This window comes from Sorghum bicolor, chromosome 1 (genome assembly GCF_000003195.3).
Source record: "Sorghum bicolor cultivar BTx623 chromosome 1, Sorghum_bicolor_NCBIv3, whole genome shotgun sequence".
NCBI lineage: Eukaryota > Viridiplantae > Streptophyta > Magnoliopsida > Poales > Poaceae > Sorghum > Sorghum bicolor.
This window is the reverse complement of record NC_012870.2, coordinates 8,697,631-8,839,593: the sequence shown is the minus strand read 5'-3', so window position 1 is coordinate 8,839,593 and position 141,963 is coordinate 8,697,631. Positions and strand designations below refer to the sequence as shown.

Below are 141,963 nucleotides of genomic sequence, written 5' to 3'. Positions count from 1 at the left end.
TCCATTTCTGCCCATGCAGCCATCACATGTTCAAACAGTGAAATGAAGACCGGCAAAGTTGTTCTTTTGTTGAAGTATTTCTTGAAGAAGCTTCTCAAACTTTCAGGTCTCTGTGTTGTTGGAAGTTCAGCAGTAAAAACATCTTTGAAGTACACAGGAACTCATCTTTGCCGAACTCTGTTAGAGACTGGAGCCATAGGTTTTCATCCAGATCGTATTTATCAAGGATCTTCTTCCAACCTGATTCAAATATTCAGTTGTTTCAGCCTCATTAATGCACACTTCAAATTCCTTCAAAAGAAGCACATCCAGAATATACATTAGCCAAATTTTCCTTGCATATGTTTAATATCTGAGAGGTACAGTACAGATGGTATGTCTGTGGAAATACTTTTGCTACTGCTGAACAAATCGCTTCATCATAACTTGTAGTTAATGATGTAGGATGGTGTGCACACATTGCAGCGATCTGGTTCTGAAAGAATCAAATGTAGGAACCCTCTGTGAAATCAGTAAGTAATGCACAACTGAACACTGCACTTTGCAAGTGATGACACAGTTAACAAAACTAATGGAAAAATGTCCTCATTCTCTACAGAAGATGTCTCAAACTTGACACCACCCCCAAAATAGTAGTATGATGTTTTAACTTTATCATCAGCCCAGCAAGTATGTATCAAGCAATCATTTTGTCAACCTGAATCCTGAAATGCACGAAAGGATCCAGCATTCAACCGCTTGATAAAGCTTTTGGGTATCGTCCAGCCCAATAACACAACGGCAAGGTTACTCTATTATTTCTTGATTGTTTGGAGATCGATTCTCAAAATTCCTTCCCCATTTTCCTAGCTGCAGATTAATGGTTGGTGCTATCAAATTATCTCGAAGAACAGCCTCACTTGACTGAACGAAGTGTACCTTGTCTGGTACCTCAGTCAACTCATATGTATGTGCTAAGAAAAAGCTTGGAAACAACCCATCTATGATTTATCGTTTCCCCTTTTTACTATCTGAACTGCAGCCTCGCAGCCTTTCTTTGTAGAGTCTGATTTATCTTTTTCTTGTTGTCGTTATTATTTTCTTCACAAGGAGCAGCCCCTTGTTTGGTGCAAACAATGGACCGCATTACAAATGTCCCATACTTCCGTCCTTAAGGTGAGCAGCGGGAGGGACAATCTGATTCATACTTCAAATCCTATACGGCTGGCATAGGCATAATAGAATTTCTTGGCAGCTTCAAGAGAAGGAAACACCATTCCTACAAAAGGTTCCATATTGCTGTTGATGGAACGCCGTCTACCACTGAAATACCAACGTCGTTAAATCCTGGAATAAATATGAGCGTCAAGTTGAGGACTTAAAACCAGGTGGACAAGTTCCACCACAAGGAACATAACCAACTGGCTCAGTTTGCATGCGCAACGTGCTACTCACTATGCTTGGAGCCTCTAAGACATGGTTGTGTTCCTTAATAAACTTGATCACAACCCACCGGCCATAGTACTTCTGAGTTACTTCAACCATTGCATTACAAACCCTCCCTTAACGTTGCACGCCTTCTCTCTCTCTTATCAGTGTCATATAGTTTTGTTTCTTATGATGGAAACCCTCCTTTGAACTTGAACACACAAAACGCCTCATGGATAATAGACTCGTCATTCACTCATGGAATCCCTCAGCGCCAGGACTTGCTAATGCGCACGGACCACGGAGAAACCTATCCGGCTAGCGTAAGCTACGTATATAACACATTTGCAGCTTCCTCTGATTCAAACTCCATGCCAACAAAAGGTTCAGTATTTTCCAGGTTCTCTTTTCTGGGATTATTATTCATGCCAGCCAGTTCGATGCTGATATCAAATGCCATATGGTTTTGAATGTTACGTTCAAAAAAAATGGTTTTGAATGTGAACATCATCAAGACCAGCATTTTGGTCCCTTTGAGAATCATCTTTGCTTGAGGTATTCTCCATGACAAGAACTCAGTTTCTAATCAGAAGGTGTGTTTCCAGAACCATGAGTCATATACCCTGGGGAAAAAAAGACAACTCATTCCATCGACAGAACCAAAGATGCAAACATGTGTACAGAGAAAAAAAAATCACATAGATAATTAGCTAAATGAAAGAGAAACTGCCCTTTAGATTATAAAAAGTGGTCCACTGAAAGCCTCAAGCTACAAATCAAATGTTTAAATTTACACAGTGGGGATTAGTAATATGCTACAACAGAATAATACATTAGTGTAATCAAGGCAACCTCCAAGGCTTTTGTTGTCTGCCATCTAGAATTAAGCCAACAAGAAAGAGGCAAGCATAAAGATCTAATTTTTCTCAAGATGGATGCAGACCAATAATATAGAGTTGAAACAACGAGAATATATGTAATAAATCCAAAAAGTTTTTGGATTTTAACACTGTAGCACTTTCGTTTTTATTTAACAAATATTGTTTAATCATGGAGTAACTAGGCTTAAAAGATTTGTCTCGCGATTTACATGCAAACTATGCAATTAGTTTTTGTTTTCATCTACATTTAGTGCTTCATGTATGTGCCGCAAGATTCGATGTGACGGAGAATCTTGAAATTTTTTTTTTGTTTTGGAGGTGAACTAAACAAGGCCTTAACCCTATAGTGTGTGGGTTGGTAACCCCGCTGTTGTCATAGACGCATTGGCCCGGCAGGGGCTGCGCTCGAGTCAACGCCACGACAGTAGGCGACCACATCATCGATCAGCGCACGGCAGATCAGCCACGTGGCATTTCTGTCGTGTCATGCTGCGTGGCACGGTGACACAGTTTGGCCGGGTCAGTTTTAGAATTAAAATTTCAATGGTGTCTTTTTTTAATGGTGTTAATTTTAGAAATTGCTTTAAAAAATTAAAAAAAATTCTCCACAGAACGAGACAGTTTGGACGGGTCAGTTTTATTTTTGAATTATTATTCAGTTTCTTTTGGAATTAAAATATCACAGGCCTTTATTCAGCTGCGGTTTAGGCAGGGATCCTAGCAGGGATTGTCGCTATCAAAACAGAGGACTCCCTCTTGTAATATATAGGATATTCTAGAAATTTTATAAAAAAATAAGAGAGAACATAATAAATGTATGTACCCTTACTTTATTTTCTAATCCAACGCTATCAACATGATTAATGATGATTGGTTGATAAATAAAAAATATTTAATACAAAATTAGGTTTTGTGCTTAGAATGTATCATATTTGAGGATAAAATTTAAATGCTATAATACACTAAGAGAGTATATATTTTTTCTAATATTTTTTCCCGTAATACGCTGTGTACCCTTGCATCTGCTAGTCCCAAGTGAAATTCCTCACCGAGCTGGCCGCCGCGATCACCGCGTTTCCTCCCCTTCTCGCGACCGCGGCCTTGTTTAGTTCCGAATTTTGTTTTGTTTTCGGTACTTTAGTATTTTTATTTTTATTTGGTAATTATTGTTTAATCATGAACTAACTAGGCTTAAATCGAGCATATTCTTCAGCGAGAATACTAATGTGGAGGATAGAGCGGAAGTCTGTACTGCTCTAAATATTGTTACTGAATCACTGAATGATAAGTACTTAGGTCTTCCAGCTATGATTGGGATAGACCGTACTGATTGTTTCAGACATTTGATTGACCGAGTAAGAGGGAAAATAAAGGGTTGGAAGGAGAAGTTATTGAGTATGGGTGGTAAAGAAGTTCTTATTAAATCTGTCGCCCAAGCGTGACGATATTTGCGATGATGGTCTTCAAGCTCCCGAAAAATATTTGCAAAGGGATCACTGATGTCATATCGCAATTCTGGTGGGGTGATGACGACAACCACAAAAAGATTCATTGGAAGGCCTGGTGGAAGCTCTGTATACCAAAGAAGAGAGGCGGTATGGGTTTCAGAGATCTGGAAAGTTTCAATGGTGCAATGCTTGCTAAACAAGTTTGGAGACTGTTATTAGAGCCGGAATCCATATGCGCAAGGGTGATGAGAGGAAGGTATTATCCGGATGGAAATTTATTGCAGCAAAACAAAAGAGTGGAAGCTCATACACTTGACAAAGTGTGTTGGCTGGTTTACAATGTTTCAGAATTCAGAAGGGGTTATATATGTAGAGTTGGAGATGGATCTCAGATTAATATTTGGGAAGATAATTGGATCCCATCAAGCCATAATCTTAAAGTATTAACACCATGTGGGAATAATCTGGTGACAAAGGTGGACGAGTTGATTAATGCAGCGACTGGCACATGGGATGAAAACTTGATTAAGGATCTGTTCTGGCCTGTGGATGCTTACCGTATCCTACAAATTCCCCTCACACATGGCAGGGAGGATTTAGTAGCATGGCACTACAATCGGAACGGACTTTGCTTAGTAAGATGGGCTTACCATGGCCAATGGATACATAAATTTGAGGAGAATACAGTAAATGAGCAAGCAGGTGTTGTCGGAGAAGTCGAAGTTTGATCCAATTTGTGGAAACTGAATGTTCCGGCCAAGGTGAAAATTTTTGGGTGGAGGGTGTTGCACGGGTTACTGCCATGTAAAGGTATTTTTGCAAACCTACACATTGAAAGTTCAGGGAGTTGCCCAGCTTGCAATGAAGGATGTGAAGATATTAAACACCTATTGTTCTTATGCAAGCGAGCACATGATATATGGCAAAAGATATGTGTTTGGCATGAGTTCAGGAGTATATACAAGCAGATCGGTCTGGATCAATAGGGATTGCGGAAATAATAAACAGATAAAAAATCACTTGGTTTTTTGAATAATTTGGGTCTGGCTGAATTGATTTTAACAGACAGTTGGTATATATGCTGGGAACAAAGAAATTTCGTCCACGACGAGACAATCCAACCAACAATGAGAAGTGCATTATCCATTGTGACGTTGACAAGAAACTATCAGCAAGCCTCTAAAAAGAACGCTAGACAAGAAGAGGGTTGGTAGAAGCCACGAGAAGGAACTTTGCTCCTGAATGTAGATGCAGTCTATAGATCTGAGAGGGGTGATGGAGGCACTGGAGGAGTCATTAGAGACTCGACTCGACTCGTTCATTCATAGCTGCATCCTACTGCTATTATAATCATGTAGTGGACGCCCCAACAGCAGAGGTATATTTACTCAAAAAAAATCAGCAGAGGTATATGCTCTTAGAGAAGGACTTCTATTAGCCCAATACATTGGCTGACAGCAGCTCATTATTCATTCCGACTGTCTGGAGGTCGTGGATACGATGAAGCAAGGAGGGTTCTCGCCAACAGCAGGTGTGCCAATTTATGATGAGTGTATGGTGCTATGGCGGGATTTTAATTCAATGTCTATAGATCATTGTAATAGAGATATTAATAGAGTAGCGCACAACTTAGCTAGTTTAGCCATTTAATTGAAAAATTCTTGTACTTGGATCGATGAACTCCCTAGCTCCATTATTGAAGCCCTGGTGAACGATGTAACCTTGTTTTCATATCCATAAAGTGCGCCAGATGGCTTCCCTAAAAAAACTAACTAGACTCAAAATATTCATCTCGCGATTTACAGGTAAACTATATAATTAGTTTTTGTTTTTGTCTTTATTTAATATTTTATACATGTGTCGCAAGATTTAATGTAATAGAGAATCTTGAATTTTTTTAGGCTCGCGTCCCTTTCTTCCTCGTGTTGCTGCCCCCTATACCCGCACTAGCAGCTCCGTTCGTCCGCCGCGCCGTCGTCCGATCCTCGGTTACGCCGGATAAGTCTCAGTTCAAATCTCTAAGGCCTTGTGTTCCAAAAAAAATTTACAAAATTTTTCAGATTTTTCGACATATCGAATCTTGCGGATATGTATGAAGCATTAAATATAAATGAAAATAACTAATTGCACAATTTATCTGTAATTTGTGAGACAAATCTTTTGAGCCTAGTTAGTCCATAATTAGACAAAATTTGTCAAATATAAACGAAAGTACTACAATGTCCATTTTGCATTTTTTTAGAACTAAACAAGGCAGAAGACCTAGACGGATCCGAGGTCCGATTTCAAATCCCGAACTCTCCAGAATCGCAACAGGATCGGAGCTCATAAATCCTTTCGTTTCTCTTATATATATGTGTGTACGCGCTAGGATAGGACAACGCCACAGAAAAATAATTAAAACCGAAGCAATCTTCGATTCAAGAAAGATGAATCTAGTAGTGCGGTGTGCTGTCCGTCGTGTACTGCGTGCCAACGGCTGGTCGGCGTGTATCGGAGGCTTCTGTGCAGCGATATTGCAACTTCGACACAGACATCATCGTGGGGGTTGTTCGACAACAGCTCGCCGCTCAGACTGTTCGACCAGAGCTCGTCGCGCAGGCTGTTCGATATGTGGTACGGTGGCGAAGCTAGAGCTAATATGAGGGGTGCAACACTTACATACTACTTAGGGTGTGTAAGATGTGAGAGGGGAGCAAATTTGGATGTCTTGTTATAACAAGAAAAATTATAAAGAAACCTTTGCCACCACATACCCTAAGACTGACTTGCTATCCAAACATATTTGTAACCTTAGTTTCTCGCTTGGTAAGACCATGCAACATTTGCCAAAGGAACCAAACATTCTTAGACTCCACGATAGATTTAGACTTTATTTGACGCAACTCTAAATAGTTGTGCCTTCATACTAGAGTACGTGCAGAGTTGTGAAGCTAAAAATAATATAGCTCCTTACTAGAGTACATGAAGGTGTGTGAGTTGTGAAGCTAAAAATAATGGCTTTATTGATGTTGGTTTTGGCCAACAAGATTGGGAGCAAAGGGAGAGAAAGAGGAAGAGCTAAATAGTTGTCTGGCCCAAGAGCCCCTTCTCCCCCTTCCCCCCTCTCCCTTTTATAGAGGAAGTGGGAGACAAAAGGTTCGCTTTATGCCCCTTGGTGGGTTTGTATTTACAAAAACACCACTAGGGACTATAAATAGACCCCTAAAGTGGGTTTGTATTTAAAAAATACCACTAATATCTAAAAACACCCCAAATATTATTTTATGAGCCCAGAATATATATATGTAATTTTGATAGTGGGGGTGCCCAACATATAGCAAGCCCCAACAATTGACTCCTGTTTTATTTTAAGAAAAGAGATAAAAGTAGCTCCTTACTATAATGTACAGAGGAGATGATTGGAGCTCCACCAAACCATGCCTTAAGTTTGATATGCAATATTGTAAGTGCAATCAGGCCTATTGTGGGTTTTGATGTTGATGGTCACCGAATTAGAGGACTAAGCTTTAGTGAGATGACAAGCAGGGAATTATGAAAAGAGGATGTTGAACAGGATGGAGGAGCCCCTAATCTAAAAGAAAGGCTTTCCTAAGCTACTTAATTTAAATTCATTTTTGTTTAACTTTGAGTATATGAAAAGCCGAACTACTAAGAGGGACTCTAGGTTTGTTGATCAAATGTGGAACCAGATGCTCAAATCTTCATATACATCCTCAACCCTCAGTCAATCCAGCATGTTTCTCACTCTGTTTCTTGGCTGGAATGGCTAGGGTGGTAGTGTCGGCCTTGAGGGTGGCACTATCACCCTCAATCTGGCCGTTAGAAGACTAGGGTATAAATACCCTTCCCACTTGACCTCAACGGTTACCTGAGCCATTCACTTCATCTTCCTTCGTCTTAACCATAACAGAACACCAGTGCTCACCTCTCTCTCCCCTCCATTGTTGTTCCTCAAGCTCTCAAGCAAATACTTGATTTTCACCATCATTTCTTGAGAGAAAAGGCAGCAAACTTCGATTGAAGAGCAGATCTGCTGATTCCCAAATTCAAAGAGCAGTCGGCGGCCCTAGGGTTTGTTACTCTTGGAGCTTGCTCCTATCTGGCTAGGCGTCGCCCTAGAGGTTGCTAACTTGTGTGACAGCCAAGGGAAGTTTGTAAGTTCATCTTGCAGCTAAGAAATCACCCCTCCCTCAAGAGAACACTCTTGTTGGATAACAAGAGAAGGACAAACCTTTGTAGCAAGTCGGTCCTAGTGTGGGCACCTCAACAATGTGGAGTAAGCGTAACCTTGTTGTGGCGACCGCTGAACCACAAGATAAATTCTTGTGTGTTGATTTACATATTGCTTACTTGTGTTATTGAGTTGCATTTGGATTTGAGCCTGATCTACCTCGTGGTGGTACTCCTGCAGGTTGTGGTGGTTGTTTTGGTGAATACTAACTTGCAGAAAGCTAAAATTTACCTGATCTAAATTTCCCAAAGTACTGTTTAAATATATTTTGTTGCTCTCTGTGAGAGGCCGACAGTGCCGCCCTGTCCGGTGAAACTGATAAAAGTTAAAGTTTTGAGTTGATAGACCTATTCACCCCTCTCTAGGCCATCCTAAAGTACCAGAGATCCTACAAATATTTACATGGTAAGTTTTGTTTTTTCTAAGGTAATATATATGGTTTTAGAAAATTTTATATAAAAATAGAGAGAGTTATTGCTTTCTATAAAAGTACAGATCTTATCTTCCTCTTTTTTTAAAAAATAGACAGAGCTATACAAAATCAAGAATACTCGAAGTATAGAAACAAATAATACTTAGCTTACAATAATAATATACTATTTGATTAGCCCATAAATCATGCAGGACTATTTTTTACAATAAAAATTTGCATTTATTTCAACAGCACGAGGCTGTTAGAATGGATTAGGATTAACATGCACAACTTGTTCTGCTCTTAATCCTTGTATGCTCGGGTTTATTTATTGGCCCTAGGCTGGTCAATGAATTGGTATTAGTTTGCGCTATGGCTTGTAAGTAATTGCCAATTTTTATAATGACATACGTGTAAAAGTCTCAAATATATTTATGATTCACAATTGATTGTTTCGTGCCCCATGCTTGCATATTGATTAAAAATTTAGTGATTTCAAACTGAGATCTTGACAATCCAATCAATCTACGGCTGATGAATTCGGAAGTGCAAAGCCGCTACCATCTCTTCTTCTCCGCTTTGCTAAAAAGTCATGGCTGAAAGTACCTTTTACTAATTTATTGTGAGAGAAAACACTGCTGAATGAGTGACAGATTCAACAGATAAACTCAAACGAACAATCGATACCATTTTTTAAGCAATCTAGAGGGGCATGAGCCCCTGCAACTTTAAATTAAAACCCTGTTTAGTTCTCACTTAAAAACTTTTATATTAAATATTTGGATACATGAATGAAACATTGAATATAGATTAAAAAAATAAATTACACAAATTACATGTATTTTCCAATAAAATCTTTTTAAATTTAATTAGTCTATAATTAAATATTAATTATTATAATTACAAATATGATATAATATCTAAAAACTTTTTTTCACGAACTAAATAAGACCTACAGATAAACAGAGAAGTAGTTGCAAAGGCGACACCATTTCGCGACCAGGATCACGCGGAGCAGGCCAAAATGGATCGACCGGAGCTCCTAAGCGCCCCCAATATGGCCATTTGATCAGAGAGGCTGCAGCGAGCAAACCACGTGCAGGCCAGACGGAAATCAATCAGAGGTGGCCTCTCGAGATTGTGGCCCAATGTGTGGAAATGAGCCCATTTGAGTGAGACGTCGAAGGGCCGATTGTGCACACCGGCGAAGCCTGCTCGCCCGTTTTCCACTTCCAGTGCAGCTCTGTCCAAAGTCAACAACAACACGCTTGGTACTCCTAAAAAATGTTTTAGATAAAAAATGCGGTTTTTAAGGTGATCTTGACTCTATTTACTATTAAAATACAGAAATAAAATTTAAAACATATTGCATTTCGAAAATATCGGACAAATATACCATGTGATTGTCACTACATTCTCAATCATTTCAAAATTCTAAAAAAAAACTAGATCTCATCTCATCTAAAATACAACTACTTTTCTGTGCTCAGAATAATACACAAAGTTGTTGTTCGCCTCCTATTGTTGAAACCCTTGCTCCTCTACACCATCACTGTAGGTCCCCCCTCGTCGCGCGGCCAGGTCGCTAGCGGTGAAAAGAAGAATCAATACCTTCTCTTAGATTGAATAAACTGTGTCCTCGTCTTTTTTTTGTTTACTCATGAGATCTTGTTTCATGCAGAGAATTCCGATGCAAGACCTATTTATAGGCGTTCAACGTGTTCTCTTGATCATTTTGTTTTTAGGCCTTGTTTACTTCCACCCAAAATCCAAAAACTTTTTTAAAATTTTCCATCACATCGAATCTTTAGACGCATGCATGGCGTATTAAATATAAACGAAAATAAAAACTAATTACACAGTTTGGTCGAAATTTACGAGACAAATCTTTTGAGACTAGTTAGTCCATATTTGGACAATAATTACCACGAACAAACGAAAATGCTACAGTGTCGCGAAAAAATTTCGGAAAGAAACTAAACAAGGCCACAGTGTTGATGTGATTGGTGGTGATGGTCATATTCCTTGTTCGTATCTTTGTGTCCCCAACTCGCTGGATTTTGATCTCACAATAGCTTGGTAGTTATCTAGACTTCTAGTTTTAGCATTGCTGTTATTGGTGGTACCGGATTGATGGCCCTTAATTATTTTTTTACGACAAGGCGACCGGTGATGCATCAAGGGAAGTTCTCCTGGAGTTGGATCATGCGGCACTTCCAAGGTTTTGAGCCTATGGTTGGAAGGTAATGCTTGGATGGTGGTCATCGATGTTACTGAGTTTTGACATATCAGAATTTAGAACTAGACAATCGCCAAGGACATGATTATTTGGAGGTCAAGGATATCATTAGAGGCTCTAGAATTACTTCAGTCTATTTTTCTTATTGTTCAAAGACTTAGATTTAATATAAGCCCTTTCCTTTGAAAAATCCCACGATATTGTACAGATATTGCTAATTGTGGTCTTATAGCATTTGTCGTCGAAGGAATATAACTTGCCCATCGAGTACATGTAAATAGCATCTGTATGTTCTCAAATATTAACAAGCTACTTCCTCCATCCCAAAATCATAAATCTTGTATTTCGTGTGAAACAGTTTAATTTTTTACCAAATCAATAAAAACTATTAATTCATGGTACTAAATACAGTTGATCATGAAATATATTTTATTATATCTATTTAAAATCATAAATATTAATAATATTTTCAGTAATAATGATCACAACTAAAGAAGCTCGACTTGAAAGTACTTTTTTTTTCAAGTGTGTGTCCTTGTAACACATATTTCATTAAACAAAAGAAGAGTTTGACTAGTTATAAAATCCCTAAGTAATCTATAGATTACCATAAAAAGATGAAAGTACCTTCTTGACAAGTAGTATTTTTTTAGAAGGATTACCTATATAGTACATAAGAGCATCTCCAACAACTTGGTAAAATTCATTTGTCAAATCTTGAGTTATAGCAAGTTGATAATTTGTTTGCAAAAGAAAAAAAGGATGTGTCTCCAATAAGTTGCTATTCTCACTTGTAAAATGTGGCAGAACCTCCTGAATTAAGTGGCCCACATGCACCCATCATTGTCTCAAAGACTTCTGATCGACGTGCACGAGTTCCAAATGACTCAAGAAGTCTGTCGGGTGTCCTCGGGAAACCCAAATCATCCACGTTATATTCTTTCCAGGAATTCCCTCATTAAGCATTATAGTATTACAACATTTCATAGATAAGATAAATCAGAGTAAAAGCGGAAAGGTTATATAACATAGATTGAAACTTAAGTCCAAAAGTTACAAACCATAAGTGTTTAGTACATAAAAGGTTCGGAACTTTATATTACATAAACCATAAGTCACACAACAAGCTTTACTTGCCCAAGGTCACACATCAGATTCATCATCATCACTCTCCTCCACAAGAGTGAAGTAACAACGACCATCAAAAGGTTGATCAAAAGGTTCACCTGCAACATGGGTTAATAAACCCTGAGTACAAAAGTACTCAACAAGACTTAACCGACTAGAACAGAGGTGAAGACTCAGGAATGCAGGCTATAAGGATTCAAAGTAAGGCTTTAGCAAGATCAAAACATTTCTTTTGCATAAAAACTTACTAAGAGTAAAATCTACTTTCAAGTTTTAACTTAAGATCATCATTTATGACTAACCAAAATTATTATCAAACTTTCATAAGCATACCACCTCTTTCTTATAGCAAAGATTCATTTATTTACTACGATGATGGGGTGAGGATTGAGGCTCCATATCCGAGGAAACACGGCGATTCGAATCGATTAAACCCAGCTGGGGATTCAGTACCACACGACATATGTAGAACTTAATCTTGCATATGTCAACCTTTTCTATAGATCCTCCCATACAAGAACGGGTCCAGCGTCACCCGAGAGTACAGTACACCACCATCCTACAGCCAATCTAGATGTTTCCCGGTCATCTCAGATCCGTAAGGTGGGTACACGCTACTCTCGCCATCTCTCCACTCCCAGTACGCGGTTAGCCGTTCTCAAGTATCGAAATAGCTATAGGTAAGGCTTACCATCGCATGTGGGCTGTACTCAAAGGTCTCAATCACAGCAGGCCACCAACGGAACGGTCCTTAATCGACACAGTTGGAGACACTACTTTAAGACTCCATTCTTAAAGCAAGTCCACCGACCGGTCTCAAGTTGAAACATTATTGACCATAAAAGTATTCCACAACAACCCTTCAAACTTTCTCATTTGAAAACCTATCTAATAAGCAGGGCTAAGCATACTAAGTATTTTCATAAAACAAGTGTCAAGGTTAATATTGAAATCATCAAGGTAGATAATGCAGCAAATAGGATTCACTCAACTCCTATTCACCTAATGCATCATATTAACTCAAGTGATATAAATAACTTTATGAAAATACAAGGATAGGGTTTAATGTCCGGGGCTTGCCTTGGCCGGAAGGGAAGTCCGACAACTCAGCAAAACCAGATGGATCCACAAACTCGGAAGCAACCCACTGAGGATTAGATTCCTCCGGAGCGTAGTCTACACGTAGAGGTGCATATGCATGATCAAATAGATGCTCATGACAGGATAAAGACAGGTTACATGTTCTTGGATGATAACAACAAACATGACTACCTCGAGTACAACTTACCTTCACGGTATAGAAACAACTTATTACTACTAAGCAAGTTTTATCACCTTCATTAAGCAAGGTTGTGTAGTTATCAGACAACAAAGATCATTTATATGAAGTAATCCATAACCAGGGAGCATATCATGCTAAGTAACCACTGGTTGTCAATCAATCCAAAATACCACTCAAATCCTAAAAGGATTAATTATTTCTATTTCTTTTATAATTATTTTAAATAGTTTTATTATGAAATAGATCATACTTTATCAAAAAGAGCTGAAATTATTCCTGAAGCTAGATAACAGTAACACAAGTTCACATGTCAAATTTCATGATTTTTGAATATACCCATAAATTATTAAAAATCATGGAAGATTTATTTATTAATAAACAAAGACAATTTATATATACCTGCAAACTATCAGAAAATAAAATCTAATATTTTTCCTGTATTCTAATAAACTTATAGAACCCACACAAAAATTTTCATAATTTTTGGATCAGCACAAAATTTACTATTCAAATTCAAACATCAAGCATTTTTAAACAAAAAGGAAAAGAACACGAAAAAGAAAAAGGGTACTGTGCCGCGCTGGCGGCCTGCTTGGACTCGGCCCAAGTCGGCCCGCGAGTTCTCCCGCGTCGCGCGCGGGCGCTCTCTCTCACGCGGCCACTGACGGGCGGGTCCCGCCCGTCAGAGGCGTCTTCTACCTCCCGCCATCGCTCCGGTGAGCTCCGGCTCCGCGCCGGTGAGCTCCCGGCCTCCGCGGTGGGGTGGGTTAGCACCTCCGGCTTCTCGCGCCACCCCTAGGACACACGGGACAACCTCTACTCCCTCCTAACCTTCCTGCTCACGCTCATGGCGGACGGCCGCCTCGGTCGAGCACACGCCGGCCACCACGGGCGAGTAGAGCGTGCATAGAGTAGCGCAAAAGCATTAGGAGCTCACCACGACTTCAACCGAGCAAAAAGCAGCAGCGGAGAGGGTCAGAGTGATGCTGGCCATGGTGGAGCGTCCACGGCGGCGTTTCGGCCGGGGTTGGAGAAGAACGACTCGGGTGGGCGCTATAGCAGGGTAGAGCTTGAACTCAGGGGCGGAAACGGTTGCGGGGTTCCTGGCGGAGTTGGGAGCGAGAGCTCGGGGGTGAAGAAGCTATGACCACGGTGAATTTTGGTGGCGCAGAGGGGTCGTCGGCGTTGGGTGAGAAGAAGAAAACAAGGCGGCCGCGCAGGGGGATCACCGAGGGGAATGGATGAGCACGCCGGGGCCTTGTCCATTTCACGGCGGGCTCGCGTAGCCAAGCAGCTGCGTGGCCGGGTGCGTGGCAGCGCGCGCGAGAGCGGCGCCTGCCTGCCCTGCAGCCGCAGTGGACGAGCTCGTGATCCCCATTGGATCACTGTAGCCCTCCCTTATCTCCTCTCCTTTGTTTTATGTGAAAATTCGCCCAAAGTTTGAACTAAAGCCAAATTACCACCAAAATAAAAGTTGTGCAAAATTTTGTAAGCTACAAACCATATTTTGGTGGCCAGAGCTTATTCTGAGTGGAAAGTAGCTAATTTGGCCAAACAGTTTTGAAATTCAAACTCAAATCAAAGAAATTCAATTTTTTTGAATTTGGGCAAATCAGAATTTCCAAAATTACTTTTGATTTTGCATAACAACTTGAAAAACTCCCAACATGAAAGTTGTTCAACTTTTTGAGCCCTACAACTTTCATGTTGACCATTTTTCAAAATTCCAAACAGATTTTGAATTGGAGATTCAAGTTAGAAAAGGGGACACTTTCTGGAAAACTGTATTTTCAAAATTACTTTGAATTTTGCATTGAAACTTCAAAAACTCAAAACACCAAAGTTGTACATCTTGACAAGATCTTCAACTTTGCTTTTGAACTCAACTTCAAATTCTGCTTAGTTTTTAAATTACATAAAAGGGGCAAATCCAGGGTTTTAAAATCAGGGTTTCCCCCTTTAAGTTCTCGGAAAACTTTCACCCTAGGGTTTTAATCACCAACACAAGCATCCATACACAATATAAGCACACTTTAATTCCTAAGCACATTCAACCAAATTAAACTTATTTTAAGTTAATGCATCAGGGTGTGCTTAACAAATATACTATGCAATGCTCACGATGACATGATCCAGTTTTAGTAACCGTAACATCGGGGATGTTACATAAAAATAGAGGATGACAGATGAGACCCGCTCACTTGGTAAAAGAATATGTGTCTCCAACAAGTTGCGCTCGGGATAGCAACTTGGGATAGCAACTTGACAAATCTCGGCAGTAGAAACCTCCGGATAGCAACTTGGGAAATTTAGCAAGTTGAGATAAGAAGTTGTTGGAGAAGGATTTTTATACTTTTAGCAAATTTGATAGGATAATATGTTGAAATAAGTTGTTAGAGATGCTCCAACAGCAGCACAAGCTACGATGGAGACATGGAGTAGCTAGCTAGCGATGCGTCCTGGTGAGGCTACAAGAACTGCAGCCACGATGGAGACATATATTCGACCCGCAGTTGACAGAATATTTTGCTTAATAGTATCTGTTTATTGCATATGATGTTGTAGACGTTTATGCATCGTGATTTGCGAATCCTAGATAAGATATTGACATAATGACATTCTTTTGAAAAAGCTAGCTAACATACATTGCTATACGCTCTACCCATTTAAACTATATAGCATATCTGGATTAAAACATAACATCTATCGAACAACCTTTCAAAAGTATATACATTGTTGCATTGATAAAAGATATATCAATATATTCAAATATTGCCTATCTCTAGTATGAATTTATTTTTTAGCAAGTACGTGAAGCAAGAGTTGCTTTTAGACTATCTCTAACAATCGTCACCAAAAATACAAGACTCATTTATCCTTTAGGTAGCGTTACCAGGTAAAAGGTTCCATACCTATTTTTAGTCTTCTCCAACAACAATACCTAAAAGACAACACTCTCTGCAAATGGGTCTTGAGGAGAGAGGATACCCAAATTTGGGTTATGCCTCTCCTGATACCAAAAATGGGTCTTCTGTATGGATACTCTGTTGGAGGCTATAGGTATTGTGTTGGAGATCCATTTTGGATTTGGGTTCCCAAATGGGTCTCCTCTTGGAGATAGGCTTATATGTTTCTAATAAAGACTTTTAAAATAAAATACGTCTTATAGAAAGAAAAAACAAAAGGAATGGAGATAATACTAGTTGTTTCTCGTTTCTTTGATTGGCTCTGATTTCCCAAGCAGTGGAGCCGAGTAACGACGATACACAAATCATGGAAGCGTGGTGCTGACGCCAGCCACAACAGAAAATCCTGAATCGTTCGTGCATCGCCTCTTTTTCATAGAATGGAACCACGTGGAATCGTGACCCGTAGTGGCACGAACGTTCCCCGGTCACGTTTTGCCTCCTACGGAGACCACAAGATCTCGCAAGGGAACCATTCACATTCACTGTACCTCTCTTATACGGTACACTAGAATCTCGAGCTTGGCGACACGATACGATAATGTTATCTAGTACTACTTGACTAATTCAGTAGCATGTCATGTTCTCTGCCTAATGGTGCGGAACATGCAGCTGAACCTCTGAAAAGATACAGCCAGAAATGTTTCAGCGAGCGGGTGAAACCAAATTCAATGAGACGGTCATGTTCGCTTCTAAGTCAAAATATTGTTTACTGATTTATTGCTGAATGCAAAACAAATTTGGCATATAAGAACATGTGCGGTGCTTGCTAAATAAAAAGCACTTCATACAAGGCAATTTTTAGTAGAGCTCCATTATTTGATTTCTAGGTCTAGTTTTTTTTATTCTTCTGATGGAGTGATTTTTTGGTTAATTCAAGCATGTAAGAATTAACTTTAGAGTGATTCTGGTGGAGATTCAATAGGAGCAAGCAATGAAGAGTTGTTTTTTTTAAGCTCCTAATTCCCAATGTAAATAGAGGATGTGTCTCATAATAAGGATTTGTGTGGACTTTTGTAGGAGTAGTGATTTCGCGGAGAAACTATTCACTGAGACTGAGGGCTCCCCTATGTTTATAAGAATGTTTTTTTTAAAAAAAGAAGTTTATGAGCTAGCTAGAAGAATTAAAATATATGAAGAATATCCTCTAACCTAAAAGTGTAATGACTAGATTCAACTAGTTTTGCATTAAATATTTTTTATTTTTCAACCAATCATCATTAACTAAATTGATGATAAAGTTTGATTAGAAAATAAAAAAAGAATAGTTATGTCTTTTATATTCTCCTAATTTATCTTAAAATTCTTACAATACACTATATCGTATGACAGAGGAAGTAGCATATAACAATTACAAATTAACGTAAGCGGCTTACATTGCCAGCACACACCTATTAATCATCAGGACGGTGAACAATCGCGTACTACTATAACCCCATGTTTTTTTTTCTTCAAAAAGGAATAGCCACATGATTCGAATTTCTATCTCCACACACATACAACCGCAACATTTGAGCCAAAAAGGCTGCGACGAGGATCCGGACGGGAATGCAATCGCAGTGCAAAGGCATACTACTCCCAAGTCCTGCAGACAGCAGCCGAGCACCTTTTATATATATATATTTTTTTTTGAAAGCTCAGTCGCTACTCGCTGGAGCATCTTTCCAGCTCGCAAATAATCCGTTCCTGCCGCGACGGTAGCGTCACAGGATCAGACAGGACAGTTCATATGGCAAAGCTTCAATCAAAAAGAAAAAAAAAAGACAGTTCATGGCAAAGCACCACCGTAAACACGGTCCAATGCAGCGCACCTAGAGTCCTAGACCGCTTTGTGGTTGTGGGCTCTCTCTCTCGCGCGCGCGCCGTTGGTCTGTCGCGGGCACGGGCGCCCCCACACGGCACACGGGAGCTTCGGGCAGTTTCCACCGGTGCCGGACGGGGGAGGAGGGGCTCGTGGTGGTCGTGGGTCGTGCGCGCGGCGCCGGGGGAGGGAGACGCCCGGCCAGGGTCGTGCATGTGCGTGGGGCGAGGAAGATCTGCCCCCTCCATGTCGCGCGCGCCTTGCTCTAGCCCGTGGATCGCGCGGTCGCCGCCGCAAGCGCGACACCAACACGCACGCGAGTCGTGGACGTGAGGGGAAGGGAGCGAGGCGTCTTCCGGCCGGGACACGCCGGCATGAGCCCATGTGCCGCCTTCAACCCGAGCACGGTCCGCGCCAGGGGGGGTTGGACTGGGCTCGCCACTCGGTGGAAAAAGGGTGACGGCTGACGGGTCGGGGGGAGGGAGCATGCGGATATGGGGGGGGGGGGGGGGGGGGGGGGGGGGGGGGGGGAGAGGACGATGTCAGGGCTCAACGGTGTGGGTGTGAGCCGGAGATAGTGATTGCTCGGTCAGCTGGTAGGTTTGTCGGCGTGCGAGTTGGACTCACACTCACTCGCTGACAGCCACCTGCCTAGCACGCAGCACCGTAGCTAAAGAGAGCCTGGTGCAACGTCTAGTTTGAAACGTCAATAAGCTGTTTCGCTAACACGTTTTAGTAGTAGTAGATTTGAAAGCGAAAGATCAACAAACAAAGAAAGAAAATAACAAGGAATGCACTTCGATCTACGAGGTACGAGCAATGCGATGAGTGTCATAGATGAGAATAGCACGCAAGCAGCCGAGGATCCGCCACGTCTACAAACGAAATGGCCTGAATAAGTACCACATGTTTCTGTATACTTCCCACTAAAATAAGTGAAGGTAGAGATCTATCTATTCAAGACAAAATCACAAATTATTGGGACAGGCTGCATTTTAGATTTGTAGTAGGTGTAGTAGTATACTCTTTTTTGTCTGGGCTTACAGCACAAGTTCCAATGCTGATTAGTTATCTATCTATAGTATTTGATTAATCCTCCTCTTAATCTGTAGTACACTCGATCCAAGAGCACAAAATAGGCTGTGCAGGACGAAGCACCGACCCACCTTTTTTGTCCACGAGCAAGGAGCAAAAGCTACCATGTTATTCCTCATTAGGCAAGGTTCCAAATGAGATAGAGCCGTACTCTACTAAACAGGCACTTTAATTTGTGCTACTATACTCGTCCTAGTGTAGCAACATATGATATGCTAATGTAACGTAGTACTGCTAAGAAAAATTCTATGGGGTGTCTTCAAATAGGAAGGGGGTCCCCACTCCAATAACGCTATGGAATGTTCCAGTGAGGAAAATCGACATATGATTTGAGATAAGACAATTGAACCCATCATATTTTAAAGAGGATGGAGTAACATTCGTGTCACATTGTACTTGGACCGATAAACTCTCTTTGGACTTCACACATACTCCCCCGCAAATTTTAACATTCTAATGTTCAAAATTTGTTATACAAAAAACTTTTTGTTCTAGCCCACTAGACATATAATAAGTCCATCCACATTAATTCAGATAATTAGACACAAAGATGACAACTAACGTCTATATGTTGTTATTGTGCAAGGTTAGCAAGTGAGAGTATAACCCATTAGCCGTGGTAGATCTCAGGTGTGTTGTATAGAGATAGCACATGAAATATTTCGTTCGATGAGTGTCTCTATGAAGCCATTCCTGACATCTAATATGGCTAATTGTTTGTACAAATCAAAATAACTTTGGTCTGGTCCAAGTTTCACAAAAAAAAGAAGAAAGCAAACGACGTTGTTGTGCTTGTGCATGCATTGCAAGCTTTATTTAGACGCGTTGTTTTAGTCCTGGAACCGAAGATGCAGTAGATCTTGAAAGATATGGCTCACTCATGACTCATCAGAACCATTGCACCTACCACCAGCTCTCCCCTTCACAAAAAAGCCATATAGGAAAGTCAACCAGTAGTACTTGGCTTGTGCTGCCCTGTTGTTCGCCTGTGCTCTGGTCCTGAACCACAGCCTCATCAGATTACAAAGATCTCAAGAACAGCCATTCGAATCTTGCGTTGCCCCAAACTGCCAACCCACAACTGTACGTACACATCTCATCTCATCACCCACATTGCTGCAGTCTTCAGTGCCTGCTCGTAATAATCATTCTACTAGGCCTTCGATCTGCATCCCAAGAACTGAGAGATGTTTACAGCTCATATATCCCCGGCACTGGCATACTAGATCCCTCTCCTCTCGACCTCCTCCCACGTAGCATGCACACACCACAGCTGCTGCTCAAAGAGCCACATGCCTAGTAGACTAGTCTTAGCAGCTAGCTAGAGGGAGGGAGCTCAGCGAAGGAGAGCAAAAGAAGCAACCAAGAAGAGGTTATTGCTAGCGGAGAGGAGAGGAGGAGAGCCGGCCGGCGCACAATGGATCAGCAACAGCACCAGGAGCGGCCGCGGGAGGTGTACCGCGAATGCATGCGCAACCACGCGGCGAAACTCGGGACATACGCTTCCGACGGGTGCTGCGAGTACACCCCCGACGACGGCCAGCCCGCAGCGATGCTCTGCGCCGCCTGCGGCTGCCACCGCAACTTCCACCGGAAGGCGTTCGTGGACGCCGCGGCGGGGGCGCACGTTGGCGGCGGCGGTGGCGCGCACGGCGCAATGCTGCCCTCCCCCGGCGTGTCCCCGGGCTACGGCATGCACCACATGGCGATTACCGCGGCCGGCATGGGCGGCGGTGACGCCGGTGGCTCCGGGGGCAGCAGGCGCCGGACGCGGACCAAGTTCACGGAGGAGCAGAAGGAGCGCATGGCGCGGTTCGCGGAGCGGCTCGGCTGGCGGATGCCAAAGCGGGAGCCCGGCCGCGCGCCGGGGGACGACGAGGTGGGCCGCTTCTGCCGGGAGATCGGGGTCACCAGGCAGGTCTTCAAGGTATGGATGCACAACCACAAGGCTGGTGTCGGCGGCAGCGGGGGCGCGGGCGTCGGTGGAGCCGCTCAGACGTCGTCGTCCACGACGCGTGGCGGCGGCGTCGGCGTCGTTGGAGCAGGCGGGAGCTTGTCCCCGGCGATGGGCGCCGACGTCGAGGACGACGAGGAGGTGAAGGGCAGCGAGATGTGCATGTAGCCGCGCCCGCGTCACGTACGTGGCACGCGCGGCGGCAATGGCATTGGCATGGCCTCGCCATGGCTCCGATCGATGATTAACACCTCCTTTTGCTGCTAATTCCTTTGGGCGATTTTGCTTCGACGAGTTGATGAGATATTCATTGTTATCACGGCTCTGCTAATTAATGCTGTGTCACTGTGATCATTCAGTCATTGATATGTCCGTGATCTCTTGCCTTCTTGCTAACCATCGCCATGAAATTTAAGTTCAGTGACAAACTTGAACAGTTGAACCGGATGTTTTAATTAACTCACTACAAAATCCCCGTTCAGGGCTTGTTTGGCTACACCACTCATATTGTCTTCAATCTATGTGTTAGAGTAGATTAAGGTAGAAATTTAAGGGCTGTTTGGATTGTGTGGTCTAAATTTTAGTTGGCTAAAGTTAAGGAGTAAAATTTTATACAACTTTAGCTTATTTGTGTGGTCTAAAGTTTTTTTTGTGAGGCTGGCTAAACTTTAGACCTCTTGATTGGAGTCTCAGTAGCTAAATTGTCTAAAGTTTAGTGAATCCAAATAGACACACATCGTAACACACGTGTATATTTTCTTGAGAATATTGTACACCCAGTTGGTTGAGTGTGGATGCATAACTATATCATTCAAATTCTCATCAATACGAATTTGGATGTATATATTTTTAATATAAGCCATCGTAGTTCCTTCTAGATTGGTCTATGTTTAAAAATATTGTTTCAAATAGTTTATACATCTCAAACTGCTGCTTTTCACGTGTGTTTGCACATTTGCTAACACATATTTTCACTCCCTTAAAGATCACTTATGTGCTCCTACGGTTGTACTTTTTGTTGTATCAAGTTTTAGTACGCTTCATGTCTTAATTAATTATGCACATTGGTATATCTCTCTCTCCAAAATTGATGAAAAAATACACTTAAATGAATGAACATCTAGTGAGGTCAGTCTTACATGAGTTAAACACACGCACAGTAACAGTATGCTCTATATAATAACATGAACAGTTAGGTATAAAATTACAGTGCCTAAACGATTTAAGGCCTATTTGGATGTCATCCTTCCATACAAGTTCATGGCCGAACAACCGCCACTGAGCCCTCGGGGACATCCATGAGCATTGCTGGTGAGATGGAACCAAAACATGCCCTGAGAGCTTAACCCATACAATGAAGGTTCAAATTCAAGAAATTTGCAGAGTGTAACATACTACTCACTTTACTCAAGTTCAATTACGCTGTTATGTTCATGCAACTGACGTTGAGATATCACGTCATTTATTAACTAAATGAAATTCACCACTCATTGTAATCTACTATACACTTTTGCCATTTTATAGAATGATGTTTTTTCTTTTTTGTCACTCCCATGAACTTGGTGCAATACTCCTGAAAGTCTACAATCTACTCCGTACATGATTATTCGGATTGTGCGGAAGTTCATTCGCAGCTAAGGCCATGTTTAGTTTGTCATCCTGAACTTTAATAGCTTCTAAGTTGTTTAGTCCTTTTTAGTCGCTCCAAAGTGACTAGAGAGTACTAGAGACCATTTAGTCCCATTTAATCATAGTGTTTGGGTAAAAATTGACTAAATAAAACTAAATTTAGAAGCTACTATTAGTGAACCAAACACCCTCTGAAGCTCAAAAACATGTTACGGGCGCACACACCGTGGACGGAGACATAAAGAGGGTCTCGGGTACATTGCGCCTTGCTGTCTCGCTCCTGCAGCCTATTGACATGCATGTCCCTAATCCACATCGGATCTGAAATGTGACAGTGCGAATCCAACGCCCATCACTCTGTGTCACAGTGAGAACTTCACAATCACGGATGACTGAGATCCGTTACTACTGCAGCGAAAAACAGAAAAAAAACATGATGTACAATACGGCCAGCACCGTCCCAAATATGCCAGTATATACAAATGTGAAACGCACAAGTCAGGACACGGGTCCGAACGAACGGGACCTGCAGCTGCGGATCCTTGCTGGGACCCTCCACTCCACGCGACAGGCACGCACGTACTCCAAGAGTCAACGTTCAGGCTAAAGATACCTGCGTCGCCGCAGGAAAAAAAAAAGAAATGCAGGCGTGACATATTGACACGAGGCCGTAAGGCCGTAGCAGCAGAGCCAGAGCCAGCAGCGATGCAGCGCTGCGAAAGCCGGCTCGTGCCACGGCCACACGGACCTGCTGCCAGCCAGTGATACTGCTAGCTACCGCCCGGCCGCTACGCGCCACACGACGGTGTCAGGAGGCGGCACGTACGATGCGCGCGGGATCCCCGCACTACCGCGCTTCATGCATGCTGTCGTTACACGATCCCCGGGCTCGTACGCCCGTGTTCCCCCTACTCTTCTCCAAGCAGCAGCTTCGCCTGCGCGATCGCGGTTTCGGCACGGGCGGGTTTGGCTGTGGCGGCCTCATCAGCCAGGCGGGGCTCCCGCTCCGAGCTCTCCTTTGATTCCATTTCGTCACGTCGCGTCGCGTCATGCTCCCATGCCGAGGCCCGCGGGGCAGGGGCAGGGGCAGGGGCAGGACGATCGGTACGGCGGATTCGCTCCCCCGCGCTTGGCGCGACGTGCGCTCACGCCGGAACAGTGCTGCTGCCGCGGGAGCGGGACGGAGTAAAAAAGATCGCAACGCAGGTTGGCGTGCGCCCGTGCCAGCCTCGATTCCTCATTGGCATGGCTCGTTTGCCCATTACAGCCTGCCGGGTGCTACCCTTCTACTCCTACGCGGCTCCCGTCTCCCTGCTGGCCGTCGGAGCAACAGGAAGAACCGCCGGACGGCTGCTCTGGGAGATCCCCCCCCCCCTCCTGACAGTAAAAAAAAACAAAATTTGGGAGAACCTGTGAGTGACTACCCTCGTTTCGTGTCTGGGCGGCGGCAGTTTAGACGCATGTTGTATGGAGTATTAAATATAAATAAAAAAATAAATTAATTACATAGTTTAGTTGGAAATCAAGTGACAAATCTTTAAGTCTAGTTAGTTTAGGATTAGTCTTAAGTGTTATAGTAACCTACATGTGCTAATGATAGATTAATTAGGTTTAATAAATTCGTCATGCAGTTTTCAGCTGAGTTTTGTAATTAGTTTTTTTATCAGTATCTGAATACCTCTTTTGACATCCTACGAAATATCCGATGTGACACCCAATTTTTTTTCCCTATCTAACTAAACAAGGCCAAAGCTGAGGGCGATTCACGAAGCTGCCAGGTGCCACTTTACCTTTACCTGAGCACTCTCGGTGTTGAGACGTTGTTTACACAATTTGAGTAGGTATAATAATTGATTTATAGCCAAACAAATGCTAATATAGAGGAGAGAAGAGAGGAAAGATTGACTCTCATATAAGTATCAAGCTGGACAAAGAAGTATAATACAGGTAATAGGCCATATATTAATGGTGTGTTTGGTTTGTTGAGTCATCTCATGTTTCATGAGGTGATGCATCATGAGTAAATTCTATTATTTTGGTGGAATCAACCCATTCCTCATACATACAGTAATGATTAGCTTGTGTGGAATCAGATGGTGATGTAACTCATTCCATTCCAAATACAAAAAAAGTGAGGAGTGGAAAGATAATAGACCACATCATTCCTTAAACCAAACACACACTAAGTGAATGTGAGGAGAACTAAAAAAGAGAAGGTGGGACATGAATATAATTAATAAAGTAATTAAGAGACCGCTATTGTATTGCCTTTTATAACTTAGCTAATAACCAAACATTTGACTTATGGACTTGTTCCTAGAGCAAAATGTCACGCTTAGGCTCTAAAGGGCACCCTAAAACATCAATAAGAAGATATGTTCAGGGACGCAGCGTTCAGTACTACTTGTTTCTCATTGCTGAGTGTTGGGATAAGCTACTCCCTCCATATCAATTTATTTGTCTTAAGTTAAATTTCTCAAACTTTAACCAAGTTTTTCATGAAAAAAATATTAACACATACAAATTCAATATAATGCACTATCGAAACACATTTAATGGTGAATGAACCTAATAAAATCAATTCAATGTTATAAATGATGATGTATTTTACCTACAAACTTGATCAAAGTTAGATAAATTCACTTCAGTTTGGAATAAAGATAGATCGACTTATAATTTGAACGGAGAGAGTACCTTTAAAGACTTGCATAGAGCAACCTCCTCATCCACAAAACAGTTTTAATTTTCCTCAACAAGCGTCGAAGGTGTTTATGTACGAGAAGATACAACCCTACGCTGGCATCGAACGGTAGGATTTTCCATATTTCTCATCCGCTCATACGACAAACGATGATCTGACATAGCGAAGCCTGAAAGGCCAATTTACCTGTCTTGTTTCGTTTTTGCAGCTGTATGGCAGGTGCGCTCAGTCACATAAAAAAGGGAGGGGGAAACCTAGCCCACTGATTCACGACGAAATGCAATCACTTCACAATCTTGAGATTGCATATGAAAACTGATATCCACTTTGATCGCGTTGGCCCTCGGGTGCACGTTACAGATTATTTGCAAAATTCTCCACAAACAAATGTGACCTAACTACACCAAAGAAAAAAAAAATCCTCTCTTGGTGTTACATGAGATGCTATCTCTCAGCATATCTGCATATGGACTGTTCAAGTGTTATTTTCCTAATACAACAATGTTGTTGGCAAGTTTTCTAACTATCGTTCACCTTGAAGAATGTGTACGAAAGAACAATATTGTTCACCCCGTCCATTTTGGGGTCTGTCTCAAACTCAGGATCGATATAGAAGAATACCTGAGAATTTCACGAGCATTTGTCGTCAAAACATAGTGCACAAATAATAGTAGATAACAGTCGGTATGCAATATTGCTTAGCAAACTAAGCTTACTGGCATGTCAATCTGTTCTCCAGGAAGAAGTGTTTGCTCCTCAAAGCAGAAACATTGTATCTTATTGAAGTAAATCGCAGCCTGTAGGATAAAAGGTAAAATACTGCTGTAAACTCAGACGAACAGAAGTCAAAACTTCTCTTAGCTAGTGACATGGTTTACTATTCTCAAGCTCAGTGCCTCTGTTTCCATAGCAACATGAATAGACAGACAATTTCGCAGCATCTTAACAAAAGTTTTGTATTCTCAAATTTTCTCCTTCGTGTTTGACATGCAATTTCACAAAACCAAAAATAGTACGTCTCCAATTTTCATCTGTCAACATCTGGTCTAACTTCAAAGCAAAACGGAACAGGAGTGTGCATGATATTTGCTCACAAGTCTTGCTTCCCAGGACATGCCAATATGCTTTATTTCATACTGAGATTTTGCAGGTGTACAGGCAGTAAAGCATCCACTAGATTTGACAGGCAAACAGAACATGCAAAGTCAATTTGACTAACTTGGTCAAACATTCGAGACTTAAGCGGCCTGATGAGCCTACATAATCTTCAAGGAATGAAGGATGTCTACCGAAACTAATATCCAGAAAATAATATTAAAAATCTGCTACATGCATCTGGTTACAATATATCAATGACATCCTTATCACCCTCTACAATTAAAATTGACTACAATTTGTTCCATACGACAATGCTCTCACAAAAGGGTGTACTCATGGAAGAAGAATGTTACTTACACCTAGCATAAACTATAGAATATTGCCAGAAGGAACAATGCTACATTATTGAGTAAACCATAGTATAGTAGTAAATATTGTTGTGCTAAATTGACCAAATTATCAGAAAACATTTCTAAATCAATGATGATGTCATTAGCTTGCAAGAAGAAACAGCAGGTATATATGAATTACGTTAATAGTAACGAACGAAACCCGATTGCAATTTCAAACCTTCATAGGAGCAACATTATATGTGGATACACCAGTAATTGGGGCTGAACTGCGATTCTCAGCAGTATAAAAAGCCAGAGCACTTTCACCCGGTTTAACTCTGACCTAAAATAAGTGAAATAGGACCAGAATAAGTATACAACAGAAACTGCTCAATATCTGGACTTGAATCCTAAATATTACCTCTCTCTGTGTAGGGATGAACCTCCACGGCATTCCATCAGCAACATCAGCATTAAATTGAACAATTATTTCTCTACAAGCAAAATCAATGCCTTGATTCTAAAAGAATGGAAAAAACAAAGTGCAAGAACAACAATAAAACTCTAAAAAAGCACATCATCAGAAATACAGATATCATCAGTGCATAAGCTCTAAGCATGTAAAATAAGCAGCGGGGAAAAAGGGAGATTTACTTTGTTAAATCATAAGGGCGTCGTATTTCAAAGGCCATCTCTGTTGCATTTAAGTCCCAGATCAGTTTTTTAGGTGAACCCCACCATATTTCCAAAAAAATAAATAAATCACAATGCAAGTTTCCTGAGTGGCCGACTTCCGCTCATCCCCAATCCGGTGCCACCCCCACCCACATCTGTCTCCTCCGCATCCTCCAGCAGCGCCTCCAACCCGACCTGCATCTACCACCTCTGGCCCTCCAGTACCAACCCATCCCAGAAGCCCTGCCTTGCCACCCTCCACCGCACGCCACGTACCACAGCCCAGATGTCGCCTCCTGCCCCCATGCCCCATCCCAGCAAAGCTAGCTCCGCCCCCTCCAGCACTCTCAAGATCTGATCAACGACCACCGCCACCACAAGGGCCTCCATAAGAACCATGACCGTGGTGGGGGAAGGAGCCAATGCCATCCCCGAACACGCGATGGCAACTGCAACGCAGGCAAACTCAATAATTTAATCCTTGAGGTTGTGGCCTTGGTTGAGGTCCGGCTTAAAAAATCCTCTACTTAGAAACTCCTTAGAGTCGACCTTGTTATGTATTAGGTTGACCCTAACTTCCTTAGAACCTCCTTATTCCCAACACTCCAGATGCGCTAAGGAAACTAGGCATATGTTTGCTCAAGTTATACAAGAGCTAGCATACGATTAAAGCACACTATCACCATAGGAATGAAATGGTCATCAAGAATGTACCAACTTAGCCTTTACCATAGCATGTACTACATATCTTTTCACTGTATCTTGAAAGAACTGCATTGTCATATAAGCTTAACTTTTGAAATTGAAGTACATGTGGCCATAAACACTGTTAAACAGACATCAAGGATTCTAATTTACGCAACTGGCATCTAGCTGAAAACACACGATTGTTTTTAGTGTTTCCACAAAACTAAGGCCTTTTTATCTTTCAATTAAAATAGTGTTCCCAAGAAACTAAGGTCTTTAATGGAGCGTTCAGAATGGCATCCAAGGGCAAAACAAAGTATTCAGACAAAACTATTTCATTGAATAATGGGTTCAGTAATACAATGTTAGTGTAGGAACATGAAATAACTAAAATGCAAAAACTGGCTATTCGCATGCCCAGCCAGGCTCACCGCGATGTTGTAGTTCCGTCTCGAGCATGCCGTGAGATCTTCTGCTCCACACTCTGCATAGAGTACAAAAACACTCAAACTCATGACTCCGAATGCTCACACTGGATATAACATTGTACCAAACTTTCAATGGCTTAATTATTTCTAGGGCAACTCCTAGTTGCTTAAGTATAAGCCACATTTCTGAACAATTGCATGAAGTTAGTTACATATGGACATTCCTAAGTTTACTCAGTGGTCAAGAAATTGGCATACCAAGAATCAGGCAGCAAATAGATAGCACAGGCATATGAATTCCAATCAATTCCACAAAGAAATTCACAATAATTATGTCTCAGTGATGCCTAAAAGTATGCATCATCTATGTCAGCATTCACCCAGGAAATGAACTTGAACAATAATGTCTTTTAAGAAAAATTAAGGAGCACATTCCTGAGTTACGTTAGTGTACAAACACAAGTGTGCATGGAATGCAAGATAGATGGGACATTCCATTTCTCTGTGAGGAAAATGAAAACTTGCCAGTCCCACCTTCACCATTTTTTTAATTTGGCGTATTTCCATTGGGTTGATTTGCTACCATGTTCCTTAAAATAGTAAATATTCTCCATTTTCCATGAGTCACAATTTTCGATATGGTCCATGGCTATGTCTGACGAGAACAGTTTCAGCCTAACCTGTAAAGAATGAAAAGCCCTGAGCCAGTGATAACTCCAGCAGTCCTGGGCGGCAAGTAAAGGCTTAAATGAAGCCAATAGCAGGAGTAGGAGTACATCTGACCACCAGGAGCTGCCTATCCGGTCAGGACTCCTCGCCTATAAGACTCGAACTCTCCTCCATCTTATGGTTCAGACACTGGGCTCACTGTGGATCAGAGATGTTTCTGTTGCAACGCAATGCACCCTTCTGCCCCTACCATTTCTGGCTGCTTGCTTTAGGCAGTGGAACATATGACTTCACATTCCCTGTTTTGGTAAGCGTTTTTTTTTCACAAACACAGTAACAAGCGTAACACAACCTTTAAAACTAGACAACTCCTAACAACAAAGATAAAGATCATATTCCCTTCATAATAAGTACATGATCACTATGAACTAAATACAACATAGCTGTCACACCTGGGGGTCGTCAAGGACAGGTGGACTAGAAGCGAGAAGGCTACAGCTCATTCGCATGCTTTATTTTGTTGACATGCTGTCACTTGATTGGTCGTAATCGTTATGTGTGGACCTACATGCCGTGTCTGTGCGAATGGTTTAAAGACCTGGCAATGTGTACAAAGAATGCTGAACAGTTTTCTACCAGTAAAAGTAAAGGTTGGTAAAGGAGAACTTCTCCCGTTCCTCACAACTCACGTTGCCTGTGGATCGTTGGTGGCCACAGGTGTGAAAATAGAGGTCGAAATGCGCCTATTTCTACATGATACATAGAGTAGGCTGTATCAGCTTATATGTTACTAAACCCTACCGGTGATAGAGATGGAGTGTTGCAAAGTGCAATTAGAGCCGGCCAATAATAAAATGGAGCACCTAATCCTAATATACGAACAATTGGCAACGCACATCTGCACACAGAACAACTGGATCGAACCAAATCGAAGATGAGGGCAGTCCAAACCTCGCGTATTTGGACGGTGCCGCCGTAGCCGGTAGCCTGGCAGAAGCGACGGTACAGCGGGACGGCAGCGTACGAGGCGCCGACCATGGCGACCGCAACGCCGAGCAGGTACCCCAGAGTCCGTCTCGACCTCTTCTCCCGACCCGCCGCAGCAGCGGCCGCGGAAGGTGATGACGAGGCGAGCCCGCGCCAGAGGAAGGCGGCGTCGGAGGCGGGGGGCCACCCATTCCGAGGGCCATGGAAGCGGAGGAGGGAGGGGGAAAGTTGGTGGCGGAGCCTGGCGAGCGGACGCATCGCCATCGCGGCGGGAGGCGGCGGGCGGTGGTGTCGCCGCCGCGTTGTACTCTTTCTTCTTTCCTTTTTCCTCTTTTTGCTGCGCGAATGCAACGGAACCGGGTTTCTCCACGACGGCCTCTTTTGGATGGGCCGACAAAAGGAATTCGCTCCCAGATAAACTTCACAAGGCCATATTGGATGCGATGAGTTACAGGCCCATACACTTCCTTCCCGCGGGGAGACCGTGTTCAACCCAACACTTTTCTCACAAAGATAAGCTATGGACCTATTTGCTTGCTGTCTTTGAACAAGTGGTGATATTTGTAAGGTTTTCAAATTTAACATGATTTGACCTAAACTAAAAATACATTATATTTAACGACAAGGGATATATATAAAAGAGAGAGTAATAATCATGATTTTCTTTCTAGGATGGAAACATTCATGTTTGACAAAAAAACTGATATGGATTTTAAAGAAATCATGCTTCGTTACACTGAATAATTTATGAAAAAAATTATAACAGTATTCTAATTTTATTTAATGCTATAGGTGATTTGTGCTAAAAACTCAGTGTATGGAGACAACGTGTTATAGATAAAAGTAGAAATATGTAAATTAATTCTTGCATAATATGGTAGAAGTTTCAACCATTAAGCATTTTCCTAGCTACTACCTATAGATTACCATTTCAACTACTAGAATTAGATAGTCGTTGCTCCGTACTCTCCTCGCCGACAAACCCTAATCTCTCCCACTCATCTATTTCAACCATTGGATTTAGATCCAACCACACTATTCTCTTCTCACCTCATATATAAATATCGCATACCCTAGCCTCCACCATATCATGCCCCCACCTCCCCCTCCCCCGCCGTCGCCGCCACCGCCATCTTGCTTATCAACAACGTGAAGGTAAGTTTTTTCTCCGCCACTTCTACTTTCTTTCTCGATTCCATGACCATCTAATTCGTTGTTGTGGGGGCTCTCTATTGATAGAATCTCTTTTATTTTCTGATGACTCCTTTGTTTAGGATGTCTTTGGAACCTTGTCGTGGTTCATCTCGTCTTGTCTCGTACCATAGGTCAAGGGGATGCCGATTCGTCGCTAGGCAACCTCGAACCAAAGGTGTGGTAGAGGTTGAATCGGTGTGGGAGAACATCAATCTAACAACATCTGAGGTTGGGGAACCTTGATCAAGTATCATCTGAGGTCGATTTGGTGTCGAGGAACCTCGATCTGGCGGTGGCTAGGGTCGATTTGGGGAGGGGTGCTTGATCTAGCAGTATTTGAGGCCATTTTGGCGTCGAGGTACCTCGATCTTGCAGTGACTGAGGCCAATTTGGCATGGGGAACCTCGATCTGACGACATCTAATGCCGATCTAGCGGTGAGAAACCTTGATCCGGTTGTGGCTAAGACCAATACGACAACTAGAAACCATTATTCGATAGTGGTAAAGGCCAATTCTTCACTAGGAGATCTCGATTTGCAGTGGAACACCAATTCTTCACCGGGGAATGATTCTATGCTGAGGAACCTCAATCTGGCAACGCCAAAGATTAGTTTGACACCAGGGGACATCAAACTGGTGGTGGTGGAGGCTGGTTTGGCGATGGCTCAGCTACCCACGGGAGCACGCAATTGAACCTTGCTCGCGTAGGAGAGCTGATTTTGGCTCGCCTATGTTGGCAAGGATTTTCTTGACTAGACGGACAAGCTTACCATGCAAATAGGTGAGATGAGGTGAGCAACCAGCAAAGGTTCCAAACATACCCTTAACATATCTACTTCTTTTGTCAACACTAGTGTCACTATACTTCAAAGTAAGTGTCACTCTTTTCTTTTGTGCACTTTGGACAACGCCTCCTTTGTGCAATTTTTATTGGGAGCTTTGAACCACAACCCCTCTTATGAGCCATGACTTTGACCTCTTCGCTTGAACTTATCAGTCCAGCTTATCAGCCATAGTATAGTGTTTTTCCCTCACAACAAAAAATATCAGCCCGTATGCAAGAATCTTCACAGAGGATTGAGGTAATGTAAATAAACTTGTACACTTCTAAAGTTTTTTGACTTTTTTATTAGCAGAAAAACACTTAAGTGGTCAATAAAAATATTAATTCTACAATGCAATAACCTTGTCAGATTTCGCAATGGATATGTTATAGGATTTATTTATGAAATTGGTTTGGGTGATATAGATTTTCCGCAGGTTACCAGGTCAAAAGCATCCAAGTCCTGAGCCCCGATCCAGAGCAGCTTCGTGCCTGTGTAGTGCCATGGAGCTAACTGGTTCGATCAGGTCCTCGTCTTTCCTTGGCACGGTAACGTATCGCAATTCGCAACTATAGTGCATGTGCATTTCTGCCGGTGATGATGCACCTTCAGTTCATCACTGGGTGCAGTCGCAAACCTGACTACCTGAGCCCACGATGGCAGCAGGGATGCAAAGCTTTAGAATGGGACTAGCAGCACAAGCACATCTGCACTGCACATCGTGTGCTAGCTCACCTGATTTATTTTCTCGAAGGACACTAATTCAAAGGAAGAATTGAAAGAAGCATTCCAACTGTTTGACAATGGCTAGAATGGCTATATTGCAGCAGATGAGGTAAACCCCTTGTTTCTGCATGCTCTTATCCATCCGATCACTCTGCTCCCAATTATCTTTTTTAGACGAGCATCTACACACTAGTCGAGATTTCCAAGCAATAAACTGTTGGCAATTTGTCTTGAATGGTTTAGAGCCAATCTAGAATGGTAACGCCAAGGCTCTACAGCAGCTGCAGTGTTGATCCAAGCGATCAAATCCACATGATACAGCTCTGCATCAGACATACAACAAAAGTACTCCATGAATGTAACACTAATTTTGGAAAAACTTTCCAAACCTCAGAATTAACAATCCAGTTGGCAGGAGGTGCTACTGCTACCCATGTACCCTATCTTCCTAGAAACTTTGCATATAAGAAGCCTAGGTGGTTTACAAAGGGGAATTACGTACCGGCGACGGGTACTGTAACTAGTATCAAGAGATCAACCATCATGTACTGTCTAAGCAATTAGTCAGACAACAACAACAACAACAGATTCTATGTCATAGCGCTTCTTCTACTCATTTGCGCAGCATCCTTTGTTTGAACTCATCATAGCTCACAAGACCATCACCGTCTGTGTCAGCCTCCCGTATCATGTCTTTGACCTCCTCGTCAGTCAGTTGCTCCCCAAGGTTTGCCATCATGTCACGGAGCTGCAGAGTCAAATGATATTAACTGATGCCAGAAGTTTATTATTTGGAAATCTCGAGTAGATGTCCCTCTATAGAAAGAATTGGCAGTATAGTGATGGAGTAGGTAAGAACATGCTTAATCGAGGGGTTTACCTCAGCTGCAGAAATATAACCATCCCGGTCTTTGTCAAACATTTTGAATGCTTCTTTCACTTCTTCCTCAGAATCAGTGTCCTTCAAGAGCATAAATCAGGTGATGAGTTAGTACCAAAAGAGTGCAAAGAATACATATACTGTATTCTGTATAGCAAACATTGTAGGAAGATGCCATTGTTAACACTTAGACCCGTACTATGCTCTGATGCTTCCAGTACCACTGTATGTTTTGGTCTAATCAAAGCTGGCAACAGACCATTCAAGCCGCTAGTAGTGTGCATTGAATCACAATGTTCAGTTTCATATTAGGAATTTCAAATGCTAGTGTGCATTGCATTCTTGCGTAAGAGAAATAGTGCCTTCTCAATAAGATAAGTACTGTGAGCAAACCAGTGATGTTTGACATTAAACTAAAAACTTTTACATAAAGTTGATATCTAACCCCCTCACTTCATGCACAGTATGGAAATCATATGAATTAGACTAAACAAGCTATGGAGCATTATTCTCGAGGGGGGTATCTCAGGGCATTTCCATGTTTTGATCCTAGGAAATATGTACAATATAAGTTTGGAATGCAGTGTATAGAGCATCAAGTACACTGGGATAACATAATAAGAGAATAATGTAGGGCATACTTTCAGATTGTATGCCATCAAATTCAAGAATTCAGGAAACTCAATAGTTCCGTTTCCATCAGCATCAACCTCCGTGATCATATCCTGCAGTTCAGATCCAGTGAGGTTTTGACCCAAGGACTTCATCACTGTTCCCAGTTCTTCGCTAGTAATGAATCCTGTATACATGCAAGTGGAAGAATCTCATGTGAAATCATTTTTCAAAATCTGTTAAGGAGCAAAATCACAAACCACATATTTACTAGGCTTGATAGTATACAGTTAACAACACGAAACATTATGCATAGATTCTGCAAAATGGTGACAACTGACAAGTTTCAAACAAAACACACCCTTCACTGAACCAAAGATCACTGAAACTATGCACTCAAAATGCAACGTACAGTTCAATTGTTCAAGTGATGAACAGGTGCACATGTAGGCAGATAAAAGACGTCAAAGGTAGAAAAGAGTAGACACCAGCTATGCATATCTGAGACAGATAACTAAGATGCAGATACTGAGATTAGGAAAGAACAATCAGCAAAAACAACTCTGAAATTTGTGGTGCCAGTAATGCAGCCTCCGCATTGTTTATCTCTAGCCATGGCATCCAATTTTCCATAAGAACATGCAATCCCAGCAGCTAATCCATTCTTTTTTTTGACAATGAAGCTAATCCATTCTTTATCTCTAGTCGTAGTGTCGAACAAGCAGCGATGCAGGCGGGGACGCGGGGTTACTAGTTTTTACAGATGGTAGGCGGTAGGCTGCTGCTTGTTCTTGCAGGTAGGCTGCTACAACTAGAACAAAATCTAATGTAATCAGATTCATATGCATAGGACTCCAGATCAGCAATTTAGAACCATGCCAATTAATCATAGTGCAGATACAGAGATCTGGGAAGAGCAATCCGCACAAACACCTCTGAAAATTCTGACAGCCAACCTCAAAGTAGATAGGTAGAAATTCAGATATGAGACCAGTTCATGCAGGAACGAAAAAAAGAAACCGACAGCAAACCAAAACAATCCCTAGAAAGCTAGAATTCTCCATCCCGGAGTTCCTAAAAAACCATGCATTCACCCTGATCCTAGGGCTCTAGGCATTGGCATGGGTTGAGCAACAAAATCGATCGAAAATTCGGCCTCTTGTAATTAAAACTCTCTTCTTTTAATACAAAGATACGCACATTCGTGTGTATTCGCGAAAAAAAAATCGATCGAAAAATCCCGCGATCTAGCAAACACCGAGCAGATGCCTACATGGAGCAAGAAACCTTCGAGGCTGCACCTACGCGCAAGGGTTTAGGAAACGGCGCGGCCGTACACGTACCGTCGCTGTTCTTGTCGAAGAGGGCGAAAACCTCCGTGAACGCGGCGATCTCCTCCTCATTGAAGTGCTCCGCCATCTCTCGTCGGTCGATCCTGCGTCTCTTCCTTCCGCCGCTTCGTTCACGCTCTTGAGCCGTAGATGGTGAGGGATGCTGAGGCTTCACGGGGACGAGTGCTTACGAAGCTTTGCGTTCTCGAAGAGAGAGGCTTGTCTGGATGGCGTGGAGGACTCGAGTGTGGGGGCCAGGGATCGGGCAGGGAAGGTTAAAGCAGAAGAGGGTGTGGGCCGCGGTCTTCCTGAGTTTCGGTGGGTCTCACCTGATGCACATGCACCTCGAGCTCGAGGGGAAACGCCTAGCGGCTTGCTCACTGCCAAGTGGGGTCCAGCGGTGGCTTATATTTTATCTTGGTCTTTTTTGTTGACTGACGTCGGAACATGGGCCCTGCCCAGTGGACTTCGTCATGAACTCGTGATTACAGGTTGCTGTTTTTCATGGGCCGAAACCACACTCACCACACCCAATCAAACGACAAGTAAGTGAGTAACTCTACATACCTTCGAGAAACCGATATTAGATTTGCCAAGTATTGATCTTTTTTTTTAAACCGGGGAGCTAGTACTACCAAATGGTTGACTTGAAGCTGCTGAAGTTTCTTGTAGACATGAATTTGTGCAGATCTTTCTTGGACAGGGGAATTCCCATATCAAGAGACAGGGATGGAGATCTTTCTTACCATCGGAGATGAAAACAGTACAAATTTATCCTTGTCCCCTCGGAGATCCCTGTTTAGGTCTCTAGTGGGCCTAATTCATGTAAAATCCACTATCCACCCCTAAATCTAATAGGCCAACCGGACAACATCCCATTACAATTCACAAGGCCCAGGTCCAAATAAACATTATCTTCTTAGTCTCCAAGCCTGTGATCGGTCGACTGTCGACATATGTATCACCATTGCAGGTTAACGGCAGGACAGTAGGCCCGAGAGACAACAATTTTTTGGCAAGATCGAAGGGTTCACAACTTGATAACACGGTTCTAAATCTTTTTTCCTTGAGTGCAGCAATGTTGAAGAAGACCGAGATAGCCTATTTCCATGCCTCACAGAACTAGTAGAGTCGCCTACACATTCTGGTATGATCTCACACTTGCACTACTACTGAATATGCATGAGTGAACATTTCCTCTAGTCTAGTTTTATAAGGTGCCATCATTGTTTGTATACACACCTTGACATTTAGCTTCAAGAACCACTTAGTGGTTTGGTTTGCAGTAAGTTCCCTAGCTCCTATAATATCCCACAAAAACTAAAATGAAAAAGAACCTTTCATTCCTGATTAACTTGGTGCTCTACCATTACAGAAGAACCCTCATAGTTGTTGGTTTGTAGCTTCAGCACCAGCTACCCATAGTCCTTACATAGCTTGGAGTCTAGCCAAAGTTGTTTTTATAAAGACTAGTATTGACTCTGTATGTGGCTGCTTTATCTTGAAGCTTTGGGACTCGTGATTGATGCCTTGTATTTACATGCAAACGTGAGAAGTTCTATTGTTTTAGCATCCATTAGCTTTGCTCCTTAGATCATTTGCAGCAGCGAAATTGCAAATAGACTTCTTTTTGCGGGTTATGCTTATCTGCAAGCCCTGCTCGCTTGAACTTATCAGCCCTACCGTTTCAGCAAAATAATAATATTTTCTCTCACAACAAATTAACATCAGCATCAGCCGTTTTTGTAGCCAGCCTATTTGTGGGTTCACAGACAAATCTGCCTTGCATCCCTTTGCTTGTGGATTCTTGAGAGCATAGTCTCATTTCTTCACAAGGGTTCAGTCTATCTTATTTGAGTTCATAATCGAAATTTTTCTATGTGTATTTAGTAGCACCAACTTATGTATTTGGTGAGGTCTTGTCTCTCTATTGTATTTGGTTGTTTTTACCCAGTTTGGGCTCATCCTTTTAATATAATCGGCATCTCTCCTACCCAGTTCTTTAAAAAAACACATGTATTTGGTGTTGGCATGGACGACTTTTGAGGTAAGCAGAAAAATCTCATATAATCCTTGTGCTCACAAGCCCACTTATCCCCCCTAGAGTAACTGGACACATAAAAGAATGTGGTCTGTCATGCATGTGTGTAGTCCTTGTTATTTACGTATTACACTAAAGATTTTCTATGCATGCCCTTGAAATTCAATTTGGTGGAATGGTTAAAATGACAATTTGTTTGCCTTTTTGGCTCGCTGCTGAGTAAAATGACAATTTTTTAGCCTTTCTTTTTTTTTTCTGCCTTGCTGCCGAGCAGTTTTCATTCTTCTCATGGACCAAGTAGGTGCTTTTATTATGAATGCAAAGGAAATAAGATTGTGCATCCATCTTTTGGAATGTACCACGGGCGTGAAACAGATTTTGAGGAAATGGTTTGTGGGGAGAGGGAGATTAACAACGATGGGCTTATAATATCTGAGAAGATGGCTATCGAGACTGTGGGTCTATCAAGTGAAGATGATTGTGTCTATTTTGATCCTTCTATGGACTATGACTTTGCTCTCTGGGCTTGAACAACTTAGGGAGGAAGAGGAAGCACGTGAGACACTAGAACATAGTGATGTCCCTGACATGTACTGCGAGCAAGAGCTGTCCTAGAAACCACAGAGGATCTTTTGCAGGATTGACACACAAGCATCTTGTTTTGCAATGCTAAATTGTTATCTTATTTAGTAGGTAATATAAGTGTTAATTAGTCATGGTGAATTCTGCTTACTTTGGTGTTTAGAATAGTTTAAATTATATGTTTATGTGTACACTTGAAAGGCAGCACCTTAATGTGCTACCATCTACAGAGCAAAGTTGGGTAATGTCTATGAGCATACATGTCCTTGCAAACTTAGGCAATGTCTATGAGCATCCTTCCATGTCCTATAATTGATATGAAACATTTAGACTAGATTTAAGATGTGAACTTACGATGCATTGTGTGATATGACTTTATAATGTTTTGTGGCTTAAGGAAATTTATGATATTGTTTTACTGGACTCTATGTGAGTAAGATTGGTATATTTGTGTCTTGTTTAACTATGAATTTATTATTTTGTATCACTATGATCCTATTATTTGATTTCTTGAACATACCAGACGGGTACTCGTGATCGTGGCCTCGTGGGTAGTACCTGTCGAGCACAATAACAAAATCTTATCCGTGGACATGTTAACTAGGGTTGTAGTGAGCGGGTAATATTTTGCCCACCCCTTACCTAATTCGCTGCCATCTCTAACAATGACGCATGGGAGAGGCAGGAAGCCAAGCGCCCGCGTCAGTAACCACGTTGTCAGTGTTATGTGTGACTGCATTAATCTATTTTGGCATTTCCTACTCCCTGTATTGACTCCCCGCTGGAGCCAAATGTTCGAACCTCCTGATGACCGATGGTGTGGACCACCTTTGGATGGACTAGGACTATTGATTGGCTAGGACTAGTAATTAGTTGACTAGTGATTAGCTAATTATACTGATCAATAAAGTCAAAGTGACTTATAATTTGATGAAATGGAGGGAGTACTGTGGGGGTACAAACCCCTATACCCTTACGGCTAGACTTGGGCCAGGAGGCTTGGCCCATTACGAGACGAGTTCAAGGCTTGATCCGACAACCTGGAGTTTCGCGCAAGGAAACAAGATGTGGAGATCAAGCAGGATTCTAGTCGGTTAGAATAGGAATTGATATCGAATTATCCATGGCAATTGTAACCGACTAGGATTAGTTTCCAGATCTGTAACCCTGCCCTCCGGACTATATAAGGAGGGGCAAGGGACCCCCCTAGGACACATCATAATCTCTCAACACAATCCAATACAACCCGACGCAGGACGTAGGTATTACGCCAACTCGGCGGCCGAACCTGGATAAAAAGCTTGTCCGTGTCCTGCGTCACCATCGAGTTCGTAGTTTGCGCACCGTCTACCGATAAACTACTACCGTGGGTATACCCCAAGGTAGACTGCCGACCAGCTTTCGTCGACAGTGGCGCGCCAGGTAGGGGGTGTGCGTGCAACTTTTCCGGCGAACAAGATGGTCACGATCCCAGCTTCCGCGACCGTGCCCGAAGGCCTCACGTTCACCGTCGGCCAAATCACGTGGACGACGCGCAGCGGCGGTTTCGCGACCACGGTTCCGAAAGAGATCCAGATCCAATCTGAGACCACGTCGTCTCCGACCACGCGCGTGACGACACCAAGCTCCCGACCACCGCTCCCGCTCTACAAGGGAAGGGAGATCGACTGCTCGGACCTCCTCCAAGCGCTCGATCGCGCTGACTCCAAGCTATTCGAAGTCTCCCAACTAATAGATGGAGTTCTGCGCCGGCCCGACCAAGCCGCTCGAGCGGATTCTTCGAAATTCCGCCGGCCAACTCGTGTCACCACACACGAACGGCTGGGAACATCCCTGACGATAACCTCAACCCCCTCAGGACGATCCGTCGAGCTCAAAAAGGAAGACTATCCTTGCGGCCTGAACAACTCGGCCTCTGTTTATTCACGGCATGTCCAATCCGTTTTCAGCAAAGCGGGCTGGTCGCCGACAAGGAACAATCGCCACCATGTCAACATGGTGACCATCCGAGAGCTACGGGACGGCCAGGTTTCCAGCACCAACTCAAGCACCGGCTCCGTCCCCACCGAGGTTGTGAACACCGAAGACGAGGACTATGACCTGGATTTTCCTTCACACCCTCCGGGTTTCGACCGATTCCCGATATTCCCCCCCCGGCGAGGGGATATTGTATTCAATGTCAGCGCCGACGAACCAGCCGTTGACGGAGAAACAGACGACCAGAGGCAACTCCGTGAACAGCGTAACGCCGAGCGCGCCCGACGGCGTGCAGACGAGCAACAACAGACGCCGCCAGGCAACCTCAACGATGCCTTCGACATGGTCGGGGACCAGCCGGTCTACAAAACGCCAAGCGCCAACGTGGCTGTCGCCATGGCCAATCTGGATCGGCTTCCTGACACCCCCGAATGCCAGGGAGTCCGGACCAGTATCCGAGCACACCTGATCGCCGCAATGGGACAGACAGCCGCTCTGCTCAAGAGAGTCCAGGACGCCTCTTATACGGAAGCCGCCTCCGACCAGACTCATCGTAGCCGGGCCTCACCCAGCAGGCGTCGCCGCAGCCGCTCCCCCGACAACCGTCGAGGGGACTCACGGCGCGATGATGGTGGTCGGGACGCCGATGGCCGCCGCCAGCAGGACCGCGTACGCGGCCAAGAAGAAGAAGATCAACACAGGGATCTCCGCCACAACATCCCCCCCAAAGATGCCCGGGACCGCATCAACAGGCGCGCCGCAGAAAGAGCAGTCCATGAGAACCTGCGCCGCATCGAGTACGACGCGACCCACGGTCCTCCGGGCCTAAGGCAGTTCTCTTCACACCTCCGCCAAGTCGTGTGGCCCCGCAATTTCAAGCTCGAAAAACTTAAAAAATACGACGGCAAGGAAAATCCAGAGAACTGGATCACTCTCTACGAAATCGCCGTCCGATCAGCGGCAGGAGATGAGCACGTCATGGCTAATTACTTCCCCGTAGTCCTCGACCAGGCTGGTCATCAGTGGCTTCTCGGCTTGCCCGAGGACTCCTTCGACTCTTGGGAGGAGCTGCGTCAGGCTTTCATCGACAACTTCATCGCCACATGCGAGCAGCCCGGAAACAAGTATGACCTTGAAAGGATAAGAGACAGGAAGAATGAACCTCTGCGCGATTACATCCGACGATTCTCGGATATGCGTCTCAAAATCCCGAGGATTTCTCATGACGAGGCCATATCAGCCTTTATCAAGGGTTTGCGTTTCCATGAAGCGCTGAGGAACAAGCTATTGCGTAAGCGCCCATCAACGGTAGCGGAGCTCCTCGCCACGGCTAAAAATTACGCCGATGCTGATGACGCAGAAAAACTAATCCGAGACGATGCGAGAGGCACCGACCAGCCCTCCCGGCGAGACGACGGTCGTGGTCGCTACGACAACAGAAATCATCGCCGCTCCGACAACCGCGATCACCGAGAGGGTTGGGATCGGCGGCGCGACAGCCGCGACGACTTCAGAGGAAAGCGCCCTCGCGAGTACGACCACGAAGTAAACACGGTCAAACGTCCCAATGGACGACGGGACTACCAAGACGACTACAACAAAACGTTGAAGGGACCGTGCCAGCTACACCCGAAGTCTAACCATACCATGGAAGAGTGCCGCGTCCTCAAAAGTATCTATACACGGCGGGCCGCCCAAGAAGACACCGCCAAGAAAAGCAGCAAACGCGACGGGCACGACCACGAAGATGAGGATGAGGACCAAGACAGGGACCCCCGACACCAATATGTCAGCCCTACCGACGTGGTTCACTCCATTTTCGGGGGCAAGGTCTCCACTGAGTCCAAGCGAGAAAGAAAACTGTTAAAGAGAGCCTGCCTCAACATAGACAGCACGGACGGGCTGATCGCAGATCCGAAATTTCCCGCCTGGTCCCACAGGGAGATCGCGTTCAGCAGGAAGGACCAGTGGGCCACTATCCCAGAGCCGGGTCGTTTCCCACTGATTCTTGATCCCTGCATCAATAGCATCAGATTCGAGCGCGTGCTCGTGGACGGGGGAAGCTCCATCGACATCCTCTTCCGCAACAGCCTGCCCGCCCTCAAGATATCACCGGCGCAACTAAAACCTTACGACGCCCAATTCTGGGGGGTTTTGCCAGGTCAAAGTTCGGTGCCCCTCGGACAGATAACATTGCCTGTCCAATTCGGCACACCCGATCACTTCCGGACGGAGTTCATCAACTTCGTAGTCGCGGACTTCGACGGGACCTACCACGCCATACTGGGCCGCCCATCACTGACAAAGTTCATGGCAGTCCCGCACTACTCATACCTGGTGCTTAAGATGCCCACGGAGAAGGGCGTCCTGACCGTCAGAGGCAACGTCTATACTGCGTACACCTGCGAAGAAGAAAGTTTCAAGATCACCGAGGCAATTGACCTCTCAATCCGCATGGCGGAAACAGCAACCCAAGCCGCACAGCTGCCCCCCGACCAGCTCCGATTACCCGAGCAAGAGACAGCCAGAAAGAATTCGAAATCCAAGGAGTACAAAGAAGTGCAGCTGGTCGAAGGTAACCCCGAGAAGACAGCCCTCATCGGGGCTAACCTGGATCCAAAATAGGAAGACGCGCTCGTCAGGTTTCTAAAGGACAACGTGAGCGTTTTCGCATGGAAACCCGCAGACATGCCCGGTGTCCCACGAAACCTGATCGAGCACTCCTTAAACGTCTCGAAGACCGCAAGACCAATCAAGCAAAAACTACGACGGTTCGCTCGTGACAAAAAGGAGGCTATTAGGACAGAGATAACACGGCTTCTAGCAGCCGGATTCATAAAAGAGGTGTATCATCCCGATTGGCTCGCCAATCCGGTTCTTGTACGCAAAAAGAATAATGAATGGAGAATGTGCGTTGATTACACCGATCTCAACAAGCACTGTCCTAAAGATCCTTTTGGTCTTCCTCGCATCGACGAGGTGGTCGACTCAACGGCCGGATGCGAACTCCTCTCCTTTCTAGATTGCTACTCTGGTTATCACCAGATCTCGTTAAAGGAAGAAGATCAGATCAAAACATCCTTCATCACACCCTTCGGCGCATATTGTTACACTACCATGTCTTTCGGACTTAAAAACGCCGGGGCCACTTATCAAAGGGCCATCCAGCAATGCCTCCACGACGAGATTCGCGATGACCTCGTCGAGGCCTACGTGGACGACGTGGTCGTAAAAACAAGGGACGCGAGCACCCTGATCGACAACTTAGACCGAACCTTCAAGGCACTCAATAGGTACAAGTGGAAGCTCAACCCCAAGAAATGCATTTTCGGCGTTCCCTCCGGTCTACTGCTCGGCAACGTCGTCAGTCGCGACGGCATACGACCAAACCCTTCAAAAGTCAAAGCCGTACTCGACATGCGACCACCGAAGAACGTCAAGGACATTCAGAAGCTAACCGGATGCATGGCCGCCCTCAGCCGTTTCATTTCAAGGCTGGGAGAAAAAGGCCTCCCTTTCTTCAAACTATTGAAAGCGTCAGAAAAATTCTCCTGGACCGAAGAAGCCAACGCCGCGTTCACTCAGCTTAAGATCTTCCTCACTTCACCGCCTGTCCTCACAGCGCCTCAGCCTAATGAAGACCTGCTCCTTTACATTGCTGCAACCGACAGGGTTGTTTCCACGGCAATAGTGGTCGAGCGAGATGAACCAGGTCACGTCTTCAAGGTCCAGAGACCCGTTTACTTCGTAAGCGAAGTTTTAAACGAATCCAAGGCCAGGTACCCACAAATACAGAAGCTTATATACGCCATCCTGATAACGTCAAGAAAACTGAAGCATTACTTCGACGGCCATCGAGTCCTGGTGACAACCAGCTTTCCTCTCGGTGACATCCTGCGCAATAAAGACGCCAATGGCAGAATCGTGAAATGGGCAATGGAGTTATGTCCATTTTCCCTGGAGTTCCAGAGTCGCACCACTGTCAAGTCCCAAGCCCTGGTCGATTTCATTGCCGAATGGACGGATCTCAACGAACCTTCCGTTCCCGATGTCTCAGACCACTGGTCTATGTTCTTCGATGGGTCCTTGAACATCAACGGTGCAGGCGCTGGGATACTGTTCGTATCACCCAACAAGGACAAACTCCGCTACGTCCTTAGGATCCTTTTCCCGGCGTCAAACAACGTCGCCGAATACGAAGCATGCTTACACGGCATACGACTAGCCGTTGAACTGGGGGTCAAGCGCCTCTATGTCTACGGCGACTCTGCCTTGGTCATCAACCAGCTCAACAAGGAGTGGGACGCAACCCACGAGAAGATGGATCTCTACTGCAAAGAAATTCGCAAATGGGAAACTCACTTCTATGGCATAGAGTACATCCACGTGGTCCGGGACAAGAACCAAGCAGCAGATGCGTTGTCAAAGTTAGGCTCATCTCGGGCCCAGATCCCGCGGGGTATTTTTGTCCAGGACATCCATGAGCCAAGCGTAAGCCCTCCCCTGGTCGACAAGCAACCCACCGAGGCAATGCTCATAGATGACGCCACTCCGGCAACCGGTGGGCGTGACTGGCGCACCCCGTTCATCAAATACATATCAGACGGAACAGGCTATCAGGACAAAACAGAGAACGAGCGCCTCATCCGACGGTCAAAGAACTACATCCTGGTCGACGGAAAACTCATGCGGAAAAACGCAAGCTCCGAAGTACTGCTCAAGTGCATACCCCAAGACGATGGTATCAAGCTCTTGGAAGACATACACGCTGGATCCTGCGGCAACCACGCCGCATCTAGAACGCTGGTCGGAAAGGCTTTCCGAGCAGGTTTTTATTGGCCAACCGCGGTCGGCGACGCAGAAAAACTGGTTCGGCATTGCGAAGGATGTCAGTTTTTCGCTAAGAGGACCCACGTACCCGCCCATGAAATTCAGACTATCCCGTCGTCTTGGCCCTTTGCTTGCTGGGGGCTTGACATGATCGGACCATTTAAACCAGCCCCGGGCAACTTCAAGTTTGTCTTCGTGCTAATCGACAAGTTCTCCAAGTGGATCGAATACATGCCCTTGGTCAAGGCAACCTCCGAGAAGGCCGTGGAGTTTCTCAATCAAATCATACACAGATTCGGCATCCCGAACAGCATAATCACCGACCTGGGCACTCAGTTTACTGGCACCACTTTTTGGGATTTCTGCGATGACAGAGGCATAGTCATAAAATATGTGTCAGTAGCACACCCACGTGCTAACGGTCAAGTCGAACGTGCTAATGGAATGATCGTTGATGCCCTAAAGAAGAGGCTGTACACCGAAAACGACAGAGCACCCGGTCGATGGATGAGAGAATTGCCGGCAGTAGTCTGGGGCCTCCGAACCCAGACCAGTCGAAACACAGGGGTGTCTCCCTACTTCATGGTATACGGTGCAGAGGCGGTCCTGCCGGCCGACATACACTTCAGATCTCCTAGAATCGAGCACTACGACGAGGCGACTGCCGACAACGCCAGGGAACTCGAAGTCAATTGCATGGAGGAAAATCGTTTAGTTTCATGTCTCCGAACAGCAAAATATCTCGCGGCAGTCAGGCGATACTACAACAGGAACGTCAAGGACCGTTCCTTTGTGGTCGGCGATCTGGTGCTTCGATGGAAAACGAACCAGGAGGGAATGCACAAGTTATCCACTCCCTGGGAAGGACCCTTCGTGGTGACCAAGGTCACACGACCTACGTCCTACAGATTGGCATACCCAGACGGAACACGAGTGCCTAACTCTTGGCACATCGACAAACTGCGACGATTCTATCCATAACGTTTTAATGGCTTTCTTTTGTAAGTATCTTATAATTTTTGATAATAAGATTCTATATTTCTCGCCTATACCTTGTCGTACGCAGCACCCAGCAAAACTCCTGCAATGGATGCTCTTGGCGACAACCAAGACAAATACGGTGACACGTCACTCAGACATTCTTACAGCGCTCAAAACAACAGTCATGACAAAAAAGAAAACTTTATTACAAACTTTACATACAAAGTTTACAATAAACACCCTGACGGGCAGATACTAGTCTATTCCTACAGACTACTTTATTGGCCTAGCTGCTCGGGCTGATCACCCGCCTGGCCTTGCTGCCCGGACGAAGGGGTCGGGGCCACCGGCGCCTGGCTGGTCGAGACCGCAGGCGTCGACCGCCCATCTCCAGCAACGGACGCGCCCGACAACTCCCTGGCCGACCTATCTGAGCTCGGCTGGTCTGGAGGAGTGGCCGTTCCGCACAGGTTGATGTCGCCGATCACCGTCGACGACAAATCCAGCAGACTACCCCGAAGTTCGTCCGCTTCCTGTGGGCCGACTTCCTTCGGGTACCCCTTCTCCAGCCTGCTCAAGTCAACCAGGGGGTAGTGGGCGCGCACCATGCTGAGGACGTGCGCGCCGGCAAACTCTCCGGCGTCCTTCACAAACTGCTGGAGCCAGTCCCACGCCCGTTGCGCCTTCCCGACTGGGGTCAACTGCGGCGCGCGGGGCTGGCTCTCCGGGAGCTCGGGACTGATCAGGTCCAGGACCGGGGACACTCCCTTCCAGATCTTGCAACAGTTGGCCTTCCAGGAGTCCCGGTCCCTGATCAGCTCATCCAGGTGCTTCTTGGTGTTCACCTTGAGCACTGCAAACGAAATGAAACGTTACCAGACAAGCACAGGGCAGGCAGCAATCAACAAGGCGGCACTCATTACCAGCTAACTCCCGGTCTTTTCGGCCCAACTCCTCTTCCGCTCGCCGCCCGGACTCCTGTGCACTGGCGAGCTGTTGGCCGAGCTGCTCCTTCTCTTGTTGGAGGCTCGCCACCTCCTCCTCCAAGTCTGCGTGAATCGATTAACTGGTCAGCAAAGCAAACTATACAAGTATGTGAAACTGCTCGGAGCGTGTGACTAACCTTCCTGCAGCCGGTACTGGTCGGCCAGGCGACGAGAGAGGTCGAGACGACGCTCCTTTTCGGCGCTCATCTCGACCACCTTCTCTCCGACCTCCGCCCGCAACCGGTCTACCTCCGCGGCAAGGGCCTTGTTCTCGGCCATGACGCCTTCTATCTGGTCAAAGCACCGTTTCCGGTACTTCGCCGTTTTCATAACGTCCTACAAAGCAAGCATATAAGAATGCGCAGAAGACAAGGCAAAAGATCGCGCGGCAGCTCAAAACGCCGCTTACCTTGACCTCGTCGACAAGGCGCTTAGCCGCGCGCTCCACCCTGGCGGCCTCTTCGGACTCGGCGAGCTCCTCATGACCGATAAAGTGATCCCCGCGTTGGCGCCACACATACACGTGTTGGCGGCCATCACGGGGACGACCCTCGATCTCTTCTACCTCGTCGTCGGAGGCCGCCCTGGTTTCCTCCTCCTGGGCTGCGTCACCCCCGGTGGTGGTCCCAGGCGCCACCGTCCCTTGGACCAGACCTGGGGAGCCCGCAGCCGGAGAGGCTCCTGCTCGGGGCGGCAGGGGGACTTCACTCCCCCCGGCAGGAGGAGCGGTCGGAGACTTTCCCTTCTCCGAGGAGTCAGTTGGGGGAGCCTCCCCAGCCCTGGTCGGGCTGCTTGTTGTAGTAGGCGCCGCGCTCGGGAGCCCCTCCGTGCTCCCAGGCGCGACTGCAGCTGTTGGCTGCTCTGTGGTCTGGGGGGCCGCATCCCCAGAACCGCGGGCAGGCTCGCCCGTTCCCTGGCCAGCAGTTTGGCCAGGGTCGACATCCGATGCCGCACTACAGGAACAAAAGTTAAAAAAAAAAGAAAAAAAAAAGAGAGAGGAGTCCAAAATACGTAAGTTGAACACTTACAGGTCTGACCGCCGATGGGTCGCGGTGAACCTCCTCCTCGCCCGGCCGGTCGGCGCCTGTGCCCCCACCTCGGCAACTTGCGGGGCAGCCGCGTCGCTGGCCACTCGATCAGTGGCGACCGGCGCAGCGTTTGGGCGGTCCCGAGGCCGTCGGACCAGCGACGGCGCAGCCTCCTCGTCGTCCTCGTCGTCGTCGACGATCCGCACGAGCCGACGACGCTTCGGCGCTTGGCTGCTCTCCGCCGGTAGGTCTGCCGGCAGCTCCGGCGTTGGCAAGGGATTCGCCGGCAATGGCCTTTTCCCCGCTACCCTCTCCTCGGAGGTCAGGACGGGGCGGGCTCGGTCTTCTTCCGACGGGACCTCTCCCACAGGATCTTCCATCCCCGGTGCCAGTGATGCGTACACTACGCACCGGTCGACATCACCGACCTGCAAAAGCAACAGAGGTGAGCCAACTGCAGACGACATAAGAATGATCAAACGGGCTATGCTACATACCTTTGGTGCTGGTCGTCCTAGTTTGAAGGCTTGCACCCGATCACTGCTACGGGTGAAGCCCCCATCGGCAAAGTTAAACAGCTCGTTCAGCAGCTGTTGTACCTCCGCCTTCTCCAGGATCTCCGACCGCATCCTGGTCGGGTCTGCGCTTCCGGCATATTCATACGCCGAGTGCACCCTCTTCTGGCAGGGCATCACCCGGCGGCAAATGAAGTTGCCGACCACGCTAAACCCGTCCAGGCGCGACCAGTCGATCAGCTTCATCAGCTCCGCCACTTGACCGTCGTACTCCGGGCGGTCGCTCCAGCTCGCCCTCTTCTCGGGAACGTACCCCACGTCGCAGAACGTGGAGCTGCCCGGTTCCTCCCTGACGTAGAACCACCTCCTGTACCATTCGGTCAAAGAGGTGTTCCATGGGCAGTGTAGGTAGCGGTTCTTCATCCCATCACGAAGGTTGAGGTATACTCCACCTGCAACCTTGGAGCCTCCAACTGCTCCCTTCTTCCTCAGACAGAAAAGGTACCGGAAAAGATCAAAGTGCGGCTCTATGCCAACATAGGCCTCGCACAGATGGATGAAGGTGGAAATAAGGAGAATCGAGTTCGGGTGCAGATTGCAAATCCCGATCTCATAGTACAAAAGAAGACCCTGTAGAAAGGGATGAACAGGAACACCAAAGCCTCTCTTGATGAAGTCTTCAAAAACGACGATCTCACCGGCGCGAGGGTCGGGGTAGCTCTCCCCTTCCGGCGCCCTCCAGCCGCCGAGCTCTGCGTCGTGCAGAAGCCCCATGTCGACGAGGTCACCAAGAGACTTTGTGGTGCTGCGAGATTTTTTCCACTCCTTGGCCATCAGTTCGGCCCTCTTCCTGGAATCGCTCTTCGCCATTAGAGGTGCGAGTGCGCGCTGGGCTAGGAAAGTGCAGGAGATTGGAGAAGATGAGAGCGGAAGATTTGACGGCAATTGCAGGAGAAGCGGTACAGGAGGTCCTATTAGGCCCTTATAAACCCGCGACCCCACCTCTCCCACTTCCTGTATTCTCGGGAAGTGGGCAGGCCATGCGGCGGACGCGGCGTTTCAGTTTACAATGATTATAGGCAATTAATGCGGCGGAGTTTTCGTACCAATTGATGGTTTCCTTTTCTCAAACTATGCAAAGAGCGGTTGTACAGTTGCCAGGCGCGGCTTTTCATGCATCCGTCTGACATATCGTCAGGAGACCCCGTCATGTCAATTTTAATGGGAAAGACTTTTTCAAAAGTAAGAAGACACATACGCCAGTGAGTCAGCAATCCGGGGACTGCACCGACCACCGAGCACTCGACGCTCGGGGACTGGTCGCCCAGTCTATCAGCTCGGAACTTCAGGGACTGCACCGACCACCGAGCACTCGACGCTCGGGGACTGGTCGCCCAGTTTATCAGCTCGGAACTTCAAGGACTGCACCGACCACCGAGCACTCGACGCTCGGGGACTGGTCGCCCAGTTTATCAGCTCGGAACTTCAAGGACTGCACCGACCACCGAGCACTCGACGCTCGGGGACTGGTCGCCCAGTTTATCAGCTCGGAACTTCAAGGACTGCATCGACCACCGAGTACTCGACGCTCGGGGACTGGTCGCCCAGTCTATCATCTTGGAACCTCAAGGACTGTACCGACCACCGAGTACTCGACGCTCGGGGACTGGTCGCTCAGTCTATCGGTTCAAGGCTTTAAGGCACGTACCGACCACCGAGCGTGATATGCTCGGAGACTGGTCAATTAGTCTATTCAATCGCAGACGAGCATGATATGCTCGGGGACTGGTAAAATCAATTTTTTAGACCTTGCTACAAGGCTCATACTTCGCCTTCCAGCAAGCTCGGGGACTACATCGGTACGATGCATCTTGCGATGCATCTCAGTCTCAAAACTACTTTGGGGAATTTTCTTTTGACCCTGGCACCACGTGCCTACGTCACCTACTACCAGGCTCGGGGACTAAGTGGGCACACTTCACCTTGCGGTGAATATGCTTGCTTTTTAAAAGACTATACTTTTTAGAAAAGTAAAGTGGGCACACTTCACCAAGAAAGAAATTTTTTTTAATCAAGAGCACCATGCATTCTTCGAACAACCTGCTTCTTCGATGTCAATGTTGATCAACTGTCTTTTGAGTTGGTCAAAATACCGTTGCAACTGTTCGGGCGACTTTCCTGCTTATTGAAGACGTCAAGCCTCACTGATCGAAGAAGCTCAAGACGGCGTGTTACATCACAATACATGGTGCTCGGGGACTAGCTGTGGGGGTACAAACCCCTATACCCTTACGGCTAGACTTGGGCCAGGAGGCTTGGCCCATTACGAGACGAGTTCAAGGCTTGATCCGACAACCTGGAGTTTCGCGCAAGGAAACAAGATGTGGAGATCAAGCAGGATTCTAGTCGGTTAGAATAGGAATTGATATCGAATTATCCATGGCAATTGTAACCGACTAGGATTAGTTTCCAGATCTGTAACCCTGCCCTCCGGACTATATAAGGAGGGGCAAGGGACCCCCCTAGGACACATCATAATCTCTCAACACAATCCAATACAACCCGACGCAGGACGTAGGTATTACGCCAACTCGGCGGCCGAACCTGGATAAAAAGCTTGTCCGTGTCCTGCGTCACCATCGAGTTCGTAGTTTGCGCACCGTCTACCGATAAACTACTACCGTGGGTATACCCCAAGGTAGACTGCCGACCAGCTTTCGTCGACAAGTACATAGATGACATTGATAATACTAATAAAACTCATATAATGTTGATAAATTTAAGACAATCCATATGTAGATGACACTGGAGAGTACGAACAATTACACTACATAACCATTCGTTGTGAACAAAAAGATAATTCCAGTGATTCTGAGCACTGCAGATAGGGGTCTTAAGGAACCAGGCCAGCAACAGAACAATCTACAAAGTACGAACTGCTGAATACTTTTAAGTTGTATGTTCCTAAATTTGAAATACCATTGCGCTTAATCCACAGAAGCAAGGCACTAAACGATCTGTTCTACAGGTATATTAGATATAATGTTGACGTCCCAGGGGCAGAGCCAGGAATTACTATGCCTGGTCAAGACTACTTAGAGGCTAACAGCTTCATGTCAACCGAAGTTGAGCCCGGCCGGGAAGAGTGCACAGGCTATACATCCACCCTTGCTGATGCCCATGGGGGGAAAAGGCGAGCAACACAGGTCAACAACTAGGCCTTCCTTCCACCAGCATTTCCATGCCTATAAAAGAAAGAATACTAGTTTAAAAAAGTAAAAATTATAGAGTGGGAAATGTTATATTAAATTGTTGCACAACAAAATGTTGATTTAATATTACACCTTGAGAACGAGGGAGTGAGGAACCTTCATTATATTCATGCTTATAAGCAACCTCTGCTTTCTGTTTACTAGTATGATTTACTCCAGCATTAACCACATACGGCTGTTCTTACTTTGGAATCTCAACCTGGATGATGTATTATGAAGAATATTAGGCCCCTTCAAATTAAGAACAGAAGGTACGGTTTGTGGATTAAAGTATTAAATTACATTCATATTATGAACATTAGTAGCCCCAGTTCTGGACTAATCAATAGATCAGTTGCCAACTTCTCGCAATGACTGACTCAAATTTGAAATTAGAATAATATCTATTTGCACAGATATACGTCAAGACAGCCTGAGAATTATCATCATCCATGAAAAGGCTATAGAGCCAGTGACGAAAATCTAGTAACCCATTGCTGTATCCAGGAACTATGAAAATAACTTAATAGGTGGATTTTCTGAATACGATGAGAAAAGGAATAGCACGGTAGTGGACTCAATATAAAAAACCACTAGTTCCGTTGATTCTAGAACAATGCAAAGTTCCTAACTATTTTAGTTCACTCGCTAAGTACGGAGAACACACAATACAAAAGGATTAAGTGCACACAAGCTTGCAGAGGAAGAGGTGAGCGTGAGATTACCTTCAGCTTTTTGGTTGCCCAAATGTTAATAAGGTCTTGTTTAGATCTAATTTTTTTTAGATTTTAACACTATAACACTTTCCTTTGTATTCTATATTCCAAAGATTCGTCTCGCAAATTACAGATAAAACTGTATAATTAGTTATTTTTTATTTATATTTAATACTTTATGTATGTGTCGAAAGATTTAATGTGATGAAAAACTTTTTTTATTTATATTTAATTGCTTTTTGTATGTGCCGCAAGATTTGATGTGATGAAAAACTTTAAAAGTTTCAGGTTTTTTTTGGACTAAACAAGGCCTAAGCCCCGAGCCACACGTGGTGGCGGTAAGGATGAAAACGGAACGGAAATATCCCGAACCGAACCGAACCGCTTTCTATATTTGATCCGATCGAATTCGTATTTTTTTGTCCGACTTTATCGTTTTCGCTTTCGTATTTTAGATGTTTCGTATTTCAAATATAAAAGTAGAAAACGGTTTTGACATTTTTCGACCGTTTTCTACTTTTCTACTTTTAATATGAAATATTTCGAATTCAAAATTTGGTTTAAACCGAATTTAGTCAACTGTAGGGTCACACAGTCTAATTACAGACTACTCACCATGCATCTGCGTTCTTTCTACTAGTGGCTAGTTGTGTTCATGTTAGCTATTAATTGCTTATTCTAGACTTGTATTTATGTGTGGGCTATTATATTAAATATCTAATACTAAGGAGCATGCACTTTTTAATTATTATATGCACTTGAACTTGATCCTATATATACTTTTAGTCATGCACTTTTATATATCAGTATTTCGTATTGAGTTTTCGTATATCGACCGTGTTCGACATAAATCCGATCGAATTGGTTCGTTTTCGAAATTCTCGATATTTCGTAAGTTCGTGTTCGTTTTCGTGTCCGACTTTACCGTTTTCGTTTTCGTATTTCAAATGTAAAAGTAGAAAACAATTTAGAAGTTTTTCGACCGTTTCCGACCGTTTTCATCCTTAGTGGCGGCGACGCGGTTGTGCTGCACTGCTGGCCGTGCGGGATGTCGGCTAGTTGCCTCCGAACGAACCACTCAACAAATGCGTCGCGTTTGTGTAGCACAGCGTACACGCACACCTGCCGGCCGATCGACGTCGATATTGCTGGGCTCGTGGTCCGGGTCCTGGCACGCACTAACTAGGCTCGTCGCGAGCTGGAAAGCTTGCTCATGTCGATGTACCCCATCTGCAGATAAAACTCAGCCATGCTACATGGACGCGTGATTATGGCATCTACGGACGAGCACCTTTATTTTGCAGAAGAAAGAGGGATACATATGTGGCAGATTAGTGCTGACTTGATCAGCGGATATCATTGTTTTGCAGCCGTCACTAGCCGTTCTGTGTACACACATGATGCATGCGCCGATAAGGGCAGAAAACTGAAAATATCTGGTGGCCGATCGAGCCACTTCGCGCATGCATCGCAATTCATTCACAACTCGATCTGTCTATAAATACCTAGCATTTGCTAGCTGCTATACCATCCTCGGAAGAAGCATCCCATCCCAAGAACACAACACTGCTCGAAACAAGAACTAGCATCAGCTGCTGCTCTTCGCCACCACCGTACCACCACCAAAGCGTGCAAATGGCCACCAAGAAAGCCGCCACCACCGCCTCCACGGCGCTCCTCCTCGCCGTGGCCGTGCTGCTCTCCTCCCCGGCCGCCGTCGTCGTGCGCGCGCAGCAGCGGGGCAACCCGTGCCCGACGAACGCGGTGGCGGACCTCAAGGTGTGCGCCGACGTGCTGGTCCTGCTCAAGCTCAAGATCAACGTGCCGCAGAACCAGCAGTGCTGCCCGCTGCTGGGCAACCTCGTCAACCTGGACCTGGCCGCCTGCCTGTGCGCCGCCATCAGGCTCAGCGTGCTCGGCATCCCCGTCAACCTGCCGCTCGACGTGCCCCTCGTGCTCAACTACTGCGGCCGGAACGCGTCGGCCGTGCCGGGCTCCAATTGTTCCTTCTGATCGAGTGTCCATGCTTCAAGCTTCATGGCTTCATGTTATGATAAATAAAAGTCTGTCTAACGAGCTTTACTGGACATGGCAATTGGCAAAGCCAAGGGTCGGGGTTATTACTGTTTCTGAATGTTTCCAACCATCCAGCTTCTGTTCTACATGTAACCGTCTTTGGTCAACTGTTTCTTTATGCCATTGATAAGTCATTCGTGGTTTTTTTTTACAACAAAGTCATTTGTGGTTATATTTTGCTTGGGCTTATCTAGGGCGGAGGACTCGAGTTTGAATTGAATATCTTATTCTACACCTGAGGCCTATAAGAAAGAGAAGAGTGGATACTTCCCTAGTATTCCAACAAATAGAGTTTGTTCTTACCAGATCCTTAAGGATGAGAATGACCCTCTAAATGGATACCCACAGTTTTTTTTCTAATATAATTTAATAAACTAAATAAATAATGTTTTTCTTATTTTTTTATTAGTTTATTTAGTTATACTAGAGAAGAACTACGGATATCCGTTTAGAGCAGCGTCACCATCCTTACAGATCCTAATGGAATATTGTAATAATATAATAAGCACATGCTCCCCCTTCTCTAAATAGCTAGAAACAGAATATGAGTGAAACAGGACTTAAAATCACTCATATCATGTAACACCTCCTTCCACTTTCATGCAATACAAAATACAAGAACAAAAGCAGAAGACTTGAAGTAATTCTATCAAAATTCTCATCACTTGAGGTACAAAAGACATCAAATCACATATTTCAAAGAAAGAAATAAAAACAGATGAAAAAAAAAGGTTTATACACAAGCTGATTATATAAAGAAGATCAAAACAAAAGAACAAAACTTAAGATAAAAAATGAGAGACTGAGATCAAAAGAAATAAGCCAAAATCAAAAACTAGAATTTTTTTATGGTTTGCAAAGCCAAATAGATTCCAAGGGCATTGCCTCAAACGGACAAATCAAACAAAAAATTATTTTAGCTATGAACCAACAATGAGTCTAATAAAAATTTTCACTTAGTACCAGTTACATCATTAATGCCTAGGAATTACACCTCATTAACCCCTGTAAGTATAGTTGAATTTTAGTATAAGTACAAAATTAATCCATAGTAAAATGATAGTAAATGAATTAAGTGCATTCTCAGTAGGGCCCTTCTTTTCTTAACAAGAAGAAAGTAATTATTGTGTGCTTAGTTTTGACTTTGCACGATTTCATAGTTGGAGAATTATAAAGGATCCTAGGACCTATTTACCTACTAGTAGGCAGATAATTGCTTGACAGACCAAGTAGACTACCCCTGTTCGCTGTTCTGAAAAATCATAGCTAAAAATATTATTTGTTGATTTATTGTGAGAGAAAAATACTGTTGGCTGATAGAAAAAGTACAACTTATAAAACAAGCGAACGAGACCAAAACCAAATCTCATGGACCAAAATTTGTGTGACGGAGACAAACAAATCACTCGAGCAAAAGATAGTTTTTCTATCATTTTACAAGTCGCCCCTCAAAAGCCTGGAACGCACCGAGTCATGTCCCGGCCGGCGGGAAATATGAAAGACGTACATGATGTGGCCGACAGCACTAGCGCACGCGCCGCCCTACATACACTGGCCGTTGGCCGTGCGTTGCACACCGCGCACGCCACCACCGCCTCGGCGCATCGATTCCAAGCTCAAGCAGCCCAAGCTCAAAGGATGACAAAGCATTAGAGCAAGTACGGTAAGCTGGCTAAATGTTGAGGTGGAGGAGAGAAGGGAGGAGAGAGAGGAGAAGCAGACTGTAAGCTTACAGCCAGCTTAGGTACAGGAACCAAAAAACCTTATGAGAGAGATAAGTGGGTCATGTATTAATAGTGAATAGCTAACTGTTGTATGGATGGGCTGGGAGAAGGCTGAAAAAAACTTTACAGCCAGCGAGTGGGCTTGCCGCGTCCCGCCGCTGAACGAGACCCGAGCCGTCGTAGCCTAGCCTAGCAGCCCCTTCGAAAATCTGGAGGCCACAGGCCACCTCCCACACCTCGCACGTCAGGCACTCAGGCCGATGTACATTACTCGTCCGGCCAAGCACGAGGACCGGCGTACACAACCCAATCCGCGCGATTGCCTCCGCCGTTAGGTCGTGGAGGCAAAATCGTGCACGGGCCGGAGCCGGAGCCGGAGCCGGGCATGCGCGCGAGACCTGATGATGCAACGCGCACGCTAGGCGTCACGGGAGGACGTGTCGGCGAGTCGGGGGAGCGAGCGTTACGGGCCTATTCGCCCCGCCGCGGCTGCAGCTGGGCCGCTCCGGGCTCGTTGCCTCGGCCGTTTCGGCTTCGTGGGCTTAGCTACCGAGCCGCTAAGGTGTGTGAGCCGTACGGCGCGGCGCCCTCGTAGGCGTTTGCAGTATGCCCTATAGAGTAGTATACGAATTTTCCGACACGAATGACACTCGAAAAAATATGTGTGGAAAGACAATTACACAAGTAACACCGCTACAAATGACAATGGTACTCTATGTACACGCCTTTGCTACTTGCCTACTCATGCGAATTCGACCTGCGAGTTCAGGACAGAGCCAGCGACGAGGACATGCTGCCGCCCTTGGACACGGCGACGTAGTTGAACGGCGCCGGCGCCGAGAGCCGCCTCGCGCCCTTGAAGAACTCGCCGCACTGTCCGGCGCCCGCCGCCGACGAGCGCGGCCTGATGAGCTCCGTTGCACTTGCACCACCACCACCGCTGCCGCTGCTGCTGCTGCTGCTGCTGGACGCGCCGCTGCGCACGGACGGCGCGGCGGAGGACGCGAACCTGCCCGCCGCGTCGACCCGTTTCCGGTTCACGTTGCAGGGCTCGGTCGCCCTGCCGAAGCTGCTGCCGGGCCGCTTCAGGTGCGGCATCGCCTCCTTCTCGCTCAGCAAGGTGCGCAGCTTCTTCTGCTCCTGCGCCATGGAAATCACCACTTTCAGGTTAATTATTCAGAATTCTTGTGAGTGCTGTTCTTTTCTTGCATTTTCTCGCAGGTGTCAAACGATACAGTTGCAGTAATGTCTGTTTACCCTGAGTCGCCTCCTCTCCTCTTCCTGCCTGATCCTGGCTTGCTTGTGCTCCTCCAAGACTGCAACCAGGCGAGCCTTGAAAACGGCAAGAAACAGATCAAATTCGTCAGTTTCTACGACCACGACCACTGAATCATGCCGCCACAGCAGGAACTGGAAAAGTAGCATACCCCGTCGTACAGGAACGGCTTCTTTCTTTCGCTCTCCCATGCGAGTGTTCGAATGATCAGGTTGTCAACAACGGCTGCAGATTTACCAACAACGAATTGCTTTAACCGAACTTCAGAGATGCAATCGGAATAACCAAGTAGGTATCACATTTGGTCTTGTATGAAATGTACCTGGAATCTTGGTGATGATAAGCCTTGCTTTCTCTGCGCGTTTCAAGTTGAGGCGCGCAATTCTGCCGGTACTGAATCTGTTCTCATCCTGAAACGTGAAACACACAGCAGTTGTCCCTGTCTTTGTCTTTCGCATTGGAAATCACTGTTCAACGTATTGAAAATGCGCATTTTGGACCTACCATGTTGTACTCCTCGAGCCATTTCTCTTCCTCGCACGCCAGCAGCCACTTGTTTATCTTCTCCATGACTTCTCTCCTGGACTGGAGCTCTTCCCTGGCTTTCGCTATCTGTTCGTCAATGCTGGCCATGAGCTCAGAAGGATTCACGAGACCTGGTAAAGTTTTGTCAGCATTAGAAATATCAACCTATCTGAACTTTATCATCTCGGTCATAAGTACAGTATAAGCAGGAACTCTGAACTCGTCGTACCAGAGTCGATCAGCGCAATGGATTTCTCCGGTACGGTGCTCGCATCAGGCTCCACGTGCATGCTGCGGCAGATGTTCTCCAGCTCCAGCCGCCTCTTGAGCACGAGCTCCTTCATCCGGCCGGCCTTGAGCCTCGTCAGCCTCTCCACCTCCTCCTCCGTCTGCACCACGGCCACGCCGATGAAACGCCCAACAGGTCAGACACTGACTCTGGAACTACGGCAATCGAGTCTGGTAGTGTCACGAGAGATCACTGCTGTGTAGTGTGTGTACCTTCTTTATGGTCGCCACTGACAGGACGCCGGAGGACAGAGCATCCACTTTGTCAGGATTCAGAACGGCCGTCACCTTCCTGAAACCCCGCCGCTCCTCCTCCGACGAGTCCATCAGCTCCCACAGCTCCACCAGAGGCACCACGGCCTCTCGCAGCTGCAATGCACTTCGATCGGTTAGCCACAGGTTGTGTCTGCATATATAGGAAGAAACAGGGCAAGACTGGTGGCAGTACCATGGCTGCTCGCTTGGCCTTCTCGGAGGCGAGCATGGCGACGACCTGGGCGAGGCTGCTGAGCGTGCTGTCGCTGATGCTGGTGGGCTTGCCGGGGTCGGACGTCTCGTGCAGGTGCAGCCCCGGGTGGACCTCGTTCACGATCGCGATGAAGTCCTCGCCCAGCACGTCGCACAGCGAGTGCACCTCCGTCACGTGCTCCAGGACCCTGTGGAGCCGGTCGGACTGCAAGTTCCACCACAGTTGACGCGTCGTTATCAGTTCAGATCGTCAGTGTCATGCTCCAAATCTGCTTTCTACGTCTACGTTGCAGGTGAAGTACGTGCTACTGGTCCACTGGGGAGTAAGTACTCCTACATGGCAAGGTCAAGTTCCTGAGGATGTGACGCACTGACATGCTTCTTAAACCACTACTGTACTGATGCTAAGCGACTGCGAATTGACTGACGAACCAATTGAACGACATGACCAAAAGATCGGAAGAGTACAACCTAAAACCGACTGACCTGTGACCTCCTACTAGTTGACAGGCCTGTCTTACCTAAGGTCAGAGCTGAGTGTTTCTTTCTGTTAATCAGTGATTTATGTTAAGCAGTCCCTGAATCCGTTAATAAGTCGATTCGATTGTACTTGTTCTCTGAAACTGTCCTTGTTGTTTCTCTCATTCCTGTACTACGAGTTCAGAAGTTTCAGAAACAGAACCAGGGAATGCGTCAGTTACCGTACCTTCTCTTTCTGGAGACTCGTGAGGCGCGCCTTGTACTCGTTCAGCCTCCTGATCGTGAGGTCGTGCTCTTCCACCACCTCGCCGGCCCTGGGGGAGCCCTCGTAGCCGCCGTAGCTCCTCCCGGCGATCTCAGCGGTGATCTTTTCGATTTCTGAACGGATGTCAGCGAACTGCCTGCTCCGTTCTGCTTTCACCGACCTCAGTTCTTCCAGCAGGGTCGTTGCTGACGACACCCGCTCGGTCAACGACATGGTCCATTTGTTTACCTGAAGGAGATCACGACGGCGTACCAGCCAATAGTTAGCTAAAATCCAGTGTTGTTTTAATTTTACAACGTGTACAATAGATACTCATTATAGAACTATAGCTAGCGTTTCGGTCTTAACCAAAAAAAAACACTCTAAGAATATTCAGATCGCTGCGTGAAATGATTAAGTTTGTAGTGTACCAATGTCGAAAATCTGCACTTAATTATTTGTGTTTGCAGGAATAATAATCCACACTACTGTATCTGTTCATTTTATTTCTATCAATGTCCATTTAACTATTTCTCTGGTGATGTACGCGTAGTATATTTTGCATCCAAAATTACTGTGGGGGAAAGAAGTTATATATACCTTGAGCTGAGGGCTGTTGTCGGAGCCGAGCGCGGCGGTGAGCGCGGCGATCTCGGCCTCCCCGGCGGCGAGCGACTGGTGCAGCATGGCCCGCTCACCGGTGGCCTCGTCGACCTTGCGGCGGTACACGCGCATGCACTCGGCCTCCAGCTCCCGCACCATCCGCTCCCGCTCCTCCCGGCTCTTGCCAATCTCCCCCCACAGTTGCTGCAGCCACAACCCACGACACCATCGTCAATTCGTCATCATCGATGCGCTCTCAAGCCTCTCAAGCGTACGTGTGCAACAACAAAAGGATGGAACGCTGAAAGACACGGCCATGCTAAACTAATAGCTCACCTTGAGCTCCACGAGCAGTGCACTGCAGCCGCCGATCTCGACGCCGCCGCCGCCGTCCCCGGACACCGACCGGATCAACGGCATGCCGTACAGCAGCTCCGCGGCGGTGACGGCCTCTCCCATGGATTGTGTCGAGAGCTAGCAGTTCTGCAGCTGATGAGCAGCCTCGGGCGAACGAGAGGCCGGGGTTTAAGACGGGGGTTGTTGCTGGTACGACAGAGCAGCTCGATCGGAGAGGGAGACGTAATACGTCGTGTCAGGTTGGTTGGAGTCGGGTAGCCAAGGCATATATAGCGACCGAGCTAGCTAGCTATAGCTAGCTAGCCGGCCGTGGGTCGTTGCCTAGCTTGCCTGCATGATTAGTTGTTGGTCCCTCGCGAGCTCGCCGACGTCGCTGTCGGCCGCGCCGGTGAGCTACCACTAGCAGTCTAGCACCGGTGCGGGTGATGGGTGTGGTGTGGCCAGCCACGCCGCCGGCTGGTTGCGTTGATTCCGTGTAGTAGGCCCCTGCTAACTGCGCCAAAGCCCAAAGGCAAAGGGGGGCAAAAGAAAGGAAGCCTCGCTAATAAAGCCAGGGTTTTGGTGCACGGGCGGCGGATGCGCGCGCGTCCTGCTGTTTCGTGTGTGTGTGTTTTGCAATTTGCATGCCTAATCTTGTAGTTAGCGCAGAACTATCATGCCTCTGATTGTTAATCTTAATCATGGACCGAAGAATTGTTATTTACTGTACTGGGGCCGGCCGGCTTCGATGACGGATTGGAAAAGCACGCGTGGTGTTCGCGTCTGATCAGAAAAAGCTTGGGCAAAGTTTGCAGACCGAGTCAATAGTAGCATGCATTGCCATCGCGAAACGAAGAGAGAAAGAAACAGAGATGATGCATTGGGTTCCGTTGGTTCATCCATTTCTTTCATGTATGTATGCAGTATAGCATAGTATAGTGTATACATGAGTCACGAGACGTCTTTTCTATATACACGTCCGGCCTACCTAGCGGAAATACGTTGGCCCGTACTTTTCATGCATGGAGGAAACGCTGCCAATAATCAGCTAAGCTATCTAGCTACCAGAAAGGTTGCCATCAGAGCATTGCATTCATACATGCCTATATATGCTTTTAGATTATTATGACACGCCTCCCTAGCTATATACGTACCAATTGTATTACTTTTGCATCGTCTCTGATTGTTTGATTGATAATAATTAGGCAGGCCCCGGCCCTCTGAATTTCCAGGAAGAGCTGTTGGTCTTAATCTGCACGCTTTAGGTTAAGCAAGCAAATCGAGCAGAGCATCTCGTGAGGGTCAACCACTACTAAAAATCGACCACACACCATATGCCCTGATTGGGAGCTTTTTTTTTTATCACAACCCTGATTGGGAGTTGGGGCAGCGTGTGTTCCCAAGCTTTCCAGTGGTTGCAATTGCACTACATCCTGGCCCAGCTTGAATGATTTTGTCTTGCCGAGTGCCAAGCTTCATGCATCCATGCTGCTAGCACCAAATGTGCATACATATCCTTTTTTTAATCTTCTTTGATTTGTCTCCAAACAGTTCAATAGAGTTCCGTGTGGGCTCTGCATATGACGCAAACATTCCAACAGTCCATATCATAGAACACCGAGGAGGACTTTTAAATAAGCAAGCGAGTAAAGAGGGAGTTCTGTGAGCGGGTCGCGTCATCAATCATCAAATAAAAAAGTAAAGGCATGGCGGGACAACGACCTCTTAACAGGTTTGTGAACAGGAAATTGATAGTCGGTGGGCAGAAGGAACAGGAAGAGGAACCCAGATTTTATTTAATTTATTAATTAATTAATTAGTTTATTTTGTATAGATGTTTCTGCAGTGAAAAGGTATAGTGCATACTGTACTATCTTTGGAGTATATAGTATACTAGTGTAGGAGACTGCTGCTTCCTCCATCCTACATTAGTTTGGAACACATGAAAAAAAATCGTGCAGAAATTTCGTAGGAATCGGTTCAATTTCACATTAAAAAACACAGGAGCAACGAATCTTTTCTGCATCCCAAACAGACACTAACCCAATGAGAGTTCATAGTAATTGGATTTGCATGGGTGTTTGTGGCAACAGAGGATATCAGGATGGTCAATGAGCCGTTAGTTCCATCCCAGTGGATGTACTGACAAATTGCGCCGGATTCCCTCAGCCAGGAGGTCCTTCATGTGCCGGAATATTATCCGTATGCGTGTGTGTACTCACGTTCGTCTCGCGTCAGAGCACGTGGATTCTGCGACAGCGTCGTCTGCTACTCTGGATCTGGATGCAGGCACGCAGGCCGCAGCCATCCATGCCGAACTGCCAGAACAGGAAGTGACACATGCCCAACGGGCCAACGGCTTGCCGAACTGCCAGAACAGGAAGTGAACATGTGCCGCCAAGACGTAAAGAGCAGAGTGACCGTGCAAAATTGACAACGAACCACCAAGTTGTTAACGGCTTGCCGAACGCCAACAACAAGGCAGGAGGGCCAACGCGTGCGTGCGGGCTTGCACACAACACTTGGACACCGGAATGCGCGCAGTTGGCTTAGTGGAGAAGAACGAACAAGTCAACAAGGCAGGAAGGCCGATCCCCATCCCTTAGAGCAACTAGCAGTAGCCCCCAAACTAGGCTCCTATTTTTAATTTGGGTGCTCCCCCTACTTCTTGGGGCTCAACTTTTTTGCTTCAACTTCAACAATAGCACTCAAATTTAAGCCCCCAAACCTATTCCAGAGAGAATGACAGAAGGGACCCACTCGTCAGTGTCTTTTTCTTCTTCCTCTTTCTTCTTCTTTTGGACATAGACACAATTAGAGCATCAAGCCGGTTATCGTAGGGTGTCATGCACATGAAAGGGTAGAGAGAGAGGGAGCATGTGCTGGGGCTAGGACAAGCGATGGAGGATGGGGGCTGCCCTGTTGGGCCAACAGGAATGGGGTCTGGGGGAGAAATATGGGTGCCCAGCCAAATATGGGGTCTGGAGTAGGGGCCCTGCTGGAGTAATGTTTTTAGCATGGGCACCCATATTTAGCTATTGGGGCTTGAGTAGGGGCCCTGCTGGAGTTGCTCTTAGGCCGTTAACAGCTCGAACCAAGTTTGGTTGATAACTTGATAAGCCATGATAGAAAGTACTGTTGGCTGATTTATTGTGAGAAAAAAACACTGCTCAATGGCTGGCAAATTCGGCTGATAAGCCCAAACGAACAAGGAGTTATAGGCGAGGTATATATATATATATACACACACACACACAAGTGCTATTCTACACCCTAGGTGTAGAATAGTATTCTACACCGAACTGTTATATTGAGAAAAATTCAGTATCGTTCAGTATTCATATTTCAGTATTGTTCAGTATTTCATGGTCCTAGGTGTTGGACGGGATGATACTGAAGGTTCTCCAGTATTGCTCAGTATTTTTTCTACTCAGTTTTGACTTACAGTGTAGAATAATATTCTACACCTAGGGTGTAGAATAGCGTTGCCGTATACTCCCTCCGTACCTGTTATTTTTGACGTTCTAGGCTGGTGAGAGAAATCCGCAAAGCTTGACGTGCCCAGCTGCATACTTCGATACGGACGCAATTGCCCCTACATGCACCTCACCGCCCGCATGCGACTGCTCGGTTTCACCCATAATTAATTGCGCTGCCTAAATAATAAAAAAGAGTGCCATGCAAAACAAAAATGGCTTGACAAATTAAAAAAATAGTAACTCCAGGGGAGTCGAACCGGCAACCTCCATCTCATCTCAACACATAAAAGTCGCACCAATTGAGCTATACTAGACTATAGAGATTTTATGATTCAGTTTCCAACACATCCATATTTTATAAACAGTGGTCTCTACTCTTATGAAACTTTTATCAGCATTTTCTTCATTAGTACAACAACATATCAGCATATTTAATTAACATCCATAAAATTCAATTAATATCCATAAAATAAAATTCTAACGAAACAATATTGAGACTGGCCTAAGGGATTGTCCCTCCCATATCCTACACACGCCCTGTTGTCATGTCAGGTGTATTGTGCCTAATGAAGTAAGGACAACCTAGCTAGCCAATCATGGACGCGCTAATAACGAGACGGTAGATGCAGGCGTTATCCAGATTGGAATTGGAATTGGATGCGCACAAGCCAAACCAGTAGGCAGCGGCAGCCTTGCCTGTACTGTACTTTGGGCCGGGCCGGCCAAGAACAATAATTCAAGGCACCAACCATCTGTCTCCCCAACCTCTCTTTCTTCCGTGCCACACTTTTCTCTGGCCATTATCCCCTTTACAGGGATCCTAATTCTCAAAAGAATGGACGAGCAGCCCTGGATTACCGTAATGCGCTCTGAGCCTCTGATCCTTTTTTTTTTTGCATTGTATCGTATGATTGTATGCTTTATCTAAAAATACGGGCTTTAGTTAGACCTAATAAAGGTCAGTTCGTTGCAACTTTGCTGTGCACCCAATAATTGACATGACAGTATAAGGTGGAGAATTGAAACAAATCTAAATATTCTACCAGAATTGGATGCTGTGGCAGGTTCGACCAAAAAACTATTGTATTTCTGGTCTTGTTTTCGGATGGAGCAAGCGATATGTTTGTTAATTCAAAAATCTTTGGAGCCCAAGATGGGCGCACCATCTTGTTCAACTTCAACCATCTAGCATAATGCAAAAATAAATACTAAAAGCACATATAATCTTGTACCTTATAATTCCCTTAAATTTTACTAATATCCAGATGGACTACAGTAGCACCATGGTTGTAGTCAGCTTTGCAGATATCGAAAAAAAAAACAATCACATTGTGAATTTAAAACAGTTACAATCCTTGCAAAAGTTATATTCATACACAGCACTGTAGCATGTCTTTCTTCAGGTTTTAGGAGATAAACCCAAGTAGTTCAATGCAGCATATGTTAAATTATAATGCAATCATATTCATGTGGTAGCATACTTATAAGCTAATCAGTTCCCATCTGTCAAGAACAGTTAGTGGTTAAGCATTGTGCTATAAATTAGGCAATAAGCTAGCAAGATTGTTATAGGCCAATCACTGCAGTGTTAGATTCTATGAGAGTCGCTCACGGGCGTGTGTGCAGCAAGGTGTGATTTGTGTATCTTGCTGCCAGGGGAGGGGACACTAGAGTTTTACCCCCTCGAACAGGCAGAAGATTTACGTATCATTTCATTAATAATAGGTTGAAAAAGAACCCACTTACACGCAGGAAGACATTGAAATTTCACATTACTTTTTCAAACATTATTTAACAAAAGTAACATATTTCTCGTGTTCAAATATTTATTTATCTAAATTGGGTCTGACAAGTCTTGTGATTGGAGCATCATTACCATGTACAACATTACCATGAAAGTTCGTATGCCAATGCCAGGGGAATATAAACAGGTTACAGGTAAACACCACACGACTGGGGCTAATGAAATAGTAGACAGCAGTCACAAGGGAAAGGAAAGGACTGGCCTGTATAGGTGCGAAACTTTGGTAGACAAAGACAAGTGAAGCAGAAAACCTGAAACAGAGCTATGGATCCGAATGGCACGACATGTTCTTTAACGAAAGGGCTGCAGCCCTGTACCAAGCAGCAGCAGCCATGGCCCCAGGATCAGGAGCTGATGCCAGCTTGTCAGCAGCAATGTAGGATGATCTACCAGCCTGAAATATGATTTTACGCCGTCAGTGCAACAAGCCCATTGGGTGCTTCTGTCAGTCAGTCACTCAGTCAGTACCACATGTCATATGGAAAAAAAGATTACAGGTTCAATTTAATCATCCAGTAGATGGTTTGATGTTCACTGCCACAACACTATGATCTAGCATGCTATATTTCTACAATAAAGCGCTATAAAGTATAAACTACTACTTCTGATTCCAAATGTAGGTTGTTTTAGGTATGTTGTAAGTCAAACATTACCTTTGAGGCTTTGACCACCAATAGCTAAATCTAAAAAGATTTACAGCATAAGGTTGATACTATAGATTGATAATGAAAAGTATTTTCATATATAATTATCTCTATTTGAAATATTATATCTTTTTGTAGAAAATGTTTGTCAAAGTTTAACCTCTTAGATCGCGTCGCACATAAACAGAAGAAGTTCAAGCTGTATTTATCATCTTATCACAACTGAATGGTGAAAGATGAATGCAAATCTGGTAAATATGCTTTGATTTTATTTTTCAGGAAATGATGCCTCTAAAGGTGAAAAATGCATAACAATACATTTCTGTTTTTTTTAACAGAAAGTTCTCAACATGAAAAATTTCTCACTTGGGCCTGCATGTGTCTTGTGGATTCAGCACCAGTCAAAGCAGCTTCAGATGATACGATGAATGCATCAAGTGGATCATCCCCAGCTTCAAGCCTCTACGCAATAAGAAAGGCTTCATGGTCAGTGCTGATACTAGCCAACAAATAAAATTGCTAAATAGTAACTGCCCACCTCTCTCAGAACTTTTGAAGCAGGAATCAGAGCATCAAGCATGGTTCGATACCCTTCAAGAGCACCACCATATTTGCTTATGGCACCAATAGATGATTGTAAAGCATGAGCCCCTAGAAGTAAAACATCCCCTTGTATGACTTATATGGGATATGGAAGAGAATCAGCAAGTATATGAGATCTTGCTTACAGTGCTTTGCTTCTACTGTTTTCGTGCCCTTTAAACTTGCATAGGCAGCCTTACAGAGTATGTCATACCTATATAAAACCAGGATAGGTATGGTAGACTTTTCTAATTGCAAACGAAACCAAATTCAGGAGAGTGGCCATACAAGATCCCGGTTGTTCCTCCCATGACTCGTCTTACTGTGGCACCAATCTCATTTACTGTTTCAGCGACATCATTCATTGGGTAGCTGAGAAGAGGGATACTATGAGTATGACTAAACACAAACCCAGAGATGTATGCATGGTCACATTACAAAATGAAATCATAAAAAAGTTAAACCATTGCAGTAAACATTACTGACACATGAATCACAAAATGTAATACGTTTGTTGCTATCAAGTAACTGAGTGTCCAAAACAATTATCCAGTCAGCGTGTAAGCCATAAGTCAGTCCATGATAAAGGTTTACCAGTATAACATAGAAAGTGGTTGGCATGTAAAACTGATTTCTGTTTTCCCAAACCATTACCATTTTTTCATGTCCTCAAGTATAGCAATTGCCCCCCTATACATCTGAAAAGAAAAAGGGTTACATTATACAGGCTATGCGGTTATAACTAGGAAATAGCATAAAGTAGTCCTAGCTTGTTTGACTCACTGTTGTCCCACAGTCACCATCACCAACTTTACTGTCCCATTCATTTAAGCTATCCTTTATCCAGATTATTTCTTTAGCACCTGCTTCAATGGAAGCCTCTAAAATGCAGACCTGTTTCGTCAGCTCTCGACTTCGTTGAAGCATCTGTAAGGCAACAGAATATGAGCATAAGTATGAAATCAACTTAAAACACAAGTTCTGTATTTTATAATTTTATGTCAACAAATTCACTTTTATCTGTTCTAAATCTGTATTGCAGTTTTGATGCACCTCATTCCACTACCATTCTGGTGGGAAAAAATAGGTAATGTTATCATCGAGTTGTTAATTAAGCACAAAATAATATTTCTCTTATCCTATTTGCATTAGATTACGTGTGCTACAGTGATCCCATCCATCATACTAGCTGTGCATGTTCTCTTGCTGTCTTGTTACTGATAGGCTTAGAAGTGGGTGGCGCTAGCAAAAAACAGAAGCAACTAGGAACATGATAGCAGATTGGAACCTACTGGTTGCTTGAGGACATTAAGTGCATTGCTAGAAGAGTTGACAATAAAATCATGTTCTTGAAAAGATCATCCATGCAAGCTCAGCAGGGGCAGTATTTCAATAGTGAATATAGTAGTAAGGAAGTATACAGATCTATGGAGGAAAGGAAAAATAGACTTCCTTTCAGAGAAAATAGCAAAGCCAGTGTGATCATTATGTAAATCCTACCTTATCACTCTTCATTCCACATGATGGTGGTGCAGGAACAGCAATTTTTGCAGGTTTTTGCCAATCTCCCGAATATTAAGTAGCATTTATCTTTAAGGGTCAATACTTTCTTGAGTATGCATATAGTGAAGCTTGGAACAATGCTCTTTCATTAATGTAACATAAGAAGTGATCTAACTGTGTAACCATTCACCAATTCAAAATCTGGACTAGAGAAGAAGTTTTTTTTCTTTTAGAAAAAAAGAGATAAGTTAATAGACATTCAAAGATGCATTTCAGAGGACATAGTAAATTCCTTTTGTTTCAATTTATGCTTCAAAACAATCCAAATAATTTTGATGCAATTTTTAAAAAAATGCCTTCCATTTATCAAGTTAAAGTCAAGTAGTACAAATTAGAAGCTTAAATATTATATTTCTTTCATGTGTATCTTTTTGTATTGTTTATATTAATAGCTACAACACTTTCAACATGCAAAAGTTATGATGGTAACGGATATCAAAACAATATACTTATTTCATGGGTAATCCAGAAGAGGCATGAAGAACACAAGCAATCCAAATCACCTTAGACATGTTAAATCAAGAACATGAATTTCCATAACTAAGAGCAACACTTCTGTTTGTAAATTATGATCAAAACTGAAAGCTGAAACAGGAGGCCAAGCTTTTTCTCAAACACGCAGGAAACAGGAGGCCAAGTTATCATGCTAAATAAAGTCACTATCTACGCAAACTTATTACCATCAGTTCCAGCCGGCCAACAAGGAGCTTTAGTAGATGCATCTAGGCACTTCAAAATTGTTGTGTCTGACTTCATGAGGGATATTGAGAACCCTACAGAAAATGATGTATACTGAGAATCCTACCAAAAGATGTTAAAGTCATTCCATGCTATCCTATTCCTCAAGCAGACTGCTGTTCTTTTTCATACTTCAAACAAATTGAAAAAACTTAAAAACATATATGCTACCTTGCATGTCAAGTGAAGTCATAAAAGATCCAGTGTAGACTCTGTCAGTAGCAATATCATATTCCAGTTGCAACTTGCGCACAGTTTTTCTAGTGGCAATCATCAACTCCATGATAGGAGTAGCACCTAATCTGTAAATTAAATGGAATCATAGATGCATGTTGCACTCATTTACATAATCCATTAACTCAAGGGAACGCTTGAAACGCTTGGAAGCAACAGTATGATGCATATGGAACAAACAAACAAACTCAGACCCTGATTTGAAGAAAGAATAGCAAATGCCTGCTCTGTTCCAAATTGTAGGTCTGTTTTGTTTTGGCCTAAGTCAAACTTATTTAACTTCAACAAGTTTATAGAAAAATATATTAACATCTACCATACAAAATAAATGCTCTATCAAGACATATTTCATGGTAAGTTAAAGAAAGGCGTATTTCATGCCTCGCTTCGTAGTATTCGTCAATGATTTCAGGTCGACTGGTCGAAGCTGGTCGCTCTAGGACCGACCAGGCGATTAATCGAGATTAATCGTCGACCAGACCCTGGTCGTCCACCTGGTCGTCTAGCCATTTCAGGGCATATATGCCTATATATATACCACTATATATACTATATAATATACACAATCAAGCCAGCATCAAGACTACATTAGTGTTTAGATAGTGAATTACTTGTGGGAGTTGGTTTCTTCTCTTTTCTGCACTGTCCAGAGGTCCATATTGCTGTCCCAAACTCCATCTAATCAAACAAATCATTAACGAAATCGAAGCCTCCATGTCCATCTTCATCTCCACCTCCACCTCCAGGTGCAGAACCTTCATCCTCCTCCACTACTATTGCTGAATCTAATTCTGCATTAGATTGCGGCTGCCTTCGGGGGTATCCCCCTGCAGCCCCTCTATTCTATCTAAACCCTAAACCCTAACAGGCCAAAAACTTAAAGCCCATTAGCCCAGTCCCAGTTAGAAAAGGCCCAAAAAAACAGAAGCCTGGTCGTGCATATTACCTGGTCGTCCGATTAATCATGATTAATCGACGATTAATCGGACGACCAGCTTTTTGGTCGAACTAATCGAGTCGGATCTCCTAATCGAATCCTAGGAGCGACCTGGACGATTAAATCGCGATTAATCGGACGACCTGAAATCATTGGTATTCGTAAAGGAGCTCGCTTCGCTATCATGCCGATTACGGGGTGGATCTATGGAACTAATTTGATGGTGTAGATGCTGTTGTATTTTTCTATAAATTTGGTCAAAGTTACAGAAGTTTGACTGAGGACAAAACCAAAAATGACCAACAATTTGGAATGGAGGGAGTAGGTAGCATTGCCAGACTTCATATTACAACTCACACCGATTCAAGATCAGAGTGATGCATAAATTTTATCTGAAGTCCTTTTCGTAGAAGATCTTATGTTTTCTGCTTCTACAGCCGGTCGATCTTCATCTCCAAACAAAAGTTTGCTAAAGAAGCATAAGTGTACCTTTATCTGCACATCTTATGCCAATGCTACTATAAGGAAGTCAAGGGCATCAAGGTCGAGCCCCAGAACAGATGGGCCAAAGACCAAGTTGTGTCCTATTGCTCAAGACAATGTCGATCTAGTCAAACATGATGTTCTTCCAGAAGAATGTTTTAGCTGAATGATTTAATCATATTCTATGATTTGCATAGTACTCAAATTTATTGCTTCCAGACTGAAGAAAGTAAAGTATTTACTAATCCTATATACTAAGTTGACAATTTACTAAGGAGATGCAACAAAACAACATTTAATAGTGATATACCCATTAGTAAGGAGAATGACCCTGTCGCCTCTTGTAATAGGAACATACTGAGTTTCCTGTCAGAGTGGGCAGAAGTACATTTTAACAACGCATTTAATAGTTCTAACAGCCAGTTGAACTAAAATTTTAAAAGATAAATTAACTAATAACATGAAATATCTACCATTGCTTTTTTAAGTGCGAAGTCATCACTCATCAGTTTAGGTCAGCAAGTCGAATTCCTGTAACTAGGACTAATAAAACAATGTCTGTAACTAGGTCCAGCGGAAGAGATTAGGTGACATGAAGAATTGAATGATCGCAGAAGGCTGGACTGGACAGGAAGAGAAATAATTTTTCTTGACTAAATCACGAACGTAATATAGATGGGTAATAGCACAAAAATACGACAAGTTCCTTCTCAAGATCTGGCTCAGGAATTAACTGGAGCAGTTATCAACTGTCAATGCAATTCCATTGAAGTGCTTTTTAAACGCATTTCGATCAAGAATACAGTCTGTGATATATACATGCATCAGTAAGTGAATGAATGAACCATATAGAAATCACTTGATTTGAAGCACTAATTATGTTAAACTAAAACTGGTGTTCCATATATTGTTTCTTCAAAATTTACAAGATGAAAGAAACTGCAAGGTTAGCAGAATCAGGAAGACAAGTGGCAAAAGCTAGTATACCGGTGACAAGATCTGCTTGAGAACACGAGTCACCACTGCATCAACAGGCTGAAGTTCAATGACAGCAGCACCAGGCTCTCCGTGCTAGAAACACAAAAGTACTATAGAATTAGAAAGTTGAAGTACATGCAAATGCTTTAAACTGTAGGACAATAATAAGCCTTCTGTTTACTTAGAAATTTGAATAAATGGAAAATATTATGACAGTAGATAATCTCCAAGTATATAAATACTTAAGTAAAGCTCTAAAGCCTGAATCCTTCAACTTATTTGTGACCTTACAGAAAAATATGTTGAAGTAAACTTACAATTCCGAGGCCAAGCTCCATTTGATGTGGACCTAAACGATCTGAGGTCCCCTGACCAGGCAGTGTACACACTGACAGAGCAACTCCCATTGTACCAACCAACTTAGATGCATGCCTTGCTTGTTCAGCTACCTCTTCAAGGGGCAAACCAGCAGCAGCAGCAGCTCCAGCTACCTGTGAACCAGATAGTTCAATATTACCCTTAATGAATCCAGGGAAACTTGTGAGAAATATCTCTCTCGAATGACGAGAAAAAACAAGGGAGAGGGTATACACCCAACTCACACACACACACACCCACATCTAAAAATACTTACATACATGCCATGAGAAAAATACAAACGGACACGGCCAAATGCTTGTGAGGAATCAATAGTTACTATCCCAATAACAAATAGTTGCAGAACGACAATGACAAAGCCTTAATTTGGTTTCAGAACAAGATCAAACGAAAACATAAAAAAGAGTTGTTCACAAGAATCACAGCGATGTGCACTGTAGCAGAAGATATATTTTGATCCATTTAGAACAGAAAGAAATCCAAGCAACTTAAGTTGTTAGGGATGAAACTGGATCAGAGATAGTGAATACGGATAGTCGTTCTTTTCTTTTTTATTTCTTTTCTGAGAATGGTAAAGTCGTTCTTTTCTAGGATTGGAGATGGATAGTGTCAGATGCATCGGACATTGATATCTATATGACATATATGTACCAGAAATCCAACTTTGAGTATTCAAATACAAATACGGTAGGAATATTAAATGTACGGATTCATAAACGGATTATCCAAGTAGGTCTTTAACCCTTTCGGGACAGACGGATATCGGGAAATATCCATCCCATTTCATCCCTAGTTACAGTGCACTTTGACAGAAGATATATTTCAAACCACAACGACGAGCACTTGCCACTCACTTGTCTAGCATAAAAAAAACTGTATCTTCATGGATTGACCAAAGTGATGAGTGATGGCCAAGCATCCAAATGACAGAATATGTAGCAAGCAGACAAGATAGCTATCTCAATGCAATGATCTAGATGCAAAAATAAGCAGGGAGTGCCACTATATTCTGCACTAAGAAAATTAATAGACCAATCACATCATCAACAAATGCCTCTACTTGAATGTTTGTATAACACACATCAGAGACAACCTTCATTTCAATTATTTACAGGTAAATCAAAGAAGGCCCATTAGAAATCAAAGAAGAGAAGAAATGAAAATAATGGACCCACTATTTAACTGTTCAGCAATGAGAAAATGTCATACAACTAAAATAGGAGAGTGAATTAATGAATTACCTTATTCACAAGAATTGTCCCTGCAAGGCCTCTCCTGCCAGCTATGCCTTGAGTTGGTGACAGAGCACAATCATCTCCAACAATAACCATCTGATGTTGTTGGAGATACATATGAAAAATATATTCACCAGGTTTATCTAAATACCAGTTTTATCTACATCAATGTTTATAAGGCATGAACATGTTGTTCGCAAAAAAAAAGGCATGAACATGTTCAACCTCCACTTTGTAGCCTTCAGATTTTGCTTCCTCAGCTGCTAGACCAAAATTAAGCCGGTCGCCCGTGTAATTCTGTATTTAAGAAGGGTGTTTCCATAGTTTTAATGTACAAGTAAGTAGGAAAAAATCCCAGGTGTCTTAACTGACATTGTCCTGTGGGTGTTCCTACTAAAGCCCCCCATCATCATTTAAACATTGTGAAACTTGAAAGGGTTGTAATGGCAAGTACCGTTACTACTAGAAGACAACCCTTAGGACCTGTTACGGCTTGAATAGCCTGCAGCAGTAGAACACAGCATGAAAGCTTTGAAATCCAAGCAACTTAAAGTTTGTTATAAGTATTTTGTGAAGGAGCATACAGCCAAAATAGAGTTAACAGGTGGAGAAGTGAAAACATCTCCAGAAACAGCAGCAGTCAACATTCCTTGGCCCACAAACCCACCATGAGCTGGTTCGTGACCACTTCCACCCCCTGTGTACAAAAGATAAGATAAACGATCCCATATTAGTTAATCATGTTTAATCGCAGATAACTGAAGTGTTGCCATTAAACTTTTTCGATATTTTACTCAAAAACTGAAATTAAAAGGGTCCCAAATGAAATAAAGCCCATAAAAATTGCCAGGGAGCATAATTACCGCATATGACTGCAACCTTATCATAGGTCCCGACCTCAACATCGGAGCGGAGGACCACCTTGACCTGCACAGGGCACACACGAGTGCAAAATTAATCGTACAAACGAAAAAACTTTTGGGGCGCAAGCAGTGGCCGGCGTTTTAGAATTCAAAATCGAGTCGCCTCACCTCAGGGAACCCATCCAGGTACTGCAACCCAGGGTACGTCTCCACCAAACCCTCGATAAATTGCGTGACCACATCTGCGCCCTAAAACCCATCAGGCTCCCCAGAATATCGCGGGGACCGTCGAAACAGCCCGAGAACTCCAAGCGTACGAGAGGGAAGCTGTAACTTCGTACCTTTGGGATCGTTGATGAGCTTCTTACCGCAGGCCGCCATGGGTGCCCTGAAGCGCAGCTGCGCAGGCGCGTTGCCGGGGACGTCACAGGAAGCCGGAAGTGTGGCGCTTCGTGTCACTGTCAAGTGTCATCGGTGCTCGCCGCGCATCCTGCTATGGTTGAGTTGTGACGTGCTTGTGTGATATTACAACGCTGTCCCTATGGTGGCATTTTCTTTTCTCTTCTTCCTACGAAAGTGTCTATAACTCATAAATATCTATTATTGGTCCAAATTACATACGACATATGATTGAAATTATTGGTCCAAATCACATACGACATCAGGGTTGATTAAAACCCACTCCATTTTGCTTGCACCACAGCATTTGGAGCATTGGTGGCTCCTCCATGTGCCGACACGTGTTTCTGCCTATCTTACAGGAAAGTCTTTCAGTTCTTTGGAAACTAACCCGCAGTCCACTAAATCACGCCTAAAAGGTGACATTTTGCAGAGAGCCCCCCACCTGACCCGAACCCTAACCTCCTCCTGATTCCTCTCTCTCTCTCCTCTCCCGGGCGTCGATGCGGCTCGCGTATCACTGGGCGCGCCTCCCCTCTCGCCGCCGCCGCTCCTCCACCTCTTCCATGGCGTTCCTCCAACCCGAACCCCTCTAGCCCTCTCCTCATTCCTCTCCTTCCTTTCGCTCTCTTTTCACCGCCGCTGCCGCACTTATCGCCACCATCGCTCCTCTGTCGCCTCCAGCAACGCATCCGCAACGACGACGTCAAACTGTTCCGGCATCTACCGAGCCCAGTCTTACGGAGTAACTCCTCATGATGCCCACTGAGCGAATCCGATCAGCTCCGTCATCGATGGCAGCAGATCTAGGCTCGGGGGCAGCGGATCCAGTTGGCTCCATCCTCGATGGCAGTAGATCTGGGCTCAGGGGCAGCGGATCCGGTTGGCCTACACCGGCTGCTCCGCGACGAGGCCTCCCAAGGTACGTGTGTGCCGCTGCTGAAGTGGTTGGACCGGTGGCTGCGTGTTCCGCGCCCTCATCTCTCTCACGCGCCTCCACGCCCACCCTGTCATGCGCCCCTACGACAACGCTCCCTATTTCGGTTGTCTGCTCCATCGACTGCTCGATCTCCATGCTCATGAGCCGCAAAGAGGCCAAAGCCCCATTTCGACCTGCCACTCTTCATTGCCTCCATGCCAACATGGACGCCCCCTGGTAGCTAGAGGTTCTTCCCCTGTCTTTCATCCTGTGTTTCAGATTTTTTTGGCAGAAAACTTCTTGATTTTGCGTGTGACTTTGAATTCAGTTCAGAGTTGTAGAATTGGATAATTCTGACTTCCTGGTGCTATTCTAGATTGAGATAATCTATTTGTCGAGTGGCTTTGAAAGTAGGGAAGTCGATGATATTTCAGTGGACACCAGTAGTTCAAGCATTAAGATGTCTGATCTCCAGTCTCAACCAGACATGTGGATAGGTTGTGCAGAGCCTCTTGAGAGCCTGTTAGGAGCAGATATTATGGCAATTGCTTATGATATCACTAACAGATAATCTTCAACTAAACTACACAATAGATTGGCCAGGGAGAACGGTATAGCATATGGTTGTATACACTTGAAAAAGGTGTAAGTATTAAACTTAGCAATTTGTTAAAAAAATTCTTACTGCATATTGATGCTGGATAGTAAGGCAAATTAATATTGTGCTTGATTTCAGATGGACGCTTTTCCAGTATAGGTTAGATGGGGCCATGCTTAGTTCCAATAGAGCTTGTTAAGAATAGTTTTCGTAGTCTGCCTTTCCATAGGTGTACATGGACTTTCCATTCTTAGGGTCTTTTTTTCCTTTTGTTTTCAGGAAGATAAATGATTCTTTGTTAATCTAATTCACCACTGAGCTAAGATGGCTATAGAATGAGGGAATTTGTTTGGATAATCTATGTCAAAGAGAGGGTTTTTGAGCTTCACCATTTTGTTAACTTAAACAATTTAATTAATTTGCCAGGCAAAGTGGTGCTTTTCATTATCTTTTTTGTGTAACATTTCTGTTTGTTTATTTTCTTTACAGGCAATTACTTCTATGCATTGGTTCTTCATGTATGATTTATCCTACTTCTTAAACTTTAACAGATTATATTTTTTCTCTCACATCTCACATAGGTAGTGTTATTAGCAAGCTTTGATTGTTATTAGCAGAGAAGGGAGGGAGACGGTGAAAGCAGGGAGTATCTTGCAGCCAGCAGCATGAGTGAGGTGCCGTGCAGGTGCGACAGGTAAGCCTTTCCAACATAGGTATAGTTGGAGTTCTCTTAATTTTGGTGTGGTCTCGATGCCTGGTAAAAATTGTCTCTGGGAAGTAAAGGTGATAACTTTGCTTCTGTTACTTGAATTTGAGACGGTCGAAATTGCTGTGTTTTGAATATATGATATAGAAAATGCTCACCATGCCTGGAAGGCGCACATAGCTTGAGAAAAATGGAGTTGAAGATAGAGTTTGTCAAGGAGTCTCCGACTCTTATTAATTAGGATAAATAGCAAAAGCATGATTGGTCTGCTGGTGCTTACTACGTAGCCAGAACTTTGAGGGTTTATGAATACTTTATGTTTTACATGAAACAAAGCTGTTTAGAGACAAAAAAAAGAAGTCATTGCTAGCTCCGAATAACCACAAATCTCATAGCCTAATTTATGTTATAGAGTTTTATATTTATAACCTTTCTAAGGCACCTCATATCCTCTGCTTTGTAGATAACAAATAATGGTGCTGTGAAGATCAGTTTCAATTGTTTATAATGCCATTCAGAAAGTTCCATCGCCTATCAATGTGTTCACCCTCAATGACTCAGGCAATTTGATAGAGCACATGCAGGCAGGCGATGCATTCTTCCTCAGCATGTGATCATCAGTAGTATAATTATGCGGGTTGTTCTTGTATTTATCCATCTCAGGATTTGATATCTGTTGGAGGTAGTACAATTTTGTGATTATTTGATAATTCTGTTCCATTTGTATTGTAGTCCTGTCAGCAATTCATATGATAGCACATTTAGATATATTCATGGGTAGCATCATCATGTCTTTATCCATCTGGTCAATCAGATGGTTTGGGTCCGACTACAAAATAAATTATTTAATTTGTAGCTAGCTACAGAGAAATAGTTCTATATATGGGCATTACATTAAGAAGAAGACCTTCTTACACATGTCGAAAAAACCCTCGAACCCCTGCTCCACCCATACACAGCAGCACCGTAGCCCATGTGAGAATGATTACGACCGGGAATGGGCCTTAAACATGTACTTTGGCATAGGAGGGGATTTTTTTTAACCTCGACATAAAATTCACTCCCATTGGGAGTCACACCTAGGATGTAAGGAGTGTGGCCGGGTTCCTCTAACAAATTGGACTAATTATGAATCATGTCTACCATGTATACACTTGATTTTATTCTTCGAGACAACATCAGGGTTGAGTAAAACCCACTCCATTTTGCTTGAGGAGCTAAAGGGGATTTGTCACATGGTGAATCAGAACCTCAAGCTCAGGAGGCAGTGCAAGCAGGTACCTCTGGTTTCTCTTTATTTATCCAATTCGCAATAGTATTACTATGCAATGATCATGACGCTCTAGAAAAGGCGTCAAGTTTAGTCAAAAAGCTTATCAAATAGTTATGGACTGAGCGCTCAGCCCACCATCTTGACCAATATATGATATACAAGTAAAGTTCATTTAGTATGTATCACCAACTAAAATCTTTTAAGGCAGTCCATTCACCTAGCTCCAAAAGAAAATGACTTGCGATAAATTTACTACTAAATAGATGTAAAATTAGAACAACCACCAAAAGATGGCTAGCTTCATTTAATTGTTTGTAGCTACCGATGATAGATTAGTCTTGGTTTTAATCCCTCACAAGACACATCGTATTCAGTATTTTCCATGGCCTGCGACTGTATTTCTCTTCTTTTTTTAAGGTGCTTGATTGATGTCAAACCTGAAATTGCAACTGACGCTATCGCCATAGCTTGAAAAGGATAAAAATAAGCTTACACTTGAACTATGATACTAGAATAATGATATTGATTGATATATCTGTTAAATGTATGATTTTCTATGGTTCTAAGGCTGAGTTCTTGAAGATTTCACCCATGTGTTTGATTCCATAAAGATTCTTTTGGATCTGGAAATTTTTAAACTCAAGAGTCCCAAGTCATCATGAAGAATGTTGACAAGATCAGTTGATATCCCACTCAAAGCATCTTGTGTCCTCTAGGCATTGAACTCGCAACATCTCCAATTTTCTTATTTCATTTTTCCAGAAGCTCTGTGGGTATGATAATTGTGGGCTTAATTTTAGAGTAGGAATTATTTTATTATGATAAAGCTAAAAATTACCTATTGAAATTACATATGGGTTGTGTAGTTAATAAAAGTTGTGCTGTCTTGCTTTATACGTACAATGTAATCATTTTTTAAAATAGTACTTATTCTGAATTACTATTTGGTCAAAATTGCTTAAAAGTGAAATACATGAATATTCACAAGCATGACAATGATACTGTAAAGCAAGACTTCCTATGCTTTTTTTTCCTTCTAGATTTGACAGATCATAAGCTGACAATGGTAAATAGTTAGATGCTTCACTTATTTTATTGTTTTATTATGGTTATATTTTTCCTTCAAGGATGTAGGTCGCACACTTGCAGTACCTATTGTGCTGATATAAATATCACTGCATCCCTTGCAGGCAAAAAAGCTCTATGAATTGGCTATTCGTCTCGAATTTGGATTTCTTGAAGTTGCAACCTACCTGATCTGCTTGTTGCTAAAGGACGGCATTGATGCCTTGGTTTATTGGAGTTGCACTGGCCCTAGCTGATCTGCGTATTGCTAAACGATGACATTAATGCCTGCTGCTCTACATCACACGTTTCGCATTGAAAAACTTATTGTTGTATTAGTATAAACTAGATATTTTGGTGAATTATTTAGCTGTATGCATAATTTGATTCTGAACACAGTAAGAAACATGATTTTAGCTTGAGGCACATGACACCTGCTTCATGGCATCATGATATTGAATGCATGTTTAGTTGATTTAGAACACAATAAGAAATAAGTTTTTTTTTCATTTCATTTTAAAATTAGGATATGGAGGTTATGTTGTTGCTTCATAATTTGTGCTATGTTTATGTTGGTGCATATATGCCTCATCTTAGATGCTGATGCCGTGGTTATGCTAACAATTACTCTATATGTAACTGCATGTGCTTAGATTTTAGCTACCATCTAATTACAAGTCTTTATCTACCCAGTTTGATAGTAGCTTTTATTCTTTAAATCATTGTAGGGCGCCCGAAGGGCGCCTGATGTTCTAGTATGATTGAAAGTACTATTCACTAATTTATTGTGAAAGAAAAGCACTATAAATAACTGTTTTATACTGTGATACTAATAGGGTGTCATAGATGTTTGTGTTTTTCTTAACTAAATTTAAAAAATGCAGATGCTCACTAAACGAGCCTTGTTCGCCTGCCAGCCATCAGTACTTTAATGCAAAACTTCTACTAGTCTAGATCGGCAACTACAAGTGACTAGCATAGTGCCCGTGCTAACGCTACGGATCCATTCTAAGGATGTACTTGAAAACCTTTCAATGAAACAATGATAATATTTTCATAGTGTTTGGTCTCACACAATTGCATATGATCATTCATATAATATAACCTAGAATACATTCATGAATAAGAAGGAATATTAAATTCTTCTCTCTCCTACAACGAGGAACAAACAAAGGGGCTAAACTGCAATAAACACGTCCCCCCTCGGATTCCCCCTCCCACCACCACACCACACCACCCGGCTCCCCCCGGCTGCAGAGCAGAGTCGACTTCATCCAAGCTCAGCTGTAACATCCCAGATTTTTACGAAAAAACAAAAATATGCGCTTTTTAAAATTTTTCCTATAATTGTGTGAATCATATAGTTTCTAGGTGAAACTCGATCCTAACCCGCTAACAAATCGTTGCATCCATATAGAATTGCTTGTAGGCAAGTGCTTTGTTCGTGAGTCGGTTTAGTGTTTAGTCCTATTTAGGGTTTTGAGTTTCTTTTGGAGTGCACAAACCCGTAGCAAAGTCTTCCCAAATCTTCGTTGAGCCTATCTCAAAGGCTAGCGAATCCCTTCTCAACCTTTTCGTTGGAGTACGTCTCAAAACTCCATTGGATTTTATCCGATCTCTTTTCGAATCTTTCTCCAAACTCATTTTGCTTTCTCCTTTCTTAGGCCAATTCTTTCCCCTTTTCTCTGACCTCCTTGCGCCACTCTCTCAACCGCGCGGCCCAGCACTCTTCCCACGCCGCGAAGCCCACCCTGTGTGGCCCAGCACCCCCCTGACCCAACTTCCCTCTCCCACCCCGTGGCCCAGCAACTGCGCCAGGCCCGAGTCGCCCCGCCAGCCCAGCTGGGCAAGCAACCGGCCGGCGCCCCCCCTTCCCTCCGGCCCACGCGCGCGCCAAGGCCCAGCTGGCCTGCTCGCCATCCCACTCAGACCCGTGACCCAGCGCCTAACCCTAAGCTGCGCGCCCTAGCCCCTGGAGGACAGCCGCCGCCGCCTAGAGCGCGCACCGCGCTCAGCGAACCTTCCCTTTCCCCGGGCGCAGATCCGGCTCTCCGCCGCCTCCTCCTGCTCCTCGCCGTTGTCGCCGCGTCCCTCCTCGCCGCCGACGCGCGGCCGTGCCACACCTTCCTCGTCGCCTTCCCCGCCGATCCCAACCCCAACCCCAGCAGAGGCGACGGCGCCGTCCACCACCACCTCGGCATCCCCCACGTCGCCACGGTCATCACCGTCTTCCGCGTCCGCCGCCTCGGTCTACAGGTCCCCCACGGCCACCGCAACCACCACCTCCACTCCATCCCCGCCAACGTCCAGATCCACCGCCCTGATCTCCCGCACCCCGCCGCGGGCGCGGCTGCGGCCGCCGGGCCCCAGGAGCGCGCCAGGGGCATCCTCGTGGTCGTCGTCGGGCTCCTCTTCGGCATCGCCTGCGGCGCGCTCTCCATAGCACGACGTGCACGAGAAGTTGGAGGACAGAGATCGACGGGAAGAGAAGAGAGCGGAGGTAGCTGATGCTTGGAGCCGCTGTGCGTTTCGCCTAAACCGCGTAGGTGCTATGGAGCTGCAGGCACGGTCTTCTGATCTCGCTCGGCTCCTGTATCCCTTCTCTCGTCTCAGAAGAGGGAAAAAAGGGGGGCTCCAGTGCAGCGGCCCTGGGAATCGAACCTTGGTCACAACATTGTGTGCGGTCGCGTGTGAGTGGGTGGAAGCAGGTGTGTAAGGTCGTGATCATACTTCTAATCTAGGCCGTTAAATCTGTAAGACATGTGCTGTGAGTCGTTGATCTTGGAGGTGGAATTTGTCTAGAGAAGATTTCAATTACAGTAGAGATGAGCAGTTGAGCACTCACGCTAAAGTAGAGATTTCCGAACCCGACCTAAACAAGCTTCTCCATCTATATCTCGGTTCCTTTTCTTTTTTTTTTAGTTGACTCTCTCCATTTGAATATTTTATTTATTTACGGGCTACCAAAGTGCGTAACCACAAAACAATTGGATTTTCTGGGCAAGTACGAGTAACAAGTTTTCAGCGATACAATTGGGTCATGATCTGCAACCTCGATAAATGGCCGTTTTAGGTTCCCAGAAGGAAAGAAACCATGCGGCACGTCATTCATCCGGATAAAAACTACCCAAGCATATGAATGTCAGAGTAATATTTTTAATCTTAAGCTGTGTGCCTATCTAAGTGCAGAAGCCGGAAGGTTGTTCCAAGACCATGTCTCAATGAACTGAATCTTAGGATGAAATAAAATCTTCCTTTTCGGAAAAAAATCGTTTTTTAGACAGTATAGATAATATAGTTGTTTATTTTGCGCGCCATTAAAACGAAACTCGGGCAAAATAAACAATGATCATTCCCAACATTGACAGCACGCTGAGATATCACGGGAGTGCAAAAGCATAGCTTCCCTTAACTTGTACCGTCTACAAACTCTTTGAACATCTCTTTGTATGATGTGAGAAGGGGGAAACAGTATGGAAGTCGTTTTTCTCGGCCCATGCAAAAGCACAAGCGGAAACCAAATCTAAGGGGAGTGAGAAAATGCCCCGGTGATTTTTCCTGTCAGTCTATTTTGGGTCTAGCAATGAAGCATAGCCATATGCACTAGCTCTTTGAACCGTGCAGTTTGTTCTTCACTGCAAGAGCAGCGGCTCTGTACCATGCAGCTGCAGCCATTGCTCCAGGATCAGGGATTGAAGCCAGGAGATCTGGTGCGATGTATGATGACCGTCCAGCCTGCAAGTGCATTCCAAATTCTTGTGTAAATATGAAAATCTTTATCAAAGGAAGAGGAAATAGGAAAATCATCCTTGTTCGATTATCCTGCAACAGTAAGGTTGTACAGAGCTTAAACGTAAAGTATGTGGAGTAGGGTGAGTGAGATTATATACCTTTGCTTGCATTTGTTTGGTGGATTCAGCGCCAGCTGATGCTGCTTCAGAAGAAGCGACGAAAGCAGTCACAGGATCATCCCCAGCCTCAAGTCTCTGCTCAGCACAGTAATTTTATCAGATAACCATGGACAATTGTGCAGGAGGATAAAGTAGAATCAAGATGTAACCTGTTTCAGAACAGCAGAAGCAGGAATTAGGGCATCCAACATTGTGCGGTATCCTGCGCTGGCACCACCATATTTGCTAACAGCAGCAACGGAGGCCTCTAAAGCATCAGCCCCTGTAGAAAAGCAGCAAGGTTTATTTAGTATGTAAAATTCATGATATATGGTCAGAAAGATCAAGCACATTGCTTACATTCGTTTGCAGTGACAGTTGAGCTCTGCTTTAAGCTTGCATACGCAGCCTTGCAGAGTATGTCATACCTGGAGTATATTAGGAAATAGGAACTGTAAGTTTACTCCGTAGTAATCATATTCAATAAGGAAAAAATGGGCACCAAAAGCACAAATTATCATACAAGATTCCACTTGTTCCACCCATCACCCTTCGGATTGTTGCCCCAATTTCATTTATTGTTCCCGCTGCATCATCCATAGGGTAACTGGAATAGAGAAAAAATGCACTAATTTTCGGTCAAATTTTACATGAAAAAAACTAGAATTATATCATAAAAATAGCTAACCTGATTATAATATCAGGAAAATGATAGAAAAAGACACTGGCTGGAAATGAAGTGTGATACAGTGATAGAACTAATGAGAAAGCCATCAGCATCATGTATATGATTTCCACTGGACAGGAACTACCGTTATATACTAAAGCTAGTAAAACCATATGGGAGTTCATATATAGTCTATTTATCATATGTCAGCAGCACAATTATCATATTTCTAATCCACATTTCAAGAATAAAAAACTTCTTGCCAATGATTTGTAGTGCTTTTAACTTACCGCTTTTTCATATCTTCAAGAATAGCTGTTGCACCTCTATACATCTGGAAAGAACAGCAGTGAATTACTAGATCCTAAAATAACAGTAGTCAAATAAGCATTGAATTGGTAAACACTATTTGACTCACTGTGGTTCCACAGTCACCATCGCCCACTTTACTGTCCCATTCATTTAGGCTATCCTTGACATTGATAATTGCAGTAGCACTTGCTTCAATAGCAGCCTCCAGGATACACCTTTGCTTGCTCAGCTCCTGAGATGGAGCAAGAATCTGCAGAAGAATAACAAATCATGATAACTTAGGGACTGCAAATGGCAACTGATGAGCATGCATATGCTAGTGTGATAAAAGACAAAAAAAATGCAGAACAGTCTTGAAAGTTCTATTAGAAGGGACAATGACAACAGAGCCCACGGTTTTCCATTCTCTGGATCTGGCGTTGAGAAACTGAGACAAAGCAATACCACATAACAGATTGGAATTTTTTTAAAAAGAACACCCATAACCCCTACAGAACCAGCAAACTGCTACTGGCACTTCTTGCACGTTTCCACATTAGATCACAGGTGAACTGATGGCCTCAGAAAACAGATAGAAAAAATCCAAATAGGGAATTTGTTTTACCTCGTCATCCTTCATTGAAGGTGATGGTGGTAGAGGAACAGGAAACTTTGCTGGTGGACGTTTTCCTACAGTCAAGTGATCAACACTAAGTTTAGAAAATTGAATTATAATTGAAAGATTCTGATAGAACTTAAAATATTTTCCCCTGTGCTGAAAACATGATTCGGGAGTTTTGATAGCAGTCTGTGTCTCAATAAATTCCCATTTATATCTGAACAACCTAAACTTGTTACAGCTTCCAATCAATGTTCGCACAGCACGGATCCTAAGCGAGTCTTTAGTATGTACTTAGAAAAGAAAATGCATGTCAAGTTAGATGATGGTAGAAGGGGAAAAATAATGAAAGGAAGATACCAGTATAGATCCAACTTACACACAACCAGAAATAAACTGACTATTGTTCTAAAATGTGATCATCCCACCCACCCACCTAGCCTTCACCTAGGTTTGAGTTACATCATTCCTCCTAGCACCTACTAATCATCCAATGAGCCACTCAGCACCAACCAGGTACCCGCTTAGCACTCATTAACCACTAGACATGGAGCCCACCGAACACACCTAGCACCTTTTAGAGCACTGGATTAAAGCTTCCGAGCATTGTTAGAGAACATTAGCTAAAGGCAGATACCCCTCCATTCCAAATTATAAGTCGTTCTGGCTTTTCTAGATACAATACCTTCAGTGGGAGCAGGCCAAATTGACTCACCTTCAGAACCAACAGGCCAAGCTGGAGCTTTAGTGGGAGCATCAAGTCTCTTCAAAACGCTTTCATCGGACTTCATAATGGTAATAGATAATCCTGCAAAAGGAAAGAGTCTGAAACAATATTTCGTGCCTGCCTGGTTACTTAGGAAGCTGAGTCAATGTAAAATGCTGACATATGCATTGTGATTAGATAAACAATTCCACTTAATTCAACTGCTCGTATATCAGATTATAATGAACAATATATAAAACATTTTCGTTTGTGAGTGCGACGGTTGGAGCAAAGCAGCTATCTTGACCAGTGAATGATTTACAAGGTTTGGTAAAATCATGTTAACTGAATGTAGAGATGACAAAGCTCATCCACATCATCATTTCGTGGAATCACGCAAAAAACTGACCTGCCATATCAAGTGATGTCATAAGTGTGCCAGTGTAGACTCTGTCAACAGCAATGCCATACACCAATTGCAACTCAGGAACTGCTTTTCTCGCTGCAATCATAAGTTCCATGATAGGAGTGGCTCCTAATCTGCACATTAGAGATGGGGTTAAAGAACGAAGTTACAAACAGTACTCAATTCAAAACCAACAATGGGGAGGAAGGAAATAGCTACAGTGATAAGGTAAATAAGTAATGTACGCTTTCAAAGAAATCGTCGGAAAAAAAGTGAATTTTAATCTGTAAGTAGGATTTGATATGGGTAGACAATCTCAGAATTCATAAACACGCTGCCATAAGCTCCCAATCCTCTCATATATAGCGTTAACAACATTTTGTAATAACAACTAGTAAACATAAGTAATTAATGTAGTAGGCAGGCCAAAGTTAAACTTGAAAAAAGAATAAAAGACATTTCTAATGCTATGTCTGAATCAGTCCTGTGAGCCCTTCCAGCTATTCCTAGTCTCTGGCCTATCCGGCATAATGAAGTATAGAGATGGTTATAAGTAATTTTTCAGGTATTGAAAATGGATGCCTCCTACCCCAGCCACCATCAGCAAACAAAGAATTCATCAATAAAAGATGATGACCTAGGTACAAGTGACATTAATATGCAACCTTCTAGCCAGATCCCTTTGATGTATGATAAGGAAAAGAAACATACTCATAATTTTTAAATTCTTGTTAATTTCTCGGTTTCTCCCATGCACGATAATTTTTTTTCACTACTTCAAGTCTAGTGTTGTATATCCAGCATAAATTACAGGAAACAACTTTCATAGTAACCCATAAAAAGAATGAGCAATGAGATCACCAAACTAACTAACCAAGATTGAAAATGTGCACCTTGGGTCATCATGAAAGATGAAAAAAAAAGATAGCGAACACATACAAGATACAATTAACCTAGTGCTACTGATTCCACAAATATTATTCAATTTATACAGTGGCAATAAATGTTCAGATTTGTATTACCCATTCACTAGGAGAACAGCATTGCAACCCCTTGTGATAGGAAGATACTGAGTTTCCTGCAAGGATGCAAGGCCACCAAATGAATAATTAAAAGCATCCAAGCTAGCCATACTGCGATAGAAAGTCCTTTTTTTTACAGTGGTTACTGAGAGTGTGAAACAGATAAACAGTTGTATAATGTTCCACTTAACAAAAACCACAGCAGGAGAGGATTTGTCCTCGTTCCTTGTAATACGCATCCAACCCCCATTTTCATCCTTACCTCTCCTGTAATCCAGGCTTGCCTTTTCTTAATAAAAACATGCTACTTTTTTTAGTAAAGGAAAAAAAAAGATATGTCTGGAACAGAAAGGAGAACTTCAAAGCTGAGACAAACTATAGCTTTCGCCTTTTCTAAATAATTAATCAACACTACACACAGTTCAGCATTAGGCTTCACAAATTATGCAAAATAGGGTTTTGAATTGAACGGAGAAATATGACCAGAAAATGTAGTGATATGTGTGGCTGCGGTGTGGAAAACAAAATAATTTTTGCATTTTGTAACAAAGACAAATAAATAAACATATAGCCATATAGGATTAAACAAACATTGCAAATCAAAAACTTACCTGTGACAATATCTGCTTAAGCACATGTTCTACCACTACATCAACTGTCTGGAGTTCAACAACAGCAACACCAGGTTCTCCATGCTGGAAACAAATAGATGTTTTAACTTCAGATTTATCAATCTCAGAAATGTAGAAAACAAGCATTGATGCACAGAACCTTACAACTACAGCTAACTATGCTAATTGTTTAATTATACGAGCATAATAACAGATGTGGTTTGAACTTACGATTCCAAGGCCAAGCTCCATTTGTCTTGGACCCAATCGGTCAGAAGTTACTTGCCCAGGCAATGTGCAAACAGAAAGTGCAACTCCCATCGTACCAACAACCTCAGATGCATGTTTTGCTTCTGCAGCAACCTCTGCAAGAGATAAACCAGCATCTGCTGCAGCCCCAGCAACCTATGGATTAAACAAAAGTTAAAATTAGAGTGTGAGAAGAAATTTTACAAGAAATCATTGGCTGCTTCAAGTTTGAAATAAATGCAATACAATGCCAGAATTTCTTCCAACAGAAAGGATCTTATATGCCAACATTGAAACACTAATTATTACTTACTGTTTCCCCATTCCAAGTCTAGCACCTAACTGTACAAGGTTTATTCACTATATTTGATGTAGGGTGCAGGCTTAGATTAGAAACGTGTGTTCCATGAACAAGCAGTGTATCTTTGATTCCAGTTAAGATAACTATTGATTAGTGTTTAGTGTTCATCTTAATATAATGATACGGCACTCTCCTGAGTGTTCGAGAAAAAGTGTTTAATGCTCATGCAGATACCACATCAGCTTACTTAAAAAGGCACTTCCATTATTTTAGATGAGCATAGTGAATAGTTAAATCAGAGGGAAAAGGCTGGTTGCATGAAAAAACAGATCAGGTGAGTGTTAAAGAGATTTTTGCAGGTCAACTTTGCTGAGTGAAAGAATGTAACATGCCAGTAACTGAGAATGAAACTAAGAGGAAAATCTAGGATAGAAAATACATTGGAACAATAAAATACCTTATGCACAAGAATTGTTCCAGCTAAACCTCTTCTACCAGCTATCCCTCTAGGTGGGGGAAGGGCACAATCATCTCCAACAATGACCATCTACAATTGGAGGATAAATGATACATAGTCATTAAAATGAATATGATCTGCCACACAACATTGTAATCTGTGTGTTTATCAACCTCCATCTTATAGCCTTCAGATTTTGCCTGCTCAGCAGCTAATCCAAAATTCAGTCTATCACCAGTGTAGTTCTGCAAATGTTTGGCAATTGAAGGTAAGAAGAAATGAAGCTTAGTAAGATGAAGCAGTGCAATGCTTCACAGTTTACACATAAAATTGAACAAAATGGAGCACTGCAGTTTAAAAATAATGGAGGAAAAGTACCAGTATCCCTACATCAAGCATAAACAGTTATCCAAAACAGCCCACAGTTTGGCCCCTTTCAAAGCAAATGCAGATGTACCACAGCCTTCTTATTGAACTAAAATTGATATGTCCCAAGCAGCTTTCAGAAAATCAAATGTTGTCCCTCCTCTCTATCCGTTCATACATGAACAATTGAACACAGGACGATAGGTGGAGGAAATGGTAGTTATTAATGTGGTAATAAATAAACAATGCACGGTCCAAAAGCATCAGATGTTCATATTGCACAATCCTCAGGTGTATTAAAAGATCTCTCTTATCTCATGATTTGACATTTTAAAGTTGATATCACAGTGAGAGTACCTTTACTATTAGAAGGCACCCCATGGGACCAGTTACAGCTCGAATAGCCTACAGTGAGAAGATGTAGTTAAATGTCAGCTAAGTTGATTTAAGCTGCTTAAGAAGCTAGACATAGTTTTACGAAAAAGAAACATACAGCTAAAATAGAATCAACAGGTGGAGAAGCAAAAACATCTCCAGAAACAGCAGCGGTCAACATCCCTGGCCCAACAAATCCAGCATGGGCAGGTTCATGGCCGCTTCCACCACCTACGAACAAAACAACGCTATAGTAAGTAATTAACTTGACATAAAAAAATGGAAATGTCCCAGGAACCATCTGCCATGAAAGTTACCGATGAAGTTTTTTTTTTTTATGCAGAAGTTCCTATTTGACATTTCTTAAAGATGGCCAAAGAAACAGTATGGCCATATGTTTATGTATACTATTAGTTCAAACAAGGAAACACAACAAGAGCATAATAGATTGTATACATGCAGACTGACATGACAACCAGCAGATATCTGTGGTCACTTGTGGTGATGATGCCATGGAATGCAAGAGGTCCAAGCAATACACCGTCATATTTTCCTCTTCCAGCAGTAATGTCTCCAAAGCAGAGTACAACATGGTACTTAATGTAAAAAGAATCATAACTCCAAGCAACTAGCAAAATAACATTAGCAAGTAGCTTAATATGTGTAAACTTGAATGTAAAATGACATAAAGTGAGCAAAAGAATACTATATCTCGCCAATTCTGGTCAAGATAACCATCACACTGAAGAAACCTACTAACATGGCAACCACTTACTGCAAACTACCATAGTACCATCAGGTTCCTTTAAGTCATATTGTACCATATCTAGTACTTGAAACAGGGAAATTCCTGATCATTTCGGATGTATTTAATGTAACATAGGAAGTAACCATCACATTCACATGAAAATTAGAACAAAAGCATAGTTCGAAGCAGCCAAGGCAGAACGCAGAACATCACCTGAGATGACTGCAACTTTGTCATAGGAACCGCGCTCGACATCAGCACGAAGAACGACCTTAATCTACAGATTTCAGGGGAGTTCTGTCACTCAATGCTAGCCGAAACAACTCAAAATTGTTTACTGTTGCGAAAAAAAAATCACCTGAGGGAACCCGTCGAGGTACTGCAGACCCGGGTAAGTCTCCACCAACCCCTCGATGAACTCCGTCACCACATCTGCAAAATTTTAACAAAACGAAGCCCAGTCGGGACCATCGGACGCGATTAAACCCTAGAAATCGAAGAAAAACTGTCTGAAATTTAGTGAGAAATAAGGGGCAAATAGTGGCGACAGGCTGTTACCGTCCGGGTTGTTGATGAGCTTCTTCCCCTGCAAGGCCATGGCGAGGGGGCTCCCTACGGCGGCGCGGGGTACGGCGATCGCTCGCAGCTGGGAGGAGCGACAGATTGGGGGGGAAAGACGGCGAGGCGAGCAGTATGAAGTCGCCTGGCCTCGCTCGTTCTGTGGGCTTTTGCTTGCTCAGGGAGCTTATCCTTTTATAGAAGCGAGTTAGCAGTCAAGGAAACTGAGAAAATTCAAGTTTTACCGTAATGCCCCTCTTTTTATAACCCCACACTTCTATTACTCTCTTTTCTAGATACATTGGTTTTTTTAATCTAGACTAGACATAGTGTATATCTAAATACATAATAAATATTATATATCTAAAAAACCAAAATATCTCATAATTTAGAATGAAGTAATTTTTAGTTAAAAGTGATATTTCTTTATTATAATAGCATATTACAAGAATAAAAAATTGATGACATGAGGCAATCCTTTCCGCGGATAGAGATAGATCATGTAATAATATATCTTTTCTCCAATGGCACATTAATTATTAGTGATCTAGCATTTGCTCGCTACGAATTATGTGACGATACTTTCCGGTTGAATGTGGTAGTAGTAGAAGGAAAAAACCGATGGTAATGGTGTACGGCGATCCTTCATTCCTCACACATATAGATAGATCTTACAATCATTGTATCTTTTCTCAAATGGGAACACTAATTGCGTATTGGTCTAATGTTGCTCGTGACAAATCAAGTTATACTTCTTGATTAAAGTGATTTCTCTTTATCATACTAGTAGAAAATAAAAAATTGATAGCATGCAACATATCCTTTATGTCTCCTTCATATAGATGGGTTATTCAATCCTCATATCTTTTTCTCAAAGGGGAAAATTGATTCAATAGTAATCTAATAATGCTCACGAAAAATAATATAGCATTTGTCGGTTCGAATTGATATCACAATATCATAGTAGTAGAGGATAAGAATTTGATGTCATGTGAAAATCCCACATAGGGATAGATAATATCACAATTCCATGTTTTTATAAGTAATGCTTTGAAGTTTATTATTGCTATTTATTTAAATTATTTGATAAAATGGAGACATTGATTGTATAGTCATATGTATAGCTCGTTACAGATCACTTTATCATAGCAGTAGAATAAAAAGATTGATAGCATGTGACAATCACTTATCTCACAGAATAGACATAGTTTTTACAATCACAATATCTTTCCTCAAATAATGGCACCAATTGCATATGAGTGACTTAGTATTGCTCATGACTGACAGTCATGTAATGCTCAATTAAAAGTGATACTCGGTGAAAACAATAGGAACAAGTTTTGGCATTCATTTAATTTCATCCTATTTTATTTGCGCTTTCTTGTCTATATATTGTGAAGAAAAAACTCTACATTTTATAGACCGTAACAAACTAATGATACACAGAATGACACCTCATACCATGAGAAGGAGTATTAATTATACAAGACTATACTGGAAAAATCGACAAAGGACAGGCGGTAGTACTAGCAAATCTGCACATGCATATACACCCTAAACGGTGCCTCAATAGCACGGGTTGCCCTTTTTAACCCTCTAGTCAACATTTCCATCGATCAGATGCAAGTTAAATGATATGTGTCAATTCCAAGCCACACTTATTAAGCAATCACTAAAAAAGAGGAGCTTCTCAGCTTGAGGTTTTCCGTATGGGCATTTTTCATTTTCACTGATGTGAACATGTGATTGATATCTAAAGTACGAGCATTTGAGCAGCGAGGTGCGAAGACGCGAGAAGAATATTCGGTGGTAAGCAGTAAGCTTTTGTGATGTGCGTGGCAAGATGGAAAGAGAAAATAGGTGACTTTGGAGCTTTCAGCTTTTCTACTAGAAGATAGAGCGAGGACAACGTGTCAACGTGCACGCCGCATTGCGGCGTCGAGCTCACTAGTTGGCATCGCCTGCTAACGTCATCATCACGACTTGCTGGAGTTATCCTCGCCGTCCGTTGGCAGATCGGGCGGCGCTAGTCGCCGCGTCAATGGCCACGACACTCTTGGTTCCGCGCAAGTGGCAAACCTACCGTGAACGTTCATTACGTTTACGTTGCGTGAAGTCAGGCTGAGTCCGCCTCCCGCGGTCGCAGACTGCGACGTCTGAACAACACCGTGAATAGGAAAATATACTCCGTAGAAATGGATCCCACTGTGCTGATTCGCAAGATTTGAAGGCCAGCGAGTTTACTCACTCGACCACGGCTCACGATCTCGCCGTATACAAAAGAAAAAATGGGAGGCTTGAAATCACCAAGATCATGAAAACGCTGGCACGGTCGCACAACCTCCGACACTGGCAGTAGCTCGCGGTGGCAAGGTGGCCATAGCCGGGCTTCACCGCCAATCAGAACAGTCGCCGCGCACCGTGTGGGAAACTGCACGGTGACCCTGCGGACAGCCAGCTTGGCCACTTGGGACTTCTTACGCAGCACCAAGGATTCAAGGTTGCAATTGCAAGCAGCAACAACTGCTGGCTAGGGTGCTGATAGGAAGTACTATGAACAGAGCAGACAGACGAGGAGACCGAGAGCCTGTTGCAACTTGCAACTCTGATATGGAATTGCGTTAATGCATTCACAATTCACAAGAGGGCGGGCGTCTTCTACAGTATCGGACACCGCTCGTGCAGCCACACGTACAGGGCGAAACGAGCATGTTTTACATAATTCGTAAGTACCCCTGACAAAAATTATCGGGATACAATGGGAGGCACGAGTAAAGCCATCGCCGTAGCGTAGGTAGTAGTAGTATGCCGTACTCCTGTAGTCCTGCTCTCGGATAATCACCACGGCAAGGGGGCGAGGAGGCACACCCGCTCTCCCTTGCTCCGCGGCCGACCAGACCCGCGTCATCACCGTCCGGAGGCGAGGCGTACGTCTTCCGCCTGCAGGTCCTCCGCGCTCAGCAGACGATCGAAGCCCGCGCGCGCGTCCTACGGGCATCTGCATGCCGGCGTTAGACCTTGGGGCTCAGCCACGCCACGATGTCGTCCATCACCTTGTCCTTCTCGGGCTCGATCAGGAGGTCGTGCAGCAGCCCGTCGTAGAGCTTGAGGGACTTGTCCGCGGAGGAGGCCTGCTCGTACAGCGCCCGCGAGCCCTTGGGGTCGGTCACCAGGTCGTCGGCGCCGTGCATCACCAGCAGCGGGACGTCGATGCGGTGCAGGTGCTGCTGCAGGTACGACGTCAGGCGGAGGATCTCGTAGCCCGTCCTCACGCGGATGGCGCCCGTGAACACCAGCTGGTCCGTGTATTTGGCACGCAGGGCCTCCGGGTCGCGCGACACCGGTGGGCCGTTCCTGTGCGACGCCGTGAACTGATACCTCGGTGCGATGAGGGCGAAAATCGGTGCCATGACCTGCAGTTGGAAGCAGAAACGTTTCTCTTGAGATGAGTGATGGTGTCTGCAGACTGCACACACTACCGTAAGCACAAAATTGGTAGCAAGCGTGAAGTAATATTTTCTCAGAACAATCAACCCATAAAAATGTGGAACAATATCTGACCCCGTGACACAATGTTTAGGAAACCACAAGGGACCGTGCTTCTGCTTCATTTTTTCAATGGTATAAATATACTGCTAGATTATATTGTTTAAGAAATAACAAGACAAATATTACTGAACATTCAACCTGCTTCATTTTTTCAAGGACATAAGTAGTAGATATTGTTTAAGAAAGAACAAGACATACCGCTATGACTGGGTGGGCAGGCTGAACACGGACAGCTGGTGATGTCAGGACAATACCGCTAATGAGAGTTTTTACCTCTGGATCAAGCGCAGCCTGTTGTGAATCAAAACAGTTAGATTTAAACAGCACAAAAGAAATGTGCAACAACAGTCCTGAAGAAGTAAGTTCCACAATAATGCAATTCATATGGCACCGCTGCCATTACCTTCAGAATGATACCTCCACCAGTCGAATGGCCGAAGCAGAAGCATGGAAGACCAGGGTTCTCGGCTAATACTTTCTTGAGGTACATTTTCTACATTAATCAGAAGATTTTGAATAAGGACTTACACAGATGGGTCTCAGAGAGCTGTGAAGATATTCAATTGCTCTTACCAAATCATTGACAGCATAATCAAGAGATTGCACATATCCATGGAGACCATCACTTCCACCATGACCTGTAACACAGCACAATCTACAGGTTAGATCAGACTAATAAATTTATCACTGATTCTCAGAGTGATGCCTGCAGTTCTGACAAATTCCAAATATTAGTTAGCTCAATTGTTTGCTGCATTATTACTATTGCTATCTGGTTCCTTATTATAATCTAGAATCTCATCCTATGCTCCTACATCTTGACATAGTTAATATTTTACATGGTTATACGTAGTAAAAAAACTATAAGCAACTCCAAACTAGCACGCAGTTTGTCTAATTCAACAAAGAGAAGCTAACCTGAATAAGGGAAAAATAGTTCATAGGCCATTTTTTTGTAATTGTTAAATGATGATGTGTACCCAACAATCTGTATCCCTCAAACAGAGTTAAGTGTCCAAGCCGACAATTATGAATAATCAACACTTCAATTACAATATGGAATGGGAATCCACTGAACTGGTGCACTTTATCTAAGCTCCCAGATCACAACCAGATAATACACGATACAATAAGGCAACCACAAAGTAACCATGAAAGCGGAGAAGCATCATAGCTAAGCTCCCAGCTACAAACCAGATAACATTATCCATCTCAACTTCTCAAGGTCAGGGCCTACTTTGGCAGGCCACATGGCTTAGAATCCACCAAATACAGTGGTAGGGAAAGCAGAAGTGCAACCTATAGGTCAGGAGTTCAAATCCCTGTTCTCACCACAAAAATAAATAAATAAAAGGCCAATCGTTGCTATTTTCAGTGAATGGGTCGGTAACATTAGAATCGGATTTAGACGGAGTAAGGACAACCAAGGAATGAACAGCTAAAATGAAGCCCTATTTTGAATGGAGCAATAAAATTAGAATGGGACTAAGACGGAGTCGGACAACCCAAGGAATGAACAGCCAAAATGAAGACAACAAAACACCTGGACACTAAAGTGTAAAAAATAGACAGCCTTGCATTTCACTTTAGAAATTGGGTCCATTTCGTCCTACTGAGAAATTGGCATCTTTATTCATTGCTCTCGTCATAGCTGGTGAATTGTTTGTGGCACTAGTTAATTAAGTTCACAATCACACAATCATCAACATGGATGAAAATCAAATCAAAACATACATGCATAAGTAGTTCGTGATACTATAAGATTTGAAGCATGACAACCAAAAAAGGAGAAAAAAGATGCTTACCAGTCCAGTCCATTCCGTACACCTTGATGCCGATGTCATTCAATCGCCTCGCTAAATGATCATACCTCCCACTGCCACACCAATCCAAGGAAGGTCAGGGTCAGCCATCCGCTACCAACAAACAAGCATAGCCAGAGAATCATTTCGAAAGAAACTGGTGGAAACAGGAACCGTCCTTACCTGTGCTCGTTTAGCCCGTGCATGACAACAACCAGCGCCCTGCGTCACAAATCGCCAACACCAAAGGACGAATAATTAGATCAACAAGTCGATAGCACCAGAAGGCACCTTTCCTAGTAGGAGAAGAAAGAACAAAATTTGCAAGGACATGTGGGCAGAGTCTCCAGGATGCCTGGAATTTATCGGGTTCCTCTGTTTCGTGAGGGAGTGTCCTTGTCTCACCTTGGTTTAACGGTGGAGGAAGGCGGGTGCGGCCACCAGCACTGCGTGAAGAGCGTCTCGCCGCGAGCGGTGGGGATGAGCTCGTACTCCCGCCCGGCCTCCCGCGCCCGGCGCATGGCTATCTCCCTCCTTGCGGACGCCTGCCTCCGCGCGGCGACCATGGGCGAGCCGGCCGGCACCCTTAGAACCACCGACGACGACGCCTTCCCCTTCTTCCCGCTAGCCCCCGACGACGCGGAGGGCGCGGCATCGGACGCCACGGCCGTGGGCACGGCCCCCGGCCTTGGGCGCCACCTGAAGGGCAGGAGCAGGAGCAGGGCCAGCGGCTGGAGCACGGCGAGGAGCCGGCGCAGCGCGAGCAGCGACAGCAGCGCGCTTAGCCGGCCCGCCGCGTCCGCCGCCTGCATGCTCCCGGCCATCCTTGCGACCACCACCGGCTCCGTCTCCTATCCCTTCTTCTTCCTCGACGCGGGAACTGGTGGGTTGGGTTGGTCGATCGTCGCCGCTGCCCTGACCCCTCTCGCCTCCAGATAAAGCTCCCGATCCCGGAACGGTCGCGCCGGCACCGCCCTAAAAATGGATTCTCGCCAGCGCAATCCTCTTCAACATCAACCGCCACCCCCCAAAAAAAAATTAAGAAGTCGTGCTCGTCCTTCTATCGAAAATTTAGCACCCTCTCCTTTAGCCGCCCGCCGCCGATTCTAGAACCGGGTTCTCGAGGCGCACGCAACGAAGGCGAGTGGCCGGAATAATCGCCGGTGGAAAAGGAGAAGTTGAGTAGAGCTTCGCGACTGGGAGCGCAGGGGAAGGTTTTATAGCCGCCGCTCGCTACGGGGGAGGGGCAGGCGGAGGCGGCAAGGGAGGGAGAGCACCGGGACCGGGAGTATGAAATCGAACGAATCGATCTCTTGCCGGGCCGCGGCGGGCGGGGATCGTGGCCGCACACGGGCCCACGTGGGCGTGGAACGGCTGGCCCCACACAGCAGCCTCCTCCACAGGCAAACGTGTGGACGGCGGTAAAGCGGCAGGCCGCGTGGCGCCACCGTAGCGGCTGGGGGAGCCTCGGCGTGGGTCGGGTTGTGGCGGGGCCCGTGTGGCAGCGGGCTTGGGTGGGCGACCGGTCGCCGTCGCTTATCTCCTTTGTTATCTCCACCGGGCCTAGAGCCTTGTTTAGTTCATCTCGAAAACCAAAAACTTTTCAAGATTCTCCGTCACATCAAATTTTACAGCATATGCATGGAGCATTAAATATAGATAAAAACAAAAACTAATTACACAATTTATCTATAAATCATGAGATAAATCTTTTAAACCTAGTTACTCTATGATTGGACAATGTTTGTCAAATAAAAACGAAAGTGCTACCGTGTCGAAATCCGAAATTTTTTCGGATCTAAACAAGGCCCTAGAGTCGCGACTCGGGGGCGGGCGGGGGCTCTCGTCTAGATTCTCGCGGGGGCTGCTGGTGCTGGTCTGTGGCGTGGAACGGACGGACGGGAATAGGGGCATCTAGACATTTCGGGAGCGTCGCCGCTTATGCGGGCCAGGGGCCACCGCCCGCACTAGCGGGTTGCGGGGCTGTGCGGTGCCCGTGCCCTTGTGCGCTGCGGCCACATCTCGGCGCGGGCGGTACTACGACTAGTATTTTACTAGGGCCGGCCCGGGAGTCCGGGACAAAACAACGGCGCGGTGAGGAGGCAGTGGCGCGCGCGGCCGGCGACGGGCGAGCCGCGCGTTTGGCGAATTGAGATGACGATAAACCCGCTCGTCCGGAGATGTCGGGGTCACGGCGGATTATCTCAACAAGAAGAAGAGGGTGGGCGTGCGTTGCTTTGGGCAAACAAGACGTCAAGACTACAAGAAGGAGAGGGGCACAGGTGTTCGGAAATGTATGTTCGGTTCTTGTTTGCCGGCGGTGACGGGCGTATAGGCGGCAACCACGTACGAACGAGGGCGATCTGGGAGAGGGGCCAACGGCGCAAGTTCGTGGACCTGGATGGACTGACCGGCTGATTACCGCAGCCGGCGTGCCGGCGTGACTCGTGTGGACACCTTTCTAGCTTAAAATTTGTTATTTTTATATCTCACAAACAAAGTTGAGTTTAGACAAGATATTTTACAATGTTGTTTATCATCAAATCATCTACATGTGTGATTTTTTTGATGAATTTAGACAACTTTTTTACCATGGTTTGTACAGATTTTTATAGAAGTTATGGTTTGCACTAGATATGTTGTCCTCTGGAAATATCCTCGTGCTGTGTTGTGGTGGCTAGTCAGCCATGTACTACCACCCACCCAACGGACCCGTTAGCCTGCTTACGAATGTGCTTTACTCCTTCGTAAACAGGTTGCTGTGTGATGATTCCCTTCTTTAGCCAGAGAAATTCCTACGTGAGTCGGTATGTGGGACTGTGGGCGACGCATACAAGGAGCCGATTATGGTCTGCCTTATTCACATTTGCGCAAAATTGTGCATGCACAGTACAAATTAATAAGGTGATAACCCATGTGCACGTCTCTGTCGAGTTCCAATCAAAATGGTGGAGGACGTGTTGAAATATGTCTTATTCACACAGTAGCTAAGCTATAGCTAGCGACATGATGGTCCTTACTCTTAACTATTTTTGCTAATATAAATAAAACAGCCCCATCCCTCACTCCATACATTGTACATGTAGTACTAACCGTACGTGCACTTGACGAACCCCTCTAGAACTAGAAGCGCTTAATTATTAGCAGCACTCTCGTCGGAGATGGACAATCACACCCAACTACCTGCGAGGCTACGACGACGACGACTAATCTTAGTTCGTATACTAGTACTGTAATAATTACTCTCAGAGTAATTAAGACGGACCCCCTTTCGCGTGTGGTGTGCGCGCGCGACCCGGTCTGTCACGGCCGGCCCGACCGTGGATGAAGACCGCGCATAGCACGACGACCTCAGTCTCAGTGCGGGCTGGTGGGTCGGTCGGCTTCTCCATTGATTCATAAAAACAGGACGCATCGGAGCGGCCGGCGTCAGGCCGTGCCAAACGCCCCAGGACTCGATCGGTTTATCATCAGCGGGATTGGACTCGGCAGAGCAGAGCGGCTGCACGGCCGGAACGGAACGGGTCCAGCACGGCGCGCTCGACGAGTTTGAAGGAACCCAAACCGCCAACACGGAGCAGAGAGGGGCTAGCGTTATCTGCAGTTGATTACAGTGTTCCACGGCTGTTGTGTGTGGTTGTGACGTGCCCAAGCCCCAACCCAAGGCAGCTGACGACCGACGAATCTTACCGCCGTGCGCCGCAAGCGCAGCCACAGGCCACGGCTCGCGGGGCCATCCACCGGTAGATAGCTAGTGCCCCCATGCTCTTCACAAATCCATCCCTTATCCGCCCGGCGAATCTCTTGCACGCAAACGCAAAAAAGGTGCGGTGCGGAAACTGGGCTGTGCACGGGAGGTGGGCCGGCGTGCCAATAATTTGCCTTTGCCCTCCCGCTGTGTACGGAAGAATAGATGCGCTGCATGAGAGCGTACTACGGTTTTGTTTAGCTCGCGCGAATGAAAAAAATTCACTATGATATTTTCGTTTATTTATAGTAATTATTGTTTAATTATAAATTAATTATACTTAAAAGATTCGTCTCGTCAATTTTGATTAAACTATATAATTAGTTTTTATTTTTCTTTATATTTAATATTTCATGCATGCGTCTAAAGATTCGATGTAACGGCTTGAAAAATATTGAGTTTTTTGGTAGAAGTAAACAAGGTCGTCGTCTTCTGGGTTCGAGAAGAATGAACAGGCCTTCGAGTGGCTAGGTAATGCCAAACATCATTATCTAAAAAAAAGGTAATGCCAAACATTTTCGATGGACAGCAGAGCTTTTCACCCTTTTGTGGTTGAGTTTGCACTAAACCCCGCCACAATATATATATATATACATTGGGAAACGTGCAGAATTCGGGTGCCTGGTGCAAATGTTGGGCCTTGTTTAGTTTCGAAATTTTTTTTATTTCGCTACCGTAGTAATTACGTTTTTATTTGACAAATATTGCTTAATCATGAACTAACTATGATCAAAAGATTCATTCGTCTTGCGATTTACAGACAAACTGTGTAATTAGTTTTTGTTTTCGTCTATATTTAATGCTTAATGCATGTGCCGCAAGATTCGATGTGACGGTAAATCTTGAAAACTTTTTAGATTTCAGGGTGAACTAAACAAGGCCTTCTTGTTCGGAAGATTGGTGGTGGCTGAGTCGCTGTCTGTGTTGGGAAATTAGAGCTCCCCCGCAAGGCAACAAAGGAAGGCGACGGTTATAATAATGTTTACGGCTTGGAATATTTAGACGTAAATGAACTAGCGCATCTTCTGGCGAAGGAGATGTCCTTCCGTGCTCGGGCGACTGGCGTGCGGCCTGAGTGTAAATTTGCTTATTCATTCATGCAGTAAGACCCTTTTAAGAGCATCAAGGTAATTGGCAAAGCAATGAGGCCTTGTTTAGTTGGCAAAAAATTGGATTTTGGGTACTGTAGCACTTTCGTTTGTTTGTGGCAAATATTATCCATTCATAGACTAATTAAGATCAAAAGATTTATCTCACGATTTACAGGCAAACTATGTAATTAGTTTTTATTTTTGTCTAAATTTAATACTTCTGCCGCAAGATTCGATGTGATGAAGAATCTTGAAATTTTTTAGGAACTAAACAAGGCCTGAGTGTCATTAGAAATTTCGAACTATTCCAAATCACCTCAACCTCTTTTATATATATCTCTTTTGTATATTTCTATGAAAAACACTTTCCTATTCCTTATCTTTCCCATGTCTTTTTCATCTTAGATTGGCTAATCAATATATGAGCGTGCATATTTTTGCACGATTGGATCGATTTTACCAAGTTTAGAAAGATTTGAAAATGAGATCGAGAGTTGCTGGAGAGCATGTTTTCCAATCTTGCCGAAAAAATTAAGATTGAGAGTGAATATTGAAAACTCTTAGAGATGCTCTAAGAACACACACTCTCTCTCCAAATGAAGTGCTCATGCTATTTTTTTATATATATAAAAATGTGCTGAAGAACGGAATAGATTCCAGCACGTTTATGCTTCATCTCTTCGTCTTTAGACTTGACACCAGAGGATATCCTCTGAATTATCCAAGATGACATGTAAACTGGTGGTGTTCCCAAAGGCGGCTAGGTCTATGTATTATGGGTGTGTTTGGTTCGTTTCTTAGACAAGCCTGGCTAGTAAAACTAAGACAGGCTAGCTCTGCTCAGCTTTAACTAATGTAAGTAGCACATGTTTGGTTTCCTGTACTAGCTAAGCTTGGCTAAGAATTGGTGTGTTTTGTTGCTTGGTTTAGTTTGAATAGACTCATCTCTTCCTTCACCTGGTAATTTTACCCCCTTCTGGAACTTCAGTCGAACATGTTGCAGGCATGGTGGACGAGCACCTAGGCAACCATGGCAATGGGCACCTCGGCGCGCAAGAGCTCCTTCCCCTACCTCGCCGACGCCGGACGCGCAAGAGCTCCCCACCGCAGCCGGCGACCAGTCCCACCACCACCAACACCTGCTCCTCGCCGCGGTGGCCGCCGCTTCCCTCCTCGCCGTGCTCTATCTCCTCCGGCCGGTGCTGCTGCTCGTGCTCTCCCCGGCCTCGCTCTCCTCCCTGGTCCTGCTCCTCTCCCTCCTCCGCCTCGGCTCCCCACCGCTGCCTCCCGCTCTCGCCGTCCCTCCTCCTTCCCCGCCGCCGACCGAGGACAAGCAGCAGACTCCCGAGGCCAAGTGCCCGCCGCCTCCCCCTCCTTCCTCTCTTCCTCCGCCGCCGCAGTGGGCGGGGACGAGCTTGGCGGGGCCACCCGAGCCTGAGCGGGCAAAGCAGTCGAGGCAGAGCAACACGGCGGCGTCCGGCGCCACGCCACGCAGCAAGAAGACGGCGACAGCGGAGGCGACCGCAAAGAGGAGGAGGAGGAGCTTGGAGGAGTGCTCAGATCCTCCCTGCTAGGAGATCAGGGAGAGAGAAGGGGAAGCGGATCTGGAAGGGAGAGGGAGCACGCGGTGACCATGGGAGATGTGGCCGGCGGTGGGAGATGTGGACGGCGTCAGCGAGTTGCGTGAAGAGGTGACGGGAGAGGAGGTGAGTGGACACGGTAGCGTGGGCTAGCTAAGCCTGGCTCCGCGAGAACGGCCGAATGATTCGGATGTTTCCAGGAAGCCACTGAATTCACATGAAATGAGTTTGTGGAAACCTGGCTACCAGGCCAAACAGGGGACCAAACAGATCCAAGTTATATTATGAAAGCCTGGCTAGGCCTAGTGCAGGAACCAAACACGTTATCCAATCTGCCTATAAGCTTGACAAACACAAGAATGCGATAAAAAAAATTAACGTACGAAGTCAGGATGCACGGAAAAAAAAAAGGCATATAGCAAGTCAAATGCCGGCCTCGACTGACGATTGATCTAGCGGAGAAAACAAAGCCGTAGCTTCAAAAAGCAGTAGCCATTCACACGCTACAGAGGTAGCAGGCAAAGACAATGTAGGTTCGGGTAGCCGGTCGAGTATGTGCAACTTGGTACCATCGAGACATCACATGGATCGCCCTTCAGGCTACTGTGTAATTTCCCCCAATTTTTTATGATAGCCATTGGCTGTTAACAATCATATTATAGACACCATTTCCCGCAAGCACATTCTGACCCAAGCACATGTGACGTTGGACAGGATTCAAGCGTCAACTTTAGGATTAGGCGTAACAGCCAAAACAAACTAAAATGTTTAACCTGAACGTGTACATCACCAAGTGACCATTTCTTCTGAATTCCCCAGATACATCATATATAATCTCCAGATGACAAGTTGGCAATCCGAAAAGGCAGGTAAAACTCGTAAGCAAGTTCCTAAAGACCTGGCAGTGCAATGAACGACATTCAGAGCTTGGGTTAGAACCGTAACAAGTGCACAGCATGGCACGGGGTTCAACAATGATCACACCATGTACAACATGACAGCCCTATTGCTAGAAATGCGTCTCAAGTACCTAAAAAACCAAAATGGCCTGTTACATCGGGGCTAGAAATGAAAAAAAGAAAAACAAAGTTATATTACAAGCACAACGCAGGGCATGCATTGATTGCACATGGCGCCTAAGACCAGCTGATTGTGGCACCAAGACATGATCGAACCGAATCTGGATTTGCCTTTTGGACTTCGGTTGATGCCATGGCTCAGTCGTGGTAGAAAATCTTCCGTCTTGATCTATCAAAATTTCATGGTGCTTAGGTGTTGAGACAAATGTTAAGCCACCTAGGATCCAATTGCAATTTGCCTCATGATGATATTGGCTCATAAGGAAAAGAAAGCCATGGATGTTTCAATGCTTCTGAGGCACTTGGGCGCTTCTTTGGGTTCACCTCTAGAAGGTACGCAACAAACTCAATAAACCCTTGATCAGCCATGGGCAAACGGTGCCGCAAGGATGTCTTTTTCGGAATCAAGTATTCAAGCCTGTTACTTTCCTGAAGCACAATGAAATGCAAGTTTCAATGCTATATCATATAAGGAAAGATTTACTAAAATAAGGTACGCTGCTCATGTCATGGGTAAATTTACTGAATGGCAGACGCCCCTCTGAAGAGCACAAACCTGATTTCTTTCATACAACATGTGGTTCTTTGTGAAATATTTGTAGGTGTCCCGTCCCTGTGCAAGCATAGCTTGTTCTATGGAGCCAATGATACCCATCACACGAGCAAGTAATGTTGCAGGAGAATCATTTTGGAAAAGGACCTGAAAAGCATAGAGGACTCACATCAGCTTCCATGCACCATACAAGCAGATAACAGAAAATAGATAAAACAGACACCTTGAAACAATAAAAAAAATAACAAGCTACATAGCTTCTAATCATCACCTTCACTATGCTCCCCAATCCCCACTCCTCTAATTATCAGCAGTGAGCAATGAATTCTAAATACATGATCTTACTGCGATAAGCACATCAAAAGTAGAATGGAGCAGGGACAAGTGGTATAAAATGAGATATCTTATTTTTTATTATGACATTCCTCTATTGCATTATGTGTTTGTTTCTATCTCCTTTACATTACCAGAACATCATGAACAACACATAAGTATACAGTAACAGTTAGAAACAATAGTAGACAATATGCAGTAACCACTTACATTTCCAGTGCAAAGTTCCGCTAATATACAACCAAGTGACCATATATCTATCTTTTTGTCATAAGGCAAGCCCAGTATAACCTCAGGTGCACGGTAAGATCGTGATTGCACATATGAACATAGATGATCTGTCTCAAAGCAGCTGCTCCCAAGATCAATTACTTTTATTTCACATCTGCTGTAGCTCTTTACCAATATGTTTTCTGGCTTTAAATCACAGTGGATTAAACCAAGACCATGCAGAAACTGCAGCGCCTCCAGACATTGAATAGCTATTGACTGCCAACGGGTACAACAAAGGAAAATATTAAATCTATGTGAAAATTTGTAGTATCAATCATGTTTCATCATTGGTCATGAAACATTAATTCAATATTAGTGGATATCATAACTTGGTAATACCTGCAGTCTTGGCATTGTGAAGTAAACCTCACCCCCTGATTCTCTGTTAAATTTCTGAAACTCATACAGGTTTGCCTTCAGAAGTTCACAGACTATCAGCAAATGCTCCTGCAAATAATATTTGAAATAAGTGGAACAGCAATGTTGTGACTTGAAAGCAATTTATTTTGGAGAAGAGTCATTTATCAACCCTGAACTCTGAAACTCCATTAACTTTACAACTTACTAAATGCCTATAAGCAGTATCTAGCCATTCTAATGGATGAATTTGAAGAATCAAAAAGTAGTTTTGCTGAAAAGACAAAATTCACATAAGTTCCTTGCTGCAGATCATAAACATGGCATAATTTGTTACAAGATGTGATGTAATGCCACAGATTTGCAAACGTCATTGCATGCAAATAATAAAAATTATAGCCATTCTAATGGATCACCTCAGGATAATCTTAACATGTGACTTCAATATCCAGATTCTGTGGTCTATCAAAATGTTGCGGCACACAATCATTGATATTCAGAGAGAAATGTATAGATACATTACATGTCAAATTATTCAAGAAACATTCACTTTAACAGTTAAGGGTGGAGTACAAGACATGTATTGAATTAGTAGAATTTCAAACATAAAATAATGCAACATTAATATGTACTACTTCACTGACTCATTGAGATTACACATGTCAGCAAGCACTGGAGTTGCGATAAATTCAACTCGAAATTAAGTAACACTGAAAAAGGATCTATCAAGAGTAAAAGTTCAATTTACCCGATAGTAGAAGTAATCATACAGACGCAAAAGGTGGTACTTGTCAGCTGGATCATGCTTGTTAACATACTTCAGGAGCTTGATCTCATCAAGGCTCTGGTCGAAAAAATCTTTGTTATTTTTTATAATTTTAACACATACATCCATTCCTGTGTGCAAATCATGTGCCTGGATAGCTTTGCTGAATGCAGCTGAACCCAAATACTCTGATACATGATAACGCCCCGCAATGACAGAATTGAGAACAACATGGAAATTTTTGTCTTCTTCAAAACCAGTTCTGATAATTAATGGAGATGATGTTAGAAGACATAAAATACTTAAAAAACAAAGTGTAGGTGTCACACTGTGAACACTGGCACACCACAAGGACCATAAATAACTGGAAATCACCATATCCTTTTTTATGCTTTAGTAAAATTAAATGATGGAACAAACATTTAAAGGCAGTACCTGTTTTTTCTATGCACAATCTTAAGATTGAACGTTTCAAACTCTTCCTCCTGTGCCTTTATCTGCCTGACTTGTTCTTGCAATGCTGCTGCTTCCTCATCATCCAAGTTGGTTCCAGTGTCTTCTTCTTGTGCGTCATCTAGTTTGTGTTGCCGAACATTCGTTGTGTCCTCTGTTTCGTCATATGATGCACTTGAATTTCTTGATCTAACAACATCGGATGTCATTTCATCTCTAGAGCTCCTTAGAGAAGACTCACTGTTCTTTTTCCTCCATGTGGCAAGCATATCATCTGATACCATGCCATTTTGACAGTCATCAGGATCGTTAATGCAATACATTTCATCCTTCTTTGACCACAAAGGTTGTTTAGCATCAGAGTCATGAATTTTCCCAGAATGCAAAGGTGGAGGAAAAGAAAATCCACCATCAGCCGCTCCTAGTGGTAGATTGCCCTTCTCAGCATAAATGATTTGGTCATGTTTTACTCCTTTAGCACCTACTCTCTTCTTTTCAGTATCCTGCTGAGAATGTCTTTTTCCACTAATGCTCAAGCTGCTTTCATTGAAGTATTCAATATCCCCTTCACTGCTACCTCCAATCAGACTTTCTCGCACCTCACTGCCAATGTCAGCAGCATCACTGCTTATCCCAACACCAATTGACCTAACAGAGCCATGCTGATCATCCTCCACAAAAGGGTCATCAGGATGAGGTCGTTCCGAATCATTAAGGAATTTCCCATTCCCTAACATACCTAGTTCACTGTTCTGCGATACAAAGCCCTGCCAGGCTGGTTCAGAATGCATCAAATTAAGCTCTTCAGGATCTAAAAGTTGGCCATCATACTGAGCTATCATATCATTATCAGGAATCCCATGGCCCATTGGACCCTCAGATGTACCTATTTGTGCAATATTCTTTCCATGAAAATATTGCTCACCAGATATGTAGGAATCTTCCTCAACAAATGACTGGTCATCATCTTCATCCTTTGTAGGGCGATCATGACGATCAGTCCCTCTTGTGTGGCCAGTTGCCTTCTCATTGTCGCTAGGATAATCAATCTCATGTGCTAAAAACCAGGTTTCATCCTCAATTGGCTGTCGGGTGTAGCCAACATCATCGTCGTCATCATACTCATCGGAATCCCAGTATTCACCAATTGGATATTCAAGTGAATCATCACCAAGTGTTGCAAAACCAGATACCAGATCAGAGGTATCTTCTGCAATACCTTGACTGACAGACAACCAACTACTGCCAATTGTACGTCTTCCACCTGAATATGTGAGTGCAAGGTTATTATTCAGGAGCCAAACAATATGATACAGAAAAATTAAAATAATCAGCATTAAGAAGTAAGAACATGCAGCCATCACCTCACACTTCAGGGGAAAAAAGAAGAAAAACGTAGAAGATGAATGGAAAACAAAACAACTATAGAAAGATGAAACGTCGGTCAATGATCTATCTAGGGGAAAAGAAAGAAACCATTAAGCAAAATAGTTTCTTTTTGTGTGTGTGGAGAGGGAAGGGGGGCGAGGGGGGCATTGCTTTAAAAAAAATAATTACAACATATGGATTATCACTAATAATTTATACACGGTAGAGCAAGTATCGCATGCAATATATGTACTTGAAACGTCTGGAAAAACAAAAAACTAATAATTTTCTCACATTGTAGTGGCAATAGACGAGGCTTAAAAAAATAAATGGGTCTGACAAAAATTTGCAAGTACATGTATCATTTCAAATTGAAGATCGTTAATAGTCATGTAAGTGTAAAAGATATGTTGCTACTTAGGATGTGCCTAGCCATGTCAATGAAGAGAATAAATAAATGTTGGTAATTCAGTAATTTACTAGTAACACCAATAGGCAACATTTCACAAGAAAAGATGAGATTCTTATTCTGTATTATTATAACAAATGTACAGCAATAAACTACATATCAATCAATGTCCTTAGCCATTCACAAATATGATACACAAAACATGAATATTAGTCGAACGTTCAAATTTCTTTGGCCTACTGAACTAAAGTCAGCATTATGGCGTGGGAATATTTTGCATTGATTGCAGTCTATTAAATAAAAGTGCCATATCACTATTGAACTCGCTAGCAACATACCTGAAGATGTTATTTCTTGCCCAATGGGAACATCAAGATAAGAGCCAATCATAAAGGCATGATCAACACTAGACTGCTTGGCTCCAGATCCATGGTGATTGATCTTTTCCTCCCAGTTCATGTTGACTAGCTTATCTTCAGACTTGAGCCTCACAGGAGGTAACTTCGGAAGCTCCTCACGCTGATTATCTCCAACAAGCTGTAAATCGAAGCATCGGTCAGACACCTGATCTGTATCTAGGGATTTTTCGAAGTAATATTGCCTGTTCCCCTCATCAAGCTGTCCTTTTGCACCTTTTCCAACACCATCTCCATTAGTGCTCCTCTTTACTTCTTTCCTCTCATTTTCATGGTGCGTGCTATTGTAACTAGATGATGGGTTTTCCGCAGGGAATGGAAGCACTGTCTTAACTGTGCAACCATTCAACATCTCCTCTTTTTCTGGTACTAGATTTTTATCCCTGGAATGACCTTGTTCATTGATTTCAGTCCTCCCAGCAGCATCGACTTTTCCCTTCCCTCTTCCAAAAGAGACTTTTTGCTCCAACACTGGGACAGGCTGTTCTGTCCCAACACCTCGATCCCTCTTCTCTGCCAGCATCGCACCACGCCTATGCCTTGGCACCTCTTCTGACACCAGCAGCTCAGCTAGCTGTTCAGCAGTGCTGTTTGCAATGCTGAAGGTCCAAGGATACAGATCCCCCACGTTGTTCTCCTGAGGCTGGCCAATCCCAGAGCCCTTCTTTCCATCCGAACCGTTCGGCAGGGCTCCAACATCAATCTCCTTCACTATGAACTCCCTGGATGAGTCCGCACTCCTCGCCGTCGCAGCACCCTTGGGCCCTACATTGGAGCCCACCAGGTCCTCCTGCTCCTCGTCTTCTTTCAGCTCAGTGACACGCCTCTGCGTGGCCACGCCGTTCGAATCGGCGCGGCCGGTGAGCTCCCCACGGAGAGCTGCCTCTGCCTTGGCAAACCGGTTCTTCCGCAGGAACTCAAGCACCAGATCAATGTTCTCCGACATGGTTTCCTCCAATACCAGCTAGCCCGGAAGCGAGAACCCTTCGAATAAATGCTTACAGTGAGGCCGAAGAAGAGCTGAAGGCAGCACCTTGTTGCAGCCCAGCTCCCAGACCAGCCGAATCGAAGCTCCGGACGCTCGGGGACTTAGGAAACGGCCCAATGCCGCGGCGCCGGCAGCCGCAGATCGGCGTCCCTGCCTCGAAAAGCCCCCTGACAAATCAAGCTTCCGTGGAGCTCCTCGGACAACCAAGCTGAAAAGACCAACGCAACCCACACCCTAAGCGCAACGCGCCCGTAGGGGAAGGCGCGAATCCGCGTGGGAGGGGACCGCGAGGCGACAGCCCCGGAAACCCTAGCGGCCGTCGCCGCACCCCGCGCCGGCGCGAGCGAGACGGAGGCGGGGGCAAGCACGATGGGGGGGCAGCGGGCAGCGGGCAGCGGGCCCGGGAAGGTCAGCGGGACCCGTCGCCGCCGAGAGCGGAGGGCGGTGGCCGAGCGGGAGCGGATCCGGCGGCGGCGTGGCAGCGGCGGCGGAGGCGGCGGCGGGGAAGGCGCATCGGGTGGGGGGATCAGGGCGCGGCCGGCGCGGCTGGGGGCAGCATATTCGGGGTGGTGGTGGTGGTACGCGTGCGCGAGACCGGAAAGAGCCCCCCAAGACCCAGCGAGAGAGGAAAAGAAAGGGAAATGGGAAATGCTTTTTTTTTTCTCTATCTCTCTCTCTCTCCTTTCTTCCCGTTCCAGCTCGTTTGGTGTCTTGCGGGATCGGGGCGGGGGACGCCGATTCGCACTGCGCAGATAATCTTTCTTTTTCTCTCTAGCGCGTTGCAAATTGCTGTGCAAAATTGCGAATCAGCTTTGGGGCGTTCAAAACCCCTGGTCCCGTGACCCGTGCCGTGTGGGTGTAGCTGGATGGGCTTGAGCTTGATCCTCCTCATGGACAGCCGGAATTGACGTCCGTGGCTGGGACTGGGACTGTACTGTACCGCTGGACGAACAGGGGGGAAACCGGTTCGTGCGACCGTTCGGCCGGCCGGCAGTGCTCGCTGTCGCTGCGCTCTGTCCATACAGATACAGTCATACTGATACAGAACGGTCGCCCTCAGGCCTCAGCCCCTCACCTCCGACGGCTAAGTGATATTTTTTTCTTTTAGATATTTTATTTCTTAAAACAAGATTAAAAGTGTCACTTTATTTTAGGATAAATGGAGTATCATATATGATGTGTAGAAAAAAGATTTGTTATTTTAGATAATTGACTAATAGAGTTCTGCCTTTAAGCCTCGGTAAAAGGTTTAGGACGTTTTTATACTATTTTCTCATCTTTGTGTTGTGACTTTGACCATAGCTTTCTATTGGAACTATAGTTCTGATGTATTGATGTCTAATAGATGTACTATATGATTATGAAAGTGTCATTCAAAAAAAACTTATGTTGTATTTATATCTTTAAACCAATTTTTTAATAGGTATTCATGGCCGAAAGTTTTGAAAGACAGACAAAAAAAATAGTTAAAATGTCATGGATTTGCGATTGGTGTGTTTGTAGTAGTGAGGAGCTGGATAAGATAACAATCGATCATTCTTCTATCAACATCGTCGACGATATGTTTGTACTATGTTTCATAGTTCATAGAAAGGGAAACCGGTTGTTGAGATTTAACATTAGGGTAAGCAACACATATGACTTAGGTGTTAGTAACTTTGGAGTTTGGAGTAGATAATTATGGATCTCCGGTGAAACTAAATGGGCCCTATAGTCATTTGATATGTCGCTCCACGAGAATTATGGTTATGAGGAGTAGTTTTGTTGATGAGTTGTCTTTTACTTCTCGACTCCTCGTAAAAATAACGTGCTAAAACTTTACATTAAGTCGTTATTTTAATTTATATTTTTTGCAAATTACACAATATAGATGCACATAAACTCTCTTCGAACGTACATACATAGGTACTTCATTGTCATGAGCACGTCATTTGGCACTGAATCTTTTTATAATAAATCTAGTAATGAGCACTCATACCAATTGAGAATTTAAACTCAGAAGATAAACAGAATCAACATAAAGAAACAAGACAAGATAGTAAATTTGCACACATTTCGTCTATCTCTCATAAGGATAGAGCTAGCCAAGGCTTGTGTTGTCTAGACTATAGCACTAGCCTTTGCCTCAAGATCTTCACATAGTCTACTCTCCCCGTTCCATTAAAAATGACGTTTTTGACTTTTGGGTATCATGTTTGACCATTGGTCTTATTCATTTTTTTATAAATTATAAAATAAATAAATTATTATTAAAGTATTTCTAATGATAAAATAAGTTATAACAAAATAGATAATATTTATATAAAATTTTTAAATAAGATGTCAAACAAGATGGCACGAAGTCCAAAATGTCATTTTCATTGGAACAAAGGGAGTCTAGAAAAAGGGCATGTTTGGGTCTTCTAGATTCCACAATCTAGCTTCTAGAAGTTGTGATGATATCCAAATAACCACCAACTTCATAAGCCAACTTCCATAATCCTAAAAGTTAAATGAACCAAAGCTTCTATCAACTTCTAAAAGTTACTGTGGATCCAAATGCAGAGTAGTCCCAAAAGTCAAAATTCATTCTAATTTCAACCAACTCAGAACCTCTTGTCTAGTTCAACGTCTCTTTTGTAGCCGAGTCCCAATATCTCACAGTATACTGCTACATGGTAAAGTTCCATTATAGTAATTTTGATAAAGATAAACTATATCAGGCGAGCCTACCGTAAAAGTGCAACAGTTGGATTATTGCCAGGTCTCTATGGGTGAGTTTGGTAGAGCTTCTCTACCATCTTCACAAAGTTGTTTTCCGCTTCTCGTACCAAACGGGCTTTTTTTTAGTTCCTCTCATATGCACAATTCAATGCTGAATGAAACATAAAATACTAGATTCTTCTAGCTTTCTCTCTGCTATCTTCTATGAAAATTTGTTTTACCAAATGTTTATGAAAAATAGATTCAGCTCTACTAGTGAAGCTCCGTACATGCCCTAAACGGGTGCATCAGATAAAGGGCTGTTTAGATTGACGATGGAAATTTTTTGGATGTCACATCGAATGTGTCGAAAGGATGTCGCGAAAGGTTTTTAGAAACTAATAAAAAACAAATTACATAGCTCGTCAGAAACTGCAAGACAAATCTATTAAGCATAATTAATCTATTATTAGCACATGTGGGTTACTGTAGCAATTAAGGCTAATCATAGAGTAACTAGGCTTCAAATATTCGTCTCGTGATTTTCAACCAAACTGTATAATTAGTTTATTTTTTTATATACATTTAATGTTTCATGCATGTGTTTAAAGATTCGATGGGATGAATGAAAAAATTTTGGCTGGGGAAAAACAGGGCCTAAGTTGCCGTTCCAGTAGTACCGTCAGCATCAAGCTGTCTCCGGACCTCGTTCTCGAATCTCGAATCAAAGTCCAATCACAGGCGCCATCTTTCTGTTTGTTCACTAACCCTTTATTATCCATTAAAAATCCAGTTCAACTGCCGAACGGCCCGAACCTCAGTTCGTTGGATTTTGGAAACGATAGTGCTAGTGCACTGGTCAAAGAAAGAATCGTGCGACTTTTTAAAGTGGACGGCACCCAAACCCAACGGGCAACGGTTGAACGGTCCCATCTCGCAGGACAGGACGCCCGAGGGATGTGGATGTTCCTTCTTTCCCGTTGCCCGTGCCGTGCCCGCGAGTAATCAGCTCGGACAACCACCATCCCGTAGACCCGTACCATACCCCCTGATTGGAGATTGTCCGCTCAGACCCTGCGCCGCGGACTGCGGTTCATGACTTTGGCCGTTTGGCAGCAGCAGGACGAGTCTCGCGCTCAGATGCGGACCGGCCGCCCCTTTCGTATAACTTTATCCAGAACCTGTAGCGATACGTTTCGTGTGATTACAGCAGTTGGCCTTGTTTAGTTCTGAAATTTTTTCAGAAGTGTATCACTTTCGTTTTTATTTGATAAACCTTGTCTAATCATAGAGTAACTAGGTTTAAAAGATTCATCTCGTGATTTACAGGTAAACTGTATAATTAGTTTTTATTTTCATATATATTTAGTGCTCCATGCATATGCTGCAAGATTCGATGTGACGGGGAATGTTGTAAAGTTTTTGTATTTTGGGATAGGCCTTGGACGGCACCGAGAGACGCTGACGCCCCTTGGATTATTATTATTAACTACGAAGAACACAACCGAACTGTGCCACAGTGATGGCACACCACGGCACAGCTGTTCAGCTAAAGGCCACCCAAAAACGAGTTTCCGCTCCCGGCCTGTGAAGCTTCTGCTCTGAATGCTCGGTCTCACAGGATCGCCGTGATCTCCATCAATGCTGCGCCGGCCTGCAATTCGTCTTGCAGTCGGTGTTAGGTACAAGTTGAAACTGGATGCTCTTTGCCTGTGCTGCTGCTACTCATCTAATCACAGGCCTTGTTTAGTTCCTTTCTACAAAATTTACACACTATCTCATCAAATATTTGAGAACATGCATGGAATATTATTAAATAATAAAAAATAACTAATTATATAGATTGCAACTACTCTGTGAAACGAATCTTTTAAGCCAATTAGTACATGATATAATAATAAAGTATTATATTAACACATGTGCTAATGATAGATTAATTATGGATAATAATTTTATCTTGCAGATTACTAACGGATTCTATAATTTATTTTTTATTAGTATCGGAACATCATATGTAACATCTCGAAGTGACACCCTAAAACTTTACACCCTGAAACTAAACAAGACAATACTGATGGGTCTGCTTTCGATCATCTCTTATTGCAGCTAAATTTCTCCAATCAATTCTAAGTGCTACTAGCACTAGCAGGATCAGGTTTGTTCGTCAATTTTAACACCTAGGAAGCCTGTACTGTTCTCTGATTTGTTGAACTACTCTACCGTCGGATGCCACCCCCGTCCGGACAATGGATTATCTTTGGTGACTGAGGCCTAGTTCAGTTTGCGAAAATTTTTAGATTTCGCTATTTTAGCACTTTCGTTTATTTGTGACAAATATTATCAAATCATAGACTAACTAGAATTAAAAGATTCATCTCGTGATTTATAGACAAACTGTGTAATTAGTTTTTCTTTTCGTCTATATTTAATACTTCATACATGTGCCGCAAGATTTGATGTGACGAAAAATCTTAAAAATTTTTGGAAACTAAACAAGGCCTGAGCAAGCCAACAAGGATTCGGAGAGGAACCAGTTGGGATGGCCCGTGGCCGTGGCCGGATGGGCCTCTCGACAGTCTCGAGCAAACGCAAGCTTCTATGGTAGTTCGCTCAGGTAGGCTACTGTGTCGACATTGGCCGAGACCTTTGCTGCTGGGCCAACTATGGCTAGGGCCACTACATAGTAAAACAGAGCATGCCACGGAAATCCAAGGGGGAAAAAAAATCCACTTTTCCTCCTTAAAATGTTTGTAAAAGCCTATTTTTCTTTTGTGAACTTCAAAACTGGATAAATCACATCTCTCAATTTTTCAAACCGTACATTTTACCTCTCTGGAGTAGTTTTGAAGGCGGTTTTGTCTGTCTTTTTTTATTTATTTCAGCTAAATATTTGAAAAATCATAATAAATCACAAAAAAGTATAAAATGGAAAATCTAATTTTGTTGAACTCCACAGCAATAGATCTACATAGTGAATATAACATAGTGAATATATAATATAATATGCTTCAGTATAAAGTTTTGTTGTAGATTTATATCTATGTTTTTCTGTAATTAGTTGGAATAATTCATAACTACAGTTTATATGGTCCAATTGTGGTGAAATTTTTATGATAGCCTAATTTTTTGTATGCTTGAACTTTAGTAAAAGAATCATACACAGTGAATCATAGATTTATTTAGGGTTTATGTCTGTTAAATCTAAATAAATTTATAACTAATTTATACAATAGTGAATTCTTTTAAAAAAAGCGAATGACAAAGGAATCAACCTTACTCAACTGTAAGGGAAACAGACCGATTTGTGTATCTGGTTCATTTAGTGCATTGAGTTGCTTGATACTATCGGTATTCGTATCTTTTTTATGATTTCCTTTAGAATTTAATGCTATTTTTCCTATGATAGTGGCGTGTTCGTTAGTATCGAGATTGTGAATTCATCAATCTTAAGATCTACTAACCGAAACATTGGAGATAAAGTGTATATATTGTGTTTATTGGATAAGTGTGCAAGCATATATATAAGTGTTAGTGTCTCTACATTGATTAAAAAAATTGTCATGATATAAACTCTTGTACGGAAGTAAATTACATTATGTAGTTCGCACATCGTATCTATGCCATAGATTGACGAGTATCTTGAAACCATCAACTATGTTTCTTTAGGAATAAAGAAGCGAGTTTCTCTCCTTTCTTTAAGGAACAAGGGCTAGTTTTAGAATCTATTTGGAATAACTTGTAAACTCGCTTTGAATTAAAGTTGGATTTCTTCCTCAACGAGCTTTTCACAAGAATCACATGAAAAAAAGCTTAGTGTTGGGTCGACAAGGAGGGTAAGGAGGGGCTCCGTGAAAAGGAAATAGTATCAAGCTCGACTAGAAGGAAGAGGAGAGGCTTGGTGAGGAGGAAGGCACACAAGCGGCAAGGACCTCGGAGGAGATCTTCAAGGCCCAATCGTGGGAGAGCATGAGGCTGGCACAACCGGTGACTCTTGAGCAAGAGGGGAAGAGAGAGGTGCGGGGGCTGACGAGGAGGAGGAGGAGGGGCGAGTGTTGAGCCTTATACACCAAGCATATACTTAGACTATTTATGGGTGTTCCTACCAAAAGTGGATAGATTGTTACGTCATTTGTTCTAAATTATTCATCAATTTTGCTAAATATCTAGATATAAGGTAGATTTAGATACTCCAAAATACTGCAATCGACGAGTTCAAAATTTTCCACAAATAAATGCTAAAGTTGTGTGCATAGCTATACTCTAGACCTAAGATGAGGGACCCACACTAACAGCCTTACACGGATACACTAAGGGGGGTGACGTATCCATATCCGATACTCATCGGATACGCGGATACAGATACGGATACTTAGATACACCATTTTAGTGGGTTTTCTTTTGAGAAAGTGTGTATCTGTGTATCTGATACGTATTGTATCGGATACTCGTACCCGTATTTGTGTAATGTACTCCCTCCGTCCCAAAATAAGTGTCGTTTGCGCTTCCCAAGAAATAACTTTAACTAAATATATAGTAAAAAATATTAATATTTATAGTACATAATTAGTATCATTAGAAAGATCTTAAAGTCTAGTTTTTTAACAAATTTATTTGGAGACACAAATATTGCACATATTTTCTACAAATCGAGTCAAACTTGTGGCACGAAAACCTAAAACGACACTCTTTTTGGGACAGAGGGAGTAGCTAACAACACCTTCCAGACCTGCTATCAGCTCACGCAAGAGACTTCTAAAAAAATCATCCTAACGAGTCTCCACCACTCGTTCACGCACGAGGTCACCAGAAGTTCACTAGAAGTTGCCGCATCGTCCGCAAAAGCGCAACACCAGTGTGTTGTCATATCAACTATATGAGTATTTTGGTCATTTGCATAGTCCTTGTTACTTCCCTCTGGTCTTACAAGTAAATTTATTTTAGTTTAATGTAAAAAATTAAAGAGATTTATAATTTTTAATGGAGATTTGCTAATTTCGTGTAGTGGGTTTCTAGAAACGACGACAGTCAAGAGTATGAGTGAGATCTTCTCCAACCGCCGCCGCAACGTCCTTTTGAGTTTTGACTGACTGCGGTCACTGGCGGAGCCATCGCCCGGCCACCCCGGGTGGCCGGTCGGGCTCCTCGCTAAAATGCAAAAGAAATCTTCTTTATATTTATATAAAATTCTGTGATTTTATAGTTAAATATTTTTGTTTAATGAAAATTGCTCGGACTCCTAAAATCTTCTGGCTTCGCCACCGGCTGCGGTGCCGCAGTGGTCACCCCGAGGCCACCTCCATTATGACACCGCCGCAAGGACGTCACCGTCTCCAGCTCCAGCCACCAATGGCTTCGCCATCCCGAAGCCCCGCAAGGGAATGCGAAGAAGGTGAGAGATCCGAGAGGGGGAGACGCAATGCCGCGACCGCATGGCAGTGGCGGAAGGACGGAGGCCGTCTGCTACCGAGCTGTTCAGAGACGCAGACGCTCCGAAAAGTGAAAAGTTTTCGGTACTGTAGCACTTTCGTTTGTTTGTGACAAATATTATCCAATTATGGACTAACTAGGATTAAAAGATTCGTCTCGTGATTTACAGCTAAACTGTGTAATTAGTTTTTGTTTTCGTCTATATTTAATGTTTCATGCATGTGCTACAAGATTCGATGTGACGGGGAATTTTGAAAACTTTTTGGTTTTCAGGGTGAACTAAACAAGGCCTAAATCTGTGAAAGTGCTTGCTCGCAGGTCGCACCTGTCGCCGGTTACAAAACTATCGACAGTGCCTTTATTTATAGGATACTAAGATTGGATGATTGACATCTGACATTCTGTGAAACATCAAATCTGAAGTAACATATTATACACTGCAACCGCACTCTGTTCTGGGCAATGAAATCTGGACGTTTCTATGAGTACTACCTGATCTGGGCTGCGTCGCCGCATTGGGCATTGCCACACCATTCTCCATTCAGAACGAGAAAGGGAGCCTTATCTTTGTAGAAACGAATTCACTAATTATTTATATCCCTCAAAACCCAAAGGATGAATATATCATGGGTACTTTATGCACCATCTTCTAATCCTACACATTTATCCTCAGAACACAGGTAGCGTACTGCATTTTTTTTTCAGAATAGTCAACTCAAATCACATTAGAATACCAAGGAGCTTTCCAGAGTGTAAACTATGAACAAGAAGGCTGAACAAGAGCCGTGGTTAGCCCACCAGGCATAGCTACACCAGTATACTGTACCACCACATACACAGAGCGTGGAAGCGTGGGCAGAAATAAGACACCAAAGCTGCCGCTAAATTTAATAATTTATCACTTTTTTATAAAAACACTTTATTATTCATATTAACTTGAACTTGGTTTTTTCTTTGTTTCTGGAAGTTTAAAACTTGCACAGTTGGTTTACAGGCACAAACAGAGCAGAAGTATGGAACCTTACTATGCGTCTATACCAGTACAACTTTCCCCCCCTAACAAATAACCATACAAGTCAATCTTATTTCTTATGCATTCGGTGATGCAACGCGCTGCAGCATTTCCCATTCTCCGCAAACCACCGTGGCTTTCAGAATGAACTCTGAGAGAGCTGGTATCAAGGGCAGAAAAAAAATTCTTTAGCAAAGAGTTGCTTGAAGTGCACATTAAACAATACACATAAACCAATTAATTGGAATTAGCCATAATTGTTATCCTCTGTTCTGTATTGTTTCCTTCCGAGAATATGCAGGAGATCTATGTATCTTTACCCCTCATATAGAAAGAACATGGGTATCTTGTTCATTCATCAAATAACCATAGTAGGAGATTTGGGAAATTGCAGAGCTATTTTATCCTTAGCTAAGCGAATCAAGGTCACATGTTTTTGTGGCAGGTATCAGTCACAAAAAAAACTTTAATGTTTGTAACAGAGGTTACAGGGCAAAATCAAGAAAGTAGGTCTATATAACCAGCAGTTCCCCTTCTTTGTTTAAATATATAATTCTGGCAAAACTCCTGACAGTTTTATGTTAAAAAAACAGTTGAGTGGAAACAAACACAGCAGACTACCTTAACCCAAACTAGCGAACATACCATGTGATGGCTTCATTGTCCAACTGCTGAAGGAGCAGCAGCAAGTTCAGCAGTGAGGATGAAGGTTGACATGCCAGCTTCCCTGAGGTGACGAATGTTACCATTCATGAGCCTCAGAAGGTTTCTAGAAACAAGAAGGCTCAAACCCTCCTCTGACTGCTCTTTATTGTCCTCCTCATACATTTGTGACAATATTTCTGCTGGGACTCCTGCTCCTTGGTGCTTGATCCTGAAAACCATAAATCCATAAACACAAGAGTAATTTAAGCCTTCATACCTTATGATTTCCTATTCAGAAATGAGTGTATGCATGCAAATTAGCATGGCAAGTGTACCTAAGTTCGAAGTCTATGAGATGAAGGTTTTCCCCAATGCTGTTCTTAGTCAGTTTGGAAGAGATATCAACAGAGCCACCAACAGGAGAGAACTTCACCGAAACAAATAAGAAGTCGGAGAGGATCTGTTGGAGTCGGATACCATCCCCGTAAACTTTTTGCTTCATGAATCTCTCTGGCAGGTTGCAAGCAACTCTGATACCTTTACCCTGGCAACCTATCAGTACTTGACTTACAGCAGACACCACCACATCTTCCAACACAAATTCAGCCATATCCAAATCCAAGCAACTTGACCTGTGAACATAATGGTACATAAATATTAAGTTGGTAGTAACGAATATGGCTATAAGCTTCAGTAGTAGTTAGTGAAATAAAATTAAGTGATACCATTAACCTACAGTTCAGAAAGTTGTCAAATAACGAGGTAGATGAAAGTAAACACAATAACCTAATAGAACAGTTTAAAAGACTAGAAGATTACTTGTCAGTAATGTTATCTTGATCTAAGTCGGCAAGTATCTTGTTTAGCTGGCGATGACAACTATCTGCAACATGGACCTGCCTCATCTGCTCTTCATTCAGACCTGTGCTCTTGAGTGTTTCCCTAGAATAAAGCATACCTGAGAGAGGTTTGTTGATGGCATGTCGCATGTACGAGAAAGCCTTCAACCTTCTTTGTGCTGTCTGCTCAGAGGCTTGCTGCACATGTAGCGCATGCTGCAGGTCATCACTAGGAACATGAATGAAACAGAACACTCCAGTGACAACACCATCTGCATTTACTTTTCTGTTCACTGACAGAAGGCATTCAATATATTTCCCATTGCGGTCAAACAAACCGAATGGAGCATTTTCTGCCTCTTCACCGGCTAATGCACTGTTGATGATAATGCAAAGACGTACAAAATCATCTTTGCTCTTCAAAAGGCAGGAAGCATTGCTACTGTCAAAAACCTCACCAAGGAGCATCTTATCTATCACTTCATCTCTGTGCCACCCAGTAAGCTTGGTCATGGCTACATTCCACTCAGAGCACCATCCAAATTGGTCAGCACCAAATATAGGAGGAATGAGCGGGTTTGGGTTGTGAATGATTGCCTTGTAGTCCCCCTCAACCCGAGTAAATTTGTCCATGACCAACTTATGAACAGTCATATCCTGGGCTACAAAGCACACCCCAACAACATGGTCATGAAGGTCACGACTGGCACAAGCATTTACAACCAAGATAACAGGGCCATCATCCCTCTTGGAGCCATGTGTTTTCAACTCAAATCGAACTTCCTTCTCTTCTTTGCCTGCTCAATTGATGAAATATTTAGAAATCAATACATAATACAATAAATTATTCATTTGTTTTTCTGAGGGTTGACTATTAATAGTAAGAATGGCAATCAAATATTGCAGATAACAAATGTGCTTAAGACCTTTAGTTCCACTCACCCTGCAGAGCTAAATATAGCATCCTCTGAACAATTGATACAGAAGAATCCTCCACAAGTGTAAGTATGTGTCTACCTATAGCTTCATCAACTCTCAACCCTGACAATTCTGCTACCTTTTGATTCCATCCATTGACCAATCCATTGCCATCTACTGCCAAGATCGGAACAGTTGCTGTTTCCATGAGGCGAACCATTTCACTTGTCACTGCTTGCAATTCAGCAAGCCCATCAAGTTTGAGATCACCAATCTGGTTATCTAAACCAGATGCCTGGACCGGCTTCAAGGCATCATTCAGTGTACCTCTAAGAATAAGTTGCAATGAGTGAATAGCATCCATCTCGTAGTCGCTCCATGGCAAACTCTTCATCTTGACAACCTCAAGGAAAGCCTTAAAGGACAACCTAGGGTGCATCCTTCTGTTGTCATCCTTATCAGATGGATCATGCTTTGCACCTCCCCATTTGATTTCAGCAGCTGTATGTGACCTGAACCAGAAAAGAATGTCCTTGGACGTGATCTTAGCCACTGCCATTCCACAAATCATGTCACCAAGGGAAGCAGCTCCTGGATATCCAGCATCCTGGAGGCTATCAGTACTCAAGCCAGTGGAATCCCCATGAACTTCTGAAAGCCAGAAGGCAATATCACGTATCTGAGACTCGGTTGGAGCCGTTTGAAGCCGCCAGACTTTGTCCCCATACAAAAGAGCAGCACCATCACACTTAACTAGGTCCATGATATTTGGACTCCCAGATACGATACTCAAGGGAGATGCTTCCTTGAACAGCATGTCAGAGAGCATTGTTTGCATTCGCAGAATGCTTTTCTCTCGTATCTGCTTCTCCAATTCAAACTCCTTGTTTACATGGACAGCAAACACTTGGGCCAAGAATTCACAGGCATACCGCAGTGGAAACGGGACATATCTGGGGCTTTCATGGTGGCAAACAATGAGACCCCACAGTCTCTTCTTCTTCTGCTGTTGTGGTGGTTGTTCGGGCCCAGGTTCATCATCCTCTTCATTTTCATTAACCACAACAGCCATGACAAGGGATGCAATCGAGTTCATGTTCTCCATATACTGAAGGTGACAGCTATGTGGTGCTCTAAGAGTTGAACCACACAAGCTAATATCAATGGAGAGTGCCTCATCTTCAATAATCTTCACAGATTTTGCACGGCAATCACAGATCATTCTGACTTTGTTCTTCATGAAGAGAAACCTGGCAGCTTGAGGGATATCAGTGGCTGGATAGTGCAGGCCTAGATAAGGTTCAATACCAGGTTTGGTGATCTCAGCAAAGACCTCCCCATGCTCATCTTCATGGAACTTGTAAGCCATAACCCTGTCATAACCTGTAAGCTCAAAGACTTCCTTAACCACGGTATTGCATAAGGCCTCCATGCTTCCACCTGGCAGTGACTGGATCTTGGAGATTGCCTTGGCAGCAAGCTTGTAAGACTGCAAAGCCCCAGCAGCAGTGGCAGGAAATTCTGTAGGCTTCACAGGCTCAAAATCTACCACCAGACAACCAGTTGCCCTATGAACAATGGCATAGAATGGCTTGCCTGAGGTCTTGCATTGAACTAGGATAGGATTCAGCAAAGAAACATCAGCAAATCCTAGTGCCTTCTGCAGTGCTGTAGCACCAGGGTCAGTGAAAAGGGAGCGCACATTGGTACCAATTCCTAGCTTTGGGGGATCATCAACGTTTGGCACAGCATGGCTGACCGTTGTGAGCATTTCAGGTGCATTCTCACTGAATGCAATGACCCTGAAGCTCTTCTCGTCAAGGGCCAACAAGCAACCAAATGGTTGGATTAGCTTTCCTCTTTGAATATGCTGCAAGTAGGCTATGACCTTTCCTGATCGCCCTTGCTGCTCAGATGGAGTGCTCCGCTGTGCTTCAACCAACTTGGAGTAATCAAAGGAATCACCAGATTCTTCATACTCTGCATTGAGTTCAGCATCAAGGGTTGTTTGTGCTAATATCCTTGCCCGGGAGCTCTGGCGAGTCCTACTGGATGAACTGGAAGAGTGGGCAGGCCTCGAGGAAGACATTTTTGTCTTCTTTTGAAAAACCACCAGATATCACTCCTGCTTAACTGGTAAAAGGGCAATGGAAAGCATAAATCATTAATTTAAAGTAATAACACCCCAGTGTGATGCAAAAAACAAAAGATTTTGCCAATGTACTACAATATATACAATGACTCAACACATAAGACAAGTCCTTGTTGCCGCAGTATATCGTGAAAGGATTTTTTTTCCTTGGCTTTCCAGACCTTGAGAAAGTATAGAAAATACCACTTTAGTTTTTGATAGACTGCCTAAAGATGAATCACAAAAAGTGATGTTTCAGTTAATAATATATTTAATCTTTCCTAAAGCAGTGTGCCAAATTTTTATTTACCCCCACCAGAATACCGCTTAGTTAGGGGGAAAAATCCTAAGCTGATCCAAGTTATAATTTTGATAATTTTTTTGGTAAAAACCTAATCACACTGGGCATCATGGAATTTTCCCCATGGGCTATTGCACTTCCCATGCCTATTAACAGAACAGAAAATCTCTTGTCCAAAAAAAAAAAACAGAACAGAAAATCATATGGCACCCAGGGGACTGGCACCCTCGTTCTAAAATCTAAAATACCATGTTGCAATGTTTCAAAAATCATGTATGTAGTACACCTAAAGTTAAGTTTAGCCGCAACAATTCAGTTTGAAATCCATCTTTGACGCTGAGATTAAAAAAAAAACAGAAGTGCCACTATCAACACATGATGAACAGTGTCAGGTTGACTGCTTGTCTATTTTGTTTCTTGGCATATAGGATGAATTTCAAATTGCAACTATACTTAACTTTGTGTACTAGATACATGATTTCGTGATGAATTTTGAAAGATTGCAACATGGTATAGCTAACGAGGGTGCCAGTGCCAGCCCCCTGGGCACAAAATCTGCACTCTAACATAACCAGTGCTACAACATGTGGTTCTTATATGAAGTCATAAGTATCATAAATTTAAATCATGGAATAATCGGTGTAGCCTAATAATAAGATCAAGTTCCTTTACCCGCCATTAACAGCAAATGAGGTTTCATGAAACGGGCTTTATCTGTTTCTTTTTATAACATTTGTTGCACAATTCATCTAGCATGTATGTTTTGTGATAAAAAAAAAATCACCGGAGTTGTTTTTGACAGTATTTTTCCAACAATTATGATCATTTAGCTATGGACAACAAAATGTAAGAGCAGGTCAGAGTTCTGTTACGGAATTGCACAATGTCAAGGTTCTCCTTATATATGCTGAAATGATTAAATGAATGCCATTTTCCCCCTCTGTCTCAAGAAAATTGAAGTGCCTGTGCTATTGGTAATGCAAAATTAGGCCCTTCTGTTGTAGTATGCATGTACTATTTTCAGCTAATAACTCAGAGATTACAAAACAACAGATAGCTATGCCTCTAAATTATTCACAATATGAAGAAGCAGTTCCTTAAAAAAAATGAAAGAAGCAACCTATGAGGCTAAGACTAATGATGAATAATATCATTTGAAACTTCCAGTAGTATGCGATTATGGTGCAAGATTTTCATTTCACATTGTTTTTCAACAGATGGGGATTACAAGTTTTCACTCCTGTAGTCCTGTGTCATGAGAAAAGCCCTGCTGTTTCAAAACAGGGTGCAATCCAATAAACGAGGTTCACTAACATTTCCGGAAACACATCTGGATCCTAACATGGAGAACTTATCAGGAACAATCCGGTGCTAACAAACAACAGAAAGCATCATGCTACTTTTGCGAAGACATGAATACTAGCAGCTACGGAAAGCAGATCAACGGATCCCCATTTCCTACTCCCCCATGATCAAGAGATTATAGCAGCGCCGTTTCGTTCCCAATCTTTCGTGTCGAAATCTGGTCTCCCCGACGTGGCACATGGACCATGCCGAGAATGCAAGAAAAACCACGGGTAACTGTAAAAGGCCACGAAATGGACTTGCAGCACTCCTCCTTCCTCTCACGATACTAGAGCAGCTTAATAGCGACAGCTAACAAACACTATCCATTCGCTAGTTATCAGCAGCCCCAAAAAACAAAAAAGGGTATGCTTTTTTTATCTATATTTTATGCATGACCAAGTTTCAGAAAAAAAAGGGGGTTCTCGGGGTGTTAATCTTCCCATCTTCTAAAATTTAGCATGCTAAGTTTGCTAGCCGCAGCCATCGTCCTATCAAATATGCGTACGATGTCAAAGCTAACCAGAAACATATAGAACCAAGTGAAAAACGCCAGCTTTTTGCAGGTTCTGTTCCTCCCTTCCCCCCCAACAATCCATCAAGCTAGCTATCAATCCTTGTACTGAAGGACTGAAGGAGCAAGCATATCTCCTTTCTGATGAGTGGTCCAAAAACAAAAACCTATCGCGCTCTAGCTGCCCCCCGATCGAGGAGCCAGTCCCAGACGGGAGCAGGAGAGACGCAACAGAGGATCCAGACATTCAGTGACCAATCCAAGAGCCTCTCTCCATAATCCGTGTCCAAGAAGAAGAACATGATGAACAGATGATGGTTGAAGCAAGCTAAGCAGCAGCAACAGGGGAGGGAGGAGGAGGAGGGGAGGGGACCTACGGGTGGGTGGAGCGAAGCAGCGAGCTCTGGAGCGGGAGGAGGACGCCCACCTCCAGCGACTCTCCCGGCAAGCAAGTACGCATAAATAGCGGGGCGTGGGGCGCTGCGACGAGTGCGAGTGAGCAGCATCAAGTCGACGACTGGGTAGGGGCGCGCGCCGACGCGGTGCCCATGCCCGGCGCGGAAGGATGCGGGGGCGGGGCGCAGCGGGAGGTGTCGAGCGCTGATTGGAGGCTCCACTTTGTTTACCATGTTTAGTAACCCGGCAGGCTACACTGCGCTGCGCCCACCCGTGGGCCGTGGGCTCCTCGTCTCGTCGCCCAACCTGCGCCTGTGTGCTGTTGCATAGTACTGTAGTTTTTTTTATCTAAGGCCACGTGGTCCCACTGCATGTGTGTACTTAACTGATTTGGGTAATCTAGGCAGCATGTAAACAACTTGTAGCGTTGTTGGTAGTGGGTACTAATGTACTATACTATACGTACTACTATTATTAGTAATGAAAACCAGCATGTCACGTGCTAATGATAGATTAATTATGGATAATAATTTTATCTTGCAGATTACTAACGGATTCTATAATTTATTTTTTATTAGTATCGGAACATCATATGTAACATCTCGAAGTGACACCCTAAAACTTTACACCCTGAAACTAAACAAGACAATACTGATGGGTCTGCTTTCGATCATCTCTTATTGCAGCTAAATTTCTCCAATCAATTCTAAGTGCTACTAGCACTAGCAGGATCAGGTTTGTTCGTCAATTTTAACACCTAGGAAGCCTGTACTGTTCTCTGATTTGTTGAACTACTCTAGCGTCGGATGCCACCCCCGTCCGGACAATGGATTATCTTTGGTGACTGAGGCCTAGTTCAGTTTGCGAAAATTTTTAGATTTCGCTATTTTAGCACTTTCGTTTATTTGTGACAAATATTATCAAATCATAGACTAACTAGAATTAAAAGATTCATCTCGTGATTTATAGACAAACTGTGTAATTAGTTTTTCTTTTCGTCTATATTTAATACTTCATACATGTGCCGCAAGATTTGATGTGACGAAAAATCTTAAAAAATTTTGAAAACTAAACAAGGCCTGAGCAAGCCAACAAGGATTCGGAGAGGAACCAGTTGGGATGGCCCGTGGCCGTGGCCGGATGGGCCTCTCGACAGTCTCGAGCAAACGCAAGCTTCTATGGTAGTTCGCTCAGGTAGGCTACTGTGTCGACATTGGCCGAGACCTTTGCTGCGGGGCCAACTATGGCTAGGGCCACTACATAGTAAAACAGAGCATGCCACGGAAATCCAAGGGGAAAAAAAATCCACTTTTCCTCCTTAAAATGTTTGTAAAAGCCTATTTTTCTTTTGTGAACTTCAAAACTGGATAAATCACATCTCTCAATTTTTCAAACCGTACATTTTACCTCTCTGGAGTAGTTTTGAAGGCGGTTTTGTCTGTCTTTTTTATTTATTTCAGCTAAATATTTAAAAAATCATAATAAATCACAAAAAAGTATAAAATGGAAAATCTAATTTTGTTGAACTCCACAGCAATAGATCTACATAGTGAATATATAATATAATATGCTTCAGTATAAAGTTTTGTTGTAGATTTATATCTATGTTTTTCTGTAATTAGTTGGAATAATTCATAACTACAGTTTATATGGTCCAATTGTGGTGAAATTTTTATGATAGCCTAATTTTTTGTATGCTTGAACTTTAGTAAAAAAATCATACACAGTGAATCATAGATTTATTTAGGGTTTATGTCTGTTAAATCTAAATAAATTTATAACTAATTTATACAATAGTGAATTCTTTTAAAAAAAGCGAATGACAAAGGAATCAACCTTACTCAACTGTAAGGGAAACAGACCGATTTGTGTATCTGGTTCATTTAGTGCATTGAGTTGCTTGATACTATCGGTATTCGTATCTTTTTTATGATTTCCTTTAGAATTTAATGCTATTTTTCCTATGATAGTGGCGTGTTCGTTAGTATCGAGATTGTGAATTCATCAATCTTAAGATCTACTAACCGAAACATTGGAGATAAAGTGTATATATTGTGTTTATTGGATAAGTGTGCAAGCATATATATAAGTGTTAGTGTCTCTACATTGATTAAAAAAATTGTCATGATATAAACTCTTGTACGGAAGTAAATTACATTATGTAGTTCGCACATCGTATCTATGCCATAGATTGACGAGTATCTTGAAACCATCAACTATGTTTCTTTAGGAATAAAGAAGCGAGTTTCTCTCCTTTCTTTAAGGAACAAGGGCTAGTTTTAGAATCTATTTGGAATAACTTGTAAACTCGCTTTGAATTAAAGTTGGATTTCTTCCTCAACGAGCTTTTCACAAGAATCACATGAAAAAAAGCTTAGTGTTGGGTCGACAAGGAGGGTAAGGAGGGGCTCCGTGAAAAGGAAATAGTATCAAGCTCGACTAGAAGGAAGAGGAGAGGCTTGGTGAGGAGGAAGGCACACAAGCGGCAAGGACCTCGGAGGAGATCTTCAAGGCCCAATCGTGGGAGAGCATGAGGCTGGCACAACCGGTGACTCTTGAGCAAGAGGGGAAGAGAGAGGTGCGGGGGCTGACGAGGAGGAGGAGGAGGGGCGAGTGTTGAGCCTTATACACCAAGCATATACTTAGACTATTTATGGGTGTTCCTACCAAAAGTGGATAGATTGTTACGTCATTTGTTCTAAATTATTCATCAATTTTGCTAAATATCTAGATATAAGGTAGATTTAGATACTCCAAAATACTGCAATCGACGAGTTCAAAATTTTCCACAAATAAATGCTAAAGTTGTGTGCATAGCTATACTCTAGACCTAAGATGAGGGACCCACACTAACAGCCTTACACGGATACACTAAGGGGGGTGACGTATCCATATCCGATACTCATCGGATACGCGGATACAGATACGGATACTTAGATACACCATTTTAGTGGGTTTTCTTTTGAGAAAGTGTGTATCTGTGTATCTGATACGTATTGTATCGGATACTCGTACCCGTATTTGTGTAATGTACTCCCTCCGTCCCAAAATAAGTGTCGTTTGCGCTTCCCAAGAAATAACTTTAACTAAATATATAGTAAAAAATATTAATATTTATAGTACATAATTAGTATCATTAGAAAGATCTTAAAGTCTAGTTTTTTAACAAATTTATTTGGAGACACAAATATTGCACATATTTTCTACAAATCGAGTCAAACTTGTGGCACGAAAACCTAAAACGACACTCTTTTTGGGACAGAGGGAGTAGCTAACAACACCTTCCAGACCTGCTATCAGCTCACGCAAGAGACTTCTAAAAAAATCATCCTAACGAGTCTCCACCACTCGTTCACGCACGAGGTCACCAGAAGTTCACTAGAAGTTGCCGCATCGTCCGCAAAAGCGCAACACCAGTGTGTTGTCATATCAACTATATGAGTATTTTGGTCATTTGCATAGTCCTTGTTACTTCTCTCTGGTCTTAATGTTGCAATGTTTCAAAAATCATGTATGTAGTACACCTAAAGTTAAGTTTAGCCGCAACAATTCAGTTTGAAATCCATCTTTGACGCTGAGATTAAAAAAAAAAACAGAAGTGCCACTATCAACACATGATGAACAGTGTCAGGTTGACTGCTTGTCTATTTTGTTTCTTGGCATATAGGATGAATTTCAAATTGCAACTATACTTAACTTTGTGTACTAGATACATGATTTCGTGATGAATTTTGAAAGATTGCAACATGGTATAGCTAACGAGGGTGCCAGTGCCAGCCCCCTGGGCACAAAATCTGCACTCTAACATAACCAGTGCTACAACATGTGGTTCTTATATGAAGTCATAAGTATCATAAATTTAAATCATGGAATAATCGGTGTAGCCTAATAATAAGATCAAGTTCCTTTACCCGCCATTAACAGCAAATGAGGTTTCATGGAACGGGCTTTATCTGTTTCTTTTTATAACATTTGTTGCACAATTCATCTAGCATGTATGTTTTGTGATAAAAAAAAAATCACCGGAGTTGTTTTTGACAGTATTTTTCCAACAATTATGATCATTTAGCTATGGACAACAAAATGTAAGAGCAGGTCAGAGTTCTGTTACGGAATTGCACAATGTCAAGGTTCTCCTTATATATGCTGAAATGATTAAATGAATGCCATTTTCCCCCTCTGTCTCAAGAAAATTGAAGTGCCTGTGCTATTGGTAATGCAAAATTAGGCCCTTCTGTTGTAGTATGCATGTACTATTTTCAGCTAATAACTCAGAGATTACAAAACAACAGATAGCTATGCCTCTAAATTATTCACAATATGAAGAAGCAGTTCCTTAAAAAAAATGAAAGAAGCAACCTATGAGGCTAAGACTAATGATGAATAATATCATTTGAAACTTCCAGTAGTATGCGATTATGGTGCAAGATTTTCATTTCACATTGTTTTTCAACAGATGGGGATTACAAGTTTTCACTCCTGTAGTCCTGTGTCATGAGAAAAGCCCTGCTGTTTCAAAACAGGGTGCAATCCAATAAACGAGGTTCACTAACATTTCCGGAAACACATCTGGATCCTAACATGGAGAACTTATCAGGAACAATCCGGTGCTAACAAACAACAGAAAGCATCATGCTACTTTTGCGAAGACATGAATACTAGCAGCTACGGAAAGCAGATCAACGGATCCCCATTTCCTACTCCCCCATGATCAAGAGATTATAGCAGCGCCGTTTCGTTCCCAATCTTTCGTGTCGAAATCTGGTCTCCCCGACGTGGCACATGGACCATGCCGAGAATGCAAGAAAAACCACGGGTAACTGTAAAAGGCCACGGAATGGACTTGCAGCACTCCTTCTCCTTCCTCTCACGATACTAGAGCAGCTTAATAGCGACAGCTAACAAACACTATCCATTCGCTAGTTATCAGCAGCCCCAAAAAACAAGAAAAAAAAAGGGGGTTCTCGGGGTGTTAATCTTCCCATCTTCTAAAATTTAGCATGCTAAGTTTGCTAGCCGCAGCCATCGTCCTATCAAATATGCGTACGATGTCAAAGCTAACCAGAAACATATAGAACCAAGTGAAAAACGCCAGCTTTTTGCAGGTTCTGTTCCTCCCTTCCCCCCCAACAATCCATCAAGCTAGCTATCAATCCTTGTACTGAAGGACTGAAGGAGCAAGCATATCTCCTTTCTGATGAGTGGTCCAAAAACAAAAACCTATCGCGCTCTAGCTGCCCCCCGATCGAGGAGCCAGTCCCAGACGGGAGCAGGAGAGACGCAACAGAGGATCCAGACATTCAGTGACCAATCCAAGAGCCTCTCTCCATAATCCGTGTCCAAGAAGAAGAACATGATGAACAGATGATGGTTGAAGCAAGCTAAGCAGCAGCAACAGGGGAGGGAGGAGGAGGAGGGGAGGGGACCTACGGGTGGGTGGAGCGAAGCAGCGAGCTCTGGAGCGGGAGGAGGACGCCCACCTCCAGCGACTCTCCCGGCAAGCAAGTACGCATAAATAGCGGGGCGTGGGGCGCTGCGACGAGTGCGAGTGAGCAGCATCAAGTCGACGACTGGGTAGGGGCGCGCGCCGACGCGGTGCCCATGCCCGGCGCGGAAGGATGCGGGGGCGGGGCGCAGCGGGAGGTGTCGAGCGCTGATTGGAGGCTCCACTTTGTTTACCATGTTTAGTAACCCGGCAGGCTACGCGGCGCTGCGCCCACCCGTGGGCCGTGGGCTCCTCGTCTCGTCGCCCAACCTGCGCCTAATCTACCCGTCAGCTCGATCTGGTGCATAGCGTGATAGCGTCCAGCAGCCCAGCGCTGCTGCTGACAATGACACCGGCCGCAGTCGGCAGTCGGCACTCAGCTAGTGGATAACGTCGGCCTACAGTACAGCAGCGTGCAAAGCTGCGGTGGCCGTTTCATCGTGGTCTTGGCGTGCTTGTTTTGGTTGTTTCTTCTCTTGGAAAGGTTGGTTCTACTACTCATGGTTGCTTTTATATACTCCCTCCGTCCCAAAATAAGTGTCGTTTTCGCTTCCCGAGAAATAACTTTAGCTAAATATATAGTAAAAAATATTAGTATTTATAGTACATAATTAGTATCATTGGAAAGATCTTTAAGTCTAGTTTTTTAATAAATTTATTTAGAGATATAAATATTATATATATTTTCTACAAATCAAGTCAAACTTGTGGCACAAAAACCTAAAACGACATTTTTTTAGACGGAGGGAGTATTATATTTTGTTTATTTGGGGGCGTGGCCCGCGTGATAGTTAGTAATGAAAACCAGCATGGCACGCAGCTGAGCGCTTTGGCCTATAAAAAGCCAGCCTCGGGTGCTCACTCTCACCACCCGAGAAACACGTTCACTCACTCGCTCACTCGCTCTCACTTCGCGTATACCGTATACGGCCATACGCACAAGCCGAGCTCGACTATCGTCGCAAGACGAGGTGAGCAGCTCATGAGCATCTCCTCGCTCTTCTCTGTCTTTCTGTAGTATTTTTTCTGTATTTTTCCTTGTATTTGTCTGTACCGATTCACTGCCAAGAACTCCACGAATAGAACCATGACATACAGAAGAGCTCTAAGGACCCCTGCTAATTTCTCTCTAACCATGCATGTGTGGGCCATAAGCATTAACTCTAAATAGTACATGCATGCATGCAACATGCACTACTAGCCAAAATTCATCTCGTGAAGCATGTATTTCTTAATCATCGTTAGCCTTTTTCACATGATTAAAGTCCGGTCATTTCACAAATGCCACACGCTAACTCTGATTTTAATAATTCTTTTTTCTAAATTCATCTAAAATCATGATCTACCTCTCATATTAATTTCATGATTTTTAGAGCTCATTTGAATTTATATGATTATTTATCTGTGCCTGTTGTCTGTGTCGGTCGTCGTGTATTTTAGCTGACGGAGTGAACGAGCCCGAAAACGAGAACGTTGGAGACGAGTACCGCGAGTTTGACGCCGAGGACCCGGACTGTCAGCAGGAGTTTGCTGAGGACGCCGACGGAGGCAAGTCCAACCGATTCCCTTTGATGCATATTGATCCTATTTTTAAACACAACCCGTAGAAGCTATTTTAAATATTGCATGTACGATATATGTACGAAGTATTTTCGCAGTTTAGTTAAAACCTGTTGAATAGCCATCCTTGAATTGATATTATCCGGTAATTATCTTGTTCGAACCTAGGAACAAATAATATGCTATGACAGAAATATTATTATTTAGTATGCTTAGGACTTGTTACTCATCCTGGATACTCATCGTTGTATTTTATCAAATATAATAATTTTAAAAGTAAAAGGTGTGAGTGGTGAAAATAAATTGTGGGTATTGTGAAAGGGTCAATGAACAAGTTATAGATGTGATTACTATGGAGATGGGGCGGATGGGATCTCTTTTGGGATGCCCTGGTGTTGTGGCTTATACCTTGCGGGGTTAAGCGAGAAGATATCCGCCTTGTCTCGATTAAGGACTCAGTTGATGATTCATCTTGCCTAACTCATTTATCGTACAACCACTCGTCTTGTATGGGAAAGGCTTAGTCTAAATCCCTCTAGTTAGTATGGCAATCACCTGGAGGCAGGTGTGCAACGGGACACTAAGTGATGTATGTGAAATTGTGGAAATATATGAAAAGAGCTTTGTGAATTATTGTGGTATCATGAGATGTGGCCTTAGTGTTCCCGTGGTGAGTGCCATTACTTAGCTCTGGAGGGTAATGACTTTGATGAATCTGTGCTTGCACGACGGTGTAAGTTATGGTATCCTACTTGTGGGAAAAGTGTACAACCTCTGCAGAGTGTAAATCTATCTGGATAGCCGTGTCCGCGGTCTCGGACGAGTTATGGTTTGGTTTCAACAACTAGATGGGTTGATATGAGTGAAAACATGAGAGTGAGTGTGATTTTGGAAATAAATGGTTGACTGCCATTGTGTTGTGGGAACAAGGGTTCAACAACACTTAAAATTGTGATCAAACCCCCATTTTCAGAAATACTATCATATGTGGAAAAAGAGGTCTTTTACAACAGTATTTGTGAAATAAAACCTTGCATGTGTAAAAAGATAGCTTTATGCAAATAAAACTAAGCCTCATCTTTGATCTATCCATATGCATATATACTGTTATCCCCTTCCGTAGGGTAAGGTTGGATTTGCTGAGTACTTTGTACTCACCCTTGCTTTATTAAAGAGAGAAAGATCCGGACTTTGATCCCGAAGTGGCGTTCGAGTAAGGTCGTGTCTGCACCCAACTAAGCCTGTGGCATTGGGACTCGTCAGATGTTCGATTGTGATATCGTTTGTTTCTAGGTCCTTTGGACCTATGTTGTATTTGGTGTCTTATTATTATAGCGTGCCTTCCTTGTCCACGCTTTCCAAGACTACTGCGCTGAAACTTATCTGATGTAATAAATGTGTTACTAGCCTCCTGGGACTAGTATTGTATCACATTTGAGTTCCTGGTTTACCAGGGGCGCTTCAGGTGGTATCAGAGCCGTAGTTGGCTGTAGGACGCGACCTTAGGCTTTTCTGGACCAGTATTTTACTAAATAAACGTATTCTACAAAAGTTCTTACCCTCTTCCCTCTATTTGAAAAAAAATTTACTCTCATCTATATCTCTCAGATGGCAGAAGGAGTTGGACCAGCAGTTATTGTCTAAGTGTAGAAGGCTTTCCCAAGCTCTTGTATGCTACCATGCAGAAACTTGGAATCAAGGATCGCCCAGAATACGAAGGCAGAGAATATGAAGAGCATGAGACTGAGCGGTGTGACGTTACCGTCTATATTGGGAAAAGTGAGGACTTCCCTAATATAGCTGAAGCTTGGAGCATGACTGCGACCGGGTTTCGGTTTGCAGATACATATCAAGCCGTCGCCCGCAAAGCCTTGAGGTACCTATGCCAGATCTACGAGAAGCCCATCACCCGTACACCCATGAGGTTCTTTCCACCCGACGAAAAAGACCGACCAGTTTGGAGGACTCGCATGGAGCTCTTGCAAGGACGTTACTCACTTGAAGATGACCCAACTGTGGTATTCATGACCACATACCTACTTGCTCTAGATAAGCAATATGATGAGCAGGCCTCAGAGTTAAGGAAATGCATCCATCGTGCGGAGGAAGCCGAGATCATAGTTAGAAAGCTCCATGTGCAGCTCGCGGAAGCTCAGGCCCAAGCAGCTGCAGCCGAGAGTCGTGAAACTGCCATTGCTGAAGTCTTGAAGGCAGCTGAAGACCGCCATGCTCAGGAGTTGAAGGATGCCTACCATATCACCAGGATCAAAAGAAGGATGTTAGCAGAGGAAGACCAAGAGCCCATAGTCCTAAAAGGTATCCCAATCATGTCCCTAAAAACCAAAAGAAAGATGGACATAGAAGGGCCATCAGCTCCCCCACCCACAGAAGCCTCTCATGAAGCTTTAGAGTTGGAGCCCAGTAAGGAAGAAGGATTTCCCCTCCTCACCCAGCCACCACCAAAAGAAGACGGTGACCCACCCCTTAGTCCAAAAGAAGAACCACAAATGCCGGAAGCATGATCCTCCTTAACACCAAGGGAATGAAGCTGTTCTGTCCGAAGAAGTTGAAGAATAGTAGCACCTAGTTCCTCCTTATGTCTTGGGGAAGTGAAGTTTACTTCACTTTTGTTCAACCCCCAAAGTAGATGAACCGTATTGTAGTACGCTTATTTCCTCCATTACTATGTTGTAAACCGCCCTCTTATTCAAAATATATATTTGTGCTTGTTGGTTGTGCTAAATAATTGAGTGCTCTATGTTGTTCCCTTACGGGATAGCAAGTCTTAAAACTTGCACCTTTTTAAAATATAACGCCTTAACAAAAAAACAACATCACTCAATAGATCTAACCCTTATCTAATGCTTTCTCGTCTTAACCAACAGATGCCTCCCAAACCAGCTACCCGCTCTCAACCAAGTGGTCGTGCAGCTAGTAGACCAAGCCAAAATCCAAATGAAAGTCAAGCCAATGCAAATGTGGATGGTATTCATGAAGATGAAGTGAGTCAGACTAGGAACCATAATGAAGGAGATGACTTGCCCCCTCCTCCAGTAATTGACTTAGCACAAGTCATGGCAACTCAGACTCGCCTTCTGGAGACCTTGGCTCAAGGCATGAACCGCCCTAGGAACAACCGTGGAGCCGGAGTCCAAGACAAGATGACTGAGTTCATGAGGCTTAAGCCACCCACCTTTACAAGATCTGACAACCCCATGGAAGCAGATGATTGGCTTAAGGTGATTGAAAGGAAGTTGGACACAATCCACTGCGATGGAAGGGATAGAGTTCTGCTAGCATCTCATCAGCTGACAGGAATTGCCCTTTCTTGGTGGGAAGCCTATAGTGGAGCTGTAGACAATGAAAACACTATCACATGGGAAGAATTTGTGGACGAATTCCGTCGGTACCACATTCCAGATGGAATCATGAAGCTGAAAGCTGATGAATTTCGCAACTTGAAGCAAGGAAATAAAACTCTAACTGAGTACATCTTCCAATTCACTGAATTGTCTCGCTATGCCCCAGAATTGGTCAACACCGATGCCAAGAAGCATACAAAGTTCATAGAAGGATTGACCTGTGAGCTTAGAACCCTCATGACCCCACAGATCTATCCAGACTTCAACACTTTGATGAACAGGACCATTCTGACTGATGTCGCCAAGACTGAAGAAAGGAAGGAAAACAAGCGCAAGTTTCTGGAGCGCAAGGTTCAAGATGGTGCTAGATTCCAAAGGCTGAAAACCTTTAGCCAACCAAGCCAGCGGACTCAAGCCCCAATGCAGTTTCGCTCTCCTCCTAGTGTCTACAATAACCAAATGCAGTCATCATATCAGCCTAAGACAACCTATCAGAATCAAACTTATGGCAAGACTCAACAGAACAGCACTGGTCAAGTCACAAACAATGTTAGGACTTGCTTTAATTGCCATGAGACTGGACACTATATCGCCAACTGTCCCTACAAGAACAACCCACCAGCAGTATCCACTCAGTCCCACACTGTTAATGGACCAAGACCTGCAGTGTCTGGAGTCAACCGTGGTTTCCCTCGCAACAGTAGTGTAACATCCCAAAAATTCACATTCAAAAATCACTCGCATTAAAAATTATTTTCAAAATATATTTCAAAAACTATAAAATAATTTGAGCTCTATAGTATCTCCATCTAATCCATCCATATTTTTTTCGTGCATAAATAACAGCGAGTACCAGCAAGCTTACATGCAAGAAAACATAGCAGTGCACCTACATGAATATATATCTCATGCATGCATGCAGGACATGCCACCGTCCATTTGCATGCACCTGCATGCAAGGACACGGTGATTAGGCACCGTCAATTTGCATGCAACGTGCATGCAAATGGGACATCGTCCTTCGCATGAAATTAGGCACCGACCATGCGCTACAGTAGCATTTTTAATGGCACGCAGCTGAGCGCTTTGGCCTATAAAAAGCCAGCCTCGGGTGCTCACTCTCACCACCCGAGAAACACGTTCACTCACTCGCTCACTCGCTCTCACTTCGCGAATACCGTATACGGCCATATGCACAAGCCGAGCTCGACTGTCGTCGCAAGACGAGGTGAGCAGCTCATGAGCATCTCCTTGCTCTTCTCTGTCTTTCTGTAGTATTTTTCTGTATTTTTTCTTGTATTTGTCTGTACCGATTCACTGCCAAGAACTCCACGAATAGAACCATGACATACAGAAGAGCTCTAATGACCCCTGCTAATTTCTCTCTAACCATGCATGCGTGGGCCATAAGCATTAACTCCACCAAATAGTACATGCATGCATGCAACATGTACCACCAGCCAAAATTCATCTCGTGTAGCATGTATTTCTTAATCACCGTTAGCTTTTTTCGCATAATTAAAGTCCGGCCATTTTACAAATACCACATGCTAACTCTGATTTTAGTAATTCTTTTTCCTAAATTCATCTAAAATCATGATCTACCTCCCATATTAATTTCATGATTTTTGGAGCTCATTTGAATTTATATGATTATTTATCTGTGCCTGTTGTCTGTGTCGTTCGTCGCGTATTTTAGCTGACGGAGTGAACGAGCCAGAGAACGAGAACGTTGGAGACGAGTACCGCGAGTTTGACGCCGAGGACCCGGACTGTCAGCAAGAGTTTGCTGAGGACGCCGACGGAGGCAAGTCCAACCGATCCCCTTTGATGCATATTGATCCTATTTTTAAACACAACCCGTAGAAGCCGTTTTAAATATTGCATGTACGATATATGTACGAAGTATTTTCGTTGCTTAGTTAAAACCTGTTGAATAGCCATCCTTGAATTGAAATCACCCGGTAACTGTCTTGTTTGAACCTAGGAACAAATAATATGCTATGACAAAAATATTATTATTTAGTATGCTTAGGACTTGTTAGTCATCCTGGATACTCATCTCTATATTTTCTCAAATATAATGATTTTAAAAATAAAAGGTGTGAGTGGTGAAAATAAATTGTGGGTATTGTGAAAGAGTTAATGAACAAGTTATAGATGTGATTACTATGGAGATGGGGCGGATGGGATCTCTTTTGGGATGCCCTGGTGTTATGGCTTATACCTTGCGGGGTTAAGCGTGAAGATATCCGCCTTGTCTCGATTAAGGACTGAGTTGATGATTCATCTTGCCTAACTCATTTATCGTACAACCACTCGCCTTGCATGGGAAAGGCTTAGTCTAAATCCCTCTAGTTAGTATGGCAATCACCTGGAGGCAGGTGTGCAACGGGACACTAAGTGATGTATGTGAAATTGTGGAATTGTATGAAAAGAGCTTTGTGAATTATTGTGGTATCATGAGATGTGGCCTTAGTGTTCCCGTGGTGAGCGCCATTACTTAGCTATGGAGGGTAATGACTTTGATGGATCTGTGCTTGCACGACGGTGTAAGTTATGGTATCCTACTTGTGGGAAAAATGTACAAATTTATTAAGCATAATTAATCTATCATTAGCATATGTGGGTTACTGTAGCACTTAAGGCTAATCATGGAGTAACTAGGCTTAAAAGATTCGTCTCGCGATTCTCAACTAAACTGTGTAATTAGTTTATTTTTTTATCTACATTTAATGTTCCATTCATGTGTCCAAAGATTCGATGGGATGGATGAAAAATTTTTGGGTGAGAAACTAAACAGGGCCTAAGTGATATTTTTTACTTTTAGATATTTTATTTCTTAAAACAAGATTAAAAGTGTCGCTTTATTTTAGGATAAATGGAGTATCATATATGATGTGTAGAAAAAAGATTTGTTATTTTAGATAATTGACTAATAGAGTTCTGCCTTTAAGCCTCGGTAAAAGGTTTAGGACGTTTTTATACTATTTTCTCATCTTTGTGTTGTGACTTTGACCATAGCTTTCTATTGGAACTATAGTTCTGATGTATTGATGTCTAATAGATGTACTATATGATTATGAAAGTGTCATTCAAAAAAAAACTTATGTTGTATTTATATCTTTAAACCAATTTTTTAATAGGTATTCATGGCCGAAAGTTTTGAAAGACAGACAAAAAAAATAGTTAAAATGTCATGGATTTGCGATTGGTGTGTTTGTAGTAGTGAGGAGCTGGATAAGATAACAATCGATCATTCTTCTATCAACATCGTCGACGATATGTTTGTACTATGTTTCATAGTTCATAGAAAGGGAAACCGGTTGTTGAGATTTAACATTAGGGTAAGCAACACATATGACTTAGGTGTTAGTAACTTTGGAGTTTGGAGTAGATAATTATGGATCTCCGGTGAAACTAAATGGGCCCTATAGTCATTTGATATGTCGCTCCACGAGAATTATGGTTATGAGGAGTAGTTTTGTTGATGAGTTGTCTTTTACTTCTCGACTCCTCGTAAAAATAACGTGCTAAAACTTTACATTAAGTCGTTATTTTAATTTATATTTTTTGCAAATTACACAGTATAGATGCACATAAACTCTCTTCGAACGTACATACATAGGTACTTCATTGTCATGAGCACGTCATTTGGCACTGAATCTTTTTATAATAAATCTAGTAATGAGCACTCATACCAATTGAGAATTTAAACTCAGAAGATAAACAGAATCAACATAACGAAACAAGACAAGATAGTAAATTTGCACACATTTCGTCTATCTCTCATAAGGATAGAGCTAGCCAAGGCTTGTGTTGTCTAGACTATAGCACTAGCCTTTGCCTCAAGATCTTCACATAGTCTACTCTCCCCGTTCCATTAAAAATGACGTTTTTGACTTTTGGGTATCATGTTTGACCATTGGTCTTATTCATTTTTTTATAAATTATAAAATAAATAAATTATTATTAAAGTATTTCTAATGATAAAATAAGTTATAACAAAATAGATAATATTTATATAAAATTTTTAAATAAGATGTCAAACAAGATGGCACGAAGTCCAAAATGTCATTTTCATTGGAACAAAGGGAGTCTAGAAAAAGGGCATGTTTGGGTCTTCTAGATTCCACAATCTAGCTTCTAGAAGTTGTGATGATATCCAAATAACCACCAACTTCATAAGCCAACTTCCATAATCCTAAAAGTTAAATGAACCAAAGCTTCTATCAACTTCTAAAAGTTACTGTGGATCCAAATGCAGAGTAGTCCCAAAAGTCAAAATTCATTCTAATTTCAACCAACTCAGAACCTCTTGTCTAGTTCAACGTCTCTTTTGTAGCCGAGTCCCAATATCTCACAGTATACTGCTACATGGTAAAGTTCCATTATAGTAATTTTGATAAAGATAAACTATATCAGGCGAGCCTACCGTAAAAGTGCAACAGTTGGATTATTGCCAGGTCTCTATGGGTGAGTTTGGTAGAGCTTCTCTACCATCTTCACAAAGTTGTTTTCCGCTTCTCGTACCAAACGGGCTTTTTTTTAGTTCCTCTCATATGCACAATTCAATGCTGAATGAAACATAAAATACTAGATTCTTCTAGCTTTCTCTCTGCTATCTTCTATGAAAATTTGTTTTACCAAATGTTTATGAAAAATAGATTCAGCTCTACTAGTGAAGCTCCGTACATGCCCTAAACGGGTGCATCAGATAAAGGGCTGTTTAGATTGACGATGGAAATTTTTTGGATGTCACATCGAATGTGTCGAAAGGATGTCGCGAAAGGTTTTTAGAAACTAATAAAAAAACAAATTACATAGCTCGTCAGAAACTGCAAGACAAATCTATTAAGCATAATTAATCTATTATTAGCACATGTGGGTTACTGTAGCAATTAAGGCTAATCATAGAGTAACTAGGCTTCAAATATTCGTCTCGTGATTTTCAACCAAACTGTATAATTAGTTTATTTTTTTATATACATTTAATGTTTCATGCATGTGTTTAAAGATTCGATGGGATGAATGAAAAATTTTTGGCTGGGGAAAAACAGGGCCTAAGTTGCCGTTCCAGTAGTACCGTCAGCATCAAGCTGTCTCCGGACCTCGTTCTCGAATCTCGAATCAAAGTCCAATCACAGGCGCCATCTTTCTGTTTGTTCACTAACCCTTTATTATCCATTAAAAATCCAGTTCAACTGCCGAACGGCCCGAACCTCAGTTCGTTGGATTTTGGAAACGATAGTGCTAGTGCACTGGTCAAAGAAAGAATCGTGCGACTTTTTAAAGTGGACGGCACCCAAACCCAACGGGCAACGGTTGAACGGTCCCATCTCGCAGGACAGGACGCCCGAGGGATGTGGATGTTCCTTCTTTCCTGTTGCCCGTGCCGTGCCCGCGAGTAATCAGCTCGGACAACCACCATCCCGTAGACCCGTACCATACCCCCTGATTGGAGATTGTCCGCTCAGACCCTGCGCCGCGGACTGCGGTTCATGACTTTGGCCGTTTGGCAGCAGCAGGACGAGTCTCGCGCTCAGATGCGGACCGGCCGCCCCTTTCGTATAACTTTATCCAGAACCTGTAGCGATACGTTTCGTGTGATTACAGCAGTTGGCCTTGTTTAGTTCTGAAATTTTTTCAGAAGTGTATCACTTTCGTTTTTATTTGATAAACCTTGTCTAATCATAGAGTAACTAGGTTTAAAAGATTCATCTCGTGATTTACAGGTAAACTGTATAATTAGTTTTTATTTTCATATATATTTAGTGCTCCATGCATATGCTGCAAGATTCGATGTGACGGGGAATGTTGTAAAGGTTTTGTATTTTGGGATAGGCCTTGGACGGCACCGAGAGACGCTGACGCCCCTTGGATTATTATT

General features: G+C 43.6%; 12 protein-coding genes and 1 long non-coding RNA gene across 17 annotated transcripts; 5 read left to right on the top strand and 8 right to left on the bottom strand.

Annotated features, from left to right (window-relative positions):
* On the top strand, nt 19,769-21,310 carry LOC8060001 (zinc-finger homeodomain protein 11). Its single transcript, XM_002466516.2, has one exon. It carries the CDS (start codon nt 20,311-20,313, stop codon nt 21,013-21,015), a length of 705 nt encoding a protein of 234 aa, XP_002466561.1. The 5' UTR covers nt 19,769-20,310; the 3' UTR covers nt 21,016-21,310.
* On the bottom strand, nt 25,444-30,408 carry LOC8060000 (cytochrome c oxidase assembly protein COX11, mitochondrial). Its single transcript, XM_002463939.2, has 6 exons — nt 30,018-30,408; nt 28,401-28,453; nt 27,029-27,101; nt 26,846-26,950; nt 25,894-25,974; nt 25,444-25,798 (listed from the first exon to the last, which is right to left on the bottom strand). The coding sequence occupies exons 1-6, from the start codon at nt 30,315-30,317 to the stop codon at nt 25,697-25,699; spliced, it is 714 nt and encodes a 237-aa protein (XP_002463984.1). The 5' UTR covers nt 30,318-30,408; the 3' UTR covers nt 25,444-25,696.
* On the bottom strand, nt 32,443-35,851 carry LOC8063368 (calmodulin-2/4). 2 transcript variants are annotated; one of them, XM_021450829.1, is made up of 4 exons: nt 35,592-35,851; nt 34,320-34,477; nt 33,679-33,759; nt 32,443-33,546 (listed from the first exon to the last, which is right to left on the bottom strand). In XM_021450829.1, the coding sequence occupies exons 1-4, from the start codon at nt 35,707-35,709 to the stop codon at nt 33,412-33,414; spliced, it is 492 nt and encodes a 163-aa protein (XP_021306504.1). In that variant the 5' UTR covers nt 35,710-35,851; the 3' UTR covers nt 32,443-33,411. The 2 variants fall into 2 exon arrangements, with proteins under 2 accessions (XP_021306504.1, XP_021306505.1); XM_021450830.1 differs by having other exon boundaries at nt 34,320-34,501; nt 35,628-35,851.
* LOC8059999 (cortical cell-delineating protein) lies at nt 54,046-54,824 on the top strand. The gene has a single exon (XM_002466514.2). It carries the CDS (start codon nt 54,164-54,166, stop codon nt 54,539-54,541), a length of 378 nt encoding a protein of 125 aa, XP_002466559.1. The 5' UTR covers nt 54,046-54,163; the 3' UTR covers nt 54,542-54,824.
* On the bottom strand, nt 56,959-61,007 carry LOC8059998 (65-kDa microtubule-associated protein 6). Its single transcript, XM_002463937.2, has 11 exons — nt 60,549-61,007; nt 60,210-60,416; nt 59,592-59,858; nt 58,866-59,090; nt 58,631-58,786; nt 58,359-58,518; nt 58,109-58,260; nt 57,927-58,014; nt 57,756-57,829; nt 57,586-57,660; nt 56,959-57,468 (listed from the first exon to the last, which is right to left on the bottom strand). Exons 1-11 carry the CDS (start codon nt 60,669-60,671, stop codon nt 57,094-57,096), a joined length of 1,902 nt encoding a protein of 633 aa, XP_002463982.1. The 5' UTR covers nt 60,672-61,007; the 3' UTR covers nt 56,959-57,093.
* Nucleotides 65,836-75,015, bottom strand: LOC8063366 (putative 3,4-dihydroxy-2-butanone kinase). The gene is made up of 20 exons (XM_021453823.1): nt 74,808-75,015; nt 74,635-74,708; nt 74,467-74,530; nt 74,188-74,300; nt 74,058-74,105; nt 73,829-73,900; nt 73,610-73,699; nt 72,308-72,481; nt 72,000-72,083; nt 71,323-71,378; nt 69,530-69,660; nt 69,301-69,393; nt 68,558-68,622; nt 67,841-67,984; nt 67,712-67,755; nt 67,346-67,429; nt 67,204-67,271; nt 67,014-67,126; nt 66,842-66,937; nt 65,836-66,225 (listed from the first exon to the last, which is right to left on the bottom strand). The coding sequence occupies exons 1-20, from the start codon at nt 74,845-74,847 to the stop codon at nt 66,094-66,096; spliced, it is 1,785 nt and encodes a 594-aa protein (XP_021309498.1). The 5' UTR covers nt 74,848-75,015; the 3' UTR covers nt 65,836-66,093.
* On the top strand, nt 75,313-79,981 carry LOC110432851. 3 transcript variants are annotated; one of them, XR_002450119.1, is made up of 4 exons: nt 75,313-76,031; nt 76,161-77,076; nt 77,552-78,365; nt 79,552-79,981. It is a non-coding gene; the product is annotated as an uncharacterized LOC110432851 (long non-coding RNA). The 3 variants fall into 3 exon arrangements; XR_002450120.1 differs by having other exon boundaries at nt 75,320-77,076; nt 77,552-77,770; nt 78,271-78,365; XR_002450118.1 differs by having other exon boundaries at nt 75,316-77,076.
* On the top strand, nt 80,305-82,600 carry LOC8059997. Its single transcript, XM_021461830.1, has 2 exons — nt 80,305-80,349; nt 81,233-82,600. Exons 1-2 carry the CDS (start codon nt 80,305-80,307, stop codon nt 81,932-81,934), a joined length of 747 nt encoding a protein of 248 aa, XP_021317505.1. The 3' UTR covers nt 81,935-82,600.
* Nucleotides 82,744-90,875, bottom strand: LOC8059996 (putative 3,4-dihydroxy-2-butanone kinase). 2 transcript variants are annotated; one of them, XM_002463935.2, is made up of 20 exons: nt 90,693-90,875; nt 90,493-90,566; nt 90,348-90,411; nt 89,505-89,617; nt 89,369-89,416; nt 88,819-88,890; nt 88,646-88,735; nt 87,870-88,043; nt 87,639-87,722; nt 87,028-87,083; nt 86,009-86,139; nt 85,609-85,701; nt 84,900-84,964; nt 84,402-84,545; nt 84,274-84,317; nt 83,840-83,923; nt 83,677-83,744; nt 83,487-83,599; nt 83,317-83,412; nt 82,744-83,161 (listed from the first exon to the last, which is right to left on the bottom strand). In XM_002463935.2, the coding sequence occupies exons 1-20, from the start codon at nt 90,730-90,732 to the stop codon at nt 83,030-83,032; spliced, it is 1,785 nt and encodes a 594-aa protein (XP_002463980.1). In that variant the 5' UTR covers nt 90,733-90,875; the 3' UTR covers nt 82,744-83,029. The 2 variants fall into 2 exon arrangements, with proteins under 2 accessions (XP_002463980.1, XP_021304373.1); XM_021448698.1 differs by lacking the exons at nt 89,369-89,416; nt 89,505-89,617; nt 90,348-90,411; nt 90,493-90,566; nt 90,693-90,875 and adding an exon at nt 89,024-89,327.
* On the bottom strand, nt 93,281-97,312 carry LOC8059995 (monoacylglycerol lipase). Its single transcript, XM_002463934.2, has 7 exons — nt 96,449-97,312; nt 96,227-96,265; nt 96,047-96,117; nt 94,815-94,879; nt 94,645-94,734; nt 94,440-94,532; nt 93,281-94,105 (listed from the first exon to the last, which is right to left on the bottom strand). Exons 1-7 carry the CDS (start codon nt 96,865-96,867, stop codon nt 93,704-93,706), a joined length of 1,179 nt encoding a protein of 392 aa, XP_002463979.1. The 5' UTR covers nt 96,868-97,312; the 3' UTR covers nt 93,281-93,703.
* Nucleotides 101,609-102,456, top strand: LOC110435750 (protein SCARECROW 1-like). Its single transcript, XM_021461784.1, has 2 exons — nt 101,609-101,646; nt 101,886-102,456. The coding sequence occupies exons 1-2, from the start codon at nt 101,609-101,611 to the stop codon at nt 102,454-102,456; spliced, it is 609 nt and encodes a 202-aa protein (XP_021317459.1).
* On the bottom strand, nt 103,312-109,415 carry LOC8059994. The gene is made up of 7 exons (XM_002463933.2): nt 108,392-109,415; nt 106,259-107,540; nt 105,806-106,085; nt 105,040-105,147; nt 104,638-104,916; nt 104,098-104,241; nt 103,312-103,970 (listed from the first exon to the last, which is right to left on the bottom strand). Exons 1-7 carry the CDS (start codon nt 109,413-109,415, stop codon nt 103,782-103,784), a joined length of 3,306 nt encoding a protein of 1,101 aa, XP_002463978.2. The 3' UTR covers nt 103,312-103,781.
* On the bottom strand, nt 118,443-125,840 carry LOC8059991 (phytochrome a). The gene is made up of 6 exons (XM_021447932.1): nt 125,648-125,840; nt 121,005-123,113; nt 120,043-120,859; nt 119,559-119,855; nt 119,224-119,452; nt 118,443-118,738 (listed from the first exon to the last, which is right to left on the bottom strand). The coding sequence occupies exons 2-5, from the start codon at nt 123,067-123,069 to the stop codon at nt 119,236-119,238; spliced, it is 3,396 nt and encodes a 1,131-aa protein (XP_021303607.1). The 5' UTR covers nt 123,070-123,113; nt 125,648-125,840; the 3' UTR covers nt 118,443-118,738; nt 119,224-119,235.

Coding starts and splice junctions, on each gene's coding strand:
- LOC8060001 (XM_002466516.2), top strand. CDS start 20,311: ATGGATCAGCAACAGCACCAGGAGCGGCCGCGGGAGGTGTACCGCGAA.
- LOC8060000 (XM_002463939.2), bottom strand. CDS start 30,317: ATGGCGATGCGTCCGCTCGCCAGGCTCCGCCACCAACTTTCCCCCTCC. Junction 25,975..26,845: donor ATAATGTTGCTCCTATGAAG/GTTTGAAATTGC, acceptor TTTATCCTACAG/GCTGCGATTTACTTCAATAA. Junction 25,799..25,893: donor GAGAACAGATTGACATGCCA/GTAAGCTTAGTT, acceptor TGAAATTCTCAG/GTATTCTTCTATATCGATCC.
- LOC8063368 (XM_021450829.1), bottom strand. CDS start 35,709: ATGGCGGAGCACTTCAATGAGGAGGAGATCGCCGCGTTCACGGAGGTT. Junction 34,478..35,591: donor TCCTAAACCCTTGCGCGTAG/GTGCAGCCTCGA, acceptor GCATGTATACAG/GATTCATTACTAGCGAAGAA. Junction 33,547..33,678: donor GTTATATTTCTGCAGCTGAG/GTAAACCCCTCG, acceptor TTGACTCTGCAG/CTCCGTGACATGATGGCAAA.
- LOC8059999 (XM_002466514.2), top strand. CDS start 54,164: ATGGCCACCAAGAAAGCCGCCACCACCGCCTCCACGGCGCTCCTCCTC.
- LOC8059998 (XM_002463937.2), bottom strand. CDS start 60,671: ATGGGAGAGGCCGTCACCGCCGCGGAGCTGCTGTACGGCATGCCGTTG. Junction 59,091..59,591: donor CGAGTCTCCAGAAAGAGAAG/GTACGGTAACTG, acceptor TGGAACTTGCAG/TCCGACCGGCTCCACAGGGT. Junction 58,519..58,630: donor CAGTGGCGACCATAAAGAAG/GTACACACACTA, acceptor GCCGTGGTGCAG/ACGGAGGAGGAGGTGGAGAG.
- LOC8063366 (XM_021453823.1), bottom strand. CDS start 74,847: ATGGCGGCCTGCGGTAAGAAGCTCATCAACGATCCCAAAG. Junction 72,084..72,307: donor TGGAGCTTGGCCTCGGAATT/GTAAGTTTACTT, acceptor TTGTGTTTCTAG/CACGGAGAGCCTGGTGCTGC. Junction 67,985..68,557: donor GTGGAATGAAGAGTGATAAG/GTAGGATTTACA, acceptor GTTGCCTTACAG/ATGCTTCAACGAAGTCGAGA.
- LOC8059997 (XM_021461830.1), top strand. CDS start 80,305: ATGCAGATGCTCACTAAACGAGCCTTGTTCGCCTGCCAGCCATCA. Junction 80,350..81,232: donor TGTTCGCCTGCCAGCCATCA/GTACTTTAATGC, acceptor CCCGTGGCCCAG/CAACTGCGCCAGGCCCGAGT.
- LOC8059996 (XM_002463935.2), bottom strand. CDS start 90,732: ATGGCCTTGCAGGGGAAGAAGCTCATCAACAACCCGGACG. Junction 88,891..89,368: donor GGTGCCTTCTAATAGTAAAG/GTACTCTCACTG, acceptor AAACATTTGCAG/AACTACACTGGTGATAGACT. Junction 88,044..88,645: donor GAACAATTCTTGTGCATAAG/GTATTTTATTGT, acceptor TTTAATCCATAG/GTTGCTGGGGCTGCAGCAGA.
- LOC8059995 (XM_002463934.2), bottom strand. CDS start 96,867: ATGGCCGGGAGCATGCAGGCGGCGGACGCGGCGGGCCGGCTAAGCGCG. Junction 94,880..96,046: donor GTACGGAATGGACTGGACTG/GTAAGCATCTTT, acceptor GCTGTGTTACAG/GTCATGGTGGAAGTGATGGT. Junction 94,735..94,814: donor ATTATGCTGTCAATGATTTG/GTAAGAGCAATT, acceptor TGATTAATGTAG/AAAATGTACCTCAAGAAAGT.
- LOC110435750 (XM_021461784.1), top strand. CDS start 101,609: ATGACATGTAAACTGGTGGTGTTCCCAAAGGCGGCTAG. Junction 101,647..101,885: donor GTGTTCCCAAAGGCGGCTAG/GTCTATGTATTA, acceptor AACATGTTGCAG/GCATGGTGGACGAGCACCTA.
- LOC8059994 (XM_002463933.2), bottom strand. CDS start 109,415: ATGTCGGAGAACATTGATCTGGTGCTTGAGTTCCTGCGGAAGAACCGG. Junction 107,541..108,391: donor GCAAGAAATAACATCTTCAG/GTATGTTGCTAG, acceptor TCACATATTCAG/GTGGAAGACGTACAATTGGC. Junction 105,148..105,805: donor ATGATTACTTCTACTATCGG/GTAAATTGAACT, acceptor TATTATTTGCAG/GAGCATTTGCTGATAGTCTG.
- LOC8059991 (XM_021447932.1), bottom strand. CDS start 123,069: ATGTCTTCCTCGAGGCCTGCCCACTCTTCCAGTTCATCCAGTAGGACT. Junction 119,856..120,042: donor CAAGATAACATTACTGACAA/GTAATCTTCTAG, acceptor TTATGTTCACAG/GTCAAGTTGCTTGGATTTGG. Junction 119,453..119,558: donor CTCATAGACTTCGAACTTAG/GTACACTTGCCA, acceptor TATGGTTTTCAG/GATCAAGCACCAAGGAGCAG.